Here is a 139610-nt window from a genome sequence, read left to right on the forward strand (position 1 = left end):
GTGCAGGAGGTGGAGGAGGGAGAGCCCCTGGCCGGTGAGGAGGAGGGGGGTTGCAAGACGCAGACAGCCCCCCCACACAAAGGCACAGATGCGAGCTGTGTGAATCACCCAGCCAGTGAGTCAGCCCCCAGGATTCCTGTCGGGGAATGAGTGAGGCCTGGCCGAGATCTGTCAGTCCATCTGTCGGTCTGTCTGCCTCCTGCGCCCGCTGGTGTGGGTGCATGCGTGTGTGTATGGTAGTGGGGAGGGTGCCTGGTGGTTTCCTGGGTGGGCTTTGGGCATTGGGGGTGGGAGCATGGGAGCAGCCGGTTGCAGTTTGCACCTGAGTTTGAAGAGAGGAGGTGCTGAGTCTTAGACTGAGGAACCCTCTGGAGCTCACCGGGTCTGGAGGAGGGGAGGATGATGAGTGTGGTTGTGATCCTACCTCCTGCCCCCAGGCCACCTCACGCTCTATCTGTCTTGTGCCAGGCTGCCTGGTCCGAGGCCCCAAAGCACACCCTGCCCCACCATGTCTGGGCTGCTGAAGAGGAAGTTTGACCAGCTGGATGACGACTCCTCCTCCTTCTGCTCCTCCACCTGCTCCTCCTCTGGCTGCCACTCTGGTTCCTGCTCCCCGAGCTCCTCAGACCCCCCAGCATGGTACTCAGATGAGGAGGGTCCCTGGGACCAGACACCCCCACCCGCCCGCAACTGCTGCAGCCCTCGGAGTTTCACGCGTGAGTCCTGTCTGTCTCCCCTAGGAACCACACATCCCTCCTCTCCTTTCCCGCAAGGTTTATTTATTTTTATTTGAAAGGCAGATATACAGAGAGAAGGAGATACAGAAAGTTCTTGTATCCAGTGGTTTACTCTGCAAGTAGCTGCAATGGCTAGAGCTAAGCCAGTCTGAAGCCAGGAGCTTCCTCTGGACCTCCCATGTCGGTGCAGGGTCCCAAGGCTTTGGGCCATCCTCTACTGCTTTCCCAGGCCACAAGCAGGGAGCAGGATGGGAAGTGGAACAGCCAAGATTAGAAGTGCCCATATGGGATCCCAGCGCATTCGAGGCGAGTACTTTAGGCACTAGTATGTGCTGGGCTCCCCCATTAAGGTTTTTTTTTTTTAAGATTCATTTTTTTATTTTTATTGCAAAGTCAGATATACTGAGAAGAGGAGAGATAGAGAGGAAGTGGAACTGCCGGGATTAGAACCAGCGGCCATATGGGATCAAAGTGAGGACCTTAGCCACTAGGCCACGCTGCCAGCCCCCCCCATTAAGTTTTAATATCACAGATAATCTGGGTTTTTTAGGTCCAATCAGTATATAACTACATTATATAAGGGAATTTCAACAGAATTGGAAGATAAGTATATTTTACTGCAAGAAAATTTTAAAATCCATGCATCACGTTTTTCATGAAATACATTTTCTATCACTTTTTTTGAAGACCTCCTCATTCCTTAAAAAACCACTGTGGTTTTCAGAATCCTAATAGTCCAGGGGTGGCATGTTGGTGTGTAGCCAGCTTAATCCTCTACCCTGGCTGTTCCACTTCCCATCCAGCTCCCTGCTTGTGACCTAGGAAAGCAGTGGAAGATGGTTTAAGTCCTTGGGACCCTTCACCCGTGTGGGAGACCCAGAAGAAGCTCCAGCTCCCAGCTTTGGATCAGCACATCTCTGACCTTTTGGGGAGTGATTATTTTCTCTGATGTCATATATAAAGAGCTCCTACAAATCAATAACTAAAAGTTGGACAAGAAACCAATAGATGGCTCAACACGGGCATATGTTTAATCATATAAGTACTTACAGTTGAATTAGTGAGTCACAATAAGCCAGTGTTGACATGGGTGCAGTGTTATGTTTGAGCAGCTCTGTCCTGGGCTGGCCACTGAATTCAGCCCCTGCTCTCTTGAAGTGGAATGGGGGGAGCTGGGAGACAGCATGGTATGGTTCTGGAGGTTAACTTGTCCTTTCCTTCCTGCTTTCTAGCTCTGTCCATCCTGAAGAGGGCTCCCCGGAAACGCTCAGGTCGCGTGGCTTTTGATGGCATTACCGTCTTTTACTTCCCTCGGTGCCAGGGCTTCACCAGTGTGCCAGGCCGTGGCGGCTGTACCCTGGGCATGACGTCTCGTCACAGTGCCTGCCGCCGCTTCTCCTTGGCAGAGTTCACCCAGGAGCAGGCTCGGGCACGGCATGAGAAGCTGCGGCAGCGCTTGAAGGAGGAGAAACTGGAGGTGCTGCGGTGGAAGGTAGGGGCGTCCCTCCACGTGGCCCACACCCCCAGTAGCTCCTGAAGTCCTAGCCTCGAGGGGAGGGAGTGAGTAGGAGTGGCTACTCATTGGCTCTTGGTGTGTATGGGAAACAGGCCACAAGCCCAGTGATTGGTTGCCTCGGTTATCTGCAGGGGAGGCCTGTGAGGGCTGCCAGTAAATGAGAGGGGTGGGGAGTGTTGAGCCTGAATCAGCCTGGCCTTACTAGAGAGGAGGGTGGAGAGTTGATGTGACATGGAGGCAGGCGGCGGGAGGGGAATGTCTAGCTGGGATAGGGGGCTTGCTGTGGAAGTGAATAGAACAGCTTTATGTACATGTGCCTGGGTGGTTGGCTGGCTGGCTTTCTGCTATGGCCGCCGTACCCAGCACACGGGCAGTCCAGAGGAAACCTTTTGTGTTGAGCGCCCGTTCCCCTCACATTCCCCTCTGCTGTGCACACAGCTGTCGGTGGCTGGTGTATCTGAGGCGTCGGAGGCAGGTCCACCACTGACGGTGGACAGCATCGATGATGCCTCTGTGGAGGAGGACTTGGCAGTGGCCGTGGCGAGCGGCCGGCTGGAAGAAGTGAGCTGCCTGCAGCCTTACCCGGCCCGGCAACGGCGGGCCCTGCTACGTGCTGCTGGTGTGCGCAGGATCGACCGTGAAGAGAAGAGAGAGCTGCAGGCACTGCGCCGGTCCAGAGAGGACTGTGGCTGTCACTGTGACAGGGTCTGTGACCCCGAGACGTGCAGCTGCAGCCTAGCGGGCATCAAGTGCCAGGTGCGGGCATGGGACTGAAACATGATGGGGGGGCGGCCTGGGGCTGGGCATGTCTTTGAGGCCTCACCTACTTACGTCTCTGTTGTCTCTCCACAGATGGACCACACAGGGTTCCCCTGTGGCTGCTGCAGGGAGGGTTGTGAGAACCCCAATGGCCGGGTGGAGTTTAACCAGGCACGAGTTCAAACCCACTTCATCCACACACTCACCCACCTGCAGCTGGAGCAAGGGGCTGAGAGCCTTGGTGAGGTGGAGGCACCTGCCCAAGGCAGCCCAGCCAACCCCACTGACCAAGCGCTTGTGCCCTCCTTCCCACTGGCCAAGCCCCCCATAAGCAGTGAGCTGGGAGATAACAGTTGCAGCAGCGACATGACCGATTCCTCCACAGCATCCGGCACCAGTGAGGCCCCCGGTCGGCCCACCCACCCAGGCCTGCCTGGCTCTGACTTCCAGACCAGTGTGGATGATGACAGCCTGGCCCGCATCCTGAGTTTCAGTGACTCTGACCTCGGAGGGGAGGAGGAGGAGGAGGAAGGGGGCGTGGGACACCTGGACAACCTCAGCTGCTTCCACCCGTCTGACATCTTCAGTACGGGTGACCCTGGTAGCCTGGCCAGCTGGACCCAGATCTATTCAGGCTGTAGCTTCCCATCGGGCATCCTGGATGAAAACGCCAATTTGGATGCCAGCTGCTTGCTGAATGGTGACCTGCAGGGCTTGAGTGAGGGCGGTCTGCCTGGCACAGCAGTGCCGCCCGGCGTGGATGCTGCCCAGAGCAGCTCAGTGGACCTCAGCTTGTCTTCCTGCGACTCGTTTGAGCTGCTGCAGGCCCTGCCTGATTACAGCCTGGGACCTCACTATACCTTGCAGAAGGTCTCTGACAGCCTGGACCACCTCGAGGCCCCCCACTTCCCTCTGCCCAGCCTCTCTCCGCCTGGGGACATCAGCACATGTTTCCTTGAGTCTCTCATGGGCTTGTCGGAGCCTGGTGCTGAAGCCCTGGCCCCGCTGGTAGACAGTCCTTTTGAGGATGCTTCCCCGGCATCTCTGATGGAGCCTGTGCCCGTGTGAGGACTGTGGGGGTGCCCGGCCCCAAGAGCACCCTTGCTGCTATTCTCCAATGTGGGGGACCTTCCCCACCCCAAAACAAGGCCTAGAGGTAAAAGGCTCTGGTTGGCTGGCTCAGCCCTGAGGTGTTGACTGGGCACCCCTGGTTTTCATGTCACACTCTGAATTTATTTATTTTTTTCTTCATTCTTTTGTACAGAAGAGGGGATGGGGGAAGGGGCTCCCCCACAACCCACCCAGTGCCCTTCCACCACGCATGTGTGCAGTGGGAAGAAGAGAAGATGGTGGTTCTTTGGAGCTTGGCAGGCAGACCCCTTGGTGGTCTCTGCGTGATGTTCCTGAGCCCCCAAGATCTGGCTGCGTCCAGCCGCTTCCAGTGGCTGCTTCTGCCACCCTAAGCCCTAGGCCCTCAGGGTGGCTGTATCCTCTGGACTGTGAAGACTCTAATTTATTTCCATAATTTATTAGACTGTGGTGGCAGTGGGCAGTGCCAGGGACAAGGCGGATACCAGCCCCGACAAGTCTCTTTGCCTTGGAGTCCGGAGCCTGGCCCTTGCTGCAGACCAGGTGTGAATTGGAGCCCCCGTGATCATGTGTCACCCTCCTGGCTCCTGCACGGAAGCCAAGCAGGAGATAGGCTCACCAGCTGTGACCAAAACTCCCTTCTGCCCCACCCAGCGCTCTCTGCTTCCTGCCATCTGCCCAGCTCCCTTGCTCCCCAAAGGCCATGGCCTTTATTCCCATGATGGAGGAGTGGAAAGTGGGAGGCCCAGAGAGAGCAAGGGGCTTGCCCTGGGCACAAAGCATGCCCTGGACCTATCTCAGGGCTTTCTGGGCACCCCACTCCGTCCCAGCCCACCTGCCTGTGCCCTGTGGCCAGGTGATGGGTAGTTGGCTCCTTAGACTCTCATGCCCCTTTTCAGATGAATTTTGCATCGTTATTTCTATATTGTCCCCGAGTGTCAAAACTGTAATTTATTCATTTTTCTGTGTGTCTGTGCCAAGAAACCAAGTCTCTGGGCCTGCCCTCTTGCCCAGGAGGCCTTGCCAGCCTGTGTGCTTGTGGGAATACCTTGTACCTGAACTTACAGGTACCAATAAAGAGACTATTTTTAAGTGGTGTGGTTTGCATCAAAGAGATGGGGAATGCAGGTGCACCCTGGGGAGGGTGTGTGAAGGGGTAGCTAGTATAGGCAGCAGGTTGAGGGGGCACCTGGCCCACTGGGCCTCCCTCCAGTCAGCTTGGAGCCAGGAAGCCAGCCAAGGCCAGCCTGGCAGATGGAGCAGCTTCTGCAGGTTAACCTCTTCCTCTCCACTGGTTGCCCAGGGCAGCAGTGGGACTTCGGTGGAGTAAAGGTACCCTCTTGAACTGGGGGCTGGCTCAGAGTGAAACTGTTCCAGCTGTGGCTGGTGGAGGCCTGACCTTGGTCATGGACCCAGCAGCTGGGGTCCCTGGGGACTGAAGCACCGGAAGCCACAGAGCTTCATCTACACCAGCCAGACCTGTTGGACCTGTCCCCCAGCAGCTGTGGGCCAGAGCCGCAGGCCGCACCCTGCCCTAGGAAGCCCTGGTCTTGGGAGCCTGAGGAGGAGAATGGCCATCCTCACCCTTAGGAAGGATCTGTAGGGTGCTGAGAAGGGTGGGGTACGGGGGAGGTGCTGAAGGGGCACCCCCGCACACACACACAGAGGCTATGCTTTTTTCTTTTTTTTTTTTTAAAGATTTATTCATTTTATTACAGCCAGATATATACAGAGGAGGAGAGACAGAGAGGAAGATCTTCCGTCCGATGATTCACTCCCCAAGTGAGCTGCAATGGGCCGTGCGCGCCAATCCGATGCTGGGAGCCAGGAACCTCCTCCGGGTCTCCCACGCGGGCGCAGGGTCCCAAAGCATTGGGCTGTCCTCAACTGCTTTCCCAGTCCACAAGCAGGGAGCTGGATGGGAAGTTGTGGGGAGCCATGCGGTTGGGTCAGATGGCATGGGTGGAGCCGCCGGGACTAGAACCGGCGCCCATATGGGATCCCGGGGCTTTCAAGGCGAGGACTTTAGCCGCTAGGCCACGCCGCCAGGCCCTATGTTTTTTTTCTTGTTAAAGGTAAAGTTACAGAGAGAGATCTACTGGTTCGCCCCCCAAAGAGCTGCAACGATTGGGGGTTTTACATACCAGGAGTTTCTTCCAGTTCTCCCAAGTGAGTGCAGAGGCCCAAGCACTTATTGCATACTAGCAGGGAGCTAGATTGGAAGTAGAGCAGCTGGGACTTGAACTTGCACCCATACAGGATACCAGAGCCCGATGTGATAGCTCAGTGGCTAAAATCCTCACCTTGCATGCACCTATATGGGCACTGATCTGTGTAACAGCTGCTCCACTTCCTATCTAGCTATTTGCTTATGGTCTGGGAAAGCAGTAGAGAATGGCCCAAAGCCTTGGGACCCTGCACCCACATGGGAGACCCAGAAGAAGTTCCTGGCTTCTGGCTTCAGATTTGCTCAGCTCTGGCCATTATGGCCATTTGGGAAGTGAACTAGCAGACAGGAGATCTTTCTATTCTCTATAAATCTACCTTTCCAATAAGTATGTCTAAAAAGAAAAAAAAAATCATGCCAGTGTCCTAGCAGGTAGCTTTACCCACCACAATGCCAACCCAGGAGCCCCTAGTGCAGTGACTTGGGCAGATTACCTACTCTGTTCCTGGGCTTCCTGGATGTATAGACGTGTTACAATCACTTCTTAAGCTTGTTCATCCCATATGTACAGAGCACCTTAGAGGGCCTGGACCAGGCAAGCCCTGTGTACCGTGTGCATCCTGCACTCTTATCTCTGCCTCTCTTCTTCCAGATGTTAAATCTCTTTCTGTGGGTCTGCTTCTCCTTCCCCTCCAGACATGTATGGATGTGACCCCATGGCCATTCGGGGACATGAGGGCTTGGTGAGGCAGCATGTCCCTGTCATCACCATAGCCAGGGATGCAATGTGCTTCTCAGGATTAGAAATCTGGCACACACCCCTGTTATGGGTCTCTTCTTTGCTGAAGTCTGCCCCCTCCCCCACCGCCACTCCCAGCATTGTAGAGCTCGCTTCAGCACACAAGTGCCAGAAACCTGGGTCTCCGCCAGGGCTCTGGGTGGGAGTGCTCAGTGGCTTCAGTATGTAGCTGGTGTCCACGCTGCCCATAGACTCAGCCAAGGACTGGACCAAGGTTTGCCAACTCCCTTCCAGGGCCACCAGGTTGATTGCTGGCTGTGCATGTGTGCAAAACAGAGAACACATCTTGTAGTTTTATGGCAGCTAAAACACAATTTGCGCTCCATCTACAGCAGCACCCTTTGGAGAGTCCCCGACAACATGGGGGTTGTCAAGCAGATCATTGCAAGGAGGGCAGAGACCCAGGGAAGGTGTTCCGGACACTGTTCTTGCCAGCAGGCTGAGCAGTCCGTGTGGTGTTAAACGAGGCTTGGCAGCCTCCAGGAGCAGATCACACAGCCTTGAAGGGACTCTGATGGTTTCCAGACCTGAGTCAACAGGTCATTTGGCTTGAAAACACCGCTGTATCTAAACTCTACTTATGCTAAGTATTTAACTCTCCATCACTGAAAAGCCAGGCCAACACCCATGAATTTATGAGTTTTTCTTTTTTTTCCTCCTTTACATAAAAATGGTATACAGCAGGCATAAATGCTTAGTGGCAAGGATGCACCCAAATTTGGGGTCCCAGGATCCAATTTCCAACTCTGGCTCGTTACAGTTTCCTGCTAATGCTCAAGGAATTGGGTCCCTGGTACTCATGGAGGAGATCTAGCCTAGTGGCAGGTGTCTGAGGAGTAAACCAATGGATGGGAGCATGCTGTCTCTTTCAAATAAAAATGTGCAAAATAATAATGTATGGACCTATAGTTAACCAACTGTGGAATGTTTACCCCACACGGGTGGCAGAGATTTGCACTAGGATTTGAGACACAGGTCTGGCCCAACATCCTGCTGCCACAGATGGAGACCTAGAGGAGGCGAGGTCACATGGGAAGAGTTTAGGCCTCCAGAGTTCCTTCTCCGGAGGCCAAACAGGCCCATTACTGCCATCCTGAAAAACAGGAAGAGCAGTACTGGGACACGGGGAAGGTGACCTCTGCCACCCCTGGCCAGTTACAATGACATTATTCATCTATGCGGGGGCGCCCCTTTGGGCCATAAGGAGAGGCTTTCTGGAGGGTGAATTAGCTGGCTTCGGCCTTTTGTGAAGGCTGAAGTGGGGATGGTTTCTCCTTAGGCCGTGCTTCTCTGCACCAGGCCAAGAGAGATTGGAGTTGCCTCAAATGGTGAGGACTGGCAGAAGCCAGCTGAAGCCTGAGTAGGGGGATGGGGAAGGGAAGGAGCAGACTGTACAGCCAGGGTGGGACAATGGCCCTTGCAACCTTGGCTATGGGGGCTTCATGCAGCTGGCCCTCCTGTCTGGGCCCTCTGCCCATGGCAGCCTGGGCCCCCTGCCAAGGTTGGCCTGGTGGGTAGCACGGCCCGGCCCCGGGGAGCAGTGTCCTCGCTTTAGCCCCTGAAGGATGTTGAGGACGACCAGGACAGGGAAGGACACAAAAGCCTGCTCCAGCGAGGGAAAGAAAAGCCACTGGCAGGTGTCTGTGAGCTGCCACTGGCGTTGTACTTTACCATGGCGGATGGGGCACCTCTGTCCACCCGAGCCCCTCCCAGAGTCTGTGGGGGAGGTGCCCCATGAGCCCTACAGAAGCTCCAAAATGACTTTGTGTTTTAAAACTGTGAAGCTTGGGGCCAGTCCTGTGCTACAGCAAGTTGAGCCTTCACCTGTGGTTCCAGCTTCCCACATAGGTACTGGTTCAAGTCCCAGCTGCTCCACTTCTAATCCAGCTCCCTGTTTATGACCTGGGGAAACAGTGGAGGATGGCCCAAGTGCTTGGGGCCCCTACACCCATACTGAACACCCATAAGAAGTTCCTTGGCTCTTGGCTTCGGATCAACCCTACCATGGCTAATGTGACAACTTTGGGAATGAATCAATGGATGGAAGATTTCTTTTTCTGTCTCTCCTTCTCTGTCTGTAAAATCTGCCTTTAAGTAAAAAAAAATTTTTGAAAAAAAAGTGGCACTTGGGGATGCCCCTTAAAGCAGGTGAGGTGTGATTCAAGGTAAGCCACACATGGTTTCGAAACAGGGGAACACACCCTTTCCCGAATCCCCCCTTCTCTGCCCACCTATTGCCCAGCCCTCGGTAAGGCTTCTGCTGGCCCAGGCCCTTCTCTGACCACAGCTAGGGCTTTAGGGACCCTTGGGCCTTTGCCAGAATCTCTTCTCTGATCTTGGGGTAGTTGGGGTACTCTGCCAGGACCTGATGAGAGAGAGAGAATGGGGGTGTAGATTAAGGCAGGGGGTCCCCACCCATACATCTGGGCCCTCCCATCTGATGTCCTGGAAGCGGGGGAGGGGCTTACGCTGTGGCAGACTTCAATGGCCTCCACAAATCTCTTGCCCTTCAGGTAGTTGAAAGCGAGTTTGAATCCTGTTGGGGAGTGGGAAGGAGTGTAGACGTTGGCATGCTGATGGCGCAGGAACCCCTCTTTGGTGCCCTGAGGGTCAGTGTGGGGGCCTGACACCCACCTCCCTTTCTTACCCACAGCGGGGCTTGCGTGGTGACTGTACTTCCAGGCCAGCTCGTAGTTGGTGGCCGCGTCCATGTAGGACTGTTCCTTCTCCATGATGAAGCCCATGTACTCATAGGCCTTGCAGCAGGACTGCAAAAGAGAACCCAGCAAAGTCACTGTGTGTGCATGGCGGGGGTGGGGATCAGGGCAGATGCAGGATGGGGCCTGGGGTGGGGAGGGTTGTGATGGTTGCGAGCTGCGTCAAGTCAGGCTGCCCAGGGACTCCGGGGGTGCCCTGCCTGTGCCGAGGGATGAGCCAGGTGCTCCCTTCTCTGCTGCCTTGATGCTGCCACAACCCCGTCTGCACAGTCCTCCTGTCCCTTCTACCCTTATCTGTGCTGTGCTCTGACCTAGGCAGGCCCCATGGCCCGGCCCAAACCCTGCATGCTCCCTCCTCCCTGCTGTGGTCCTCCTCTGCCTTACATTGTCACCCAATCCTGTCGTGATAGGTCTCTCTCTCATTCCCATTCCATCTGGTTCCTGCTCAGTGTTGCTGAGGTCACTCGCCCTCCCTGGGCCTGTCCCCTAGTGTCTCCCCGACCCACCGCCACCACCTGCTATAGGCCGCACCTCACCTTGTTGTACTGCAAGCAGCGCCGCAGCAGCTCCGAGGCCAGGTCGAACTTGCCGCCCTGGCAGTAGATGTCGGCCAGAAGGAGCCAGCTCTTCTCCAGGTCTTCGGCCTCGGGCAGCACCCAGGGAACCTTGGCCAGGCGCTTCAGCTGTGTGCGTGCCTTGGGGATCTGCTTCAGCAGCATGTAGGCCTGCGCCATGGCCAGCAGGGCAGGAACGCTGTCCCTCTGTGAGCCAGGTGGAAAGTTGACCTTGGTCTTTACCTGGGCCCCTGCCCGCCACACCCTCCACCCTCATCCCGTGGCCTGCCCACCCTGACCATGCCTGCCACTACTGCACCTCAGCCTGGGCCATCTCGATGAATGTGCTCAGTGCTGTCTCCATGTTTGCCTTCTCCCTAGTGGCCAGCAGGCAGAGATTCTGCAGTAGCCGCAGCTGGGTGTGGGCTGTGGCCGTGTGCGGGCCAAACTCCAGCAGCAGCTTCACAGCTGTGCGCAGGCCCTGCTGCTCCAACTCCTTCCTCAAGGCAGAGCTGCAGGGCATAGGGTGCACATCTGTCCACCCAGCCACCAGCCCAGGGAGTCAAGGGCTTTTCCTCCGCCTCTCCAAGGGTCCTGCCTCACAGCCCCCTCCCCCTGCCTCTCCCCACTGTGATGCCCTTACTTGCTCTCAGACAGGTTCTCAAAAGCCTCTCCACCCATAATCTCCTTGTCTGGGTTCAGACAGATCTGCACCATGTAGTAGGTGGCACGCTGGCCCCAAGTGCTGTCCTTGCGTGCTTTGTTTAGGAACTTCAAGGCTTCATTGGGCTGTCCTATGTGCCTGCAGTGAGGGGAAACACCATGAATCAAGGAGACCAAGGGCCCAGAGGCACGCGCCTGGAGGCTGGATCCCATGCCTGCAGGCTCCTTGCTTCCTTCTGCTAAGCTGCCGACTCAGCTGCCCTGCCCTGCCCACAGCCACCTGCCACTTGACACACCCATGCATCCTGAGCTCACCAGCAGTAGATGCCTCTGCAGTAATTGAACCCCGGCTCCAAAGGTATTCGACTGGAGACTCTGAGGGCTAGCTCAAAGAAGGCAGGAGCATCTTCAAGTTGGCCACTTCTCTGCAGCAGATCGATCAGTTTATCCAATACAGAGAAATTGTCTGAAACAAGATCAGAGGCATAAGGGTGTGAAGGTCCAGCGAGGGGGGTGGTTCCTGTGGCCCCTGGAGGTGGCTGGACCTCTTGGAAGACCCAGGAGACACTGCCAGTGTGGGCTGAGCGAGTGGGGGGCAGGGGATGGACATAGCGACATTACCATCTAACCATGGTTGACAATGTTTACAGGTCATCAGGACAGAAAGGGTTAACTACAGGATGAAGAGCTGAGCCACAGAGTCATTTGCTGGAGTTTCTACAGCTGTGAAGTTACCAGCCAGTGTTCACAGCCTGGCAAGCCTGGCCCCACCCATCTAGCCACTGTGGCCTGCCAGGTCTGTGGCCACCCTGTGGGAATGGAGCTACAGGGTGGCGGGGAACTTCTCATCCCATCCAGGAGGTAGTGACCTCAGCAGGGGACTGGGTGAAACTGTTGGTGGCTATGACTTGGGGACAGACAGGCTGTCCTGGGTCTGGTGCCAAGTACTGGGGACCAGGAACTGGCCTCTTGGTCTTGGGAAGGGCCGGCACGTTCCACTGGGTCTTTATCAGTTTCCTGCCTCTCTGGGAACAATCAGAGAGAGGAAGGGGCTTCCTCTGCCAGGTCAGGAAGGAGGGGAGAGGGCCCACCCTTCTCCCAGAGAGCCGCCCTGGCTGGGTGGAAACCCATGTGGCAACAGGCTAAGTGAATGAAGCACCTGGCACTTTTTCCAGGATTTGGCGGTACAGGTGGATGGCAGCTTCATACTTCTGCTTTCGAAACATCAGATCGGCCATCATCTGTGAGAAGACAAACCAGGCTGGCTGTGGGATGCCCGAGCGCAGTATGCATGGGCATGCACAGGTGTGCAGGGAGAGGGGCACCGTGGTGGTGGTAAAGTAAGAAGGGATGGTCAGGAAGTACTTAAGGGCAGATTCTCTTAAGGCTGTGGGAGAAATGGTGACAGGAATGGACAGAGGTGGGCACTACGTGGGCAGAGGGGCTTGAGTTTGGGCAGGGAGATGCTGGGTTGAGTGAAGAAAGGTGAGGCCCAGATGTACAGCCCAGCTGGGTCTTGGCACACAGAACTGGCCTCTCCACTTCCACCCTAGAATAGCTAACTTGGGTGGTACAAGTATGGATAGCTGGGGCCCCCTCAACCCTGCAAGGGTTCTCTCTTCCCCCTCAAAAGGTCAGGGTGACAGGCAGAAAAAAGACAGGAACTTGTCTCGCCCTGGCTGTCACCTCCTCCCTCTTCCCGGGAGTGAATCAACCTCACTGTTCTCCTCTTGGCCTGGGAGGCTGCTGCTGCCCCCTGCTGGCCAGCCCGCCTCCCCAGGCTGAAGGGCAAGGGGCAGCTCAGAGGGGCTCAGAAAGGTTTGTGAGGATACATGGCTAAAAAGCAGCTCACTCCAGGTTACAGGGACCCTGGGGAGGGGAAGCGAAAGGAAGAGAAACGGGGAGAGGGAGTTCAGGGTCCTCCTACCGCAGCCGCAGCCTCATGTGTCTGCTCTGTGTGCAGGAGGGCCGCACACTGTTGCTCACACAAATCCAGGTGCCCCTGAAGCAGGTGGATCCGCGCCAGCTCCAGCATCACCTGGGAGAAGGCGGGGGGGCGGGGGTGACAGACCACCAAGTGAATGTTGAGGGGGGCAAATCCCAGGATGGCCCCCAGTGGCTCATTGCTCCATTTCTGTTGCCCCTGTCTTCAAAGTAAGTCTCAGAATGCCCCAGGATACCACCCCCAGCCCCGCCAACCCTCTCTTTCCTCACGGTGAGAATCCCAGACATCCCAGGTGAACCACAAACTAACCCACCTCCAGCCCCAGACTGGTCTCGCTCATCGGGGAGAGAGTTGGGTTCCTTGGTCTGAGTACTCTACCCTCAGCATCAGGACAGATACCCGGTCATGCATAACATGTTGTTGGGCCCACCCTGAGCTCTCCTGGGGCCACCTGTGGCCAGGGGCCATACCTTGTTCAACTCTGACCAAGCCTAGCACAGTTCCTGGTGCAAACTGAGTGAGTGTTCACTAAGTGACTGGACAGATTTGTCCCTCAGCTCTTGCAGCCTCTATCCCCTGGTCTGGAGCCACTTGTTCCTCACAACTTCACAACACCTTAGAACCTGAACACTGGTGGCCACAGCCTCCGTCGCCTCCCTGCCTCCCCAGAGAGACCAAGAAATGCCATCGCTGTCAGCACCACCTTGCCTGCTCCAACCTCCACAGGGTGCTGTCTGCAGGGTGCCTACTGAGCCTCACTTCACGGGCTGTAGTGGGTGAGGACCTGGTTCAACTGGAGCGGGACCCTCACCCTGGGAACTGCTGCTGGCCTGTGCAGGGACAGCAAGGGCCTGGCCCCTTGGGCAGGCTAGGGGTTCGGCAAGGGGTTGTGCCCCTATGGAAGGGAACAGTGTCTAGCTCTGAGAGCGCCAGCCACCTGGTTATCCATGGGCGAGAAAGACAGGGCCTCCTTGTAAGACCGCACCGCCTTGACGTACTCCTTCTCGGCCAAGTAGTGCTCGCCAAACTGGATGCAGATGGAGGTGGCCAGTTGCTTCTGGGAGGGCAGCATTTCCGGCTGCTCCAGGGGAACCCGCTTCAGTATCCGAGCCTGGACGTCCAGTGCCTTGGGGAAACCGATAGAGCCCCAGATTGGAAATTCGGGAACTGAGGGGCCAGGTGAGAAAGCCTCAAGCCTTTCTTCCTGAAACACAGGATTAGAAAGGGGGCAACTCCAGGGCCCTTGGACGAACTTGGGTCACTCTGGACAGGCAAGGGCACCTGCTGGGTACCCAGGAGGCAGGCTGGCATGCCTTCCCGTACCTGGGGCAGAAACCAAGGCAAGGGCACTGGGACCAGACACTCTGTCACCCCATTGGCCTGGTTCTCTGTTGCATCTGTGCTGCTGTGTTTCTCTGCCTTCGGCTACCCCCACAGGCTAGGACAAGCACACAGTAGGTGCCCAATGCGTCTAGGCTACATTTTGACGGATGCATCTGCTCTGAACGTGTTGCCTTGCTGGGAATTTTGGGGGCTCCCACAAATACACATGACATAAAATGATCAGGCATGTAAGAGGCAAGAGGCTACAAAGATGCCTGGGTTAAGCTGTGGTAGGTGGGTGTGATTCAGGGCTTGGCTCACGGAGGGCCAAGCAGAGGGATGGGAACCCAGTGGTGAGCAGGGGCGATGGCAATCTCAAGTGGTTAGAAGGAGGACCACTCTCCATCGCCCTGGGAGCATGCCAGGAACAAGTGCAAGGTCAGACCCTTGGGAAGAGAAGGCAAAGCAGGTGTGCCAGGAATGTTGGCGCATCCCCCCCATGTGGAAAGGATATGGGCTGGACAAGCTAGACCTAGTTCTGATTTCAGCTCTACCACCTGCTGGCACTTGATGTTGGCCGCCCTGTTTAACTCTGGGAGCCACCTCTGTTAGGTGTGGATGTCACAGTGTTGAACTCCAAAAGCTCCTGGGAGCTTCCAAGGCACAGGGCTGGCTGGTGCTAGAATCACCATCATCACCACTGCCTTCGTTCTTGCCCTGCCCAGCCCAGCCAGGAGCACCCTGCTTACTATCATTGGATGCATGAGTCTAGAATAGGGTTTTTGGGGGATGAATGGCAGGCCAAAACAGGTCTGGGACCTTCCATATTTGCCCAAGTTTCCAATAGGAACCAGCACATGACCAGCTGGAGGCCACCTGTCCATTACCTTGTTCAAAGTCTCCAGCACATCTTCTCTCCTATGGCTCTTGTAAACTTTTGCAAGCAAAAGCAAGTATTCAACATCCTTGATCATGGACGGGATGTCTTTGGCTGCTAAATGGAAACTCAGGTTTAGTGTTCTCCAGTTCCTGGGAGGCCAGGTTGTCGGTGGAACGGGACTCAGGGGCCATGGGTGAATAGGATGCTCATGCCTGTGGAGGGCTGGAGCGGGGGTAGGGGGTAACTTAGCTTGCGGCCTTACCCCCATCACATGCCAGGGCCTGCTTCAGAACTCTTTCTGCTCGGCTGAATTTCTTCAGCTTCAGGAGCAGCTTGGCGAGATCACAGCACACCGAGTCTTGCCCACTCATCTTCTGTGCAGCCTCGTAATAGTTAATTGCCTTCGTGTTAACAAACAGGAAATGCTGGCCTCAGGTCTGGGTCCCCACCGAGTGCCTGATTGAGTGTCTGACTGTCACCTTGCCCTTGGGGGCCACCCCCACCCGTGCGCCTCTGCAAAACCTCAAAGCTAAGATTAAAAAATAAATCTTGGGCCTGGCGGTGTGGCCTAGCGGCTAAGGTCCTCGCCTTGAAAGCCCTGGGATCCCATACGGGCGCCGGTTCTAATCCCGCAGCTCCACTTCCCATCCAGCTCCCTGCTTGTGGCCTGGGAAAGCAGTCGAGGACGGCCCAAAGCTTTGGGAGCCTGCACCCGTGTGGGAGACCAGGAAGAGGTTCCTGGTTCCCGGCTTCGGATCGGCGCGTACCGGCCGTTGCGGCTCACTTGGGGAGTGAAACATCGGATGGAAGATCTTCCTCTTTGTCTCTCCTCCTCTCTATATATCCAGCTTTCCAATAACAATAAAATCTTTAAAAATAAATAAATAAATAAATAAATAAATAAATAAATAAATAAATAAATAAATAAAAAAAAAGGAAGGCTCTCCCAGTGGGTACAGAGCTTTTGGGTGGGATGCAGCATGGACCTTGGCACCCCCTTTGCCAGGGGGCTAAGAGGGGTGCACCTCAGTCTGGCCCTCCTCCACTCCACTGCCCACCACCCCTGCCATCCCCCGGCCCAGCCCAGCCTGACCCTGGTGTACTGGTGTGTTTTCACGTAAGCTTGCCCGGTTCTGCTGATGAGGGAAGCGTCCTGTGGGTTCTTCCTACAGGCCTCCTCATAGACTTCCAGGGCCTTCTCGGGCTGGTAGAAAGAGTGAAGGGTGGGTGGGTGGGAGAGAGTGTCTTTTTCCTCACTCCCTCTGGAGAAGCAAGGCTGGGAGCTGTCGTTGGGCAGGAATGTGGGCAACTCACTCACCTGCTGGATGCTCATGTATGCGTCGCCCAGGAGCAGGCTGGAGTGGGGACCAGGCAGGTATTCGCAGAGCTCACTGCAAGAGGGACAGAGAGCTCACAGAAGGTACCCAGCTAAGGGCAGGGTGGGGGGTTGTTCTCGGGGCTGGGCCAAGAAGCAGGGAGCAAACGTAGGCCAAGGACAGATCGATGGATGAGGACTAGACTAGTGCTAACCAGGACTAAAACATTCTGGGTTATACTGTACAGTGGGCTGGCTATAAATCATGAACTGTATAGTTCTTTCTTTTCAAAAACTGTAGAAGATGGGATTGAGGATAGCTTCACTGCAAAGAAATGGTCAAGGTCTGAAAAGATACAGTGACCCCGATTGGAAACGACACAGTGCACATGCGGAATGAAGCATCCCATAGCACCCCAGAACTATGTGCCATTTTTATATGTCTGTGAAATTAAAAAAGAGAAGAAAGGTTTTAAAAGGAAGAAAAACAGACCCGCCTCCTCCCAACAAAGTCCTTCAGCAATGTCTCCTGTTTCTCCCGTAATGAGCTCCTTACTTTTCTGTGCACTGTTCACATTCGGTGAGGTTGATGCACTCTCACTGATAGAAGTGTGCTTGAAAATACACAAACCAACAAAATAGGGGGACTGGCACTGGGGCACTGCATGTGAATCCTCCACCTGCAGCACCAGCATCCTGTATGGGTACCAGTTCAAGCCCTGGCTATTCCACTTCCCATCCAGCCCCTTGCTAATGTGCCTAGAAAAGCAGTAGACGATGGCCCAATGCCTGCACCCACATGGGAGACCCAGAAGCTCCTACATCCTGGCTTTGGATTAGCTCAGCTCTGACTGTTGTAGCCATTTGGTGAGTGAACCAGCAGATGAAAAACTAACAAGATAACTCAAAAGGAATCCCAGCCATGTGTACCCCTCATCTTTCTGAGTCTGTCACCTCCTTTTCTACCAAGTCTGAATGGCGGCTCCTCCTCCATCATGCAATTCTTCAGGAAACCCAGGGCATGAGGCATTGCACTAGTTCCCTGCAGTAGTGGCAAAGGCTGCGGCCTAACCCCCTTCCCCTCCTTGGCCTTCCAGAGCCCCTGTCCGGGAGGCAGCCACGCTGAATGTGCCACCTGCTGTGTGCCTATGGGCTTCTTATGGGTATAGTCTCCCCTTTCTTTCCTAACATGCTCCCTTCCCCGACCCACCCAATATCACCCAACTGGAGTGTTTCCTGAAGGAAAGGACTGGAAAGGCACCTTCTAAGACCAAGCAAATAAGGGACAGTGGCTGGAGGCATCAGGTGCCTGTTCTCCCTCCTTGGCTACCTCCCTGTAGTCTTGTCCACATTGCTGATATCTCAAGATCAAGCAGGGCCAGTGGCCAGCATGGAGATGCAATCTCCTGGTTGCTCTGGAAGCCAAGCCCACACTCTCCCGCTTGGATGGAAGCCAGGCAAAGGGTGATGGGGGGTTGGGGTCAGGGGTTGATTCCAGGAGCAGAGTTCAAAGGCCTGTCACATTCTAATCCATGGGAAATGCCATGCTGAACAGCTAGCATGTGAGGAGCAATGCTCCCCAGGGCTGTGCGTGTGGGAGGTGCTCACCGGTAGCAGCCCACGTAGAGGCTCGCGTCCTTGTGGGTGTGCAGATAGATGTCAGCCATCTTCTCCTTGGCTTCCAGGTAGCAGGGTTGCTTGGGTGTGATGTTTCTCAGCATGCTCAGCGCTGTGTCCACATGGCCCTTGCTCAGGGACAGGTCCGCGTTGGCGATGGTGATGCGCATTTCCTCTGGCGTACCGCTGAACTCGTTGATGGCATCCTGTATGACCTTGGTGGCCTCGTGCTACCAGTATGGCAAACAAATGGACCCTCCATTTGGCATCATCACCAGCCTGCAGGCAGCCTGATGGCACTTAACGCCTCTTTTAAGGGAAACCTAGAGCACTCCCCTCTCCCGGTGGGGAGGAACAGCATGTGGAGAGGCAACAGGCTCAGTGGCTAAGTCACTGCTCAGAGCACCTGTGTACCCTCTCAGAAGGCCTGGTTTGAATGCCCAGCCCTTCTGTTTTAGATCCAGCTTCTTGCAAATGCACACCATGTGAGGCAGTGGTGACAGCTCGCTATTGGCACCCTTGCCACCCACTCAGGAGGCCAGGATACAGTTCTGGGCTCCTAACTCTGGCCTGGTCCAACCCTGGATGTTGCAGGCATTTGGTGGGTGAAACAGCAGATGGAAGTTCTCCCCCTGTCTCTACCTCCCTGCCTTTCAAAGAAAATGAACACAAATAACTCCTCCTGCCCCAGATCTATTTCTTTTTCTTGGTAAGGTAGAGTTATAGATACAGGAAAGACAGAGATGTCTCCAATACCTGAGCCATCATCTGCTGCCTCCCAGCATGCATGAGGAGGAAGCTGCAACAGAGGCAGAGTAGCTGGGATTCAATCAGCACTCTGAGATGTGAGCATTCCAAACAAAGGCTTAATCTGATGTGCTGTAACAGAAAAACTCCACAGGGCTGCTACGGTGTTCCAACAGGTTCATCCTCTGCCTGTGGCACCAGTATCCTCTATGGGTGCTGGTTCGTGTACTAGCTGCCCCATTTCAACTCCCTGCTTCCCTCCCCCCATGTGGAAGACCTGGAAGAAACTCCTGGCTCCTGGTTTTGGGTTGGTTCAGTTCTGGCCGTTGCAGCCATTTGGGGAGAGAGCCAGTTGATAGAATAGCTTTCTTTCCTTCTCTCTGTAAATCAAACCTGCCTTTCCAATAAAAATATATAGATCTTAAAAAATATATTTATTTTTATTGGACAGGCATATCAGATTTAGAGACAAGAAACAAGATGATCTTCTGTCTGCTGGTTCACTCTCCAAATGGCTACAATGGCTGGAGCTGAGCAAATCTGAAGCCTGTAGCTGGTCCCATGTCTCCCACGTGGGGGCAGGGTTCCAAGGCTTTGGGCCATCCTCTGCTGCTTTCCCAGGCCACAAGCAGGGAGCTGGAGGGGAAGTCAGGGATAAGATGGTCTAAGTTGACCAGCAGGGCAGCTTGGGAAGCAGCAAATATCTCTCAAGTTCATGACCACTGTTCCTGGATGATAGAAGGTGTCTGGCTAAGTTAGGGTACAGAAACCTCCATCTGTAACAGCCCGACTGTCCTCTGGAACCTTACCACCTGTTGGCAGTCTCACTCTAGATCAGGCCCATGGCACATCCTCTGGTACCTTCCTGCTTTGGGTCAAGCTGTTCTTGGGCTAAGGTGATTGGCACTAAAGTCTACCAGGTTATGCTCTTGGATAAACCTAGGCCTGCACTTCTGCTGGCCCCGCACCGGGCCATGGTCTCTAGGATGTGTGTGTGTGTGTGTGTGTGTGTGTGTGTGTGTGTGTGTGTGTGTGTGTAGACAGTAGGGGTTCCATTCCCTGCTTGTTTACAAAGAGTACCATTTTACTTCATACGTGCAGTTATTTCATTTCACCATCACAGATGTGTGTTTCGGGCTTTTCGCCAGCTCCTTTCAGTTCCTCTTTCTTACGCCCCTGGACTGGCTCTTGTCCAGCAGCCCTGCCCTTCTCTTGGGGGGTGGAATTGGGTTCTTCTAGGAATGCCCCTGCTTTTCCCATGTTGTGGTTACATCCCCAGCCCAGAAAATTCCTAGCATAGACAGGCTCCCATGCCAAGCACCTGCTTCCCCCTTGTTCCAGTCCAGGGTCCCCTCTGAAAGTACAGGGGCCTCCCTGGCTTCTTCACCTTTGGGCCCAGCTCTGGTCATGGGCCTGGCATATGGGAGGGAGTTCCTGGGTAACTAATGACCCAATCAATGACTCTGTGAATCAACTATTGTACACAGGTGTCTCCTACTCTGGTTAAGGATGGAGGGTCCTTCTCTACTTTTCATTTTTTCTTTCTTTCTTTCTTCTTTTTTTTTTTTTCAAGATTGAAGAAAGGAAAAAGAAATAGATTTCCACTTTCCCATCGGGGCCCAGAAAGCAATTTTTATCTTTCAAAGGGAAAGGCCTCATGGGCTAGACCCTTCTCTACGGACCAGGAGTATCACAGGAGAAGGCTACTGGCCCTGCTACTAGAGGATCATGGGAATGGTCCTGGACAAGGTCCTTCCCCTGGGCAAGGCTGCTGGAGTCAGAAGCAGATGTGGTTGAGGGAACACACAGAATCTAGGCCTCATCTCTGCCTCCGTACTGCTTGTGGATCCCATGGACCAGTTATGGATGCCCAGGTTCTCCCTGCTCTGCCCATCCACATTTGCCAAGGCCTCAGAGCTGTCTCCTGCAGTTATGTAGGTTGTGTACTGCAATCCTCCAATGGGATATGGTTCATAGAGATCACTGGGTGATTGACACTGCAAGGTATGCAATGCCAAATCTGTACCATCCCTGGGTGGTAGCCCTGCTGGGCTGGCCCACCTCCTTGAGATCTTCATGGGGACAGGGCAGAGGCCTGCTACAGGACCCTCTGGGCTTTGAACTTATTTTGAGGGCAATGGAAGTCACCGAGCCTTTGAGGGCCGAGAATACATATGTTCCCTAGTGGACCAGGGCTCAAATAACAGCATGAGTAAGATGCGAGGGAAGAACCAAAGAGTTGGGTTCCCAGAGAAACCTTGGCTCCCAACATGCCCCAGACCCATGCAAAGGCCACACCATGGCCTACCAGTTCCCCATTCAGCCGGAGGGCATCCGCCAGCTCCAAGAGGATGGACACTCGCTCGCTGGGCTGCAGGGAGGGCCCTCGGCACTTCTTGCCTTCTTCCACCTTCATAGAGGGCAATCTCACAATCATTTTCAGGGTCTTGATGGCCTCTGCATGGTCTCCGGACTTGTTGAGTGCCCTGGCCTTGATGAAGTGGTACAGGGGGTGGTCTCGGACCTAGAGAGATCATAGCAGGGTTCCAGCAGGCCTCTGCTGCTAGAACAAAAACAACAGCCACAGAAGAAAGCCTCCAGGTCAGCCCTTACCCCTTTGGGTCAGAAAGAGAAACCAAAGCAAGTGAGGGGAGGGTTGGGGCTGGGGCAAGTATGGGCTATAGCCAGCTGGGCTTTGGGGTACTGAGCAGACACAGGGCACAGAAGATTCCCACCTGGAAGTTGTGGCTGACGCCCACCTCCAAGCAGTGGGAACACATGGACAAGTTGCCTTGAGCCAGGCAGATCTGGGCCATGAGGAGATGGGAGTCCACAAAGGTGGGATCCAGTTCCAGGCAGCACTTCAGGGTGCTCTGCGCATTCTCCAGCTCTCCTAGGAAGACCACAGAAACTGCTCCTTGAAGGGGCGGGGGTGCAGGGCTCCTCAGGACTCCTGAGAGCTCAGGTGTAGAGGCCAAATGGAGTTCTTATTCTTATTCAGCAACAGCCACGCTGGGCATTTCCCCCCTGTTCTCTTTGGCTTGGCTCAGTTCCCTGCCTCAAACTGAAACTTGCTACGGTTCCCGCCTTGACTCAGACAGAAGTTAGGAAACCCAAATTCAGGTGGGACAGCCTGCTGGGCCCTGGAGGGCTTGGGGAAGCTGGTTTGGTCACTGTGCTGTTCCATCTGGAAGCTCCAGGGACCACTTAAATCTCAATCCCCACCCTGGAGAGCAGGACAAAACACAGTAACAATGGCGCTGCTGGCAGAATGTCTTATTTGATGACATCTGTCCATATCTATTAGATGGGAGGCCTGTGGCTCCACTGATTCAGGGTGCACTTGGCTTGGGAGGGTACAAAGTGGGCATTCCAACTGGACCCAGTTGATCTCTGAGCCCCAGGCCCCATGGGTTGAGGAGCTGCCTTGATGCCAGGCTGGTGCTTCTGGGGGTGCACAGGGGGCAGCCAGCCTAGGTATAGAATGTGTCGTGTTGCTAGGGGAGCCCCCTCCCTCTACAGCCACATCCCTTAGCAGCTTCTGCTTGCGGTCCAATAACTTGGTGTGTGGGGAGAACCTGCTGCCGGCTCCCAGACTCTTATGCTCCTTTCCTGTGTGCTGTGGAAACCTAAAGAGGTCACTATGGCAACTTAAGCAGCTGGAGTCTGTGCTTTGGCCCCAAAACTGTTGGCGACACTCCACTCTCCCTCCCTTCCTCCCTCTCCAGCCTTGTCCCTGGGAGACCTCCAAGCGGGGGTGGGGAACCTAATACCAAGATGGGCAGAGGAAGGGCTGAGGCTGCAGACAGGGCTTGGGGGAGACCTCGCCCAGGGCATTGCTGAGGGATGGCCACAGGCATGGCTTTCTGCATCCCCTGGATGCACCCAGGACACTGGATGGGGTGAAGGGGTGCAGTGGGGCAGCCTACAGAGCAGGGAGTGTGTCTGTGAGGAGAGCCAGGTACCAGGGCCAGGGTCTCAAGAGCTGAAAGCTGAAAGGACACAGCTGTAGCACCCCAGAGGTCCTGAATCCTTCCCAATCAACCTTCTTAGACACACAGCCCCACAGCTGCTTTACTCCCTGCCCTGACACTCTGCAAAGCAGCAGGTGTTGGCTCCACACCTGTAACCTCCCTGCCACCCTCACCTGGATGGAACCCCAGGATTCCAGGTGCCGCTGTCCCAGGGCTATAGTGAGCATTGGTGAACTGAACCAGTGGACGGGGGATCTCTATCTCTTTGCCCTTCAAATGAATAAATAATTTAAAACAGATAAATGGGGCCTAGCATGGTAGCTTAGTGGCTAAAGTCCTCGCCTTGCATGCCCTAGGATTCCATATGGGTGCTGGTTTGTATCCCAGTTCTTCCACTTCCCATCCAGTTTCCTGCTTGTGGCCTGGGAAAGCAGTTGAGGATGGCCCAGAGCCATAAGACCCTGCAACCATGTGGGAGACCTGGAGGTGACTCCTGGCTCCTGGCTTTGGATTGGCTCAGCTTTAGCTGTTGTAGCCACTTGGGGAGTGAAGCAGTGGACAGAAGATCTTTCTCTCTGCTTCTCCTTCTCACTGTAAATCTGACTTTCCAATAAAAATAAATAAAATCTTTTTAAAAAATCAAAAGTAGGAATATATGAAATCCATTATCTTAAAACAGATAAATGGGAAATAGAATGCAAGTGTTATGAGGGATTTTTTCCCCCTATTTGAAGAACCATTTTATCCAAATTCAGTAACTACAAGCTGCACAGGTCAGGTTAGCAAGACACAAAGGGCAGACCCCTGCTGGTGAGGGTCAGATGGCTGGGGGAGTGGGCAGGCCTGGTGAGAGGTCCAGTGTGCCTGTGGTGTAAGTTTCCCAGGCAGGGACTCTGTAGATACATCTGTGGGCAGGGATTTGGGTGGGGAGGGGCGAGGAAGGGTGGAGAAACAGAAATTCCAGCAGGTGCCTGAACAGAAGAACAGATGTGAGAAGATACAGCCCCACCTGGCTGCCAGCATTCACTGCTTACCTGAGAGATACTTGACCTGCGCCATCACATACATGGACTCCATCAGAGCGGGCGCTGCCTTGACCACAGGAGTCAGGATGAGGGTGACTTGTTTAAGAAGTGGGGATACCATCTGGCCAGGTGCCCGGGGCTGCAGGAGCACAGGGGACTGGCTGAGAAATACCCCAGGAGATCTCGGAAAGCACTAGACAACATGGGACACATACACTGTATCCCCCGCTGACTGGTGACCCATCCCACCTAGGGAACCCTGCTTCATCCACCCTTGTCCCCTCGGTGCCTAGAACGAGACGTGGTGTGCAGTGACACACCACCTAGCAGACACTTGCTGAATGTTACCCTGCTTGGTGTGGAGGGGAGATAGAGATGTGAACATGCAGTCCTTGTCCACAAGGGATCTTAACTGGCTAAGAAAGTGGGATAAGCAGTCTAGGCTAACATACTGCCTAGGAGGACTCGGAAGAAAAGAGAGCCAAGGTCTAGTGTAAGGTAAAGGCGGGGCATGGGCCAGCAGCACCTGCTCCTTGGGTATGGCCCCTGGGCCCAGCAGTATCAGCATCAGCATCACCTGGGAGCTTATTAGAGCTGAAGGGCTTTGGGCCTCACCACCACAGTCTGCGTGTGTGCTGAACAACTTCCCAGGTGATCTGTGTGCTACATGTTCTGAGACCCGCTGTTCCCCCAACCCCCTGCCCTCCAAGGTTCCACCTGCCTGGGGACTGTGCCCTATCCCTTCAGTTACGCCACCTCAGCCTGCACATCAGATGCTTTCTGTGCCGAAAGACGTTCAGTTCACCTGCTTGGAGCAGAAGAGCAGGTACTCCTTGGCCACACAGACCAGGAAGAGGGGGTCCAGCTTTTCGAAGTACTCGCAGCTCATAGGGAGGCCTTGAATGCTGCTGAAGTGGAGTTCCACAGCCTCCTGGAGCAGCGCTGTGACTTCCAGATCCCCCTTGTTCTTCTTGGATGCCAGAAGAGCTTGCAGGAAAACCAGTACCTGTGGAAGCAAGATTCACTCCTAGTTGCAAGGCTGACCTGGGCAAAGTGGAGGTCCCAGCTGTCTTGGCTGCTTTCTGTTGGAAGCAAGCACGCAGGGGCAAGAGGGCAGGGGACATGATGCCAGAGACTCACCCCCACCCCTGACACTCCTTCCCGCCCACCACCCCCAGGAGCTCTGACCTCAGACTTCCTCAGGGACTGCTGCACCTCCTTCAGGAATTCCAGCTGGTGCTCAGCCTCCTCCAGGTGGCCTTCCAAGATCTGGCACCAGATGATCCCTGGGAAGGGACAGAACAAGGCTGAGCGGCTGGCTCTAAATCAGGGAGCAGCTAGTCATAGGCTCATGGGCCTGGGGGAGACAGGAAGGAAGTGAGGGGCACAGTGCCAGGGCACGAGAGCTCTTCCAATAGCTTCACAAATTTAGAGTGTAACACAGCACTTTGCAGGGGAAAAAAAATAAATAAAAACAAGTCACAGGGCTACACAGAAAAAACAACCCTCACTCATACTCTGGGCTTAACACTGTCTCTGGTGGGAATCATTATTGACCATTTGGGGGAATGTTCTCTTCAACACTGTTCTATTTGTTTGGTTGTTTTTAAAGATTTACTTATTTATTTATTTGGAAAGGCAGATTTAAAGAAAGAGAGACAAAGATCTTCCCATTCACTGGTTTATTCCCCAAATGGCCGCAATGGCCGGATCTGAGCTCATCTGAAGTCAGGAGCCAGGAGCTTCTTCCGGGTCTCCCGCCTGGGTGCAGGATTCCAAGGCTTTGGGCCATTCTCTACTGCCTTCTTAGGCCACAAGCAGGGAGCTGGATGGGAAGTGGAATAGCCAGACCACAGACAGGCGCCCATATTGGATCCCAGCGCTTACAAGATGAGGATTTAGCCAATGAACTATTGTTCCAAACCATCTATGTATATTTTTACTATGTCTTTAGCTAATCTGGTAGCTTCCAATTTTTTTATGCAAATAAACAGGACATTTTTCTTTGCAGCTTCCGAGTTTTTAATCAGGTTTTTAAAAATCTTCTAAGTTCATGTTGACACACTTAACACTGGGAATTTCAGTGGTGTGAGGTAGGGAGTGATCTTGACTTTTTATCATGGAAAGTCAGATGTTCAATTAAATCGCTGAACAACCTCCTGGTCTGCACCGGGGACTTCCATGTCTCATGTGTTTGTTGATCCTACCTAGGACTGGGCTCAAGCTGACTTGAGTTTCTGCAGTTTTGTGCTGTGCTTTGACCTTGAGAGGACCAATCCCGTTTCCTCTTACTCTTCTTTCACAGACCCTCCCCAGCTGCCTTCAGAACGCTTAACTGCTCACCGTCTTCCTACTTGCCACCTGGCTTGTCAGTAAACAGCCCAGCCCACTGATTGGCCCGCCTACAGGATCTTTCCCTCCATAATGCTGTTTTCCATTTTCAGTAATGTTCTTTTGTTCTCTGTGCCCCTTTCATAGTATAGTAGGCTAGCCAAACACACTGAATGAGTTTCAGAGGAGCAAAGTCTTTAATGCATCCAGCCTTAACTTAGCTGCTCTGAGGGCCACTGCCCTTTCTGGTCCCCTTGGGCCACTCTTTTTTTTTTTTTTTTTTTTTACAGATTTATTTTATTTTTATTACAAAGTCAGATATACTGAGAGGAGGAGAGATAGAGAGGAAGTGGAGCTGCCGGGATTAGAACCAGCGGCCATATGGGATCAAGGCGAGGACCTTAGCCACTAGGCCACATTGCCAAGCCCGCCCTTGGGCCACTCTTTCAGATTGCTGGCTGATCTGGCGATAGAGGACCAGAATGGAAAGCATTGTTATCAGGCAGGTTTCCCAAATCCTCAAGGTCACTCTCTGGTTGTCCCCACAGAGCAGATAGGCTGGTGACCCAAGGGCACATGAGTGGGCAAGGGCTAGGGCCGGGGTGAGAGACACAGGTTCTCTGGGTGCTGGACTTTCCTCTGACTGATCACTGGGGCTCTCCCTTAAATGAGGAAGTGGGCAGGGACTCAGACTGACCCAGGGAACATGCCAGGGGATTTTGGCTCTGTGTGGAACAGTCAGGTCTGTTTTGTTTTTTAGGTTCCTGAGGAAGGTGGGAAGTCGCCAGCAGCGGGGTGGGGGTTGGGTAGCCCAAGGCCCACGTGAGTGGGCATCTCCTTGATGTCCACCTCTGGGTTGGGCATGGCTGCACCCATCCTCCCAGGGTCTTTTCACTTCAAGCTGCCATGTTTAAGGCGCAACATGGTGACCCAAAACTTCTCTTCCGGGGAAAAGCAGGTCAGATGTTTCTTGAGCTGCTCCATCTCTGCCCAAGCCCTACTTAGAGAGTCCATGAGTTTCAGACCACTGAGCTCATCACACCTTCTAGAAATAGGAAGTTCTCCAAAGTTTCCCATCCTCATAAGGCAGTTCCCATGTTTCTGGGTCATGGTGGATTTGCTATATTTTTGAAATGTCACCACTTTCAGGGGATTTGAGACTACAGGAGGGACATGGGTCTTGAGGGGTCAGTTTGCTGGAGGCCATGAGCACCCATGCTGACAATTACACTGTGTGGAGGAGGAGCCTGAAGCTGGGGCAGGAGCAAACCAGCTCTCAGGCTTGGAGCATGTGGCTTCCTTGGCCACTAGCCCAATGCAGCTATTTCAGAATACACTTGGGACTGTGGCATGCTGGGGTACTTTGAGGAAGGGAAAAAAAAAAACCGGGTAAAATGAAAATGGGGATCTGGAAGATTATCTGACATTTATAGATGGGATTAAAAAATCACACCTGCACAGACATGGAAGTAAAACTCCCCAACTGACTGTCTGGTGCCCTTCAGCTAGGGGATCTGGGAGGGAGGTATCTGAAGGCTGTGTGTGTGTGTGTGTGTGTATGTAGATGTGTGTGCATGTGTATATGAGTGTGCATGAGTAAGTGTGCCTGTGTGTATGTATATGTCAGGCGTGTAAGTGTGCATGTGAGTTTGCATGTCTGAGTGTGTATACCAGTATATATGTGTACACAGTTGTGAGTTGGGTGTGCATGTGCCTGTGTGAGTGTATGTTGGTGGGGCAAGGGAGTGGAACAGTCTCCCAGCACTGGCTCTGAGCAGAGGTAGGGCCCAGCAAGGACAAGGGTCAGGCTGCCAATCTTCCAGGAGCATTCGTTTGGACAGCCACGGTTCCATGTAGCTCACACCTACACTTGTGGGGAGTCTTCAGATCATACGCTACACCCCTAAACTTGCAAATCCTCTATGGAGAACAACTCCAGTGTCCCCCTACCCTGACCCCACACCCATACCTGGAGCCTGCACAGACCTGTCAGGGCAGCCTTGCTGTTCCCGTCCAGGTTCATGGCCTCGGAGTACCACAGGAATGCCTCCTTCACTTGATTCCGCAGGATGAGGAGGTAGCCCAGCTCAGTGGCCACCTGAGCATAGGAGGGCTTGGCCAGGAAGATGCGCTCCAGGAAGCTCCCCACCTGGTGGAGGACAGCCTGGTGCCTCCCACACTGCAGGAATGGGGAGGAGGGAGGGAGACAAGAAGGGGAATCTAGCTGGACCAGACCTCCTCAGCAAAGTTCCACTATAAAGGAGGGCACAGAATGGGGCTGGAGGGGAGGGGGCGCTCTGGCAAAGCTGGGTAGGCTTAGGAACCCAGCTCCAGCTACAGGGACCTCCAAGGGACCTATTCCCCCTGTCTGGCTGCAGTAAACTGGTGCAAGGACTCTCATAAGGAGGTTTTTCAAAGCCCAGAGCTGGGTGAGAGGAGCTCTTAGTGCCCAGGGTTGGCCATCCCCTCCCTGTTCTACATGGGCAGAACATGGAAGGGACAAGGGGTGTCCTGGTGGCTGCCTTGCACGACACATTTCTGGTAGTCCCCGAGCCCCAGGAGCTGCCCTGGTTCTCAGCCAGCTTTGCTCTGGGCCTGCAGGGTCTGACAAAGACACAGAATAACCTTCTCTGGCTTGGGCCTTCCTTGATGGCAGAGAGACCTGAGCAGGCCAGTAGCTGCCCCAGGTTGCTTCCGGGAAAATCAATATTGGCTATAGCTGGGCGTGGCTCTACTGAGACCCCGCCTTCTTTCTCCAGATCAGGTGCTTTAAGACTCCAGGAGGGACGTCTAAGCCCACAAGATTGTAGGCAGGCACTGGTTGGAGGCAGGGAGCGGCCGCAAGGGGCTGAATCTGGAATGGAAGGCGTGGAGCAGGTGCTACGGGAGTTTCTCAGGGGAGCTGAGGTTTCATACCAGCCGGCTGACCACAAGGATTTTTTTAAGATGCAGGCTTGGATTCTGGGGCTCTCTCATCTCTAGTGCCATAATCAGGTTACTAACATGCTCGACAGCCTGCCGAGAGAACATAGAGGAAATAGTTAAAGGCAGAAAAATTGGGCAGTGGCTCCCAGTCCTGGCTGTGCATCAGCATCCATTGGGAGATTTAAATGCTCACACCAAGACATCCTCTCCCTACCACACACACACACACACACACACACAAGATAATCAGACTCAACCAGACTGCAGTCCACGGCCCCGGCCCAAGAATTATTTCAAAACCCCACAGGGGGAGCTTGCTGCGATGTCATTCACTCCTGAGCTACCCCTCAGACTCTGAGTCTGGGAAGAGAAGCCACCCTGGGAGATCTACAGAGGCAGAGTCAGGAGAATAGTCACACAGTGTCCACTCCACAGCCTGTCAGGCCCGCAGCAGATCATCCGGGCTGGTGCAAGGCCTTGGCCTCTTGGTGGTGGTTGTCACCATGTTGGCTGGTGCTTCCATCAGTACAGAACACCCTTCAACAGCCTTGCGGGTCAGGGTTGCTGCCCAAACTTTCCACATTGGAGGCGAGGGGGCAGAGGGTTAGGCAGTTAGTCTGGAGGTCACCCAGCCAGATAAGGGACTACTGAGCTTTGGATTTGTTTTGTTTTTTCCTAATGCTTATTTCCATCTACTTGGAGGACAGAAGGAGAGCAAGAAAAACGGAGTTTTTCCATTCCCTGGCTTGCTTCCCAGATGCCCATAGCAGCCGGGGCTGGGAACTCCATGTGGCTCTAACACAGCTGTGACAGGAATCCAAGTACTTGAGCCCTGAGCTGTCCTACCTTCCTCAAGGCACATTAGCAGGAAGCAGGATCCCAGGCATAGTCTGGCGGACGGGTGGGCATAGGGGTGGAGGCGAAGGAAGGGCTCTGTGTGCTAACACCACCCCCAGGATTTTGCTCACCAGGCCGGGCCCCAGCATGCCTGCCCAAGTGCTAAGGATGAATCCGTTCTTTGGTTCCTACCTAGAGGCAGGGCTGGGGCCCTTGCTGAGAGCTCCTTCTAAATACGGATTGTCTGCTCCGACTCACTCCACCCCACAAAACCCACAATCTCAGAAGAAACCAGAAGTTCCCTCTTCCCACGAGGACCCCTTAGAGACTCTTAATGTGCCCTCCTCTCCACAAACCAATATATTTTGTTTATTCAAAAGGTGATGCTTCGGCTAAAAATACAAACTGTCTTTTTTTTTTTTTAAAAAAAAAAAACAAAAAACAACACATCAGAGCACTGAGGTTTCATGGTACATTCTAGAAGTGGGTGTTGTGTTGCACTGCAGTCGGTTAAGCTGCCATGTGGGATGTGCCAGTCAAAAGAGCCCTGGCTGCTATGCTTTCCATCTCGCTTCTTGCTAATGATGCATGTTGGAAGGCAACAGACGATGGCCCAAGTGCTCGGGCCTCTGCCACCTATACAGGAGACCCAGGTGGAGTTCCGGAATCCTAGGTTTGTTTAGCTTGGCCCGGTCTTGGCTGTTGCAAACCTTTGGTGAGTAAATCTCTATTTGTCTCTCTTTCCGTGTGTTGCTCTACCTTTTGAGTAAGTAAAAATAAATAAATAAGATTAGTAATAACAAAAAGGAATTCTAGGTGTTTCTGCTTTTGAGATCTGGCTTAGATGCTTTGGCAAATGCCAAGGCTTAAGAACAAGCCTGGGACTTGGTGCTACTTAGTATTGCCCGGGCAATTCCAGGCATTGTCTTACAGAATGGCATTTCCACAGTGCCATGGCATAGATTAAGCCTCTGCCTACAGCATGGATATCCCATATGGGTGCCATTCAAGTCCCGGCTGCTCCCCTTCCCATCCAGATCCCTGCTATTTTGCCTGGGAAAGCACTGAAAAATAGTCTTTTTGGGTCCCTGAACCCATGTGGGAGACCCAGAAGCAGCTCCTAGTTCCTGGCTTTGGACTGGCCTAGCTTTGGCCACTGTAGCCATTTGGGGAGTGATCTAGCATATAAAAGATCTGTCTCTCCTTCCCCTCTATAAACCTGCCTTTTAAAATATATATATATAGTCCTGGATTCTGTGGCACTACCATGACACCTACTCTCTGCTCTCATTGATTGGATTATTGCAGCTTGACAGACACTGTTTTACACTTTCCCATTTATCTCATGGAGTCACTGTCACAACCTCAACTGTGAGGTACTATGTCCACCTGATATGTGAGGTGCCTGAGGCTTAGCCCAGAAGAGCCACCTGCCCAGGGTAGCATGAGGCAGCCCTGGCATCAATCTCAGCACCTGAGTGAGGCTTCCCAGCCACACTGCTCAAAGCACCAATCAGAGCAGCCCTCCTTAGGAGCAGGGATCCCAGTGGTGTGGGAAGGGGGATGCAAGGCTCCAGGGGTCCCTCTAAGGCCTTGAGGATGGGGAGGCTTGCAAGTCACCAGGGATTCCTCCTTCCCTCTGTCCCGGGGTTCAGTTTCTGAGTCTTAAGGAGAACTTACTGTGGTCATGTTTCCTTCTCTTGCAAGCTCATACACAGCTAGAGTTTGGTAGGCATCAATGTTGTTCTGGTCCCTTTCGAGGATTCTGAAATGGGAAGAACCACAGGCACTGGAGGGTCAAGAAGCAGGATTGGGATAGTATACTGGCAGCTTCTGATGGCTCTTTAATACCTGTTTCCTGCTCTGCTTTCAGCAAGACAATTTCCAAATTAGCCAGGCATTAGGTTGCCCAGAATAAAGACTACATTTCCCAGACTCCCAGTTCAGCCTCAGTATGGTCATGTGACCAAGTCCTGACCAATGAGAAGCAGGTGAAAGTGATACCTGTGCTGCGTAGGTGTGTTCAACAGCAAACTTTTTGTACCCAAATAAACTCTTCCCACTTTTCCATGAACTTTGGAAGTCCCCTCAAATAAGGGATGAAAGGAAACACACTCAGAGTCGAGTTTGAAGCGAGACAGAATCCTGGGAACACTGGTAACCAAGAAGGCTCCCATGTGGGAATGTGTACGGTGCCAGACTCGACCTGTTGGCACCAAACACTGGCTCCTTGTGTGTGGGTGCTCAGAGCCAGGGCAGGAGAGCCCGTGCATGCCCATGGCATGGCCTTCTGCCAGGCGCTGCTGGGTAAGCTGCTGGCCTGAGGCCCAGACTCCAAAGCCAGCTCCTTCAGGACCCTGTCCAAGTCTCCACAGTGAGAGGGGAGCTGAGGGCTCACAGTGGCACTGAACATGTGGTACGTGTGAGCTGGCCAGGGCGAGCTGTCTTTCCATCAGCTTCCAGCCCCTCTAGGTCGAGGCAGGGAGTCTGGTCTCGTGAACAAACTGCCAGTGAAGATGCCTGTGTCCCACATCAGGAGTGCTTGAGTTCAATGCCTGCCCTCCGGCTCTCAAGATCAACTTCTCAGTAATGTAGATGCTTGGGATGCAGCAGTGATGGTTCAAGTAACTGGGCCTCTGTCACCCACATGGGAGGCCTGGATGGAGATCCTGGCTCTCCCTCCGCCTTTGCCAGCTTGGTGCCAGCCATGGGGGCTATCTAGGGAGTGAACCAGCAGATGGGAGCTTGTACTCTCTCTGCCTCGCAAATAAGTTAAAAAAAAAAAAAAAGAATAAAAGGCTTGTGTTCCAGTTCTCATTAGAGGAACTAGGAGGAGATAGTCTTTGCATGCTTGTTGTGCGTATATTTTTATTTTTAGGACTGCTGTGTGTGAGGGACTTCTTCAAAAGTTCATGGAAAATGTGTGTTCTAAAAATATGCATCAATGTAAGCAATTGTTTTTGCACCAACATGAATTCATCTTTTCCTGTCTTCCCACCAACTTTCCGAAGAGCCCGCCCGCTACCACGTAATTCATGAACAAGTTGCAGAGTGATGACTCCCAGAGTTCACCAACTCTTCTGCGGGAGATAATGAGGATTTTTACGCATTTGAATCACTGTGAGAAAATGAAGTGCTGCAGGCCTGAGGAGATACGCTTCAGTTGTCTAGAAAAGGCTTAACCACAAAGCCTTCTGCAGACGCTCCTTCCCTACAACCTATCTATATTTTTGTCCACAGAGCTCCCGGGTCACCTTCACTGGATGCACGGTTCCCACCAGCCCCAGTGACCCCAGGTAGAGGTGACCCTAAAACTCTCACAGTCACTGATGCCCCATTCCCCTTGGGGTGTTTCTTGTAATTTAAAAACAATAACAACAAAACTAGAGGCCAGTGTTGTAGTGCATAAGCTCAAGCCACCACCTGAGGTGTTGGTATCCCATATGGGAGCAGGATGTGGGACTCCCAAGGGGCCTCTTAGCAGCTGGACCAAACACTTGCCCCTCTGTTTCTTGATTCATTCTAGACTACAGCTCCTGGCCTCGGGTGGCCACAGGTGAGTATCTGATTGGCTCCCAGCCATTCTCTCTCTCCTCCTCCCACTCCAAAGCAATCCTATTTTTACTCCCCCCAGCCTCTCTCGCTGGGTCACAGTCATCTTTGTAGTGGGGCTTGTAAACAAGCAGCACAGGAGGAAGTCTTACCATGTGTGGGGTTTCAAGCTTTTGGGCACCAAAACAGACTCATGCTTTAATGGTATTTTCCATGAGCTTGCTGAAATGCCCTTGCATCGGCTTAGAGAGGAAGAAGCAACCAGGGTAGGGGCCCCACCCTCACCTGTATGCTGTCTCTACCACCTGCTCCCAGTTCTGCTGGGCCAGGAACAGTTGCATCTTGAGGACGAGGGCGGGCAGGAAGTTGGCGGAGGCTACGGCGAGCTGGTTCACCACCTCCAAGGCCCCTGAGTAGTTGTACTGCGTCATAAGGTACCTGGCCTGCAAGGGTGGGTGGGGGGTGAGGGGTGAGGGGGTGTGGTCCAAGAGGGCAAGGCCATCAGTGTGCACAGAGGGCAACAAGCATCAGTGTTGCCACCCAGATGGGCTCAAGCAGGTGGCCACTGAGGAGACAGCTTCTGGGAGTAACCAACTGTCTGGTAGAATAGGGCAGGGGTCCCTGAGAAAACAGGGGTGGAAAGCCCAGATGGGCAAGGAAGCAGATGGACTCCACTCATCCCCTGACCCCTACCCCACCCTCAACCCCTGACTCCCCACCAGAATGAAACAGAAGCTCAGACCACGCAGCAAGGAGGGTGAGAACTAGAGTGGCCCCTGGGCTGCTGGGTGACCCATAGCCCAGTTGTTGATTCTCTCTGGGCCCCCATGGGATCCAGCTAGGGATCCCCTACTGCCCACCTTTCCCATCAGTCCCAGCGCATCTTTGCTGTCCTGCAGTCCTTGCTCCAGATACTTGATGGATTTCTTCACAACCTGGGGGTTGTCTGAGGAGAGGTCCACCCAGCCTCTAAGCACAGAGCCCTGTGGGAGGGACAAGAAAGACAAAGCCCTCAGTCCCTGCACAGCCCTGAGCACTCGCCTGCTCACCTACCACTCGGCCCCATAGCTCCCCCTGCAGGCCAAGTCCCTGCATCTGATTCACCAGTGCTACTCTTGACAGCTCCACCCAGGAGGCTCCCGGAGGAGGCCTTCCTTCAGGTGCCCCACCTGCCTGAGGCCCTCTCACCTAGTTCACCATGGCCATTTTTATACTTAGGGTCAGGCCAGCTCACAGGGGCCCAGACAAGGCTGCGCTGGCTGTCCATGCAAGAGCTGGGCCCTGCGTGTGAAGCCAAGGATGTCATCTGAGAGGCTGAGCAGGTACTAGGTTGAGCAGATGCTAGGGTGAGCAGGTGCTAGGTTGTACATGAGTCTTTGCTCAGCCTCTCCAGGCTGCTGCGATAGGCCAGATCTGGGAGGTGGGACTGGGGGTGGGGGTGGGGGCGGCACCTGCAAGAAACCTGTCCTGAACAATTATTCTTTAAGGAGCCTTTTCAAATATTTGTTTTGTAGTCACTGCCCTTTCTGAAAAAAAAAAAAAAAAAAAAAAAAAAAAATATATATATATATATATATATATATATACTTTTTTCCCCCACCAACTTATTTATTTTATTAGAAAGGTAGATTAACAGAGAGAAGGGACACAGGGAGAAAGAACTTCTGTCTGCCATTCACTCACCAAATGGTTGCAATGGCCTGAGCTGAGTTGATCTGAAGCCAAGAGCCAGGAGTTTCTTCTGGGTCTTCTACCAAGGTGCAGGGTCCTAAGGTTTTGGGCTACCCTTTGCTGCTTTCCCAGGCCATAAGCAGGGAGCTAGATGGGAAGTGGAGCAGCCAGGACATGAACTTGTACCCATATGGGATCCTAGTGCTTGCAAGGTAAGGATTTAGCCTTTGAGCCATTGCACTGGAACCCCCCCTTTGGAAACTTTATATCACAGAGTTTGGTCAGCATAGTGGTCCAGCAAGTTAATCCTCCACCCTGTGGCACCGGCATCCCCTATGGGTGCTGGTTCCTGTCCCAGTTGCTCCACTTCCCATCCAGTTCTCTGCTCATGGCCTGGGAAAGCAGTGCTTGGGCCCCTACAGCCACATGGGAGACCTGGAAGAGGCTCCTGGCTTCAGCTTGGCTCAGCTTTGGCCATTATGGCTCTTTGGGGAGTGAACCAGTAGATGGAAGATCTTCTGTCTCTGTGTCTCCTGCTCTCTGTAAATCTGCCTTCCTAATAAAAATAAATCTTTAAAAAAATTCACAGATTACCTATGTGTGATGTGCTATATGATAGTTGTATTTCCTACATTCTTTTCATTTGCTCCTCCAGGAATCTAATTATGTCCTCACACATTGCCATCAGCCCAGCTAAGAGGCGGAGGCTTCCAACCCTACCGCTGGGGCAGATGCACTCCGCGAGAGCCATGCTAGAAGTTCATGGAAAATGGACCAAGAAGACCATACCGGTTCAGATGTTTTAGACTCACACCTCGTGTCAGCACCACACCGTATGAACCATCTAGAAACCTCCGTCTTCTCCCAGGAGGAAGGCAATGCCCAATCTGGTCAACTCATTTGGAGTTTTCAACATACAACCAGGGAAGCCGGACTGCTGGGTAAAAACTTCTGGTTTCTAAATGTGAGCTGCTAATTCAGGATTTAAAACCAGAAACAAACACACACCATGTAAGCTACAAAAAACCCTATCTAGACACGATAATCCAGACAAATGGCAACGGGCCACCTCTACCAAGTCCTGAGACATGTGAACTGGTGCGTGGAGCACTTGAGTGACCCAGGGTCTTGTCCATTCCTCAGTGTGGCCTCCCTGGGCTCCAGAAACTTTCATGGGAGAAACGGGCCAGGCTGGGGGCTGATGAAGTCTCGAGGCCCAGGGCGGCGGGTACCTCTCCAGAGCCGTTGGAAGCCTTCAGGCTGTGGTCGAGGTACTCCCTAGCCTTGTCGGGGTGGCCAGCGAGCCACAGGAAGAGGCTGGCGTAGTACCGCGCAGAAGCACTGGCTGAGGTGCGGGTTTCCTTTAGGCTGTGCTCCAGCTCCTCGACGGCTTCTCGGTCTGTGAAGCCAAGGGCGGAAGAAGAGGGTGAATGAGGACCTGGAGCCGTGCCTGGGTCCCTGAAGGAGGGGCCTCTCTCCACACACAGGCTTGCCACGGGACAGGGGCGCCGCACACACCCTGGCTCAGGGCTGGCGCATGCACCTGCTTCCGGGTTGGGGCTGAGCAGTGCAGCACTCACCGATGGTCTCGCAGCACTTGTGGGCGTAGAGGAGGGCCATGATGGAGCACAGGGCGACGTCCGGGTAACTTCGCATGCTCTGCAGCTCGCCGATGGCCTCCTGGATGCGCTCTGCCAACACAATCCATGGGGGTGCGGAGCCCTGAGGGCAAGTGCCTGCGCGAGGGCAGACACCCAGGTCCCAGGGCATTCCCACCACATCTATCTCCGGGTAGCTGAGGCGTCCAGGGGTGGAGACTGCCCAGCCCTTACCTTCCCCGAGGAGGCCATAGGCTTTGAAGAAGTGCAACACGGGGTCATTGTTGAATCTTTCCAGGCCCGCCGCTGCGGCCTGCTGCACGTGGTGGAAGTACTTTTCCTGGCTATAGTACACGATGGTGGCCTGTGTGGAGGAAGACAACCCTCAAAGACATGCTCGGTCCCTTCCCTGGTCGTCTGCTGCCCTACCCTGAAGCTCCTTCACTCCTCCTCATCTCAGCTGAGGTAGACGGAGCAGCTCAGGCAGCCCTGGGCACAGGTCAGCCAAGAAGTGAGTTTGGAGGAGGCTGGGGATGGCTGCCAGGTCCTGACTGACGTGAGACCAGGGCCGGAAGCTGGTCTTCAGAAGGCAATTGGGAAAAAAATCAGAGAAATCACACCACATGGCTGCAGATACTGGGTGGGGCGGGCCACCTGTCAGGATGTGGGGTCACGGTCATGGTCCCAGTGTCCTCGAGGGCGCAGCCAGGTAACGCACCAGGAGGGAAGAGTCACTGCGGTTCATCTCCGGCCGGGGGGGCGGATCCGAGTTCCTGGGTCGGCTGAGGAAGGCGCGGTCCACACTCACGCGTCAGGGTCCTGGGTGTGCCTCTCGCGGCCGGAAGTTGGCAGGCGCGCGCGTCCTTGGAAACGGGGCTGCCGGCCGGTTGCTAAGAGCCGGGAGAGGGCGTAACAACACTGCCACGTGATAAAGGCGCAGGTAATCGAGCGCCGAGTTGGCCTGCCGGCTTGGGCCAGCCCCGCCGCGGTGGTGGACGCCAAGTTCCGAGCCAGGTCGCTGCCATGGGCCTGGGCGCCAGCACTGAACAACCTGCCGGCGGTACCGAAGGCTTCCACCTGCACGGAGTGAGTCGTCCCCCTCCAACCGCCGGCGATGCCGCTGACCTCGGCCGCCTCTGGTCACCGGCCGGCTGGCGGCTGCTGTGTGTCCCTGTCCGGTGTGGCCGCCTGCGTGGCGGGCGCTTGCCCCAGCTGGCGAGAGCCGCCCGAAGAGGCGGCCCCCGAGGACTTCCTGACACCCTTGGTCTGTCCGGACCACCGACCCTGCTCCCGTCCAGTACCCAGGTTGTGGACTTGTGACCAGAGAAAAGTCCTCGAGGGCCGTCTCGGTCACGCGTGGGCACTTGGCCTGTGTGTGCTATGGTCCGTCACAAAGTCCAGGGTGGGAGTCCTAGGGACCCCCTATCCCCACGCAGGTACCGCGGGAGGCAGGTGGAAGCCCACGACTGGCCAGGCCAGTGGGCCGGAGAGAACCGCTGGGGACGCAGGGGAGACAACCTTTGAGTGCCTCTCCCAGGAACTGTGACGGTGGCAGAGGGCCTGCCTAGGCCAGATGGAGGGTCAGAGCCACGCCACCGGGAGGGCCTCTGGCCCCCAGTCCCCTGGCACTAAGACGCAGATGTGTGTGCCTGGGTGCCTGACCATGGAGCTGCTGTGTTTGCAAGGAGAGAGAGGGTGTGTTGCTAGCAGTTGCTTGCCTGGTCTAGGACAGGAAGTGTAGACAGGACCAGCGTCCTTCTCACGGATTCGATCGGAGGCAGAGGGAGTGTGGAATGATGATTTGCAGAGGTTGGGGGGGGTCATCATGGGCAGTGGCTGCAGTTTTCCAGTTAGCTGGCTGTGGCATGCAGAGTTCTAGGCACCGGAAAGAAAGCTGTGGGCAGAAAAGAGGCCATCCCTGTAAAGGATCCTGGTGGGAGGCCCCCGGGAGACCTCAAAGACGCCATGGCAGGTGGGTGGTCACAGTTGCCTATGGGTACCAGGAGCCGGAAGCAAGGGAAAAGGGGTGGGTTGGTGCTGTTTTGGATGGAGCTGGCGAGTATCATTGGAACTCATGCCTGGGCAGGAAGTAAGACAGGGACTGGTCATTAGGGGATTAGCATTCCTGGCGGAAGGGGTAGCCAGTGCCCAGGTGAAGCTGGAGTGGGAAAAAGGAGGAGACCAGCCCCCGTCCCCAGAACCTTGCATGTGGTCCTGAAGGTGTAGCTTTTTGGCCCAGAGTGGGGGACCCTGTGGTGGGGTGGTTTAAGTGGAGGAGAGACCCAGAAGAACCGGCAGCCTAGGGCCTCCCCATGAGGAGATGGGAAGAAGACAGCAGTGGCTGCCTCCAGGGCCAGGTCCTTGGCACAAAGGCCATCTGGTGGCAGTTGGGAGCTTTAAGATGGGCTTCAGCCACAGCCCGCAGGCCAGGAAGTTCCACAAGGGGCAGGGAATCTCGAAGAAATGTCCTGTGTGGGCACAGAAGCTGGGATAGAGACCAAGGAGGGGGTCCAGCTGCTCTAGAGATGTCCCCAGCCCAGGGCCAGGGTGTGGAGGTTGGCATTGCCCATTCCACAGGCAACCCCTGGGGTCTGCTGTCTGCCAGCAGGCTGCAGTGGCTCTCCCCACCTGCTGGGCCGAGCCTGGCCTTGCCCACCCTGAGGTCAGGGTCTCCTAGTGGGGTCTGGCAGCAGGTGGCTTTTCCCACTCTGCTTTCAGGCACAGCCTTAATAGTCCCTCCCCATCTACATCTGAACATTTCTGGTGCCTCCCGCCTTCCAGCCTGCCCCAGCTCAGCTCACTGGGGTGCATTCCCATGGACTGGGCCATAGTATCTGATACCTGCTGGTAGCCCCAAGATTGTGCCCTGCCCCCCTCCTTCTGGGATGGAGCCATTTTGCCCAGAGGGAAGCTGGTACCCAGGAAGGTACCGGATGAAATGAAGGAGAAAGCCTCATGGTGCCTAGAGGAGGGGTCCTCCCAGGCCTGTGTCTGGGAGAGGACATGGGGTAGGGGATCTTGCTGGGGCATCACAGCACTGAGCAATGACTGTGGGCTCTGCCGTGGAACAGGTCCAGGAGAACTCCCCAGCCCAACAGGCAGGCCTGGAGCCTTACTTCGACTTCATCATCACCATTGGGCACTCGAGGCTGGTGAGACACCCCTCCATTCCCCTGCTTTATCGTGTGCCTCGTGTCCCCTTGTCCCACAGGAGGCTCCCACCGTCCTGCCTCCTGTGGGTTTGGCATGGGATGGGAACTAGCCCTGTGGCCCCTTCTCTCCTGGCTACACTCAGAACTTGGCTGGGACCCTGTTCCGGTTCTGGAACTCTGAGGGCACCAGGGTTAGAGGGACTGTTGAAGGAAACCCCCTGCCAGCCATAGGACCTGAGGGTACTGTGCAGGGTACTGTGAGGACTCTGCTGCCAGGGGGAGTGTTTATGGGGGTGGCAGGAGGTGGGGGTTACCATGGTCACCTGCCCAAGCCCCTGCTTGGCCCTGCTCGGGATGCTGGCTCAACTTGGGGTCCAGGGAGTGAGCCACCCTGCTCCTGCAGAACAAAGAGAATGACACACTGAAGGCGCTGCTCAGGGCCAACGTGGAGAAGCCTGTGAAGCTGGAGGTGTTCAACATGAAGACCATGAAGGTGCGCGAGGTAGAGGTGGTACCCAGCAACATGTGGGGCGGCCAGGGCCTGCTGGGTGCCAGCGTGCGCTTCTGCAGTTTCCGAAGAGCCAGCGAGCACGTGTGGCATGTTCTGGTGAGTGATAGACACAGGGTGGGGAATGGGGCCGGGGGCCTGGGAGCTGAAGGTGGTCCAGGGGATGTGCCAGGGAGCACAGCCAGTGGGTGTCTGGAGCACTCTGACGGTGGGGTCTGCTTTCACCCCAGCATCCCAGAGAGAGCAGGTCCCTGGCTTCCTGAGCCATGTGCCCTGAGCCCTGTTTCTCATCAGCTGTGGGGTTTGGGCACAGGAAGTGGCTGCACTGCCAGGCTGCTGTCTCTGTGACCAGTGTCTGTGCATCTGGGCATGCACACCGTATGCGTGCACAGGCTGGCTTCCTGCCCCGTCGTTAGATGGCTAAGCCATGCTTCGGTGCCTCTCGGCCACTGAGTTGGCAGGGTGTTCATGTCTGGCCCTTGGCATGGTACGAGAGGGCTGTCCTGAACTGGCAGGTGGCTGCTTTGCTTTCCAGCCACCTCCGTGGCCCACTGACCTCTGGAGGGAGGGAGGCTGGCCAGGGTTCTTCCCTGTGCAGCCTGCCTGCAGTCAGGGCTTGTGACAGTCCCCACATGCTGGCCCAGGAGATGCCAAGACGGGTGAGGGGTGAGATGCCAAGGGAGGAGCGAGCCCTGTGTCCGCTTTTACTCACTGCCTCCCTCCAGCCTCACTGGGGCTCTGGGCTTGTGCCTTCACAGCAGCAGCCAGGCCAGCGAAAACACACTGTGGTCAGTGTTTGGGGTTCTCTAACCTGCTCAGCATCCCCTTTGAGTTGTGAGGAAACTGAGCCAGAGGGAGGTTCAGCAATGTGTTCACAGTCCCACAGCTGGCAGGTGGGGGAGTCTGCAGCCCTGCCGGATCAAAGTCCAGAGCCGAGCCGCAGTGCTGAGCCATGGCACGCCACAGTGCTGCCCTCTGCTGACAATCTGAGGCCCACAGAGGGCATGCCACCCCGCCCCTCTCCTGTCCTCAGCTGTGTGAAGGCGTTGGTTTGTGACTTGTGACTCTTATACCAGGATGTGGAACCCTCCTCTCCCGCCGCTCTTGCGGGCCTGCTCCCCTACACAGACTACGTGGTGGGCTCCGACCAGATCCTCCAGGAAGTGAGTGGCCCCTGCTTAGGCCCCTTCTCCTGGGACCCCAGTCAGAGATGGGAGGTGCCCCAGGGGAGTTCTGGTGCGCCAGAAGCAGGCCTCAGGAGCTGTGTTTCTTGTAGTCTGAAGACTTCTTCACGCTCATCGAGTCCCACGAAGGAAAGCCCTTGAAGCTGATGGTTTATAATTGCGAGTCGGACTCCTGCAGGGAGGTGACCGTAACTCCCAATGCGGCGTGGGGTGGAGAGGGCAGGTACTGCCCAGGGTTAGAGGGATGCAGGACTGGGGCGGGGGGTAGGTGGGATGGCTGTGGTGGGAGGGCATGGACTTAGAGTCACTTGGTGGAGAGGGAGGGCTGGGTGATTAAGTAGGGAGGGCTGTGGGACAACCCCCTGCACTGAGTGCCTCTGGTCTTTGGCAGCCTGGGGTGTGGCATTGGCTACGGGTACCTACACCGGATCCCAACCCAGGCGCCCAGACACAGGAAACCACCCAGTGCCCCACCACCTGGCACCTTATCACCTGAACCCCACGTACTTGATGCCTCACCACCTGGACCCACCCCCCAGGACCTTCCTGTGTCTTCAGACCCAGAGCTGGGTTCCAGGCAGAGTGACTATACAGAGGTATGTGGGGAGCACCTGGCGGGGAGCAGGGAGCTTTGTGTGGGCAGAGGGGCCTGGCAGCTGGGACATGAAGACTCTGGAAGCCACCCTTGGGAGTGTCTCCAGCAGCTCTTCCTTTGGGTCTATGAGGCTGCTGTGCTTCTGGCATGCCCATGTGCTCTGGGACCCAGTGGGGGCACCCAGTGGGGAGTCCTGCTTGCCTCTAGACAAAGACTCTGCCTAGGGCAGTGACACCCTGGCCCTGATTCCATGGCTCCTGAGTGGGTTCCCTGAGAGCACCTTTGGTTTCTAGGCTGATACCTGCGGTCTGTCCAGGTGGCATGCTTTGGGGGCCAGGTGGGTCCCTGGCACTTTCTGAGAGACCAGACCACGCCAGGCCCGACCTTGTGGTCTGACACCACTTACCTGTAGAGGCAGGGGATGGGCAGATCAAGCTGAGCAGGGCTGACAGGGCCAGGAGGGGTGGTAGCTGGGCTGGACTGCAGCGTCTTTGGCCTGCAGGCACTATGCTGATGGCCCCCCTCTCTTCTCCTAGGCCCTGCTGCAGGCCCCTGACCCCTCCCCGCAGGATCAGCTTCCTGGGCTTGCAAGTCCCAGCCACAGTGCTCTTGACCTTGGAGGACTTCCTTACCCCATGGAAACTTCCCTTCAGCCTCCGCCACCACTGCAGCGAGTCATGGACCCAGGTACTGGGCAGACCCTGGAAGCTGGGGCCCCCATGACCCCTGGTGCTGAAGAGCGGCCCCCCGGCTCCAGAGCACCTTCCCCAGGGCCCACTGACCTTGCGCACCTTACATATGCTCCGACGGTGGCACCCCGTCTAGTCTAGGGTACTGCTAGCAGCAGTCTGCAAACCTTCAGGGCTGGCTCCCAGGGCAGCCAGGGGCTCCGCAGCAGGGAACCAGCCTCTGCAGGGCTCGGGGTTTTGTGCTGGCCAGTGACCACGCTCCCTTCCACAGGCTTTCTGGATGTGTCCAGCATTTCCCTGCTGGACAGCAGCAATGCCAGCACATGGCCCAGTCTGCCGCCTCCCTCAGCGTCTGCCGGCACGGCCGGTTCCACCTCAGGGCCAGAGGATGTCTGTTCTAGCACCAGTTCTCACGAGCGGGGCGGTGAGTGGCTGGCATCCTCGGAAGCCCACCTGAGGCTGCCCTGAGTCCCGTGTCTGAGTGGAAAGGTCCGTGAGCTTGGCCCCCTGACTGGAGTTAAAGCCTGTGGCAGGGGTAGGTGGGGGTGACTGGCCCCTAAGTCATGGCCTAATCCTGCAGGCCTCCTGAGCCCCCTGCTGTGTTTCAGGTGAAGCCACGTGGTCTGGGTCAGAGTTTGAAGTGTCCTTCCCAGACAGCCCTGGGGCCCAGGCCCAGGCCGACCACCTGCCCCGGCTGAGCCTTCCCGACAGCCTCACCTCTGCAGCGTCCCCAGAAGATGGGCTGTCTGCTGAACTGCTCGAAGCTCAGGCTGAGGACGAGCCGGCACACAGTGAGGGTACCGACACCCAGGTGGAGGCTGAGGAGCCGGTTGGCCAGGCCCACCCCTCCACCCCGGATGCATACCCTGGGCTGTGATGGGCTCTGTGACACCTCGAGGGCAGGCAGCCCCACTGTGTGGCCAATCCATCCCTGTGCAGCCTTCCCCGGGCCAGGTCACTGCTCCTAGTGCCAGGCAGGGAGAGCTGGCAGTGGGCTTGTGTGTCTGCTCAGACCTTCCTCCAGGCAACAGGAGATGGCTCCCAGCACTCAGCTTGCTAGTCCTGCTTTGGGGGTCTCAAGTGCTCTGGGGGTGGGAGAGGGCTTGGAGTAGCACGCCATGTTAAATGCCAGGTCAGCACTGGGCAGAAGACAATGGCTGCTTTGCTGCTTGGTGGAGTGGACAGCCCCAGTGGGTCATGAGAGGCGACCAAGGGCTTGGAGGGAGGGCATCTTTGGCTCCCACCCCACAGGCCCAGTGCCTGCTATAGTCATGCCTGCCCAGGAGGTGCAGGCTGTGGGCACAATCCAGCGTGAAAACGAGGGACAGAGGAAGGATACAGTGTCGGTGTTGGTTCAGTCACTTTGTAGGCTTGCTTATAATCTTTTCACTTAGCTCTGTCAGCCCCATCTGTACCGGAGGGAAGGAGCCCCCTTGTCTTGTGTGCCCTCACTCCTGTCCCACACTGTCTACTGGTCCACCTTCCCGTTTCCCCTCTTCCCGCCCTAGTGTGCCTGCACTCACACCTGAGTTGCTTCTCCCCTGGGGGCTGTAAGCCAGTCACCATGGCAACTCCCACCAGCTCCCCATTCTATATGGCCACCCTGTGACTGCCTTTAAAATCAGACAGGGCAGGCCCACCAGCGGTAGTTAGGCCAACAGTGAGGGGCTGTGTCCTGTGGGAGCCAGGTCACAGGACTGCAGGCAGCTGGATGGCCATGCCCAGGCCTCCAGGCCTGCTTCCCTACCCTGAGCCTGGCAGTGTGCCCTTGCCCAGAGGTCCTAGCTCTTCCCTCCCCATCTTTCTGTTCCCTATCCCCCAAACTGGGGGGAGGTTAAATGCATACTGATGCTAATTACTTCCAGGGTGAACATGGAACCAGAGGTTTCTTTTTCTAACCTGCTATGAAGGAAAGTGACAAATGAAAAGATAAATAAATGTGTACTAGACATTGAAATATTTTAACTAAAGCTTTTATTCTATACAACTGTGAAATACGGTACTTGACCCTTTTGGCATGGCAGACTCCAATGTTCTGGAAATGGTGTTACGGTTTGACTAGAAGGAAAGTCATGCTGGGGGTGAGTGCAGGCACCCCAGGCTCAGCACGTGGGGCAGAGCAACCCAGGCAAAGCCTTGCCTTTTGCTCCAGGCCCCTCGAGCACACACAACTGTCGGCTGGGAGATAGGTTTCTTTTTCTTTTCCTTTTTTTTTTTTCATTTTTTTTTGCCATTAATTCACAACTATTGCTAAAAAAAATGTGCACCAAAAGCACACTGCTGTATCCAACAAATAGAAAGGACTTAAGAAAAGGAAAAAAGCCCAGCAGCCGGTTGCCCTCTGAGGGAGGGGGAGGGAGCGTTTTTAGCTCACTGGCTGAGCAGCCATGTCTCTGCTCACGTCTTCAAAGTGCAGGCGGCAGTGACCTGTCCACATTGCAGAGGAAGCTGGCCAGTGGCAAGGAACCCCTGGCCACAGTCGTGCAGGTCAGGACAGTGCCAGGGGAAGAGATGGAGCGAGGCCGTCGGCTAACCCCTTCCCCCCACCCCCTATTGGAACCTGTGGAGATGGAGTAAAGAAAGAACCTTCCCACCCCCTCCCTGGCCCCAGGCCCCAGGGCCCATGTCCCAAGTGAGCTGGGGAGGCAGCCGGCCTGGAATCAACTGCCCTCGGAAGGCACTTGTGCTTCTGGCTGCTGACAGGAGGCTCATTGTGTGCATTTTCAGGGGTGGGGGGAGGGGTGGCCATCGATCTATTTTGAATACAAATAACTAGGGAAGAATCCAAAGAATTTCCTGCCAAAAGGTGTCATGTGTATCCCCAATAAGTTAAATTCTGTACAAGATCCAAATGATTTCTGTGAAAGCTTTAGGTCGTTAGAAAGAACAGTGAAAAGAAGACCTGGCTACAGATAAAACAAAAACCTGCATATAAAAATTTTGGAAAAACAAATATGTAGACTTTGAGGACATGCCTGTCAAACTTGCTCACGCTAGCCCCTCTACTTGGACACCATATGCTTTTGGCAGCATATGAATGAAACTGAAATTTCATTCTGGCCTTACGTTCTGATGGTGTCCTACTGCCACCCTGGAGGGAGACCCTGGGGTCCTAGCCGCAGGAGGGAGGGGAACTGTGCGGCAGGATGCTGTGCACGCTCTGGCCCAGCAGCCCAAGGGCTGTAATCCGGCACCTGCAATTGCACCAGATCTTTCTACAAGAACACATCTGAGATGCAATATTAAAAAAAAATGCCCAATAGGAATCGTTTATTACGAAATGGGCTGGCTCTCGAATTGTGCAACAGCAATTCACGTTAAAAATAACTGTCTTAACTGGTGAAAACAATTTGGTAAGTTTTTTTTTTTGTTTTTTTTTTATGACAAACTTGGAAAAAGCCTTCCTAGGTACTGAATGAATGGAATGTAGTCTCTTAGAAAAGCTATAGAGCATGTGGGTTTGAAATGGAAACACAGTGACAGATGCAGCCCAACTGGATGCGTCTCTAACAAGTGCTAACAAAGACAAGGTCCTTGGAAACAAGAGGAAGCCAAGTCTGCCCTGGCCTGTGGTCATTTCTCTGTTCGTCTCCCCCACAGGTTGCCCGGGGCTCCTCTGCTCTCTGCTTCCCTGGGGACAGCTTAAGCTACACGGAGACTGTTTCTATAGTACATCTCGATTAGTCACTTCAGTGGGAAGGGAAGCTCTGTCCACACCAAGTTGGCCGTCAGAAGTGTGGCTCCTGTGGGGGCTCGGTGGGCTTCCAAGGACTACTCGCGGGGCCAGAGAGGAAGGTGGCAAATGATACCCAGGAGTGTCAGCCCGCCCTTCACGTGGACTTCTGACGGTAGTGCAGGGTAAGGTCACCACCACTTTTCCATATGAAGTGTTTCACTGTCCGAAGGTCCATATTTGGGTCCAAAACCTGAATAGAAAAACAAAAACCAGATAAGTCATCTTTAATCTTCATGTTTTCTGAAACCCTCAGCACTTACCCGAGCAGCTCCCATGAAGGGATTTGGTGGCCTACCATGCTGGCACAGCCTCCAGGTCCACAGGCATGGGACGGGGCAGTGAGAGGGGGGCACCTATGATGATTAGGCCAGAAACCTGAGGCCACCTTGCAGCCACTCCTCCAAGGAAATGCTCGGGTGTGCGGCTTGACCTCACACAGCTGCCCCATCTCCAACCCTTCCACCCTAGGTCTTCCACACAGCAGACATTTTGCAAATCAAGACTGGGTCTTCTTGGTAGGGAGTAGCCACCAGCACAGTCAAGTCCACAGGTTTGTTTAAGTCTCCGGGTCTGTTCCCTAAAATCCAGGAATGAACAGGGGGTTTTGCGGAGGACAAAACGGTTCTCACAGGTAAGAGGAGAGCTCCCTGCTTCCCAAGGGCCTCCGGCCGAAAGTCAGCATCACACCACATCATGTCTGTTTCTGACTGGGAGCTGTGGTCCTCAATGCCACTCACCTGGTCCTGGCATAAAAGTTCAATTTTCTCCTCTGCCAGCACAGCAATATCCTCCTCTTTCTCCTGTTCTCCTGGTTTTTCATTGTTAGAGGAACTCGTGGTTTGAGACTCATTGTCCAAGTTGATGATTTTCTCGTACACGTGCTCCATGACTTTGCGGACCTGGAGCATGTCACTAGCAGACAGTCTGTCTCTGTAAGAGGCAGTGACATTCTGTGACATCAGTGAGCTCACCACACAACTGCCCTTTGATTGTTCGCATTGCATTTTTAAAGATACACCAAAAACATAAAACAATGCATTTGTAGTCATTACCTTGATCCAGTTTTAGAAGGATTTTCTATGGTGCCACCCTAAGGCAGGATATGTGTGACTAAATGAGATGACACAGAAGTCTTCAAAGTTATTCATACACACATAATGGCCTTCTAGGTTTTTCTTTCCTGACATACTTTCCCAGAGCATGGGCAAAAGGACCCGGGAAGGGATGGTGGCCCTCAGGGCCCCTGGCTCTCCATCCTCCCTGGGCCATCCTTCCCAGTACCATGCCTTGAGTGGGCTTCCATGGACGATGACATCCCAGCTGACTGCACACTGTGGGTGATGTCCCACAGATTCCTCCAACTCAATGTATTCTAGACCCACCCCATCAACTCACCGCCAAATCTCTGCACTCCACTGTGAAGAACCTCTCCCCCCGCCCGCTGCCCTCTGTACTGGGGTGCAGGCACACAGGCCTCCCACTAAAGACCGTCAGTATCTGACTCGTGCGCCCACATCCACCTCTCCAACCACATCCTGTCCTGCCCTGGATTAGTGACCTTTGGAATTTCTACCCAACCACATGTGTCCAGTGCAGTCCCAAGTCCTTCAAGAGGCCTTTCTGAAAAGTTCTAGTCAAACACATATTTATCCCCCCACTCTGCTTCCTCCCTAAGTGTCCATGAAAGCAGTTATTTACATGCAGGTTGTATCCTGTGCTGGGAATTGTGGGAGACAAAATTCATCAGTATCGGAGTGTTGGCCTTAGATCATGCTTCCTTTACTATCAAAGCAACAAGAAGGAAAACCAATTCTCACCTGTAATGAACTAGACCAAGGAATCAAACGGTCTATCATGGGAACTTACTTTTTTAAGGTTTTTGCTCCTGAAGATGCATGAGGTTGGAGGTAGAAAGGAATTTTGTTGAATTTGGGCATATTTTTCTGAAATAAAGAAAAAAAGCATAGAGCTTCTATTAATTGATAAATCAAAATGCTGTCAATAGGAAGACATGATTTTCAAGTAATAATTACTTTTAATTAAAAGTCTTTTTGGAAAAATTTATCAAAAATAGTTTTGATACAAGAGACATGTAAAGATACATTATAAGTAATTTCAGGGTCAGTGTTGTGACTAAACAAGCTAATCCTCCACCTCTAAGTGGTAGCATCCCATATGGGCACCAATTTGTGTCCTGGCTGCTCCACTTCCCATCCAGCTCCCTGCTTGTGGCCTGAGAAAGCACTGAGGATGGCTCAAGAGTTTGGGTCCCTGCACCAGTGTGTGAGACCCAGAAGAGGCTCCTGGCTTTGGATCAGCTCAGCTTCAGCTGCTGCAGCCATCTGGGAATAGAACAATGGATGGAAGATCTTTCTGCATCACCTTGTCTCTATAAATCTGCCTTTCAAGTAAAAATAAATCTTAAAAAATATTATATATAATTTCAATGGTAGTATAAAATTATAGTGTGGTTCTTTCTTACAAGGAATTCAAAGGAAAAAACCTTCCCCTCCCCTTTTTTCTTTTATTTATTTTTATTGGAAAGGCAGATCAGATTTATGAAGAGAAGGAGATACAGAGAGAAAGATCTTCCATCCACTGGTTCACTCTTCAAATGGCCGCAATGGCCAGAGCTGAGCTGTTCTGAAGCCTGAAGCCAGGAGCCAGGAGCTTCTTTCAGGTCTTCCACACAGGTGCAGGGTCCCAAGGCTTTGGGCCGTCTACTGTTTTCCTAGGCCACAAGCAGGGAGCTGGATGGGAAGTGGAACAGCTGGGACACAAACTGACACCTATAAGAGATCTCGGCACCTACAAGGTAAAGGAGTCTTCATGTTGGGTGCAACCTTTCCTTTTTTCTTAAGCCATAGAAACCAACTCTCAACTTTAAAAGACTGGAGTTGACAGCTAAAGGGCTAAGCAAAAACCTGAGTGTTGTGAGAACCCACATATTGACCTTGAGGAAGGACACACACTGCCCTGCTGAAAGGCCCAGCAGCGCCTCTCCTTGTTTCCCTCCCACATCAGGGTAAGGTCCGAGGCTTTAAGAAGGAAGGGAAACTTCAGCCAACAACCTGGAGGCCTCCCCAAAAGTAAGCTACATTGTTAGATGAAGCAGTAACTTATCTGGTCTTCTCAGGGTCTTAATCCCTTCTGAGCCTCCCTGTTGCAGCCTGTGCACCTGTCTGCTCTCAGGAATGAGCTGCAGGCCCAGGGCTGCCAGGGCATTCTTGGTGAGTTTCAAATGGAGGAGTGGTTTACGGAGAGTTGGACATAAAGAGAGGACCGTAGAGCATCTGTTGGTGTCACACTGGTTTTATGTCCTTGGAACTATTATTTGGGAAACAAAGCTAAAGCTTTTGGAGATTAAATCCCTTTTCACATGGCTTTAGGAGTACGTGAGAGTCTAGAAACAGATGGCTGAGAAAGTTAGCGCGTGATAGAAGATGGCACTTCAGATCAGTAGAAAAAGGACAGTAATCCAGTAGATTATGTTGGCAACTGGCTGTCCCTTTTGCAAAGTCAGAATCCTGCCTCACACCAAAGAGAAGCATCAACTAAAGACCCAGACGTAAAGATTATCACAAGGTTCCAGAAAGAAGGAGAACGCTTCTGCTGCTTTGTGGGGTACAAAAAGACCTACACAAGACATGTAACTCGGAGCCCTGAAGGCTCTATTTGTTTACGCAAAAATCACATGAAAAGCAACACTATGAGCAAAGTAAACGTTCAGCTGAAGGACACAAGTAGAAATAAAAGCGTTACCACCAAAGAATTCCTACTAAATTTTAAGAAAGACAAATGATCATTTAAATGGGTGAAGAATTCAAGTGGGTGAGTCATAGAAGATATGAGGACCAGTACAAAAAGATGCTGAATCTCACTATGTCTGAATCAAAAAAGGAAAACAATCCGCATTAAAGCAATGACAGATTTAAGTATCAGTAAAGATTCAAGGCATCCAGTGTTGGTGTATGTGGGAAAATGGCTACTTATTGCTGGAGAGAGTGCTAACCGGCACAGGTTGTATACAGGGCAATTTGGCAATATCTTTCAAAATTTAAAATGTGCACACCCTTGATCCTGCAGTCCCACTGCTAGGAATTTACGCTAAACAGTACGCAAAGAATCAAGTACAAGGCTGTTCACTGCAGCACTGTTTGCACAGAAAACACTGCAAACAACCAAGTATCTACCAACAGGAGCCTGAGTAAGTAAATCATGGAATCGATACCACAGAATCACCAACGTGCTCACAGACATGAAAACACACCTGGGTGCCATTTGGGAAACCCATATCCAAGAAAGAAAAGTTGCAAAATGGTAGAAAAGGATCTTGCTGTAAAATAAAAGGAACTATACACATACATATGCACACACATACTATTTGCCATGAAAGTAACAAAGGCTATGTATTCATTGTTACTGAGAAGGGCTAGGGTATGAATGGGTGAGAGAAAGTGACTGGGAAAAAACAGTTTCACTTCATTTACTTATTTTGCGGAATCAGCAGATATTATTTTTATAATGCAAGACAAAAAGACATAAATTATGGAATGATACTTCTGCAGCTTTGGAACCACACAGAGGCAGATAACGATCCCACCTGATGGACTAGTTTTATCACAGTCTTGCATTTCCCAGTGCGGAAGGAAACGGGGAGGGCAGTGCAGGACACTTACGTCCACAGTGATGTCGATGACCCATTGTGGCACTGTCTCATTGAGAAGCATGGACTCCGTCTCACCCCCAGAATCTCGGCAGAGCAGCCTGAAACACAATCCGCCAGGGAGTGAGCCAGCAGAAGACAAAACCACCATCAGACCCACTGCAGGGGCACCCCTGGGATTCCGCCTCAGAGAGCTTCACTGGGTGGCTGAGGGAGTATTGCAGAACCAGACAGACTGACTCACTCACTCAGAAGGAAGAGTGGGCTCCAGGAGCTCAGGTGGTCAGACAAGGAGGCTAGGCATCCTCAGAGCTCCTGTGTGATGCCCACACAGCACCAGGAGAGCCACCTTCCGTGGCTAGAGTGCATACCAGAGGTCTTCCCTCGCAGTGGGGACCAGAACAGGTTTGGCCACCACCCTCAGGGAATCACCATCAAGAAAGAGAATTCTGTGCTCAGGGGCAACTCTTCCCACTGGCTCTCTAAGGGCTTGCTAGCAACCTGGAGGTGACCCAGCTCCGTCATTGCCTGTGGGTCCCCACGTGTCAGGCTGGGGTTGGCCACAGCAGTTCCCCAGGGCAGGCTGAGGAGCTGTCATCTGCTCCCCACCCTGGAAGTCACACTAGCAAAGGGAGATGGGAGAGCAGGGGTAGAGGGAGAGTTTGCTGCCAGAAACCACCCCAGGAGCTGTTGGAAGGCGAGACAGCGGCCCCACAGGACGCTAGGCCTTCTCCTCTCATGGTGTGCTGGACCAGCGCTGCTCATGGAGCTTGCTGACCCACAGCAACACTCCCGAGGTCCTGAGCAGCCTGGCAGTTTGTGCTAAAGCTCTGCTACATCTTTCCAAGGCCACCCTCTGGAGTAAACAAGAGGTCTTCCCAGGCAGGGCCACAGGCCTTCCTCCCCGTACCTGAAGAGCGTGCGGCCTCCGGCTTCCCCAAAGATCACTGGTGTGTGAGGGGGCACCTGGAAGTAGCCGTTGCCCTTCTGTACTCGGTTCTCCTGCTCCCCATTCACTAGGAAGAGACGCGAACACTGTAAGTACAACATCTCATTTCCACAGAATTCACATACTACAAGCCTTCTAAAGTCCCAAGTCCCAAAAGTCGAATGGAGTTAGAAATAAATGTAAAAAAAATTAATTAAAAAAGGGAAATTGTTGATAAGTAATAAACCTGGTAAGTTGGGGTGTACTGCATAGCAAAGTCCACTGCAAGGCTTTATAGAATAGGCGAACTTATTTCAGATTTGAAACCACTATGACCAAGTCAAGAACAGTTAAAAGATCATCTAGTGCTTCTTGTTTTCATGTTTTTTTTTTTTTTTTAAGAATATCAAGCTCAGAAAAATTCCTTGAGTTGGAAAAAAGTTTAATGGCAGCGGCAACCAGTAACAGATATCAATAAGAAAGTCCTGAAAGAGGCCACAGCTTCACTTCTCGCTCTTGACATTTCATTTCCACTCTGCTGTGTCGCCTTTTAAGTGCATTTATCCCTGACTCCAGTGTCGGCCCGTTCATGATGCCTTCCCTAATCAGGCTGGGAGCAAGTTCAGTCCTGAAATCCAGTGGCTCTTCTGGACCTTTTCACACAGTGAGAAGGCTCTATGCCAGTAGCTCTCTGCCCTACCACAGCGTCAGTCCCTGAGGGTCAGTACCCACACCCATTGGTCTTTATAGCTCACCTGCAACTTGCTAAGGTCCTCGGATTGCGTGAGCTGCTCATCCCGAGGACCCATGGAGCAGGGTGCAGGTGCAGCACATTGCAGAGCGTGCATTGGCCTAAGCTCTGGACAGAGTAGTGGGCTGGCGTTGTCCAGCCTTGATGAGGGCACTTTGACTTGAAGATGATTGTGGGGTTTCCTGTGACTTCTTCCTTAGTCTCTCTACTCACAGCCTGGATGCAAAGGGGTATGCCTATACCTCTGCTTTTTCATGACTGAATCCTGATGACTTACCTGGGCTTCTGACAGCAATCCCGCCTTGCCAGAAACCCATTCCCCACAGCTACACCACTGCTGAGCAGAACGACCCACACAAGACCTTACTTTCCTTGACCCTTCGTGGAGAGGCACACACACAGCTTTCCTATGTCCCAAGTGACATTCATTCTTCAAATATACACACGCATTTGCCCTGCCACTTGGGAGATGGGATTCAATTTTCTTTTTCTTTCTTTCTTTCTTTTTTTTTTGGAAACATTTAAAGTCAAAAGTAGGTAGATTATCAGAGTAGACAATGCCAGGATTTCAGATCAACCCCAGGTATGGCTTTATGCCATTGCACCCTGGCTCTCTGGCTCAGCTAACAACCTGGCTCTGCAGGTAAGCCCATAGGCACTCTAAGGAATATTTGGGGAATAATGCTGCTGAGGTGCCTAGTTGTGAGGCGAAGGCTCCTGGCACCTCTGTAAGGTGACTCTACTTGTCCCGAGTGTCCCTGAGCGAAAGCCACGCAGTGCTCTGCCCCACTGGCGTCTCGGACGCAGTAAGATGGCAGGGATGCTCTTATTGAGTAGCAGAGGGAGGAAATGACATAGAAACATCACGCATATGTATTATGTCTTGTTTTAGCCAACAATTTAAGAGTTTTGGTTCTAAGTAATTTAAGATTAATTATATCAATAGGAAAACACTAACCATGGTTTACTTCATTTTCTTCTTCATCCATTGGATTCACATGTGTTCTAGGCCAATATTCTAGAAGTGCTTGGAGTAAAAGGCCTCCTAAGTTCACTGCAAAAGAGGTTAATTAGAATGAGAAAAAAAAGGGGGGGGTAAGAGAACATTAAATAAAAATAGAAGAAATAAAAATTGTAGATAAAACTAACACGTTCTAATGTTACAATGATATTAAGATTTTGGAGATTTTGTCAAATGTCTTAAAATTTCATCTGAGAATTATAAAGCAATGAAAATATGGGGTAAACATATTTTGACATCATTGTTTAGGCTACCGTCTTTCTCTTTCTCTTTCTCCCCCTTCTTTCAGAATTTATGTATTTTGAAGTAGAGCAACACACACACAAACACACACACAATTTTTCCATCCACTAGGGTTGTAAACAGCCAGGTCTGGGTCAGGACAAGGCCAAGGGCCAGGAACTCCATCTGGTCTCCCCATTGGGTGGTAGGAGCCCAGGTACTTGAGTCATCATCTGCTGCCTTCTCAAGCACATTAACAGGAAGCTGGACTGGAAGTGGAATAGCCAGGACTCCATTTAGTACTCTAATATGGGATACTAGCATTGCAAGCTGTGGTTTAACCCACAAAGCAGGTACAATAATTTGTTAAAACCAAGCAAAAATACAAATCACACTATTTAAAAGGCTAATACCACACAAAGCCACTAAGACTGTGTTTGTACACATCAGGTATGTCTGCATGCCACATTCTTGGGGGAATGCTGACCAAGGATGCAATGAGTGAAAGAGAAGGGACTCTTAGAATTAGCACATAATAAAAACAACACAGTCGTATGTTCCCTTTCAGAAGGGGAGGAGCGGGGAGGACCCTGAACTCACACTTTGGATCTGACCCATCAGGGCTGCTGAAGCCAGCATCTTTTGCAGAAACCCAAGCAGCAAAACAGTCGCTCTCATCCAACGTAATGGTCAACATCTGTCAAAAGAAAAGCTGTTAGCAACCATTCCGGGTGAACATGTTCTCCGCACTACTCTCCAAGCCCGTTGGCTAAAGTACTGGGTCACAGGTTCTGGAACCAAATGTGTTCTGTGTGACTCAATGCAATTGCCATTCAGCATTCTGAGCTATCAATTGCCTTCTCTAAGATTACCATGAAAGCATTTTCTTCCACATGTAAAAACACAGGACTCTGTAAGAATAATTATGAGCTACACTGGCTATAAACTGGATATATTCACACAAACACTGAGTGCTCACTTACCCCTGTCTTCAAGTCTACAGAGAACCAATTTGGCACATACACCATTTTAAATCTTTTCTTAATTTCATCCTCAAAATCCACTTTGCCGAGATCTTCAACTTTACATGCCTATCCATCAAAGAGAAAGCACAGCGATCCAGGGTAAGTGGGGAACTGACCTGATTCTGGCTTTGAAACTTCATTTTTACATTTCTGAATAAAAGAGAGTCTAAAATATATTTCAAAAGAATGTGGTACCTGCCTTTATATAACTATCTGCTAGTACTCAAATTTTAAATTCAAAAAAGTTCTATTCATGGAAATTATTCAGTTTTGCGGGTACCAATTTATATGCCATGCACTTGCATGGAAGCAGTGTCAACTGAAACTCCAAAGTATGCAAAAGATGAAACAACCCAGAATCCCAAGTAACAAGCATGCTCCTCGGTTCTTTTTAGGACACAGTTGAGTAGCTTAGCACATTCCACAAGGCTGATTGCTGCAAAGAATGCTTGCAGGGCTGGCTGTGAATCCTCAGAGACATCAATGTGGTTCTCAACCTAGGGGGAATCTCACACCCTACTGTCTCTTCTTTCCTGCCAAATAGCTGGCAGTGCCTGGAGACAATTCTGGTTGTCAGAGCTTGGTGAGGAGGGAGGCATTTGCCGCCAGCACTGAGTGGGAAGGTTAGGAATGCTGGCTAATGCCTGAAACGTTTGGACAACTGTTCCTCTCCCTCCCACCACACAGCCCAGCCCAAAGCGCCTCTGCTGTAAAGGATGGGATGTTTTGATGGACTTAAGGTAAAGCAGCATATAATAATATGGATTGTGGAAGGATAGAGAACACAGGATATAACAATTGATAGGATATCATTTGTATGAGAACAACCGATTGGATATCATTTGCAAGAGGATGCCTGATTGGATATACAAAACAAAAAGATAGTTTCAAATAAGGGTGTGGAAACAGTTGATGGGTTCTGTAGTTAGGCTATGGAACTATGTAAGCTCCTCAGCTTCTCCTCCCTTATCCTATGTGACCCTCAGTCTCTAAAAGCCTGATGCCCCTAATAAACTTTGGTTATCTCACCATACCTGTTATTTCAGGCTCCGTGCACCAGCCATCACTGAGGGACAGCGAACAGAGGATGGCCCATAAACTTGGGTTCCCATCACTCACATTGGAGATCTGGGTAGGGCCCCTGATTCTTGGCTTGGGCCCAGCCTACACTCAGCTGTTATAGGCATTTGGGAAGTGAACTGTTGAAAGGGATATCTCTTTATCTCTCCCTCTCTTTCATCCTACCTTTCAAATAAATAAATCACTAAAGAAAAAAAAAATCTCTAGTTTTTTTGTTTAAAGATTTATTTATTTTCTTTATTGCAATCAGATATATATAGAGAGGAGAGACAGAGAAGAAGATCTTCTGTCCAATGATCTACTCCCCAAGTGATTGCAGTGGCCAGAGCTCTGCTGTTCTGAAGCCAGAGCCAGGAGCTCCTCCAGGTTTCCCACGTGGGTGCAGGGTCCCAAGGCTTTGGGCTGTTTTTGACTGCCTTCCCAGGCTACAAGCAGGGAACTGGATGGGAAGTGGCGCCCATATGGGATCCCGGCATGCTCAAGGTGAGGGCTCCAGTTGCTAGGTCACTGTGCTGGGCACAAAAAACCTCTAGCTCTATCTGACACTCACATAAAAAAGCAGTCATGGATTCAGCGCAGTAGCCTAGCAGTTAAAGTGCTCGCCTTGAATGTACCAGGATCCCTTATGGGTGCCAGTTTTAATCCTGGTGGAGACCCAGAAGAGGCTCCAAGCTCCTGGCTTGGATTGGCTCAGCTATGCCTGTTGCAGCTGCTTGGGGAGTAAATCAGCAGACGGAAGATCTTCCTCTCTGTCTCTCCTCCTCGTTAGATATACTGACTTTCCAATAAAAATAAATAAATCTTACAAAAAAAGCACAGTCATTTCCCAAATAAGATATTACTACAATTAAATTTTATATATTTGGGCCCGGCGGCGTGGCCTAGCAGCTAAAAGTCCTCGCCTTGAACGCCCCGGGATCCCATATGGGCGCCGGTTCTAACCCTGGCAGCTCCACTTCCCATCCAGCTCCCTGCTTGTGGCCTGGGAAAGCAGCCGAGGATGGCCCAAAGCTTTGGGACCCTGCACCCACGTGGGAGACCCAGAAGAGGTTCCAGGTTCCCGGCTTCTGATTGGCGTAGCACCGGCCGTTGCGGCTCACTTGGGGAGTGAAACATCGGACGAAAGATCTTCCTCTCTGTCTCTCCTCCTCTCTGTATACCTGACTTTGTAATAAAAATAAACAAATCTTTAAAAAAAATACATTTTATATATTTATTATCTTGGTTACCATAATATAACAGAAAAAAAAGCATGATCTAATTAAAAATATACTCACCTTTAATACATCCCAATATGCCACGTTATTATTGGTATCTTTGGTTAATATATGTCTCTTATCATTAAGAATGTGACACTGAATAATACTAGCACCCCCTAAAGGAAAAATAAAACACAGTTAACTAACCAATCCCTTCCCATTTTAGGCATAGTGTGCTAACTGGCCTGCACAGGAATATAACCCGACCAAAGGCGGCGAGCCCGAGGGCTTGCCTAACTAATCCAAGGCACTTCAAAGTCAATCAGTGATCTGCAGTTATGACCTGAGTTTAGAAAAAACAATTTTAACAGCAGATCATAAAGTAAGGGACTCTTCAAAAGGCAGCAGTGGAAAATTGTTGAGAGCCAACAGTTTTAATTCACCAGGAAAAGTCCAAATGAAGACAGAAAATCTCTGACCGAGTCCCATCTTGGGTCAACTTGGGTCCCATTTCCTTCTCTCTGACTCCTGAATGGATACACTATGCTAATGGTGACAGCAGACACCAAAACCACAGAGGAAGATGCCACGCCTGATTCTAATTCCAAACTTGGACATTAAACACACTTTTTTTTCTTTTTTGCCACAATCAGTCAGTAGTAGCATGTAGAATTTAGGGAGCACGTTGTTCCTTCTCTGGCTGTGCCAAAAGGCAACATTAACCCCCCCCGACCCATTTTATAAAATGGCTGTTGGTATTATCATAGCTATTATGACACTTTGCGAAAAATAATATTTCAAGAAAGCTTACTGAAAAGTGACTAAACAATATTTTTTAAAATAGCTTTTTTTCTTGTGCTGAAATAAATCTATACACGACTGGATTATACATTAAAGAAATACTTCTTTATTTCAGCTATCCTGCCAGCAACAACAAAAGGTACACTACTTGTACCTTTCTGACTCACCTTTAATAACCTGGTCAGGCTGTGTGCAAAGGGGTGTTATGGGATTTGTGCAGTCATTGTCATAATCTCCAGATGCTCTGAAATTATGAATTCCCTTCAACGTCTAAGGGAACAAAAATTGTTATTTAATCATTTTTGCTCTACAAATTTTGACATCTTGTTTAGAGTGACAAAAAAAGAGTAAAGAAAAAATAAACAAGAAGACTTCAACAACTTACTATAGAAACCAAAAGCCTTTAGTCCCAACATTTTACCATCATTTAAAGAAAGCATACATCAAAGAGGGAATGTTATCCCAGCAGAGAGGGAGCGAGGAAGCTGGGCCCGGTGAGGAGTACTCAGCCAGGTAAAATGATATTGATCACAAATGGGCAAAGCTACATTTAGACAAGATAAATAACATTTTTCACAAGGACACAGAAAAAAGCACTCGATGTGCCTACAAACAGGAATGAATACAAGAAGTTTTTCCTTTGTTATTTACAAAGAATCAGGTACACAAAAAAACTTAAATCTTCTGTAAGAATCCACAATGTGCTGCCTAACTTCCTTCCTTATCCTGGGTTTCTATCTTGGGTTTTCATGCTATGAAAAAAAAAAAGAAAAAAGAAAAGAAATGACCTTGAAAACACAATTTTCCATTTTTCATTTAGGAGAATAGTCCTGAAAAGTGGCCGTTGCCTGTTTTCATGAGGCCTGCAGCTGTACTAACACTTACTATGTAAGTATCCCCAATGTGTATCTTGGCTGCTGATGCACAAATCAGGAGAGATACCTGACTGCTACCCAGAAGTCTGCTGGGTGTTTGTGACGGGGCCGGGCAGGTGTGTAACAACCTACGCGTCTGGGAGGTGGCGGCTCACTCACCCACTTATTTACTGTAGACTTGGTTGTCGCCACCCAGATCGCAGGAGGGGGATCGGCTGATCTGTCGAGCTCCATCTGAAAAGGAAGTACAGAACACAGCTCTGAGGAGCACACTTCCCTTGAGGGCCAGCGCCGCTGAGTGCCAGCCAGCATCTAGCCCTCGCTTTACAGTAGTGATGGCCAGGGATGCCCGGAAGAGCAGGAGGGTCTCTTTGCTAAATCAATTCACAGTCGTATAAAAGTTGACTTCTCCCCAGTGCCTAGAAGTTTTAACTGTGGTTTCTTTCTTTGAGGGACCAAAATGGATACAGTCGAGAGGATAGAGACTTTCTATAATCTTTTATTTTTGCTATTCCAGTTTTTATGTCTATGCATTTTTTTTAAAGATTTATTTTTATTACAAAGTCAGATATACAGAGAGGAGGAGAGACAGAGAGGAAGATCTTTCGTCCGATGTTTCACTCCCCAAGTGAGCCGCAACGGCCGGTGCTACGCCAATCAGAAGCCGGGAACCCGGAACCTCTTCCAGGTCTCCCACGCAGGTGCAGGGTCCCAATGCATTGGGCCATCCTCGGCTGCTTTCCCAGGCCACAAGCAGGGAGCTGGATGGGAAGTGGAGCTGCCGGGGTTAGAACCGGCGCCCATATGGGATCCCGGGGCGTTCAAGGCGAGGACTTTTAGCCGCTAGGCCACGCCGCCGGGCCCATGTCTCTGCATTTTTAAAAAAGATTTATTTTATTTATTTGAAAGGCAGTTACAGAGACAGAAGTTTTCTGGCCACTGGTTCACTCCCCAAAATGGCTGCGCCGGCTGGGGCTGGGCTAGACTGAAGCCAAGAGCCAGGAGCTTCTTCCAGGTCTCCCATGTGGGTATAGGGGCCGTAGAACCTTGGTCGTCCTCCACTACTCTCCCAGATGTATTAGCAGGGAGCCGGATTGAAAGCAGAACAGCCGAGATGCAAACTGGCACCTGTATGCGATGCTGGTACCATACCTGCTTTGGTTTAGTGCCAGCCCCTATGTTCTTTCTTACTAGGAAAAAAATTCACCTGTCTTCTTTGAAAACGTTTGTAATAAAAAATACACAGCAAGCATGAAAGACTCTGTTCCTGGGGATTAGACATGTGGGAGCAGTTCAGTGTACAGTTCAAGTATTGCTTCTGTATATTATTCACTTTATTTTCCTTGGATTTAAACCACTACACATACAATAATAGATCCTATCAAGAACCAGTATTCCCCTTGTACAGGAAACTGCAGGCTTGAATGGGGGTGGGGCAAGAGTGACAGGCCTGGATTCCTAGCTAGCTGTTTGGACAGGGGCTCTTTGGAACACACGGCAAGGTAGGCCTGCTGCTCAAAGCCTCTTTCCCATAGCCAAGAGATCCTGGATGCTGCTGGCCTTGGGACATGGCTTTCCCCTCCCTGCATGGCCCTCCTACAGCCCAAGCGCCGCATACCCACGAGTACTAATATGGCCTCAACTCCCTGCTTCTCTACACTTGATCTTAGCCGAAAGGCCGAAAAGCGATCCCGTTTCTCTAACAGATTGCTGGTGTGGTCCAGTAAGGTACGTCATCTACTTTCGCACCTTCTCGGGTATCTCTTAACCTCTGTTTCCTTGATCGGCCTGCCCATGCTTACAATGGGCTGGGATTTCCCACTGTAACAAGTCTCACACACCATGGGGATTTGCAGTTATTTCTTGCTTTCCTCATGTGGAGACGATTTCTTAGAAAAGTGGTTAGAGCTAACTCCACACTTCTATTTTAAGCTTAGAAATGTTCTGACTACTACTGAAGAGACACACTTCACCAACAAAAATCACCGGAAACTATATCACATGAGTTTTGCTGTTTTCTCTAAGTTTCATCTCTTCAAAACACTTTCTTCTGATTAAATCATTCAATGACTCCTAGATCATACAGTAGCATCATTTTCTTCAAGAAAGTTCTTGATTTTCATTTCTTCAGCTACACGTTAGTCATTTAGTAGCATGTTATTTAACTTCATGGTGTTGTTAATTTTTTTTTCTCCCTGATGTCGACTTTGTTTTGTGGCTTTTCATTTAAGGGGATGTGTAGTAGCTGTGTAATGGAGACGGTCATATCTAGTAACATGTCATTTAACTTTATGGCATTGTAAATTTATATATTTTTTTCTATTGTTGATTTTGTATTATGACTTTTCATTTAAGGGGATGAACAGTAGCTGTGAAATGGAGACTTACATCCAGATGTGAAGATATAATGTAGTATGCATTTCTACATCCAGACAAAGATGGACTTACAATGAAACTGTTCGCTATATCTTGACAATAGGATGCTGGACTCTCTGCCATTGTCCATGCCCGCAATGATGGACATATGACTGTGTATGAAGAGCTATACTTTAGTAATGATACAGAGGAACGAGTTGGGAGGGAGAGAATTGGGTAAGGAATAAGGGAAATGCCAGGAGCCTATGGAACTGTATCAAAAGATAATAATAATAATAATATTAATAAAATGTAAAAACAAAACAAAACAAAACAAAAAACCTCTTGGAAAAAAAAAATGTTCTGACTACTACTGCTCTGGTCCCAGTTCTAGTCCCAGCTGCTCCAGTTCCCATCGAGCTCCCAGCAAATAGTCTGAGAAGCTAGTGAGGATGGCCCAAGTCCTCACGGTCCTGCGCTTAACGTGGGATATCCAGAAGAAGTCCCTGGTTTATAGCTTTGGGCCAGTCCAGCTCTGGACTTTACGGCCATTTGGGGAGTGAACCAGCAGATGGAACATCTATTTCTCTCCCCCTCTCTCTCTGTAAATCTCATTTTCAGGCTAAATAAATAAGTCTTAAAAAAAAACCAAAACACCAAACAAAACAAAAACTCAGTTTTTGGGCTCAGCATGGTGGCCTGGCAGCTAAAAGTCCTCGCCCTGAACGCACTGGGATCCCACATGAGCGCTGATTCTACTCCTGGCAGCCCTGCTTCCCATCCAGCTCCCTGCTTGTGGCCTGGGAAGTAGTGGAGGATGGCGCAAAGCCTTGGGACCCAGCACCCATACGGGAAACCCAGAGGACGCTCTTAGCTCCTAGCTTTGTATTGGCTCAGCTCTAGTCATTGCAGCCATCTGAGGAGTGAACCAGAGGATAAAAGATCTTTCTTTCTGTAAATCTGCCTTTCCAACAAAATAAACAAACCTTTAAAAACAAAAAAGATTTATTTATGTTTATTGGAAAGGCAGATATACAGAGAGGAGGAGAGACAGAAAGATCTTCCATCTGTTGGTTCACTCCCCAAGCGGCCACAACGGCCGGAGCTGAGCCAATCCAAAACCAGGAGCCAGGAGCTCTTCCAGGTCTCCCACATGGGTGCAGGGTCCCAAGGCTTTGGGCCATCTTCGATTGCTTCCCCAGGCCACAAGCAGGGAGCTGGATGGGAAGTGGAGCCGCTGGGATTAGAACTGGCGCCCATATGGGATCCCGGGTGTTCAAGGCGAGGACTTTAACCAATACGCTATCATGCCAGGCCCAAAAATGAATAAATATTAAAAAAAAAGGAAGATATATCAACTTGTTTCAAACAAATATCAGCAGAACACAGAACTACCCAGCCCTGTACCCCAAGTGCCAGTGCTGATGCTCTGCCTCAGCCTGCCAATGCAGTGAGACCGTAGATTCCCGCCCTCACAGATGGCACCTGGCTGTCCTTGTAGCTGTGCCCATCACACAGCTGCCATACCTTGAGAACGGGGGCTTTCTCCTCACAAATCAGCACGCGGATGTCGGGGCTCCTCAGGTCTGTACAGTAAATCTTCCGGTCCCTGCCCCCAGAGTACACGTGTGTGAAGGCATCATTGACCTGCAGGGCCCACACGCCTTCATCATGCACTCGGTATGTCGCGATGCACCTCTGCTGGCCAAGGGACCAAAGGCGGATTGTCCCATCTGAACTTCCGGAGAGGCACTGCAGGACACAGGGAGGTTAGAAGCCTGCCAGGGTCCTGCTTTCCTGTGTCCGCCCTTGGCTTCTGCCCTGACCCAGCACTGTCAGCCACCGAAACAACCTGTTCTCCTGCCTCAGATGAACAGTCATTCTTCTGACAAGAACATGCCACAGACTGAACTGAACAACATAAGCTCAGGCGGGCCAAAGCTCTGCCAAAACTACCTTTTCGTCCTCCCTAACCAGATGGTTGGTAAATCCTGCGGCAGGCAACTTCCATTCGGCTGATTCATTGCTAAAGGAGTTGGAGTCCCAGTGCAGGTTCCTGCTTATGGCCTGGGAAAGCAGCAGAGGACAGCCTGAGTGCTTGGGGCCCTGCACCCACATGGGAGACCCGGAAGCAGCTCCTGGCTTTGCATTGGTCCAGCTTTGGCCATGGCAGCCACTTGCAGAGTAAACCAGTGAATGGAAGATTTCTCCCCTCCCCCCTTTCTCTTGGCAACTCTGCCTTTCAAATGAAAATAACTTTTTTCAAAAAGAATTCAACTGCTCCCCTCCCCCCCACCGCCCTGTTCTCCTCGTGAGTAGTTAGGATAGCTGCTTTGTTCATCTCTTCACTATTATAAATACACTGCATTACTTATCTTACATTTACATAGAGTGGAGAGGGGAGGGGAGGACCAGAGCATAGGGCACGGCAGACAACAGCAGCTTTAGGAGGTGTGCCAGGCCCACAGCACAGAGACCATGGCGAGCCTGGGCTCCAGTCCAGTGCTGGACAACTGCCGCAAGGACAGCCCCGCAGCTACCCTGCAAGACAGTGAGGAGCTGGCAGTACTGGGCTGCTGCCTCACATGGACACGGGGCTGCCCAGAGCTTGCCCTGCTCTCAGCAGGAGCATGCTTCTCCGTGCACGCTCACCCCCCACCCACCTCCACAGCATGGTCTCCACCCTACAGGTGAGCACGTGACAGTCAAGTCAAGTCCACTCCTTGAGACCACACAAGGCATTAACATCAAGATCCTTCCACATCTCCCAAGACCCCTACACAGGTGCCTCCGGCCACCCTTCTCCCCATTCTGAAAGATAGTTTCCTTGCTCTAGGTGGTTCTGCAAACTTCCCACTCGGCTCTGGACACAAAGGTCCCCCTGATTCACACAGGGGGCAGTCTCCAGAGTCATTACCTTTCCACTCATCCTCTTCTCTCTCTTCCTATTATATATTTATTCTTAGAATTTCTATAACGTGAGTAGATGTCACGTTTTATGGTACAGATTTAGAATCAAATCAGAAATCATTCCAGTTATCTCCAAACTGACTCCTGCCCTCTGGGAAATGACAGCTGGGGGTAGCAAGGCTGCATGGTAAAGCTATGTCATCCTGTTCTTGTTCTCACTGACAATGATGAAACTCATTTTTCCATTGCTACAGAACAAACAGAACTGTCATGTATAATTCACATACTGTGTGGCCAACTGAGCCACAACACTATTGAAATGTTTTCCTCTAAGACTCTAAGTGCTACGCTGGAAAGCTAAATTATAGACTGCACCTATATTCTCTGCTTTACACAGAAAACATTTTTAGTTCTTTTAGCCACCATATATATATATATATATATATATATTTTTTTTTTTTTTTTAAGGATTTATTCATTTTATTACAGCCAGATATACACAGAGGAGGAGAGACAGAGAGGAAGATCCTCCGTCCGATGTTTCACTCCCCAAGTGAGCCGCAATGGGCCGGTGCGCGCCGATCCAAAGCCGGGAACCCGGAACCTCCTCCGGGTCTCCCACGCGGGCGCAGTGTCCCAATGCATTGGGCCATCCTCAACTGCCTTCCCAGGCCACAAGCAGGGAGCTGGATGGGAAGTGGAGCTGCCGGGACTAGAACCGGCGCCCATATGGGATCCCGGGGCGTTCAAGGCGAGGACTTTAGCAGCTAGGCCACGCCGCCGGGCCCGCCACCATATATTTTTAACTGTACACACGTTCATTTGCATCCAAAAAATTCTTTGCCTTGGCTTTTCTGAAAAATGATGCAAACAAATGGTCTCATAATGTGGATTACTAAAGATTCAAAAAGCAGACCATTAATGTATAACTGTATTGTTGTTGTTGTTCACACCAACCCAGACAACAGTACATCAAGTAGGGAAGTCCTTGACTCGGTCATTAGGTAAATGTCCATTGAACCGCTCACCTGCGTGCCGTCTCTGTTCAACAGCAAGGCTTTCACGTTATCCGTATGCCCTTTTAGCTTCATTAGTTTTGCACATGTTCTGGGATCCCATACCCTTAAAACCTGTGAATTGTAACAGGATATTACACAAACAGGATATAGCTGCCATCAAAGGTAAGTCATGATGACCCTCATAAATCACACGACTCCCAGTAAATTCTGATGAGGAAATACCACTCCTGCAATGGCCACGGCTGCAGCCTCCCAACCTTGGGAAGCTTTGTCAAGTCCAAAATGTACAGCACCCTCTCCCACGCACAGCACCCTCTCCCACGCTCGGCCCATTACCACACACACAGCAGTTACACAGAGTTACACCTTAGTCATTAAGACCCCAAATAAACTAAATGCCTCCTCTTTTTGCACCCTCCAGGCAAAGCACTGTGAGTACACCTCACAGTTACACTGGAAGTGGTTCTGGCTTCCCCATCTGAAGTGCTCCCTTACCTTCTCTGTGGACCCTGATACAATGATTGTTCCCAGTTGATTCATGGCCAGGCTATAAATGGAATCTTTGTTCCCACTTAAAGAAGAAGCTATTAAGGACAAATAGAGCCGGATGTTAACAAAATCATCAGCTTAGCTTGGTACTAACTCAGCAGAAATCTGCAAGTTTAACTGTTCAATTTAGAAAATCTTGAGCAGTTCTCCAAGGAAAAGAAATTTAAACTCTGAAAAACAGGATCATTATCAAAATTGACCTCTTTTTCAGACTAGGGCATATTTACAAAATTAAATGGCACTGCTATTTTTAAAGCTATGTAAGCAATGCATTTTCAAAGACAGACTTCTGGCAATAAATATGAAGAAACACAAACCAAGACAGAAGCAAGGCTTTCACAGAGCGCATCAGACGAAAAGGACTGGAAACTCTGACAAGAAAGAGTAAAGTGGCCCTCTCACAAATTACTCATGGGAGAAGAAACTTGGTACAACTTGTCCACAAGACAATCAGGCCATGAATTTGGCTAACAATCACATTCCTGCCACTGCATCACCAAAGCCAAGAACACTGTTTACCAAACCGTCCATTGGAAGGATCCTAATTCTACCGGAAGTACACATGAACGAGCCTGTTGCCAAGTTAGGCGTGAAGGAGTTAATACATATACAGTGTTGAGAAAAATGCCAGTGTGGGCTAGCACTGTGGCTGAACAGGCTAATTCTTCCCCTGCTAACACTGGCATCCCACATAAGCACCAGTTTGTGTCCCTGCTGCTCCACTTCCCATCCAGCTTCCTACTTGTGGCCTCGGAAAGCAGTGGAGGATGGGCCAAAGCCTTGGGACCCCGCACCTGCATGAGACCTGGAGGAAGCTCTTGGCTCCTGCCTGCAAATCAGCTCAGCTCTGGCCGTTGCGGCCATTTGAGGAGTGAACCAGCGAATGGAAGATGTCTCTGTCACTTTTCTCTGTAAATTTGCCCTTAAAGTAAAAATAAATAAATCTTTTAAAGAGAAAGAAAAATGCCTGCTACTAGCAAATACTGAGAATTCTTAGCTATTATTGGTATTTTTCTCATAGTCATTAAAAAAAAGGGGTGGATCCTCTGAATAGTTCTAACCAAGGTGCAGCTACAAGATTCCGTATATCCACTAAGCCCAGACTCTGAACTTGTGACACTCATGCTTTTTTCTGGTTTTCTTCTCTCCTTTCAGGGTCTGAGATCTACAGCCATAGCCTAGTGACATAGCATGGCAATCCCAGCAAGGACCAGATGCTGAGACAGTAGATGGAAAAAAAAATCAAGAACAGGCAGGATGTAGCATTTTGACTTTGCATTTCTTGGCAAACAATGCAAAACAAAATTCAAGAAATCATCAATATGTTTCTCAATTGACCTTTACCGGCACATGTACAGTCATATGAGAAGTATCTTAGCTACAGCAATGTGAGCTCTAAGCATGACAAGTGGGCCTATATAGTTCAAGCTTTAACTTTTCAGGCGCTCTTAGCCAAATATGTGTTCCTAAGAGGCCCTCGGACTGGGCCTTGTGGACACTAATGGTCAGGCCAAGTGTGAGGTTCGATTTCAAGTCTGCACGCAAGGGAGTTTGACCTCTTGGTCTGAGTTCTCTCAGAAGCCCCCTCATCTTCTTGAGTTTTTTGGAATCCCTGGATTCTTTAGGATCTTGCTAAATTGGCACTGAAAACTTTTTCTATCCTTTGAGTCTTTCCCAGCTTGACCATTAACTCAAAATTTTATAAGACACCAGAATGTGTTCCAAAGTCAGAAAACCACCCTCTATGCCAGCTAATTCCCATCTCCTTCAACATCACCTGCTGAGCAGGTGCGAGACAGGAAGTAATGGTAAGATAGATTATTCTGCCTGGCAGGGACTTTAGCGTGCATACAAAAACCAGCCAGGTCACATCCAGAAGTTACCATTTTTGGACTGCAATGAGGAATTCGTTCCTCGCTGCTCCATCACACTCCTGGGGACCAGAATGGTATAGACAGAAGCACTCCCCCAGTACAAACCACCACCTCGAGGTCAATCTACCAAAGGTGCTCTATAAACCATTCTCTACCTACACCAACTTGCAGCTCTTTCAAAGAAATTATTTTCAGACTCCTTACTTGTGACAGTGTTATTTGACGCAGTTAATGCTGTTAGAGTATTCACATCCCAAAGGAATATTTGCCTGTCCAATCCAGCTGAGGCTACCAGTTCCTTGTCCTTGGCATAGGCTAAGGCCTTCACATAATCCTGAAACAGAACAGAAACACAATGATCTAAAGATCAAACAGAGGAGAGCCACACGATGGACTGAGCCCCAGGGTTACAACAAGGATGCCGAGAGTCGCACTCATGTGTTTTACCTTATGTGTCCTCAGTGTTGACATGCAGAAGCCCTTATGTGCGTTCCACACTTTGACTGTTGTGTCGGAAGAAGCAGATATTACTAGAAGAGGCAAAGAATGCACACACCCTTCAGAATATGACTTAAAACAGCTTTTTAAACCTTACCTTAAAACAGTATGACACTATATCAAATTAATATTAACATGCATCTGTAAGATCTTTCCAGAACCTACTGCATAGTGACTCACATTCCAAAAATATTTTATTTATAAATTTTCATTTTATTTGAAAAGCAGAGAGAGAGAGACAAACAACAGAGAGAGCTATTTTCTATGTATGAGTTCATTCCCCAAATGCCCAGGGAGACTAGGTTGGGTCAGCCTGACCCAGCAGCCTCAAATTCCTCCTGGGTCTCCCACGTGGGCGGCAGAGGCCCAAGTAGCTGAGCCATCATGTGCTGCCTTCCCAGGAGAGACGTTAGCAGGAAGCTGCAAAAGACCAGGGCAGGGGCTTGAACCAAGCAACTCTAATGTCGGGTGTTGACTCTCAAGTAGCATCTAAACCCCAGCACTAAATGCCCACCCACAGGTTATTTAAACAGGCAGGGAAAACAAGTTTAACATGCTAGTTGAAGGCTCAAGAAATTTGATTAAGAAAAGTTTCTCTAATTAAGCCTGCAAATCAAGAAAGAGATCTTGATAAAACTAAGGACAAAGTATCAATAAGGCTAAAAAATAAGTAATAAGTATTAGTAAGGCCAAAAAGAATGTATTACAGTAACTGTCCACTCTGAATGCAGGCAAAACTAAATGGTGGTGTTGAGTGGTGGAGCAGTTACTTTGGGGCAGGGTCAGGTTGAAAAGGTAGCGTAAGGAGGTTTCCATAGTACATTTAATTCAGGCATTGCTTCCCTTCACAAAAATTTGTTAATTATAAAGAGATGTGTAATTTTCTACATGCATGTTACATACCAACTTAAAAAGGCTTATTTATATGGGATATATGGTGGCTCAACAGGCTAACCCTGTGCCTTGCATGCTGGTATCCCATATGCATTCAAGTTCTAATCCCAGCTACTCCATTTTCAATCCAGATCCCTGCTTATAGACTGGGAAGACAGGAGATGTTGGATCAAGTTCTTGCACGCCTGCACCCATGTGGGAGATCTGGAAGAATCTCCTGGCTTCAGGCTTCAGATTGGTTAGCTCTGGCCACTGCGGCTATTTGGAGAGCAAACCAGTGAAAAGAAGACCTTTTTGTCTCTCCTCCTCTCTGTAAATCTGCCTTTCCAATTAAAGAAAGAAATAAAGAAATGTTTTTAAAGAAAAGGTTACATATAAGGACAATGAAGAACGCCTATAAAAAATGAAAAATATGCACGTACTTCAAATAGTTTGCAGAAAAACAGAATTAACAGGTAAATCTATTTTGGTGTAAAACAATCTAGAAATCTCAGGGCTGGCACTGTGGGATGGTAGGCTTATCCTCCTCCTGTGGCACTGGTATCCCATATGGGCACCAGTAAGAGTTCCGGCTGTTCCACTTCTCATTCAGTTCCCTGCTTATGGCCTGAGAAAGCAGAGAGGATGGCCCAAGTCCTTGGGACTCTGAACCTGTGTGACTCCATAGAAATTCCTGGCTAGGGCCCGGTGGCGTGGCCTAGTGGCTAAAGTCCTCGCCTTGAAAGCCCCGGGATCCCATATGGGCGCCGGTTCTAGTCCCGGCAGCTCCACTTCCCATCCAGCTCCCTGCTTGTGGCCTGGGAAAGCAGTCGAGGACGGCCCAAAGCTTTGGGACCCTGCACCCGCGTGGGAGACCCGGAAGAGGTTCCTGGTTCCCGGCTTTGGATCGGCGCGCATCGGCCCGTTGCGGCTCACTTGGGGAGTGAAACATCGGATGGAAGATCTTCCTCTCTGTCTCTCCTCCTCTCTGTATATCTGGCTTTCCAACAATAATAAAATCTTTAAAAAAAAAAAAAAAAAAAGAAATTCCTGGCTCCTGGCTTCAGGTCAGTTCACTTCAGCCACTGTGGCCATTTGGAGGGTAACCAAGTGGATGGAAGATTTTCCTGTCTCTCCTTTTTATAACTTTAACGTTCAAATGAAAATAAAATAAATCTTAAAAAAAGAAAAAAGATTTTTAAAAATCTTGAAACTCAGACATGGTATTTTTTTTTTTTTTTAGTTACACAGGAATTTATATAGTTGTGTCATGTTTTGTATTTTCAAAATACACATTTTCTGAGAACTTTCTAAAGACCATGTAAACCAAACTGAGTCAAAAGCTTCTAGAGGTCAAATAATCCAAATACTTACATGTTTTCCCATTGCAACAGAGAACTATGTCATTCACCCAATCTGTATGATGTTCCATAGATGCTATATATGGGTCTTGCTGAAATTAAAAACCATAAAACACATATTAAAGAACAAAATACATTAGAAAGTTTATATATATATGTATATATATATGTATATTGCTCTAAGATCTTAAAACTGACAACAGAATGGGCCTGGAGTGGCTGCTCAACAGGCTAATCCTCACCTTGAAAGCACCAGCATTCTGTATGAACACTGGTTTATGTCCCAGCTGCTCTACTTCCCATCCAGCTCCCTACTTGTGGCCTGGGAAAGCCATCAAGGATGGCCCAAAGCCTTGGGACCCTACACGTGCATGGGAGACCTGGAAGAAGTTTCTGGTCCCTGGTTTCGGATAGGCTCAGCTCCTGCCATTGCAGCCATTTGAGGGGTGAACCAGTGGATGGGTGATACTTCTCTCTGTTAATCTGCCTTTCCAATAAAAATAAATACATCCTAAAAAAAAATGATAACTGAATCAGAGTTAACTGAATCAGAGTAGAATATCACCAATAATGGTGATGGCCACAGACAATGGCCACAAGTAGTTGTATATTAGGACAGTTTTATGATGAACGCAATGCTAACTCTGTGGGCTCAGCCCTCACCCTTTATGTCTTGTAACAGTGAGACAGCAGCTCTGGGCTAGCCCCAGATGGAGCACAATCGCTCCAGGCATGAGTTTACCAGACAGCCCGGGGCCTGAAGGAACTGCAAGCAAGGAAGGCTCCAGGCAAACACCCGAGCCAGTGAAGGGCCTGTGAGGGGGCCTGTGAGTGGGCGGAACCTGCCTGACAGCAAAGGGATGCGGGAGCTCCAGCTTTTACTTTTCTGCTGCTATTTTTACCTTCTCTCTCAAGATGCACACAGTCCTTCAGAGAAGAAGCGGAACCCCGGCGCTGAGAGGGCTTCTTGCATCACCATTTCAATTCAGTAACTCAGGTGCCTTTACTCCTCTCAGCGGGCTCTCTAACCAGAAGTCTGTTTAAGAGTGTTTTGTTACACCCTACTCCTCCAATGTGCCACATTTAAGACACTTCACAAAGTGAATGGCTCTCTACAGGTCAGAGAAATAATACTATTTTCACTTTCTGAGATTAATTTATTTTTATTGAAAAGGCAGATATACAATGAAGGAAAGACAGAAAGATCTTCAGTTGCTGATTCACTGCCCAAGTGAGCCGCAACAGCCGGAGCTACACCAATCCAAAGGCAGGAGCCAGGAGCCTCTTCTGGGTCTCCCACGCGGGTGCAGGGTCCCAAGGCTTTGGGCCGTCCTCGGCTGCTTTCCCAGGCCACAGCAGGGAGCTGGATGGGAAGTGGGGCCACTGGGATTAGAACTGGCGCCCATATGGGATCCCGGCATGTGTAAGGCAAGGACTTTAGCTGCTAGGCTCCTTACCAGGCCCCAGAATCTTCTTATCCATGCATTCATGATACAGGCATTCAAAGAGAATACTGAGGGCGCTTTCCCCGTGGCTGGGGAGTAATGTTTACATTTATTTACATCTTGTTCTCTGTTTAGGCACATTCTCTTCAGTTTTACATTATCTAGTAAGTTGCCATAGGCTTAATGAGAATTCTAATCACTTTCAAAGAAAGAAAACCAAACATTCACACAAGATTAATTACAAATGTAAATACATATTCAATGTCTTGCTGCTTTTTAAGCAGGGTTGCCAGGAAGCTTTTGGGAAAGATTTAAATCAGAAAAAGAAAACATAGGAAACAACCCCCCATTGGCTAAACTTCTCTGTCCCTTTATGGCGGATTGTTCTTGAGACAAATCGAGCTTACAGGGTCTCCGCCTTAGCTAAAACACTTCTGCAACTCCCCTAGGGAATGATTCTTTTTCAGAGGCTTGCAGAATTCTTGATGGCAGTGTCTTTGTAAAGTATACCACGTGACGTGCTGCTTAAGAACACTGAACGTGAAAATCAACGTGAAACTGAGGAAGAGCCTGCTTCTGGACAGCGGAAGTCACCTGACCCGAGTGTCCCCAGTACAGAAGTGGCACGGAGACTCCAGCCGGGCCTCACCTTGTGCTGACTGACACTCCATATCCGTATGATGGAGTCCCGGCCGGCCGTGAACAGTCTGTTCAGCGCTGGGTCCAGCTGCAGAGCATTGACGCCATTGCGATTGTACTTCTCGACCTCATCGCGAATAACGTAAGACACCTGCCAAATACATACAGAGATGCTTTTCATGAAGTTACACACCGCGCAGCCATGCAATGGAGTCTTGTTAGGAGCCCATCTATACTCACGAGCTCAGCTCTCTAATATCAAGCTTGGGGGAGATATTTAACGCTTCTCTGGTGTATCAGTTTCAGTGCTTAGGTTCTACTCCTGCCCCATTTTGGATCCCAGCTTCCTGCCAAAGCACACGTTGGGGAGCATTGCTTGGGTCCATCCCACTCGCACGAACCAATCTAGTTCCAGGTCCCCTGGCTTTGGTCTGCCTCAGCCCTGGTTGCCGCAGGCATCTGGGGAATGAATCAGCAGAGAGATCTCTGTCTCTCTGCTTTCAAATACAATTTAAAAATCAAGCTAGAAAAATAAAGTTTAAAACCGATTCTTCAAGCCCATAAAAGCTTAATTTTGAGCTTACTCTGAAAACACTAAAGGGCTGGGGAAGAAAGAAGAGCGACATTAATCTAGTTCAAACTGAGAGTTTGCTGTCTAAGACACCAACCACCACCCCCTGGCTGGCTGGCCCTTCTAGCCCTGACTTTAATCCTTGCTCCAAAGCAGTCCTAAAATAGATCTGTCTACACCTGTTCACCACCAGACTCCTGACTTGCTGAGGACTCCTGAAGATAGCCTCACCTGCCTTGGTGGCCTTCCCTGCCATTCACCTGGGCCCCCCAGTTCTTGCACACGGTACCTCTGGGCTCCCACATGTTCTTCCTCCCACTGCTTCCTCCTACTGGTCTACCTAACTCCTGGGACAGCATCCTGGCTTGCCAAGTAAAATGACAGTTTGAGTTCCTGTAACATGGTAGGCTTTTCCACCTAAGCACTTGCCCTACTTGACTCCTGCTGGTGGTTTCTGTCCTTTCCTTGTGGTGAAAAACACAAGAGAATCAACCAAAAAAGAATTATAACCATGGAAAATACCTTGACCTTCTGACATGTTTCACCAAGCAGACACACACACATCACGCATCCCTCTGACTTCTGCTCCAGTCAGAGAAAGTTATCTGCTTTTCAGGGTTCCCGTGACTAACATGGCCCCAGTGGGGTAAACAGCCCTGCTATAGACTCCCCTACTTTAGGTCTCTTACCTTATTATGCCCATGGAATCTTTTTTATTACACTAACATAACATGTCATAAATTTCAGGAAGTAGGGAATGACTATTTTCGGGGAAAGCCTATTCTGTCTGTACCATTCTACCATGGTGACTAATCAACTTTTTTTGTATATGAACACAATTACGGACATACTATGGAATAATTCACTTGAAAATAGCTAAGAGAAGGAACTCCAAAGTCTTTCTTGCTCACCTTCGAAGGGATCCTGGGCTAATCCAGGCCCTCACAGGCAGCCCGGTAACTCATGTCCACATGAGTGTCTAAGCGGCGTTTGGTGAGAATGTGTCCAGAGCCACTTTGCCGAGAGCGTCTCTAAAGTGCCTTTCTGGGAGCTGTCTCTACCTCACCTGATGGCAACTCCATTCATCAAGTGGCTCAAACCCCAGAGCCTCCCTCACTTCTTTTTCCTCTCATCTCACAACCTGATGCACACCTTGTCATCCAGAACACAATCTCTTCTCACCTTGGAGCTTGGAACCACTATTCACACTATTCACTGGATTGTTAACATGGCTTTCTGCCCCATCTCTCCACTGGCCCCTGGTGCCCTGAACACAGCAACCAGTCTGAGCCTACACAAACACCTAGGCATCACCCCTAATTCCCTGACCCACGACCCCGAGGGGATGCTCAAAACCCTAGGCAGTACCCAACCTGAAGCATGCCATGTCTTTTCCTGTTAATACATACCTAGGATGATACCTAATTTACAACACAGACACAGTAAGGGATGAGCAGTTACCAACAATGAAAGAGAAAATTTGTAACAATACTCTGAAACAAAAGCTGCAATGAACATAGTCTCTCCTTCCAAATGTTTTATTGCAGTAGCGAAGCATTTCAAGGTTTTTCTTCAGTTTATTTAAATGCCAGTGCTGCCATTCTTTTGATCTGGGCTTATTATTTAAGTTATTCAGGGCTCCAGGAAGACAAATTCTGTGGCTCCAGGACGGTCAATCTGACAGTCAAGAGGCGGTCTAAACAGCCTCTACTCCTAGAGAAAGGGGCCAAATACTAAAAATTCCTGCATCTGTTTTTCTTGTCTAACCTTGTGGACCAGGACTTTCTGCTCACACCTGTATTTCAGTAGTGACTGTAAAAGCAGTGTTACAAAGAAAAATAGGATACCTTCTAACCTGCCATCTTATAAACCAAGGGCTAGAAAACAAACAAAACCTCCTTGTGAGCCAAATCCAGCCCAAAGCTTATTCATGTAAACCAGTGTTACTGGAGAACCTGGTGCGATAGCCTAGTGGCTAAATCCTGGCCTTGCATCTACTGGGATCCCATATCGGCACCGGTTCTAATCCTGGTGGCCCTGCTTCCCATCCAGTTCCCTGCTTGTGGTCTGGGAAGGCAGTTGAGGATGGCCCAAAGCCTTGGGACCCTGCACCCACAGGAGTTCTGGGCTCCTGGTTTTGGACTGGCTCAGCTCCAGCTGTTGCAGCCACTTGGAGAGTAAACCAGCGAACAGAAGATCTTCCTCTCTGTCTGTCCTCCTCTCTATAAATCTGATCTGCCTTTCTAATAACTACTACTACTAATAATAAATCAAACCAGTCTTACTGGAGCAGAGCCATACCTGTTCACTTAGGTCTTGTCTATTGTCGGTTTCAAGCAATGATGGTGGAGTCAAATGGTTATGATACAGAACTAAGGGGTGCTGATCCACAGAGTACCCTGCAAAGTCTCGAATATTTACCGTAAGGGGTGCTGATCCACAGAATACCCTGCAAAGTCTAGAATATTTACAATCTGGCGTTCTACAGACAAAGTTCGTTGATTCCTGTTTTAACACATCACACGCTGGCACCCAATTTTTTTTTATTACCCACACACATACAAAGTAATTCACCAGGGACATGCAAAGGACCTCTCCTTGAAAAAACAGGATTTGGCATCAGGGTACCTATTTCACGTGATTCAAAAGTTCCTGCCAATTCATAACTGATGAACTATCAAAACCACTTGAGCAAGAGCCTCAGAGCAGGCCCCACATCAGGCACCTAGGATGGGTGGGAGACTGGGTGGGGCTTCTCACTTTATCTCCCGCTTTACCCCAGATATATGACAAAAACAATGTGGAAATAATACTCTTTCCCACTTTCCTGTAGCCCTTGAACCTTTTTGTCCTAATTAACTATGTAAAGAATGTCAAAAACAAAGAAAAAATATGAAAAAAAAAAAGATCCTGCAGCCAGACCAGGGGCCAGCACTTGGTCCACCAGTTAAGATGCCCCTGCCTCACGCTCCGGCTCCAGCTCCTGACTCCAATTTCCTGCCAGCGTGGACCCTGGAAGACAGTGGGGATGGCTCCTGTAACTATTCCTCCCACTTCCAGGAGAGACCAGAACTCAGGCACAGCTCCTGCAGGAAGCAGGGAATAAACCAATTCTTGGCCTCTCTGTGTATGTGTGCACATCTGGCTCTCAAATGAAAATGTATTTATTTATTTAAATTGATTAAATAAATGACCCAGAATTGTCACTTAAAATTAGCAGTCCTGAGGCGCCAGCAGTGTGGCACAGTACGCTAAACCACAGCCTGCAGTGCCAGTTTAAATACCAGCTGCTCCACTTCCAATCCAGCTCCCCGCAAGTAGACCTGGGAAAGCAGCAGAGGATGGTCCAAGTGCATGGGTCCCTGTACCCATATGGGAAACCTGGATGAAATGCCTAACTTCAGTCTGGTCTAGCCCTAGCTGTTGCAACCCATTGGGGGAGCAAATAGGCGGATGGAAGAATCTCTTTCTGCCCCTCCCTCTTCTCAAATAGATGTTTTAAAGACAAAGCTATAGGCCGGGGGGGAGGGGGCGGCGGGAGGATGGCACAATTGGCTAATCATCTGCAGGAAGGCGCTGACATCCCATAGAGGCACCAGCTCCTGTCCTGGCTGCTCCATTTCCCTTCCAGCTCCCTGCTTGTGGCCTGGGAAAGTAGTCAAAGCAGCCCAAACTCTGCACCCATGTGGCAGACCCAGAAGCATCTCTTGGCTCCTGGCTTCGGATCAGCTCAGCTCCAGACCTTGTGGCCATTTGGAGAGTGAACCAGTGCATGGAAAATCTTTCTCTGTCTCTCCTTCTCTCTGTAGATTTGCTCTTCCAATAAAAAAATAAAATAAATCTTTCAATAAAAACAGAAGAAAAACCGTTTTAGATTCTTTTTACTCTTGCCCAATTCTACAAACTCCTTGTGAGGGCTTAGGATGTCATGCTGATGAGCCAGGTCAATGAAACAAACATGCAGGGGCAAGCATCTGGCAGTGACTAAGCTGCCACGTGGCATGCCCGGCTTGGCTCCTGATGCTGGGTTCTAATCCTGGCTTCCCTCCCAATTACAGTTCCTATGATGGTGCACTCTGGGAGGCAGCAAGTGATGCCAGCTCAAGTACCCTTCGCCCTATTAAACATTGACGGATTTCAATCTGCATAACTACATCTATTGCAATCCTTTCTAGAGAAGGCCCGGTATTAAGTTATTTCTGTATCTTTTCAGTCCTCCCCCAAACCCTGCTGGGACAGATGTATGTCTAATAAATCGAAGCTCCATCACTGTTTAGTGAGTAAACGCACCACACCCCCGGACCACATCCAATATACCTGTCACAGGGCATTTAACTCTTTGCATCGCTGAAAAAATAACGGATACTCATCACTCTTAAAAGGACTCGACCCGAGGAACGCGTCAGAAGCCACACATGGTAGATCAGGATAATAAAAGACAGACCACAAAACACTCCAGGATGCATTCTGAAGAGGAAGTACTGAAAGTGAAACTGATCACCAACATCAAGACACCACGACCCGCAACCCTCCTAATGACCGGCTGCGGGGCGCTCCCAAGGGCCGCAGCCCCCGCAGACACACACACACACACACACACACACACCCCACTCCGCCCCCTTGCCACGCCGCCGCCCACCCACCCACCCGAAAGCGCCCGGGAAGAGGCCTCGGCGCAGACACAGCGAGGCCACAGCGCTTCCCAGACAAGCCGCGGATGCAGGAGGCAGGTGGGCAGGCAAGGAGCCCCATTGGGACCCCGCAAACCCATTCCTGCCGGGGGCGCCGGGGGCGCCGGGGACGTGGCACCAGCGATCGAGCACCCTATCAGCCAGGGTCTCCTGACCTTGCCCTCCCCAGGACCGAGCCCGGCCACCTAGTCGGCCATCCCCACTCCTTCCTCAAGCCGTTAGCGCCGCGGCCCCACCCCTCGCCGAGAGCCACGCTCCACTCCCCCTGTCCCCAAGGCGCTGCCCAAGCCGGCCGCAGCTCCAGGCACCTGCTCGCTGCAGATGGACCCGGAGCTTTCCGCCGCGTGCGGAAGGCCGAGAAGCAGGCATCCCCTACCTGCACTTTTCTCCGCCCGGCCGTGTTCTGCCGGTGATGGGCCGCCATCTTGCATGTTGACACTCCGACGTCACTTCCGGAAGTGACAGAGGACCGGAGGATGTCCCTCCTCTTCCCCTTTCGGCCCCGGGCAGGTGTAAGGGGGCGGATGGAGGTGTGAGTTCCTTCTGCTCTTGTTTTAAGTGGGCCGTGGCCCGGTGGCGAGGTAGATGCTCCTGAAACCAACCGGTTGTGCAGGTAGGATTCCGATAGAGGTGGAGTCACTATTCAAAGCGGAGGGAAGCGATCCCAGGCCAGTTCTGCGGGGATAACCTTCCGGAGCCCGCTCGTGCGCGGTGTTCCGGGGCGCCTCTTACAGAGGACCAGGCGGGCAAGAAGGGAAGGAAGGCACTTGCTAGGTTGGAGTGCTGGGAGGAGTCACCTGCCTTTCCTAGGCGAGTAGGGAACCTGCTAAACATGCAGGGAATTTTCAGTCGACTTCCAGCGACTTCTTTGCAAAGGAGGTGCTCCCACTCCCACCCTCCAAAACGTAGAGCTGTTACTGGAAGACGAAGTGAGTTAAACTTGCCTCTTCACCCCCAGAAACTACTTTCTCAGTTTTGCTTCGTAGACACGCAATGACTCCATCTCTCACTTTGTAACATCAGTTAACCGAAAGGGGGTGAAGTTGGACATGTATACTCGCAAGAGTCACTTTTTTTTTTCTTTTTGGTGTGTTATTGAAATTACACGTTAACCACTGGGAAATAACTGTAGACTATTCTCGAAAGAAAATGGAAGGGAACTGAAATGTTTTGTTAGAGAAAGCAACAAAACAGAAGAAAATGCAGGAAATAAGGGGACCAAAAAACCATGTAAAGCATTAGCATTAGAAACCAAATAATAAAAGGAAGTAAGTTGTAGAAGGACACTGTGACTCTAAAAGGTCAGTGAGCATAGGATTACAACTGATAGGATACCATTTGTATGAGAACAACTGAGTGGATAGCATGTGAATGAGATACACAAAATGGGATATACAAAAGAGTTCCAAACAAGGGCATAGAAACAATTGCTGGGTTCAAGCTCAATACCTTCCCCCTTATCCTTGTGACCCTTGGTCTGTAAAAATCTGATGCCAGAACTGCGCTAATCCAAAGCCAGGAGCCAGGAACCTCTTTTGAGTTTCCCTCTTGGATGCAGGGTCCCAAGCCTTTGGGCCATCCTCAACTGCTTTCCCAGGCCACAAGCAGGGAGCTGGATGGGAAGTGGGACTGCTGAGATTAGAACCAGCTCCCATTTGCGATCCCTGTGTGTGTAAGGCAAGTACTTTAGCTGCTAGGCTGTTGTGCCGGGCCCCAACTCTATGAATTAAAAAAAATTTTTTTTGACACAAGTAAGTTTATCTTTTAAGTATATTTTTCCTCAAACTTTTTGAAGTTCGGAGGTGTGACCAGGGCTGGTTTCACCCTAGCATTGTATGGCTAGTAGTCATGAACACTGGAGAGGTTGGAAAAAATAGATATTGGAGAGCAAGGAGTTGGGCAGTTCTCAAAACTCCCTGGGGCAGTAAGGATAAGAAACCATACAAGTTGAAGTTGGGGCTAAAGAGTACAAGGTCCTCTTGCATACAGGCCTCTGGTCCACAGCGCTGTGGCCATCTCTAATTGGTCTGCGACAGGATGGCAGTGTGATCTGGGAGTGCTGTGATGGTTGGTGGGCTGTGGCTTGTCTGGGGTCCCCCTGGAAAAGACACATTCAGTCAGACAGACTTGTGCCAGGTGAATGAGGGAGGATGAGCCGGCAGACCGCGTCTGGTTGTTTGAAAAAACAGAGGCAAGTAGAGCCCCCAGTTCCTTGGTAAGATCTCAGGGAGAGAACAGCGCCTGTCCTCCCAGGGCCTGTCCACCTGCACCCTGGTGAGAGAATGCTGGAAACACTCCCAAGAATTCCAAGTTCCCAAGGACAGGGAATGGTTCAGTACTTTACAGTCCAATCAGCAAGCAAGCTAGGATGTAGTCACTGCCAAGTGAAGTGCATCAAAAATATCTAAGGAAACAGAGAACTGTGCCTGGCAACGTATAATCAATGTCACATGAATCTATGTAGAAAAACGCCTTAGAACAAACTCAAGGAAAATGTGCCATCATATGAGAACCAGAATGTTATGTCTTCATTTCTCCTGGGGATAGAATGATAAATTTATTTTTGGTGTTATGTTTTTCTATACTCAACTGAGTTTTCTAAAAAGCATTTGCAATTTCTAGAATCAGAAGAGATTTTTGAAAAGTTACAAAACAGACCCAAAGTATTATTACCTGATAAGCCAAAAGAGACACAGGCAGGTGGAAATCTCTTCCACTGGGTCACTCCACAAATGCCCAGGACAGGTGGGGCTGTGCCAAGCCTAAGCCAGGAACCAGGAACTCTGTCTGGGTCTCCCCACATGGAAGGAAAGGACTCACACTTTGAGTGACTCCCAGTTATCTCTGAGGGTGCCCATTAACAAACCACTGCAGAACTCAGGATGTGGGCTGTGGGCCTCCCAGGTGGCACATGTAACACTACCCCAAATCCTCACTCTACAAACCAAAGTTAAATCCTGAGCAGGACCTGGCCACACAGAGCGAGCCAGCGGCCTGGTCAGGGCAGTGGTGCGGGGGCAGGGACAGTCCAACAGCAGCAGCAGCAGCAGCAGCAATGGCTGATGTCCTGAGAGGAACCTGTGCACCTGCAGTCACACCCCCAGCCGAGGCTCACTGGCTCTTGGTTTTGTCTTGGTTTTCAAGTTCATCCTCCTGGTTCAGTCCTCTGGGATGACGTTGGCTTTCTCTCTGGCTGAAATCCAGACTTCTCACCTCCTCTGCGAGGCAGGGCAAGGAGGGATCGTCAGTGAATCAGAAACATCAAATACCTGTTAGGTGTGTTCCCCAGGGTAGAGCTTCCGCAGGGGGTGAGTCAGGGAGGTTCCCGCCCTCCTGGAGTTGCAGCCTTACGCAAGACCCAGCAGAGAGTAACCAAGAGTAACTGTACGCTGTGCTGGGAGAGGCTTTTAGTCCTCCATCGGCAACGGCTGCCTCCAAATTAAGAGCATTACAAACTTGACCTTGTGGTTCAACTGAAGCATCATGTTTTACTTCTAAGGGAGGCACTGCCATTCTCCTCCCCACACTCACCCCTCAGTTTCTAGATGAGGAATTTGACAGCCGCCTCCCCCACTGCCAGCACGGCCTCAGCTGCTTCTGAGTCCACTGCATGGAAAACAGTCCTGGACCAGTTCCTGTGACACAGGGGTGACCTTGCCCTACCTCAGGAGTGTTTCTATGGGTGCTCCCTTTGGGTACTGTGTTGAGTCATCCTCAGGCTTGTAGGAGTTACCCTCAAATTTGCTTGCTCTGTCTAGGAAAGAAAAGACCATTCAAAGCCCCCAGGAAGATGACCATGTCCAGTAATCCCGTCGCTGAGCCAGCCACGAAGTTCAAAGCCAAGTTTGGGCTGCTCTTGAGGTATCCTTGTCCCTTATCAGGGTGTTTGGCTCAGATCCCAGCCTCCACTCTGGGTTTTAGCTTCAGCTAATGCAGCCCCGGGAAGACAATGATGCTGTAGGCTCTCAAGTACTTAGGTTCCTGACACCACATGAAAGACCTTGCAGATGTTCTTGGCTTCTGGTTTCCGTTTGCCCAAGTCCTGGACACTTGGGGCATTTGGAGAGGCAGACCAGTGGATGAAATGTCTATCCCTCTGCCTGATTAATAATTAAACATACAGTGCAGCCAGGAAAGCTCTACACTGACTGATCTCCAGTTACCCAGCAAGACGCCCCCCCCGCCCCCCCCCCCCCCCCCCGCAGCCTCCCGCCACCGGAAATGGCTGGCTAAGCCTAGGGGTGCTTCCGAGACCCCACCTGCTGGCCTGTCTGTGTTAACAAGATCCTGTGACCCTCTGTAGTGCTAATTCCCTATGGGAATTAACGCTGGGGGGTGAGGTGGGGAATCATAAAGCCCCCCCACACACACACACATATACACACTGACCTATTTTGTTACACCGATAACGTCGACTGTAGATGTGGCCTCGCCCTTATATCCTGGCCAGTAAACACAGAACAAGAGGGGTGCCGTCCCAGACCAGGCCTGTGTGATTCACGCATGGATACACGTGGCGCCGAGCAGCAGGAGGGCAGCAGCTTCCAGGTGCCTACTTGAGCACAGCCCATCACTTCCGGAAGGCTCCTTGAATGGTGTCCAGCCCCAAAAAATGCCTCCCAAAAAATGCATCAGCTTCCCAAAAAATGCATCAGCTTCTGCAACAGACAGGCGTTTTCCCCGGGGGATGCCAGGCACCCGCCCCCCCCCCCCCAGCTGAAGTATAGCTCTAAGGCAGACAGGCACATCCCAGTCTCCATCCCTGAACTTGCCCAGTGTTTTTTTACAGAGCCCATAAACTAAGAGGAGTTTTAACCCTCTAAAGAGCAGGAGAAAACATCCAGAAGTATGTTTTCTTTGCGTGGGAGGAAATCATGAGAATTCAGTTCCAGTGTTCGTAAATGAAGGTGAAGTAGAACACGCTGAAGCTGCCTGCCATTCATTCACATGCTGTCCACGGCTGCATGTTTCTCGTTGAGGATGACAGCGTGGAGTGGTTGTGACAGAAACCCCCAAAGTCTGAGAAGCCTGAAAGCTTAACAACCTGGTTCCTTCCAGAAAGTTCTCCGGTCCTTCTCCAATGCCTTCCTGCCTGCTTAGACTTCTGGGACTATGCACAAGCTGGTCCCTGCCTGGGACTCTGTACCCCCAGCCTATACACAGCCTGTTCCCTACTTCCTCAGGCTTGTGCCCACTTGTCGCTTCCTCTCATGGGCTGCCTTTGCCCACAGACCCACGAATCTCCAGGGACACTCTGGGTCCCATCCCGTGGTCTTGTTTGTCTTCCTGATTTCCCTGACCCCTCTCACCAGGCCTGGTACCTACTAGGTGCCCAGGGAATGTTTGTGGATTGAATAACTGATGATAACAGGCCACAGGAGCAGGGCTTAAAGCTGGTAGTGAATCTCAAATCCCAGCCTCAATCTTTTTTTTTTTTTTAAAGATTTATGTATTTTTATTAGAAAGGCGGATATACAGAGAGGAGGAGAGACAGAGAGGAAGATCTTCCGTCCAATGGTTCACTCCCCAAGTGGCCGCAGTGGCTGGAACTGAGCCAATCTGAAGCCAGGATCCAGAAGCTTCTTCTGGGTCTCCCACACGGGTGCAGGGTCCCAAGGCTTTGGGCCATCCTCGGCTGCTTTCCCAGGCCACAAGCAGGGAGCTGGATGGGAAGTGGAGCTGGGATTAGAACCGGCACCCATATGGGATCCCGGGGCAGTCAAGGCAAGGACTTTAGGTGCTACACTATCACGCCAGACCCCCAACATAACATCTTTTTAAGATTTGTTTATTTGAAAGGCAGAGTTAGAGGAAGAAAAAGAGAGAGGTCTTCCATCTGCTGGCTCACTCCCCATATGACCTCAACAGTTGGAGCTGGGCCCATTCAAAGCCAGGGACCAGAAGCTTCTTGCAGGTCTCCCACATCAAGTGCAGTGGCCCAAGCACTTGAGCCATCCTCTGCTGCTTTCCCAGGTGCATTAGCAGAAAGTTGGATCAGAAGTGGAGCAGTCAGGACTCGAACTGGTGCCCTTATGGTATGCCAGCAGTGCAGGTGGCAGTTTTGCCTGTTGCACTACAGCATGGGCCCCCAGTCAGGAAATCTGGCTTTTGGTAGGGATGAGGAGTTGGGGAGGAAGGAATTGCTGCCATGAGTTCTGCAGGATGGATGAGTAGGCTGTGGGCAGGCACCTCCTAGGAAATGAAGTGCAGAGGGTCAAGGACTGAACCCCAACCCCACTGGCCCAGGATTCACAAGGACTGCCTGGACAAAGAGTGAGCAGCTGCCAAGCTCCTGTGAAGACAATGGTCACATGACCTGGGGCTGACCAATCAGCACAGGTCACAGATTAGCTAAGACCCTGGGCAAATAGCCAATCAGGTTCCGGGGAATAGATCATAGGGGTAGAACTTTGGGGACAGTGAAGCTCCGTGTCTGTTGGGCTGTTGAGGCAGTTGGTGCCTGTGGTGCCATCTTGGGGTGAGCCTGGTTGAGGACACCAACAGAACCAGGAGGTTGTGAGAGGTGGGTCCACCTGTCCTCAGACTTGCTGGTGACAAGGATCCCTCTCCCAACTCTGTGTGCATGCCAGAGCCACTGTTGAGTTGAGTTTCTGGTGACCGTTCATCCAGAGGAGCGTTCCTAGCAGGCTGGCTGAATGGTGCTGCCACCTGCTGTGCCGAAGATGCTGTGGATTCCAGCCATCCCTGCCAAGAGCCCAACCGCCCATGGTAACCACGTGGCCCCTCGGGTTAACCGTGTTGGCAGCTCATGGCCCTACCTCAGGGCTGAGCCTCAGGGAAGGGAGAAGGCGAGAACAGGGTGAGAGCATGCAGCTGGAGTGCGAACCCAGGCTGGAACGCCGTGTGCTGACAAGACTTAAAAACACACCTGCTTTGAAGGGAGGCCAGGAGAGGGAGGTGCAAAGCTCGCCCAGGATGTCTTCCCTTTTGTAGGTCACCCAGCCCAGCATCCCAGGTCTTGGGCTTTGCTTAGCAGTGACGGAGTCATACTCACATTACCTCATGAGCTGTCCTCTACTAGCCAGGCATCTCTCCACCCACCCCGCTCGCAGCACACCTGGGGACAGCTCTTCCCCGTGGGATTTCTGAGACCATGCTCCCTACAGGCACACCAACAGCCTTTCTAGAATGTGCAGGAGAACCCAGTCTGGAACAAGATCTGTACATCCTGACCTTCCTCACTTCCCTTGGAATTCAGTTCCTGGGCCTGCTTCCCCACATCCCACAGGAAGAATTGAGCTGAGAGGAAGTGAGCCAGCACAGAGAGGGTAAGACCCCAAAACCTCCTTACTCCACCACTAACACAGCGCTTGGGCCATCTCCCTCACAGTTGCGATGTGGCTGCGTTTGCTCCAGTCATCACATCTGCACTATCAAAGGAGTCTCCATTCTCTTCCATAAATGGGAATATTGAACTACCCCGTCTTTGTGTAGGGGCAGGATTCCCAGAGGGGAAATGCAGAAGCTGGCTTGAGGCGACACCCACCCAGGACTGCCCTTATTATTACTAGGCAAAGCAATTTCCACTTATGTGGAACTCTGACATGTGTTATCTGTCACCACTACTGAATTCTATGACATGGTGTGAGAGTGGCCATTCCTGGAGGTGCGGGATGCCACTTGGTAACCAGACCACACGCTGGATAGGGGCTCTGTTCCTTGTTGGAACCACCCGCAGAAGTTTCCGCATCAGCGAGCTCCCCAAGCTAGGAAAGTTCTGCTCTCACTTCTTGCCTAGTGTGGACCTGTTTGGGGAAGAAAGACCCAGGGCTAAGGGCCTCCCATGGCTTCTCGAGGGCAGCATTGGATTGGCACAGGACTCCTGGGCTTTGCTTCACCCTCCCACAAGTCTGGAAGAGGGAAAGGCACTTCGGCAGATGGCCCATGTGAACGAGGCCCACTGCGCACCATGCAGGGCAGCCTGGGCACAGAGCCTCGCAGGAGCAACCAGGCCACTGGTGGGAAGGCGGAAGTGCACATGCAGTTTGTGAGTACAGGACACATCACATCCCAGCCAAGGCTCAGCAGTTCAGTTCTGTAGTCTTGTCACCTCTGATAGGTTTACTCTGTCTCCCCACCTCAACAGGCTGCAGGCCAGAAGGACGGACAGCTCCGCCTGATTCACTCCCTGCTGTGCCCTGGTATCTGGATCCTGGCTGGCAGTGGCAGGGCCTCGGTGAGTGAGTGCTGGGTGAGTGAAGGCCACAGACTACCAACAGAACGCCTGAGGTGCAGGTGGGAGCTGTGGACCCAGCCCCAGCTGTGTGTGCTGGGGTCCGACCCAGCAGGGAGGGAGAAACAGCAAGCCAGTCCTGCTGCTCCTTGGAACTGACACCTGGAGAGCGCGCACAGTGACTAAGACACAGCGCCACCACCGAGGAGCTCAGGCTCTAGGGACAGGAGGGCGGGACTGGGAGACAGGACAAGCACGGCAGGTGCTCCATGGGCTGCCATGAACACTTTTACCCTGGGTAAGGTCAGAGCCACAGCAGGTGCTGCTGGATAGAGCTGGGCCAGGAACAGGAGCAGGGGATGAAGCGGGAAACGAGGAAGGAGATTTGAGGTTAGCAGGAGACAGTCACAGTAGGTGGCACAGGCAGGGCAGCCTTCCGGGAGGAGGTGGTGTTTGGGCTGAACCCTTGGCTTGGCCATGGCCATGTTTCTTCCTCCTGGAAAGAAAGCTGTAACATCTGTCCTCCATGCTGTCCAGGAGGGCACGCCTTGTCCTGGACAGGCCCAGCATGGGCTTGGGTCACCTGGCCCTGTCTTCCTGCTTCCTTGTCACCATCCTTTCCCCATCAGCAAGGGACCCAATATAGTCCAGGCAGTCAAGTGCCCACACCCCAATCCTCTCCTTGATCAGGATCTCATGGTCAGGACCCATCTCTCCTGCCCTGCACTCTGCAGGAGATGGCCAAATGCCCCAGGCCCTTGCGTCATCCAGTTGGGCTCCTGCTAAGCCATTTAACTCTGCCCCACCTGTTTCTGCCTGGGATAGCACAGCGAAGCCTGCTGGCCACCCTCCCTCTGCCTGCTGCCCAGCCTCGAGGGGGCTTGTGACACGTGCGAGCCCCTCCTCCTGGTCGGCGGGCTTCTGTGGCCTCTCCATGAAGATGTGAAGTTTGACACCATCTCTGAAGGACACTCCTGCCCGTGAGAAGTGAGGTCTGGAGGCGGGGAGAGGCACTGCACCTTTGACCCGTGCCCCCCCACCAAGGTGACTCTCAGAACATGTATTAGCATGACTGGTCCCTGCAGGCAAATTGCAGGCTCCCTAGGGTGGGAGCATAGCAGCGCATGTGTGGACTGCCAGAGTTCGCCAGTCCTCGCTGTTGGTCTTTGATTGGCTGGAGGCTCTTGTCTCTGATGCAAGAAGGAATTCAAGGATGAGACATTGTGGAGGGCAGCAAAGATTCAATTGCATGCCAGGAGGATGGGGCCTGGCAAGCTCAGGAGAGAGCAAGCTGCACGCCACAACCAGGGCCAGGAATGCATCCAGCTGTGTGCCCGGCAGTCGCCAGGACTACCTTTTCTCCATACAGCACCAGGAATGCGTGTCTGGGGTCTGTGACAAGTTGGCTCTCCGGGCTTCGTCTGGTTCTAAGGATCCAGCCAGGGTGGTAATCACAAACTGAGACAGTGGGTGATGCTGCCTGGGCTTCCACAAAGTGGCTAAGACCTCCTCGGGCATATCCTACTAGCCAGAGAGCCCTACTCTCACGACGCCTTGCCAGCAGCAAGGCGCCCACCATCCGGGCTTTTCCAGAAGTTTGCCTTGTAGAACAGGGTTTGTGGGTGTAGACTAGTTCGAGGCTCCATTCACGAGAGCAAGCTAGGTTTTCAAACTCTGCAAGCCTATGGAAGAGTAGCTGGAGTGAGGACTTGGCGTTACTGTGAGAGCCGCCCCTGGTGACTGTCCAGGAGGGCTTGGGGTCTAGTAAGGCCTCCTGCTATTAGCCAGCGTGAGTGTCCTGTAAGCCATGGCAAAACCCTGAAGTTTGATGGTAGGGTTGAACTTAAAGAAGCTGGCCTGAAGTGGGGCAGCAGCAACCACCCTGTAGTGTCATGGCCATGCTGAGTCTCACTGTTTGGAAAAGTAGGCCACTAGTTACACAAGTGGACCCAAGGTGGGGTCAGGGCCACCCAGAGCCTTCTGTTTCTTTCAGCTAAATACAAGATGAATATCTGGTCTGAAAGACGCCCCCAAGCGCCTGGGGCCGCTATCCTCCATAGACCCCCGCCTGCTGGGAGGCCCCGGATGTTGTTCTGGGGGTCCAGGTGGGTCAGTTTCAGGTCCCTGTGAGACCTAACGCAGGGATTCCTTGGGTTTTCAACCTGAGTCCCGAAGCCAGAGCCCGCTAGAGCCTACTGCCACACACAGCAATACGCTCACTCAGCTGCTGCTTTATGAGTTGTGGCCAATACACAGGGGCTCCCTTGCATCCAAACATGATGTATGTCTTCAAGGATGGGGCAAACCCCTGGCAGATAACTTTTTGTCGGGAAATCTGGGATTTGGCTGGGCCCGAGCCCAAATGTCTTGATATCATCAGGAGCGGTTGAGACCGACTGGTGCTCTCAGCCAGGTCCTCCAGGAGGGGCTTCGGGTGAGAATATCACCCACCTGTCATCGCCCACTTGGGTCCCAGCCTCAGGCCTCATGAGTGTCATAAAGGTAGATTATAGTCGGGGATGACTGGCGAGAAGTACCCACCAAGAATGGTACATTTTTGCCAGTGCAAGAAGTCAAGCTTTCAGGGGTTAGGCAGGTTTTTCAAATGGAGACATTCCTTGCGCCAGTGTCCAGCCCCCATACCCAAGCATTCTCCCTTGGGCTTTTCGCCCCTGGTTGGGCAGCCCCAACCACCTGCCCCTGGGTCAGCCCTGAGGTTGCCGGGTGCTATGTACGGTGACTGCCGTGCTGTCTGCTCAACTGGAACCCTTTTTCGCTCCAGTTCTAGCTCTGTGCTTCACCACCCTGTGTCCTGGGTCCAGCACCCGCGCTGTGGGAGTCTGGGTTCCCGTGGCCAGTCTCTGATTCCCTAGTAAGGCCTGCCCTTGGTCTGTGTTAGTGCACCTTGTTAAAGCCCCTAGCAGCCACCCCTGGCATAAGACGGGACTCTCTCCCCTCCGCTGGCTTTGTCCCACTCAGGAAACTCAGCAGCACGATGAATGACCTTTAAATCCCCTTGGGCCCACACCCACACCCACACCACCTCCCTGACTCCCGACACCATCTGGTCCATGGGACTTCATTCGGGCAGGGCAAGGTGAGTCGTGTGTGAGCACGACCTGATGTTCCCACCGGTCCTGCTGAGAAAATGGCCCCCAGGTCATGTGAGGTGGTACCCAGAGCCAGTGTTTCTGTCCGGTTCAGAGCCTTGTCCCTTGGGCAACTACTGTGACTCCTTTATTGCTATGGGGCAGGGGGGTGGGGAGTCCCTTGATGATTCCCTGAAGTCACTTTTTAATCTCATTTTGTGGATGGTTTCTAAGTGCTCATTTGGATCTGCTCAAGCTGGAGTACGTGCGGCCCCAAGTCACTGCCTGCCCAGCGGTGGCCAAAGCCCCTACAAACCGCCTCAGCAGATTCATTTCACTGTCAGATTTGGGAGAAAAGGGTCCCTTACTCAGAGCTGTGTCCCTTCCCCAAGAAAGCTAGAAGGTTGAGAAAAGTGGGGCAAGGGTTAGTGGCTCTGGGAGAGGTGACCCCTCCAGCAGCTTCCGCAGGTGCTGGCAGAGAGGCCCTCTGCACATCTGCCTCCTCATGCCCCCACCGCCAGGTGGCCTCTCCCCCAACCCCTTCTCTTAGCTCGCTCAGGGTTTTGCAGGGGGTGTCGTGTTGAACTGAACACCTGGCAGGGGAGACCAGGATATTTCCCCCACCCTACCCCCTCCCTTATCTGCTGCAGAAGGGCCTCTGGCCCAGCTTCTAGAATGGGCAGCAGTGGGGACTTCCTACCCAGCTCCCACCTGCAGCTATACCCAGACGTCACACTGTACTCCATAAATGCAAACAATTAGGATTTTTTATTCATGGGAAAAGTTTGCAAATGCAAAAAGCAGCCTAGGTCTTGACTAGTCTTCCTCTTTGAGATTTTCCCCAAGTTGTCCACTGACTCCACGGGAGTCGCCTGCCTCCAGACTCCAGAGGCTGCTTTCGGGGAGAGACAGGCAGCAGAGCCCCTTGGGAGAAAGTTTGCTATCCTGTTAGGGACCTCTTTCAGGCCATGGCTGCTGCTGTATCCTAAGGATCTCATATCACCCCAGCCTCTTGCCGTCCCCCCTTAGGGACTCCTGCTGGCCCTGAATCTTATAGTATCCCCTTGATGCGTCCTCTATCCATGGCTGCAACTATAACCTATGCATTCCATATCACTCTCGGCTCTTGCCGTCCCCTCTTAGGGACCCCTGGTGGCCCTGGATCTTATAGAAGGACTCCCTTCTGCTCATGGGTACTGCTCTATCCCAAGGAGCCCATGTCACTTCTGCTCTTGCTGTCCCCTCTTAGGAACCCCCTTGGGGATTCCATCTGTCCATGGCTGCTACTATAGTCCAACAATTCTATATCACTCTGGCCTCTTGCCGTCCCCTCTTAGGGACCCCTGGTGGTCCTGGATCTTATAATATCCCCTTGATGCGCCCTCTGTCCTTGGCTGCTACCATAACCTATGGATTCCATATCACTCTTGCCTCTTGTGTTCTCTCTTAGAGACCGCTGCTAGCCCTGGGTCTTGTGTATCCCTTTGCCCCCTAAGGACGCGTATCCCCCTTGGCTCTTGTGGTCCCCGCCCTGGCTCCCGCTGGAGGGAGTGGCTGAAGTCACAGCCATGTGACTGCCTGGCCCGGGGAGAATCACGCTCAGCTATGCTGTGGGAGCCATTCCTTTCCTCTGCTCCTGGTGCAGAGGCCGGAGGGGGCAGCTTCGGGGTCTTGCCAGGGGTCGACCTGGGGGTGGGGATTCTCTGCAGGCTGAGTAGGCGACGGCCAGGCATGGCAGTCTTCTGCCCACATTCTGCCCTGACTCCCGGGCCTGCCAGGGCAGCAGAGCCTGGGAGGGACACCCAGAAAGGTGGGAAGGGTAGGGTTCAACTCAGGTGCACAGAGAAGCCCAGTGGTGCTTTGGGGACCCCAAAGACTGGACTTGCCTGAGGCTGTTGGTGGGACCCTTCTGTTGGGCTAGCTCACCACCCAGCATGAGGGGTGTGGCCATGGCATTGTCGTATTTATGCTTTGACAAGGACTCTCATATTTGCCCTGGGCTGAGAGCCTAGGCTGACCATGACTGCCATGATTTGAGGGTCCCTCTGACAAGCCAGGCTGCACAGTGTCTGCCAGGGGTTTCTTCCTGGCCCATACTGAGCCATCAGTGGCCCTGCAGTGTGGTCTGGTTTGGGCGTGAACGTCAGGAAAGCTTTCCAAAGTGTCTCCTTTCAGCTCTCAGCTTCTCAGACAGGTAACCTAATGTTCTTGTGTGAGCGTTCCCTTCTGCTGCTGCACCCACTATTTCCACCAAACAGCAAGATGTCTGTGACCACGGCGTGCTGATCACCTCCATGATCCGCATGCCAGCTCGGGTCACCGAGCATCTCCAGAGCACCTGACTGGGGGCTTCCACAAGATGCTCCCATCGGTGACACCCACATCCCAGGCCAAGGTCAGTGTGTTCAGCATTGAGTGTCCTTCTGGATGCTGCCCAATTTCAGGCCCCTGTGCACGTTGCCCTTCAGACAGCAGCCATGCACGGCCAGCACCCTCCTCCTGAGCCAGTTCAGGGCCTCATCTGGCCAGGCCGCCTGCCTTGCCACCCCCAGGGGAGTAGCTTTCCTTGGTTGATGAACCCCACTACCATGCTCAGTGTTCAGAGCTTGGGTCTGTTGAGGTGATTCCTGGTCTTCATTAAATCCACTTGAGTAAACCTTTGCTGAGTGCTGGGGAGTCCCTGTAGTGTTTGCTATTGACCTCCGTGCTCAGCTGGCGTCCTGGTTAACAATGGCAGCTTGGCTTCGCTTGGCCTGAGCTGTCCACATCAGTGGTCTTTCAGAGCCTGGAATGGCCAGTAAAATCTTCCCCATCAGAGAAGTCTGCAGGTGCTTCCATGTGATGGTCGCCTACCTACCCTCTCTACACACACTCGCCAGCCATGCTGATTACACACCAACTATACTAACCTAGCAACACTGATTTCAATGCCAACTGTGGGAAATGCATTAACATAAAATACTAGCTATATGAACGACACGACAGTAATAGATAAGATGATGAATGCTTCTAAATTTAAAAATGAGAAAAAATGCAGAGAAAAGGCAGATTTGGAAAAGGTAAAAATGAAGGCATTGAAAAAAAAAACAAATGGAAAACTAAAAGTAAAAAATGCAAAAAGAAAGTGGAAAAGACCTAACAAACTAGAAAACCATTTGGCAACTGAGGCAATAAAATTAGAGGACAAGAAAAGTCCACTGGATATAGCAGAGAATTTTTCTGTAAGCAGATGACCTCACAGGATGAGGGCAGGCATCCAGTGAACGTGTGGGGCAAAAGGGGTGAGTTGCCTTCATGCTCGCCTGGCTTGACTGCAGACTGCCAGTGATGCCCTGCGTGTTTGTAGTTGACACAGGATCATGGTGTCAAACACAGAATGACTATGGAGAAAGCTAAACCTTGTAATGCTGTTTGATGGATTAAAATAAACAAGTAATTGCAGGACAAGTCTCTGCTTTATATTTGCTTAGAAATGCTGAAATGCCTTTACCCATATAAGCAATACTTTATGGAAACTTACACACTAACTAAAGAAAAACTAACAGGCAATATTTTTTTTCTTTTTTTAAAATTAATTACATTGCATTATGTGACACAGTTTTTTTCTTTTTATTTATTATTTTTAATTCATTAATTACATTGTATTATGTGACACAGCTTCATAGGTACTTGGATTCTCCCTACCCCTCCCCAAACCCTCCCACCATGGTGGATTCCTCCACCTTGTTGCATAACCACAGTTCAAGTTCAGTTGAGATTCCCCCATTGCAAGCATATACCAAACACAGAGTCCAGCATCTTATTGTCCAGACAACAGGCAATATTTCTTAAAGATCTTCAAACTAGGGTCTGGCACAATGGCCTAGTGGCTAAATCCTCACCTTGCAACTGCTGGGATCCCATATAGGCACTTATTCTTGTTCTGGCTACCCCACTTCCCATCCAGCTCCCTGCCTGTGGCCTGGGAAAGCCTTCGGACCCTGCACCCACGTGGCAGACCTGGAAGAGGCTTCTGGCTTCAGATCTGCATAGCTCCGGCCATTGCAGCCTCTTGGGGAGTGAACCAGCAGATGGAAGATCTTTCTGGCTCTGCTTCTGTCTGTAAATCTGCCTTTCCAAAAAAAAAAATATATATATAGCTTTTTTTTTCTTTTTGTTTTAAATCAAACTAAATACAGGTAGGCCTCAGGTAAATTGCAAGTCTTTCCTTCAATCCAGGAAAAGAACTTTTATCTCACAGTACTACAGAAAGAGCCCAAAAAAGTCATGGAAACAATCCAGGAAGTAAAAGAGGAAGAAGTCACTGAAGATAAGCATGTCCCCTTACAATAGTGTGGCCCGTGAGCGAACCAGATGGACCTCACAGAATCACGGGGGATCAGTGGATGTGACAGTCACCTCAAATTCCAACTGTCTTTAAGATCTGCTGAAATTTTTAGCTAATTGCTTAAAGAATGGTTGAAGCCTATGAGAGTATTATGCTTAAAACATGGTATAGGGACCCATGGAAAGCTACCCGTGTGTTTAACGCTAAAGCTGGTTGTAGTAGAGGTGTGGCTCAACCTGATTTTCCACTGTCACACCAATACTTGGTGGGAACCCTACGGTGGAGAGATGTTTGAGGCCAAGCCTACTGTTTGGGCTACCACGGAGAGAGGAGTCGTGGGAATGTCTGTGTGGGAAATAATCCTTGGCTGCCTTGCTTTTCTCAGGGTTCTAATTACAGTGCTGCCTTGTGTGTTTCCGGTAGGAACTGCCCCCCAGTCCTGCACGTGGCAGTAGTGAGAGCACAGCTCATCGGGCTGCTCTGGTTTCTGTTGAGTACGAGGGACCAGTGGAGCTGCTCTCCTCCACGTTGCTGAGAGGGAACACAAGGGAAAATTCTCACCCCTCAGGCAACCCTGACCACTCTGAGTAGGTGGGCTCCAGGTGGGCTCTCCCACCTGGCTGCTAAGCTGAACATGGGTGTGCTGACTCACACTGCAGCGGGTGACCAATATTTCTGTTCTCTGGCGTAGTTACTGTTCATAAACAGTAATGTTAACAGGCCATGTTAATACCATTATGGCACGTGCCAAGCATTAGGAATTATTAGCCTGTGTTGCTGGTTTCAAACACACGGACAGACACGTTTCAGCGACTTTGGTTGCTGTTGCCTTTGCTATGTTTCACATCACGCTATTCTTGGGATGGACTTTGATGGGAAATTCCAGATCCCAATATGTGAAATTTTTTCAGATACTTTTATTTCAATGCAGTGCTGTCTTCCTTCACTCTTGTGTTGAAATTTCCTTAGGTGCCAACCCAACCCATCCCTAGGTGAGTGCTATGCTGGGTTTTGTTACCACCGTGGTACTTCATGTTGCACTTCGTGTTAACTACACTTTGTCCCTCTCGCCAGCTTTAGGTAGCTAGTAAAGCTTCTCTCTGTTTCTTCGACTCCCTGTTCCGTTTGGAAACAACAGTGGGTGGTCCCACCTGTCGTCAATGTCGGCTTTCTGATCTACCTTTAACCAAGGGCACACTGGCTGCCGGGCTCGCATCTCCAAAATGACTTGCCCACGGCACTGAGCTGCCAACGAGGTCTCCCAAACATACTGTTCCTAGTTCACCCTATTTATGTATGGCTGACTTGGCCTGGCACACTCGAATAGCCTCAGCCCCACCCCCAACCAAAGTCGCCTGGATTTTATACTTTTTCCCTATTTTCTCACTTGCCCTTGTTTATGAATATTTTCATTTAAACTCAGGTTTGCTATTGATTGCGTAATCCCCCCTTGTTGTTGCTACTCACCTACTGTCACATTTCCTGTCCCCACTGAAATGAAATTCATCGCCTCCTCATTTTCATGTGGAGAATTGGAATTATTGTGTAATAATAACAGCCCTTTCAGGTCCAAATCCAAAGGGAATTTTTCTTGGTTTGTCCTCACTGTTAATGTTGTGTGTAATTCTGTTTCTGACAAACTTACTGCTACACAATCACTTTGGTCTTTTTTTTTAAGATTTATTTATTTTTATTACAAAGTCAGATATACAGAGAGGAGGAGAGACAGAGAGGAAGATCTTCCGTCCGATAATTCACTGCCCAAGTGAGCACAATGGCCGGTGCTGTGCCGATCTGAAGCCAGGAACCTGGAACTTCCTCCAGGTCTCCCACATGGGTGCAGGGTCCCAAGGCTTTGGGCCATCCTCGACTACCTACCCAGCAGCAGGGAGCTGGATGGGAAGTGGAGCTGCCAGGATTAGAACTGGTGCCCACATGGGATCCCGGCACGTTCAAGGTGAGGACTTTCGCTGCTAGGCCACCGCACTGGGCCCTGTATTTGGTCTTTTGTTGCTTTGTGTTTCAGGATGTGCTGATGGAAGCCTTCTTCCTCAGTCAGACTCTGAAATCCATTGATGTTTGCTTTTTTCTGTTGACTAAGGAGAAGGGGGGAATGAAGGGACAGCTAAGGTCCAGGGGTGGGTAGACTGTTGTATGTGTGTTGCTCTGGGAGGTCCAGGGGTGGGTGGACTGTTGTGTGTGTGCTGCTCTGGGAGGTCCAGGGGTGGGTGGACTGTTGTGTGTGTGCTGCTCTGGGAGGTCCAGGGGTGGGTGGACTGTTGTGTGTGAAACTGGGCAGGTGTTGAGTTCTGATCAACGTGGCTGTAACTGAGCAGAGAGGCCGGCTGACGGCTGGGAGGCCCGCTGCCGCGCACTGGCCGACTCACAGCTGCAAGGAAAACTGTTGCCCGGGGTCGGGAACCCTGTGGGTTCACCATGGCCGACAGTCACAGCAACAGCCTGCAACAACATACAGATGTGATCACTTGAGTCTCAGGCGTCCCCATCTCGGCTGACGTGTAGAAACTAAGAGAACCTTAGATCCAAGATGGCAGCTTAGTGACTTCCAGGTGAGTAGGGAATGCAGCATGGCTATCCGGGGCGTGTCCTAGCCAGTACAGGATGAGACGGCATGGGATTTCACCACGGTACCCAGAAAGAATGTACAAGTTGTAAGTTGGCAATTGCCTCCTTTTGGAACTTTCCATGTAATATTTACAGGCTGCCATTGATCATAGTAACTGAAACCACAGAATGTAAAACTGAGAATTAAGCAGGTCCACTGCAGTTCCCAGCGCCCTGTGTTTCAGGGGTCAGTGTGAGCCCCCTAGCTAGGAGGACACTGGACTCCCTGTCCGGCACTTGCACGTGGGCATCAGCACACACCAACCTGGATCCCGCAGCCCCTATAGGAGAAGGCGATCTGGGAACAGACCTGGGGTATGTCCACGCCCCAGAGGTCCCGGGGATGAGGCGTCCAGGGGCTGCTGCCAGCGAGCCTCCCCAAGCCATCCCCAGGGGCAGCCTGGAGCCCCGGGCAGCAGGAGGCGGATGGGGCAGAGCAGTCTGGAGAGCAGCAGCAGCAGTTCTTGCTTTCTGCTTTTGATGTCCACCTGCGTCTGAGCTGGGCACCACAGAAGAGGGAGTTAGAAGGATCCACCACTGTGTGTGCAAGTGCGTGTGTGTCTCAGCTGCTCACACTGGGGTCGAGGTCCCCTGTGCATCATCACCAAGATTGACAGCTGGATGTGGTTCTCATTCCTTCACTGTAGTTCCTGGGGGAAGTGAGCTGTGGGAAGGCTTACGACGCTGCCCTTCCCCCGTGAGATCACTTCCGTGCCCTGACGAGGTGGCGTCTGGGATAGGCCTCCCCGACTCCCTCACCTCAAGTAGGCTCCGGTGTGGAAGCCAACATAAGCCTACAACAGCTGCAGCTTGTTGAGCACACTGGCGAACACAGCAGCAGCTTAGATCGCGAACCAACTGGTTCCACTTACACCTGTACTATTCGGCAGTGTGGACTCTGGCCTGCAGTGTGGACAACAAGGCCCGTTGCCCGGCTGCCACTGGTCACTCCTGTGTGTAAAGGTCAGTGTCTCTCCCAGCAGGGCTTCTGCGTGGGTAGCTTTGGAACAGATGAACATTCCGCCTGGGCCCACTTGGACTTGGGGCTCCCATCGCACGCCAGTGTGCAAGAACAGGTAGGAGTGACCACCCCACCATTTTACAACTCCTGCCTTTCCGTCTCACTTCTGCTGTTGAAAAGATCAGGTTGTGTTTATATACTAACATCTTGCCTTTTCGGATGTTATTTTAAAAAATATTTATTTTTATTGGAAAGACAGATACATAGAGAGAAGGAGATACAGAGAGAAAGATCTTCCATCCAAACTGTTTCACTCTCCAAGTGGTCACAATGGCTGGAGCTGAACTGATCCAAAGCCAGCAGCCAGAAGCTTCTTCCGGGTTTCCGACACATGGGTCCAGGGTCCTGAGGCTTTGGGCCGTCCTCCACTGCTTTCCCAGGCCAGAAGTAGGGAGCTGGATGGGAAGTGGAGCAGCTGGGATTAGAACCAGTACCCATATGGGATCCCGGCATGTTCAAGGCAAGGATTTTAGCCACTAGGCTACAGAGCCAGGCCCTTGAATGTTATTTTTTTAAAAAGGTTAAAATTTAAGGCTGAAAAAATGTTTTCTGGCCCCATTATTGTACACTGTGAGTAAACTCAAGGTGCCCCTTCCCAAGATTTTGGGAGCTTTCTTTTTTAAAAAGATGTATTTTATTTTGATTGAACAGGCAGATCAGATTTACGGAGAGAAGGAAAGAGATCTTTCATCTGCTGGTTTAATCTGCAAGTGGCCACAATGGTGGGAGCTGAGCAGAACCAAAGCTGCTTCTGGGTCTCCAGGCATTGGAAAATCACTATGGGGTGCCTGGTGTAGGCAGCCGCTGGGGAGGCAGCTGTGCGTAAGACGGTGCCAGGTGCTGAGAGTTCACACACAAGAATCTGGTCAGCAGGACAACATTGGAAGCACATGGGAAAAAAGGAAAACCCTACAACTTTCCTACAAAGTACTGCAGGCAGAAATACAGTTACTCTCCTCCGATGAGCTGTAGCTCGTTCCTCTGAACAAAAAGGAATTCAAGCTAGTTCCAGGCTCGGGGAGTGCCTAAGAGGAGAGGTGTTCTTACGCGGGGCATAGTTGTAGCTGATGCAGCCCGTTTGACCCAGGCGGGACTCCTGCTGTCCTGCGGTCAGTCGGCATGGACCACAAGGGGGCGCCCTCGGACCAAGAGCCACGTGCACACGCACACACTGCCCAGCTTGGCTGCCAGTGAGCGTGCACCCCAAGCCCCTCTCTCGGAGGCAGCAGAGGGAGGAGCAGTTCCTGTCTGAGAGAATTTGCCTGTTACTTGCATCCCACCGTGGGAGTCCAGGGTGGGTTTTCCTGTGGACTTGAAGCACAAGAGACAACCCAAGGTATTTTGTTTCTCTTTCTTGGGCAGCTCTACTGGCCCCTTAGCACCCCTGCTAAGCTGACCTGCCCCCACACCCGTATCCTGTGTATAGTTGGCCTGCTAGACCTAGAACTGAAGATGGGTAGCAGAGGTAGGGGGACTTCATTGTAAGACTCACTAACCCTCCTAGAAGTGCATATTTTGTGCTGAGTTCATCATTTGCAGGTGGACAGCTGAAGGCTCGGACAGGAAGTGGGGTGCCCCAAGGTGGTGAGGATGGGGAGTAGAATGGACAAGATGAGCAGGTCCCACCAGGAGGAACGGGCACAGACTAGACTCCGACACCCACGGTAACGCCCTTCGGGAAGGTGGAGGCGATTATACGATCCATCTGAGGGCTAGTTGCAGTTCTCCACTCCGACCGTGTGCCTGGGACCCTCCATCAGGTGGCCTCCGCACAACCCACTGTGAACATGAACTTCTTTGTGTCCAGGAGTCAGCTGCACTGAGGTGGCCCCACCCACAGGAGCGACCTTCGGAAGTGCTAGATGGGGGGACACTTGAAAGCCTGGGGAAGGGGAACTGTGTGTCAAAGTGTCCGAGACAGTACGGTGCTTCTTTCCAGAGGCTAACACGGGAAAAATGGAGGCCTCAGACTACCACCGCTTTTCACTGTCAAACTAGTTCCTCAAAATTAAAAAAAAAAAAAAAAAAAAGGCCGCAGCATCGTTCACTCTACCTGGTGCTTTGCTGTGATTTGTTTCATCTTCGCAAACGTCCTATGAGATATCATTCTCATGTGTACAAGTAAGGAAAGGGAACAGAGAACTGTCAGAGTCGTGCTGTGGGGACTAATGAAGGAAGGACAGGAGGTCGTGCAGAACTGAATTCTGCAGTGTGGCAGCGGGGCGGCCATCACCTCACAGGATGACACACCGAGAGAAAGTGAGGGTTTATATACTTTGACAAAAGTTTAGTGCAAGTGGTGGAAAAGCAGGTGCAGCCAGGCTCCCACAAGGTCAGAATAACGCGTGACAGTTCCAAGCACAGCGCTGATAAGCAGCCCTACCGTCGGGCAGAAGGGATCAGGCGACATTCCAAGGGACGACAAAACGACAGGCAAGGGTGGTCAGGCCCTCCACGACTCCAGGCCTATGCAAAGCTGGTGCGCATGCACAGGAGGCCCTCTGCTTTGTCTCTGTAGGAATGTCTGCCAAGCACACACTCCACCATGCGGCCCTGAAATTCTTTTTTGTCTGCACGTTAGCTGGTGGCTCAATGGGTTAAGTGCTGGTGTTTGCCTGCCTGCCTACCACACTGTTCTCACTCTCCTTGCACCTCTGTTTGCAACCTGGCGTCAGGCGGGTTGAGTCCCCCCACTGCTCCCCCCTGGCACACTCCAAGTCCCTGGAGCTACCGGCACCTGGAGTCAGCAGGTATCTGCCTGTGTGTCTTTCTCGGTCATGTGACCGTTCACAGAAATCTAAAAAGTCTTACCATCTTCTTAAACAAAAGATTTATTTTTATTGGAAAGGTAGATTTGCAGAGAGGAGAGAGATCTTCCATCTGCTGGTTTACCTCCCCAGTGGCCACAACGGCCAGAACTGAGCTGATCCGAAGCCATTAGATTCTTCTGGGTCTCCCACTCAGGTGCAGGGTCCCAAGGCCTTGAGCCATCCTCGACTGCTTCCCCAAGCCACAAGCAGGGAGCTGGGTGGAAAATGGAGAGGCCGGGAAACGAACCTGTGCCCATATGGATGGGATGTTGACGCTTACGGGTGAAGGATTAGCCAGTTTAGTCACTGTGCCAGCCCCAAAAGTCTTACAGTGTTAAATGTGGCTTTTGAAAACACGTGCCACTGAACTCTCTTAATTTAAGAAGACTTCTGTATGCTGGCGTAGGCCGGTGTCGTCATCAGGCAGCGCGGCGCAGGGCGCAGGGCGCAGGGCGCGGTGCTGAGGCGCCCAGGCGGAAGGCCGCGTCCTTGGTGCCCCGGGCAGCTCAGCTGGGCTTGCTCCCTGGAGCTCTTACCCGGGTACAAAGATGGGGCAGGTGAGGTGAGCCCCGGCGACCGTTGCTGTCCGGCCGCCCCAGGGTCGTGGGGGGAACGGCGTCGGACTTTGTCGGAGCCCCCAGACCTGTGTCCTCTGGAGCCTTCCGGCGGAAATGGAGGGTCTCCTTGGTGAGGGTGTTGGTCAGGCCACGCACACCGGGGACGTGCGGGGTCCCCCTTCCCCCAAGCCCAGCTCAGGCCAGGGAGCCCCTCTGGAACCTGCCGGAGCGTCCCTGAATCCCGGCACTCCTCCCTGTCTTGCGGGGTCCCCAGCGTCGGCTGGCCAGCCCCAGGCCCGTGGACAGTGCGGGGCCCTGGGTCAGAAGAGGTAGTCATTGTGGCCGTCCAGAAAGTTCTTGCACAGGTTCTGGTTGATGCTTTAGCGACCGTAAAGGCAAGGAAGCTGGGACAGGGACTCGGAGGGAGTGGGCCCGGGAGGAAGTGTGGGGAACTAGGAGAGGGACCCTTCACCCTTGCTCGTTGCTCCTTGAGGCCTCACACCTGCCCGCAGGGTGGTGAGGGTGTAATTCAAGGGCAGGTGTGGTGGTGGGCTGGCTCTCGACCCCGCCTCACTCGGGTGTATCTTTCCCGCTTAAACACTCAGCCTGAAAATGTTTCATTCATTTTCCCCGACTCTCTGAGTATTAGCCCCTCTCTCCTTGTGGCATTTGTCAGTGCTGTGCCAGGTAAGCTTGCTTTCACTCTGGGGAGATGCTCTGTGCCGACAGCCCTGAGTTGATCACATTCAGGAGGGGAAGGTTACAAGGCGCACCTGTGGCTGGGCTAGGGCCAAGCACCTTGAGGACAAAGGCTCCAACTGCAGCCTGGAGGGGGTTGCTAACCCAGCACAGATGTGAGGAAGGGGCTGCCGGAGGCCCTCCCTCCCTCCTCGCAGGCTGCCCCCCTTCCCCGGATTCCTGATCCCACACCCCGGAGGAGGTGGGTATCTACCTCAGCCCGGCTTTAGGTCCTGCTGTGCTGACAGTCCTCCCTGTCCTCTCCCGGAGGGTTCTTGGCCTCAAGCTTCTCCCCTTCCCCTATCTCACCTGGTTTATCCCCGCCCCCTTTTTATTGCAAAGTCAGATATACAGAGAGGAGAGAGAGAGAGAGAGAGGAAGATCTTCCATCCATTGATTCACTCCCCAAGTGACCTCAACGGCCAGAGCTGAGTCAATCTCAAGTCAGAAGTCAGGAGCTTCTTCTGGGTCTCTCCCTTGGGTGCAGGGTCCCAAGGTCTTGGACCGTCCTCCACTGCTTTCCCAGGCCACAAGCAGGGAGCTGGATGGGAAGTGGAGCTGCCGGGGCACGAACTGGCACCCATATGGGATCCCGGCTGATGCCAAGTGAGGACTTTAGCCACTAGGCTACCACACCGGACTTGGTTTAGTTTCTTCTTAGCACACAGTGTTAAATGACTTGTCTTGCTTGTTCCTGCTGACTAGATTTCTGTTTGTCTCTGCCTGAGATGTCGGCTCCTTGAGGGAAGGGAAGGGGTGGTCTTGACCTGCGAGGACCTGCCTGCCCGCTAGGAGGCGCTCAGGAAGCCCTGTGGCGTGAGTGCATAAGTGAATGTGGGGCCTCCCTGGAGAATGCCTCATGCTGCGGTGGGAGGCCTCTGCTGCCAGCTACGTCATGTACCTTTCTGTTTTCTTTCTTCCAGAAATCAACTCCGTGTCAGCTGAGTCCTGGTCTGTCTGGGGGTCCCACGCCACCTGATCTGTGTCATCTACCTGGAGGAAAGTCAGTCACAGAGGCAAGAGCTTCGTGCTGCTGTGTCTGCGTGCGGGCCTGATGCAGGTGAGGAAACGGCAAACTCTGGTCCTCGTCCTAGATGAAATGCTGCATGGGGTTGGCAGGGCAGGGAGTGTGGACATGCAGGGCATATCCTCCATCTTCTGAATGTTCAGCCAGCTTGTTCAAGTTCAAAGGCATGTTCCAGACAGCAGAGCCTGCTGCACACTGCATGCTGTGTATTGTACACTACACCCTCCGCACCATGTGCACACACACACACACACACCCCCCTATGGTGCGGTTATCACTGGGCAGTGAGAGAGGTGGGTCCAGTGGCCCCCACCACACAGCTGGTGGTTGGCCAGGGAGCAGGTCTCTGCTGGGGGATGTTGCACAAGGGCCCCTGGGACTTGGGTTGGGGCTGGGTGGCAGTGAGGCCTGGTGGGAGAAGCTCGCGCAGGTGTCCACATGCTGTCAGCTGAGACTCCTGTGGCCAGTGTCCCTGATGGGCCTGGGGCTTCTGCAGGGAAAACACCACAGGTACCCCTGGGCAGATCCTGGAGCTGCTACTGCACCAAGGACAGGCGGCTTCTGAGCTCCCAAGTTGGTAGCACTTGGAGACACAGCACTTCTGGACCCTAAAGGACAGGCCTGGGGACCTCTGGGGAGCTGTCCTGAGCATTGGGGACTGAGCCTGTCCGGAGCTGGGAACTTCTTTCGGGTCTCCACATTGTGTAGGGGTGCAAGGACTCATGCCAGCCTCCACTCCCTTGTAGGCAGGAAGCTTGATCAGAGTGGAGTAGCCAGGACTTGAATCGGTGCTCAAGTGGGTTGCCAGTGCTGCAGGCAGAGCGTCAGTCCTTAGCGCCACCACACCAGCCCAGGATTGCTTTGATTTGTTTTTGGCAAGTTAGCTACCCATGTATAAAAAGGATACAGATTTTTCTAGGTTGGTTTTATGTGCTGAATTAATTTAACAGTTTTAACAATGTGTTTTGTTTTGCTTTTTATATTTGACCATAATGACTTTATTTCCGAAGACATAAACATGATAATAAATAATGTCATTGCCTTTGTGAATATTTTTCTAATATTTCTTTGTGTTTTTTTAGTCAGTAGTTCTTTCTTTTTACCCAGAAGCAATATTGAATGGCAACTGAATTAAGCTTGGAGGGTGCTGTATACTTTCTTAATCTTGCTCTCCACTTAAGCTTTCTTCCTGTAAACTCTAGTCCACTGGAGGCTGGCACCATGGCATACATAGCATACTAATCCTCCACTGTTGGCACCAACATCCTGTACAGGTACCAGTTTTGTGTTCTGGATGCTCAACTTTTTTTTTTTAAGATTTATTTATTTTTATTGGAAAGGCAGATAAACAGGAGGAGAGACAGACAGGAAAATCTTCTGTCCAATGATTCACTGCCCAAGTGAACGCAACAGCCAGTGCTGCGCCGATCCAAAGCCAGGAGCCAGGAACTTCCTCCAGGTCTTCCATGCCAGTGCTGGATTCCAAGGCTTTGGGCCGTCCTCGACTGCTCTCCCAGTCCACAAGCAGAGAGCTGGATGGGAAGTGGAGCTGCCAGGATTAGAACCGGCGCCCATATGGGATCTTGGAGTATGCAAGGTGAGGACTTTAGGCACTAGGCCACCGCCCCAGGCCCGCTGCTCCACTTCTGATCCATCTTCTTGCTTATGGCCTGGGAAAGCAGTGGAGGATGGCTGAAGTCTTGGACCCCTGCACCCATATGCACACTGGGAGAAGCACCTGGCTTTGGATCAGCTAGTTCTGGCTGTTGTGGCCATTTTCGGAATAAAATAGTGGATGGAAAACCCCTTTCTCTTTTTCCTTCTCTTTATAAAATCTGCCTTTCGGGGCAAAAAAAGAAAGTTGTAGTGCATTAATACCTTGTTGAACTAACAGGAATAAGGATATCACAGTGGCGTCTACTAATGCTGAATTCTCATCTAATCTGTACGTGTTGGATCCCAAAGCTGAGAAATACATCATTTCTTTGCAGTTAACTCCTTTAGTCTTTTGAGTATCAGCTACTCTTCTGTCCTAACCATTATCTCATGTTATAGTTTGCTTCAATTATTAGTATACATAGCTTTTCATTTACAGTAGCAGGTTTTTTGGAGGAATCTTTTTAACTTATTTATATAAAACGAATAGGTTTTGTGTTTTTCGTGATACATATTTACATTTATATTTATATAATATATTTATATTTGCATGTATATTTATATGCATAGGGATTCCTCCCTTTGCCCCCCCTTCTTTCCTATTCCTCCACTCTCCTTATTTTTTTTCCCAAGTTACTACAATGGCTTATTCTTTTGCATTACAATGACAACTTTAAGATTCCAGTGTATGAAGATATCATATACGAGATGGCAGATAGAGGAAGGAGACAAAGTGGGTGTGCTGCTGTTGGCCGGAGTGTAGACCCAGGCTGGGAGCAGCGCTTAATTCCCAGCATTTTAGTCTCCCAGAGATGACGTTTTGTTCCTTGGTCTAAACCCTCTCAGCTCAGAGCCTACGCACGGCATTTGTCTTGGGAGCTGGCTTGTTTGACTAAGCATGTTGGTTTCTAGCTGGATCCTTTTTGCTGAAGATTTCATTCTTTGTAACAGAACATTTCTTTTTTAATGGCTGAGTAGTATTTTTTTTTTTCGAAAAAAAGATTTATTTTTATTGGAAAGGTAGATACACAGAGAGAAGAGACAGAGAGGAAGGTCTTCCGTCCAATGGTTCACTCCCCTAGCGGCCACAATGGCCAGAGCTGAGCTAATCTGAAGCCAGGAGCCAGGAGCCTCTTCCAGGTCTCCCATGCAGGTGCAGGGTCCCAAGGCTTTGGGCCGTCCTCAACTGCTTTCCCCGGCCACAGGCAGGAAACTGGATGGGAAGAGGAGCGGCGGAATTAGAACCGGCGCTCATATAGGATCCTAGTGAGTTCAAGGTGAGGACATTAGCCGCTATGCTATCATGCCAGGCCCTGAGTAGTATTCCTTTTTAAAATGTATTTCTTTTTAATGGCTGAGTAGTGTATATGTACCACTTTATCCAGTTGTCAGTTAATGAGCATCTGAGTTGCCTCTGTGTTTTAGTTATTCTGAATTATGCTGCTGTAAACATGGAGTTAATCTTTATGGTTAACTCTCGTATGCAGATTTCATCTCATTGTATATATCCCCGGGAGTGGAATGGGTCTTATGGTGGATCTGTTTTTGCGTATCTGAGAGTTCTCCATTCTGTCCTTCGTGCTAGTTCCCTGCCACCCGCAGCGGGCTGGGGTGCCTTTCTCCCCACATCTTGCCAACATTTATTGTTTTCTGACTTCTGTATGTTAGCCGTTCTTGCTGGGTGTGAAGTGGAATGTCATTGTGGTTTTCATTTCCCTGATTGCTAGAGAACTTCAGCATTTTTTCATATGCCTGTTAGCCGTTTGGACTGTATTGTTGGGAATTGTCTGTCCATGTTCTTTGTCCATTTTTTAACTGGATTTTGCTCTTGTTGGGTGTTTGGAGTTCTTTGTAAGTTGCGTAGTTCTTGAGTATTTTCTCCCGTTCCGGTGGCTGCCTCTGTATTGACAGTTGGTTTCTTCCGTCACGCAGAAGCTTCTTAGCTTGGTGGAATTTTGTTTGCTTATTTTTGCAACTGCTGACTTTTCCAAGAAATATTTGCCTGTGCTTACGTCTTGCAGCGTTCCCAGTGTTTTCCTCTAGTAATTTGGTATCAGTAGATTTTTTTTCTTTTTAAAGATTTGTTAATTTTTTGTTGGAAAGATTTACAGAGAGAAGGAGAGACAAATCTTTCATTCCCTGGTTCACTCCCCAAGTGGTCGCAATGGGCTGGAGCTGAGCCAACCCACAGCCAGGAGCCAGGTGCTTCATCCGGGTTCCCCATGCGGGTGCAGGGTCCTAAGGCCTTGAGCCATCCTCTACTGCTTTCCCAGGCCACAAGCAGGGAGCTGACAGGGAAACAGAGCAGCTGGGACATAAACCTGTGCCCATAAGGAATCCCAGTGCGTGCAAGATAAGGACCTTAGCCGCTAGGCTACTGCACCAGACCCAGTAAGTAGATTTAAATCCTTGAGCCATTTCAAGTTAATTTTTGTCTAAGGTGTAAGGTGTCGAAGGTTTCTTTCTTTCTTTCTTTTTTTTTTTTCTTTTTTTTCTTCTTTTGTTTATTTATTTATTTATTTTTAGTTCATGAATTACATTGTATTATGTGACACAGTTTCATAGGTACTGGGATTCTCCCCACCCCTCCCCAAACCCTCCCCCATGGTGGATTCCTCCACCTTGTTGCATAACCACAGTTCAAGTTCAGTTGAGATTGCCTCTTTGCAAGCATATACCAAACATAGAGTCCAGCATTTTAGTGTCCAGTCAAGTTCCACGGCTTCTTAGGAAGACCCTCTCTGGTTTGAAGACAGAGCCAGCAGAGTGTCATCCCAATCAATCAAAAGCTCCAACATACCATCAGCAAAAATTTACATCATTATGGAATTAATTGACATAGTAATGAGTAACCAATATGTTAAAAATAAATGCGAGTTCTTAACCACCTTCTGTGACCACCTCATTGACATTTCAATTTTAGTTTATACACAACATATTACATACATAACATAACATGTTATACATAACATCATATCATCTTAAATTAAGACAAACATGTGGTATCTAACCTTTTGGGATTGGTTCATTTCCCTTAGCATTATGGTTTCCAGTTTGGCCCATTTGGCCACAAAGAACTGCATTTTGTTTTTTTTAATAGCTGAGTAGTATTCCATGGAGTAGATGAACCATAGCTTTCTTATCCAATCCTCTACTGATGGGCATTTTGGTTGCTTCCATGTTTTTGCAATTACTGATTGTGCTGCTATGAGCATAGGAGTGCATGTTGGTTTCTCATAAAACAGGTGTTTTGGATATATTCCTAGGAGTGCTATTGCTGGATCATACAGTATGTTGATTTTGAGTTGTTTGAATGTTCTCCATACTTATTTCCATAGAGGCTGTACCAACCTGCAGCCCCACCAGCAGTGGAGTAGGGTTCCCTTTCCCCCGCAACCTCGCCAACAAGTGTTGTTGGTGCTTTTTTTCATGTGGGCCAATCTTACTGGCGTCAGGTAGTACCTCATTGATGTTTTAATTTGGATTTCCCTTATTGCCAGGGAACTTGAGCATTTTTTCATATGTTTATTTGCCATTTGGGTTTGTTCCTTTGTGAAATATCTGCCCATTTCCCGTGCCCATTTCTTGAGTGGCTTGTTTGGGCATTTTGGTTGTTTTGTAGTTCTTTGTATATTCTGGAGATTAGCCCTCTATCGTAAGATTTCTTTCTTTTTATTTCTTCAGTTTTTTTAAATTTAAAAAATTTTTATTGGAAAGTCAGATTTACAGAGAGAAGGAGATAGATTTTCTATCTGCTGGTTCTCTCCCCAAGTGGCTGCAATGGCTGGAGTTGAGCTGATCAGGAGCCAGGCGCTTCTTCCCGGTCTCACATGTGGGTGCAGGGTCCCAAGGTCTTGGACCGTCCTCCACTGCTTTCCCAGACCCCAAGCAGGGAGCTGGATGGGAAGTGGGGCTGCCGGGATTACAACTGGCACCTGTATGGGATCCTGGAGCGTTCAAGGCGAGGACTTTAGCCACTAGGCTATCATACTGGGCCCAGGGTCTTGTTTTTTACCTCACATGTAGACCCAATTTTCCCAGCACCGTCTGTGGAAGATGCTGTCTTTTCTCCCTGGATTGATGTCGGTTCGCTTGTTGGAAAGTTGTTGGGTGTAGACGTGTGGATTCATTTCTGGGCTTTTTGTTGTGCTCTGTTGATCTTTGTGGCTGTTTTTCCGCCAGTAGCAGGCTGCTTTGCTTCCAGCTGCCCTGTAGTACATCTTGAAGCCTGGTGTGGTGATGCCTCCAGCTTTGTTTCTGTTGTTTAATGTTGCCTTACCTCTTTGAGCTCTCGTGTTTCCTCATGAATTTTAGCATTGCTTTTTTTTAGATCTGAGAATGTTGTAGATATGTGGATTGGAATCACTGAATCTGTAAATTACGTTCTGTAAAATCAATGTTTTGATAATGGATTGCAGATGTTGAACCATTGCTTCATACCTGGGATGAATCTCACCTGACATGGGTAAATGGTCTTTGTGATTTATTGTTGGATTTGATCAGCTAGTATGAGGGTTTTGTGCTTCTGTATTCATCAGGGATATTGGTCTGTAGTTCTCCTTCTTTATGATACCATTTTCTAGTCTTAAAGTTCAAGTGATGCTTGCCTCATAGAAGACATTTGGGAGGATTTCCTCCATTTCTGTTATGAATAGCTTGTGAAGAATTGACGTTGTCCTTGAGGGGTGAAGCCATCCAGTCCTGGGCCTTTCTTTGGGAGAGTCTATTACTATTTTTTTTTTTTTTTAAAGATTTATTCATTTTATTACAGCCAGATATACACAGAGGAGGAGAGACAGAGAGGAAGATCCTCGGTCCGATGCTTCACTCCACAAGTGAGCCGCAACAGCCGGTGCGCGCTGATCAGAAGCTGGGAACCTGGAACCTCTTCCGGGTCTCCCACGTGGGTGCAGTGTCCCAATGCCTCAACTGCTTTCCCAGGCCACAAGCAGGGAGCTGGATGGGAAGTGGAGCCGCCGGGATTAGAACCGGCGCCCATATGGGATCCTGGGGCTTTCCAGGCGAGGACTTTAGCCGCTAGGCCATGCCGCCAGGCCCGAGAGTCTATTACTATTCAGTCTCTATCCTCGTTCATGGTCTGTTTAGGTTTTTTGTGTCTTTTTGACTAAGTTTTGGTAGATTGTATGTGTCTAGAAATCTGTGCATTTTTTGTTCTTCCATTGTTTGGCATATACCTGTTTGTAGTAATATCTGATTCTTTGTATATTTGTGATGTTCATCATATTTCCATTTTCATCTCTGTTTTTATTAATTTGAGTTGTCACCCCTTTTGTTTATTTACTTTGGTTAATTGGGCCAATGGTGTGTTGACTTTCTCTCAAGCTAGTTCTTCAAATTCATTGATCTTCTGTATCTTTATTTCCATTTTATTTATTCTCTAGTTATTTCTTTCTGCTAATTCTGTTTTGGTTTGCCGGTGTTTTTCTAGATCCTTGAGGTGCATTGCTGGATTGTGTACTTGGTGCCTTGGTGAATTCTTGATACTGGTCCTAAATGCTGTGAGCTTTCCCCTTGGCACTGCTTACCTTATATCCCATCAAGTTTTAACATTTTGTAGTGTTGTCTTCATTCATTTCCAGGAATTTTTTTTAAAATTTTGCTTTTTGGTTTCTTCTTTGACCCATTGTTCATTCAGTAGTAAGTTGCTCTGTCTCTCTGTGTTTAAATATATATTCTTAAAGAGTTGTTTATGTTTTATTGGAAAGGCAGATTTACAGAGAGGAGAAACAAAAAGATGGATCTTCTATCTACTGGTCACTCTGCATCTGGCCACAGCGGCCGGAGCTGAGCTAATCCAAAGCCAGGAGCTTCTTCTGGGTCTCCCATGTGGGTGCAGGATCCCAAGGAGTTGGGCCATCTTGCTTTCCCAGGTCACAAGCAGAGTGGTTGGGAAGTGAAACAGCCAGGACTTGAACCAGAACCCATATGAGATCCCAGTGCACGCAAGGCAAGGATATAGCTATTAGGTTACCACGCTGGGCCTGTGTTTAAATATTTTTTGCAGTTTCTTGAATTGTTTGTTTTCAGTTTGTTCTCTCTCGTTCTGAAAAAATAGATGGTATGGTTTCAGTTCGTTTGAATTTCCTGAGGTTTATCATGTGGTCTGTCCTGGAGAAGGTTCCATGACCTGAAGTGAATGTGTGTTTTGCATCTGTGAGATGAAATACTGTACAGATCTTTAATCCATGGTTTTATTTCCCAAATGGCTGCACTAGCCAGGACTGGACCTGTCCAAAGCTGGGAGCCTCTTCCAAGAGTTGGATTGGAAGTGGAACAGCCAGGACATGAATCGGTGCCTGTATCAGGTGCTGGCCCGTGGGTGGAGGATTAGCGTGCCAGCCCTCAGTCTATATTTTGAACTGGAAAGCTTAGGCCATTTGTGTTCAGGGTTGTTGTTGGTTATTGGAAGCAGTGACTCGTTCTCTCTCTCTCTTTTTTTTTTTTGTAAAGTGTTATTTAAAAGTTGAGGAAATGACAGACGCATTCAAAGAAAAGAGTGGGCGAGAGGTGTTTCTGCTTTGTTCTGTGTCCAGGACAGAGGGGGCGTCCCTCCCCATTGCCTGGCTTCTTGTAAGCCTGGAAGGGGAGTGGTTGCATGAGTCCACTCCCAAGTCCCAGGTGGGGGGACTACATCCTGGGGACGGGCTCAGTTGACAAGTAGGCAGACCGTATTACATAGGACAGGGGAAGTGTGTGACTCGAAGCTTGCTACCTGCCTGGCCCCTTTCATTCCTGCTCAGAGATTTCCGACCCCTGTTCTTAGGGAGGGCTCTGAGGCTGATCTTCCCTCCTGTGGCTGCCTCCTGCTGAGGAGGGTGTCTGCCTTGTACCTCCCGGGTTTGTGGACTTCTCCCTGTCTCATCTAATGGAGCCATCTTACGGGCCACAGGAAGTATAGCTGGTGCCAGTGGCTGTGTCCCCTGCATTGTCACCGCCACTCTAGGAAGTCACTGGTCTTTTCTGTCTTGAAGTGGCACCAAGGGCCTCGACTGGCTCATGGGTCAGGTCGACCCATCCTGTGTGGGCACCTGGGCACGACTCCCTCCTTGCACAGGAGTCAGCATAGGAGGGGGTCGACATGGCCTGTGGGTTCTGATGCTGGGACACACCCCCAGTCAGTGGTCCCTGAGATCAGAGACCCTGTTCCATCTGGGACCAGCCAGACATAAAGCCCAGATTTCTTCATGAAGCCAAAGGCCATTGGTGGAGGCCCCCAGCTAGGACCCTGGGCTCAGCCCCTGGCCCAGTGTGGTTGCATGCTGCAGATGGAGCTGCCTAGAGCCTGTCAGGTCCCTGGTCTGCTTTTCCCAGATGAGCACAGTGGCTATGGCCTGCCCAAGCCCTGTCATGTGCCTGGCTTGTCAAAGGCCATTGGTGCTCTCTCCGCAAACCCCTAGTACTCCGGCTTGAAGCCCCTGGCCAGGCTCAGACAGGCACTGTGGCATGCTGAGAGTGTGGCCTACCTAGGGCCCCTGCCTGCCTGCTCCCAGACTGGCACTTTAGTGTGCCATAGGCACCAGCTGCCTAGGACCCCAGCCTCAGGTCCCTGGCTGGCTACTCCCAGACCTGTGTGGTAACATGTGAGAACCCCAGCCTCTCCCTGACGGGCTAATATTTATTCCAAAACCTGTCAGTGTCCATGACTGCTTTAGACAGAGTGCCTGCAGACTGGAGGACTTGCTGTAGAAGTTGGTCTGAAGGGGCCTGGTGCCATGACCTAGTGGCTGAAGCCCTCACCTTGCAAACCCCAGGATCCCATATGGGTGCCGGTTCTAATCCAGCTCCCTGCTTGTGGCCTGGGAAAGCAGTCGAAGACGGTCCAAAGCCTTGGGACCCTGCACCCACGTGGGAGACCTGGAGGAAGTTCCTGGCTCCTGGCTTCGGATGGCGCAGCACTGGCTGTTGCGCTCACTTGGGGAGTGAATCATCAAATGGAAGATTTTCCTGTCTGTCTCCCCTCTTCTCTGTATATCTGACTTTCCAATAAAAATAAATAAATGTTTTTTAAAAAGTTGGCCTGAAGTGTTGGCAAAAACTGCTTAAAAATGTAGTTGCTTTATTATGTTCTGTTTTTATAATTTCAGTCATGTGACATACTGAGATGCACTAGCAGCTTCGAGAGAGGAGCAAGAGGCTGGAAAAGCATGTCTGCCTTCAAGTGCTGCAGCCTCAGTGCAGAGGACGCAAAGGCTGTGCTTGTCCTTTGAAGAGGTGTTCAGAGTCCACCTACTTGGAGTATGCAGGTTTGTCTTTTGTGGGTGTCTGGTCTGTGCCAAGGCTCCTCCCTGCTGGGGCAGGACACCACCCTGGCCCAACCGGTCCAGGCATCTGCCTTCTTCCAGGAACCCCATAATATATGGTGAGGCTCTGCCCCAGGTCCCGTCTCAATGAGCAGGCAACCCCGGCTTGTGTGATTCTAATCCCGGCCCTCCCCTCATTGCTGGGCCAGGCTACCATCCCCAGCTGCGTGGTTCTAGCCTGCATGGTTCCAGCCCGGGCCCCCACCTCTACTTCCCAGGTGATCACCCCGGCCTGAGGCCCCGCCAGGCACTCTGGCCTTCAGGCAGCTCAGGCTTCATGCCACCGCCCAGGCCAGGGAGGGGAAAGAGGTGTTTATTTCCCCCTCCTTTCTTCTCAAGTTTTGGCTGAGTGAGAACCTTGAAACAATTCATCTCCAAGTTCAGATTGTTTCTTCTGCCTGCCTGTCCTTGAAGCTTTCCGTTGTATTTCTTACTTGGCGTAGTGAGTTCCTCGTCCCTGGGATTTCAGTTTGATTTCTCTCCCGGGCTTGTGTTTCACAGGAGAGGCTTTCAGTCATGTTGTACATCAGTTTCCTTAATTCCTGCATTCGCTTCTCGATGTTTTTGAGGAACCTTGTGTTTTCGTTTTAACTTTCGGGCACTTCCTCAGCCTCTTCCTTCTTGCATTCTAAGTCTGTTTCTGCCTCCCAGCTGCTTCTCTCTCTCTCTCTCTCTCTCTCTCTCTCTCTCTCTCTCTCTCTCTCTCTCTCTCTCTTCTGGTCGGTGCTCCAGTGTGGGGTGACAGTGTGGGGTGACACCCAGGTTGGGCAGGGGATCACCTCTCTGTCTTCACGGGGAGGCGGGGATCACTCAACTCCAGGTGATTGACGGCGGAGGCTGTGCCACCGTAGCCATAGTCCCCACCCCGCCAGCACCAGTGCCATGCAGGAGAACTGGGTGGTTCTCTCAGTGCCCCGCGACCCAGCTGCCCACTTCACCCAGTCATGCAGTCACAGATTTCCCACAGTTCTGTGTGCAAGATTCCACAGTCGCAGGGGGCCGGGGTTCAGTTCTGCTGCCCAGGTTTGCCCTGGCCGTGAAGGGAGGCTTTTCCTGGGCCAGCTCCCTGTGAGTTCCCCTCTGGTGTGTGGGCAGGCTTCTCAGTTGCTGCCAGGTGCCCGGTTCCCTGCCTGGCCATTGATGGAGGCTCTAAGTCGGTGGAGAACGTGGCCCTGTTTTCTCGATGGGACTTGCAAAGTGCTGAGTTAGCAGGGAACTCGGACACATGTCTTGACAGAACCGGCAAGCTGCTGGGTCATTGGGGCACTTAGACCTATTTTTTTATTTTTTAATTTTTTAAAAAGATTTATTTATTTGTATTACAAAGTCAGATATGCAGAGTCCAATGGTTCACTCCCCAAGTGACCGCAATAGCCAGTGCTGCACCTATCCAAAGCCAGGAGCCAGGAACCTCTTCTGGGTCTCCCACACGGGTGCAGGGTCCCAAGGCTTTGGTCCATCCTTGACTGCCTTCTCAAGGCACAAGCAGGGAGCTGGATGGGAAATGGAGCTGCCGGGATTAGAACCGGCACCCACATGGGATCCCGGCGTGTTCCAAGTGAGGACTTTAGCTGCTAGGCCACAGCTCCGAACCCAGACCTATTTTTTTAAAGATCTATTTTATTTTTATTTGAAAGGCAGAATTACACAGAGAATAAAAGACAGAGAGATGGGGAGCGGGGAGAGAGAGAGAGACAAAGAAAGAAAGATTTTGCATCCACTGGTTCACTCTTGAAATGGTCCCAGTGGCCAGAGCTGAGCCTATCCAAAGCTAGGAGCCAGGAGCTTCTTCCAGGTCTCCCATTGGGTGCAGGCCATCCTCCACTGCCTTTCCAGGCCAGGATCAGGGAGCAGGGTCAGGAGCAGAGCAGCTGGGACCTGACCTGGTGCCCCTAGGGGATGCTCCATGCAGACTGTTGGGTTCATGCTTCATTTAGCATCATGTTTTCAAGGTCCAGCCACGTTGTAGCATCAGTCAGGACTGCATTGTCCCCAGCATCTCCCCCTTTCTGAAAGGCAGACTTACAGAGAAGGTGAGAGATCTTTCAACAACTTGTTCACTCCCCAAAGAGCCACAATGGAGTTCAGCCAATCTGAAGCCAGGAGCCTGGAGCCTGGAGCCTCCTCTTAGTCTTCCACGTGGGTGCAGGAACCCAAGATCTTGATCCATGCTATGCTGCTTTCCCAGGCCATAAGCAGGGAACTAGATTGGAAGTGGAACAGCCAGGACACGAAGTATCGCCCATATGGGATGCTGGTGCTGCAGGCAGAGGGTTAGCCTGATGTGCCACCTTGCTCTCCCAGGACATCATTCCTTTTTATGACTGAATAATACTCTACTGTATGGGTGGAGCACATTGGATTTATCCAGTGATAAATACATGATGGGTATGTGGATTGTTCGCACTGTTAGCTAAGATTGGTGATGATGCTATGAAACTGAAATTTCAGTTTTGTTGAAAACTTATTTTGGGGGGCCAGCAATTGAAGCAAAGCAGATTAAACCACCACTTGCCGCATATAGCAGAGTACCAGCTTGAATCCCAGCTGCTCTGCCTTCAGTCCTGCTCCCTGCTTAGGTCCATCCCAGGCCCTGCCGCCCCCGTGGGAGACCCTGTAGGAGCTCAGGGCTGCCGGCTTTGGTTTGGCCCCGCCTGGCCTGTTGGGGCCATCTGGGAGTGAATCAGCAGATGGAAGGTTTCCTCCACCCCTTCTCTACTTCTTTTTATTTGAAAAGAAGATAAACAGAATTTTCATCTTTTAGAAACTCCCAGTGCTTGCCACAGCCAGTGCTGACCCTTAGCTGTACAACTCATTTGTTTGTTTGTTTGAGATTTATTTATTTTACCTTAAAGGCTTACAGAGGGAGAGAAGAGAAAGAGGGCCCAGCGCTGTGGCCTAGTGGCTAAAGTCCTCGCTTTGAACGGATCCCATGTGGGCGCCAGTTCTAATCCCGGCAACTCCACTTCCCATCCAGCTCCCTGCTTGTGCCCTGAGAAGGCAGTCAAGGACGGACCAAAGCCTTGGGACCCTGCACCCGTGTGGGAGACCCAGAAGAGGTTCCTGGTTCCTGGCTTTGGATAGGCGCAGCACCGGCTGTTGCAGTCACTTAGGGAGTGAACCAGTGGACAGAAGATCTTCCTCTCTGTCTCTCGTCCTCTCTGTATATCTGACTTTGTAATAAAATAAATAAATCTTAAAAAAAAAAAAAAAAAGAAGAGAAAGAGAGCCTTCCCACCCGTGGGGTCACTCCCCAAATGGCCACAACAGCGAGGACTGGGCTGGTCAGCAGGAGCGTGTTCCAGGTCTCGCGCAGGGGCCCCTTGGGCCATCCTCCACTGCCTTCCCAGGCACACCGACAGAGAGCTGAATCAGAAATGGAGCAGCAGGACTCGAACTGGTGACCATATGGGATGTTGGTGCCACAGGTGGACGATCGTCTGTTCCGCCATCATGCCAGCTCCCAGGAACTGTTTAGCTCTCCTGCCTGGGTGACGGGCCAGGTCCTTGTCTCACCTGCTGGCTCTTGGAGTGCACCTTACAGGAAGCTAGAATTAGGAGCCAAGGCGCTCTGCCCGGGGCGGGGAGTGGTTGTGGGCATGAAGTGAAGACTTAACTGCTGTGTCACCGGCCGGCTCCCGGATGTCAGGTTCTGAATGGGAAATACATTCTGTTGTAGAATTGCGGGGCCATCTGAGATTGTGTGTAACTTTTTGTAAAGCTGCCGTTTTGGTTTCCACAGCAGCTACGCCATTTTTGTTCCTGCCAGCCACGTGCCAGAGAGAGAGAGAGAGAGTGTGTGTGTGCGTGTGTGTGTGTGGGAGCTCTCTCATCCTCACCAACACTGGTTAGTGCCCATTGTCCTGCAGGATGGCAAGTAGCTCACTGTGTTTGGTTTGCGTCTCCTTCATAACAAAGCTTCACCTTTCCTTGTGTTACTGTCCATTTGTGTCTTTTCATTGAAGAAACACCGATTTAGGTCCTTTGCCCATTTTTATCTTGGGCTGTTTTTTGTGGGTTGGGGGGTCTCCGTGCACCTTGCCCCTGAAGCAGGGGTCATGCAGTCCCCCACTCTGGGGGTATTGTGGGTACCAAGTAAGGCTCAGATGAAGTCTTACCCCCAAACTCCTGGTACTTAGGGCTGCTCAGTGAATGTGGAAGGAAAGGCAGAAGGACCCCCTGGGCAGCAGGCCGTGTGCAGAGTCAGGTTTCTGCTCATGTGACCCAGGCACGACACACAAAGTAGAGACAGAGAAGAGATGAACTCACCCGGAGCCCACCCCGACAGGAGCCCCTGCCATTCCTGGGGGGCGCGTGTCTTTCTATGCCCTCTGACAGGGTCCCCATCACTTACATGATGCTGAGTGTTTTCACTTATTAACAAATCACAACAACTTTAGTATGTTAACATCTTTAAAAAGATTGATTTTTATTTGAAAGGCCAGAGTGACACAGAAGGAGGGATACAGATCTTCCATGCACTGGTTGACTCCTCACATGGCTGTCAGAGCCAGAGCTGGGCAGGTCTGAAGCCAGGAGCCAGAGCTTCTCCAAGGTCTCCCACGTGAGTGCAGGGGCCCAGGCACTTGGCCCCTTCTCCATTACCTTCCCAGGCCATTAGCAGGGAGCTCGGTTGGAGGTGGAGCCACTGGGACTCAAACCAGCACCCACATGGGATGCTGACACCACAGGCAGAAGCCTAGGCTGCTGGGATAGCACGGCGGCCCCTGATATGTTAACATCTGCCACTGCACACAGTTCCTCCGTGTCACAGTGTATTTCACGTCATCAGGCCTCTAGTGTTTGGCATTTGTCGTTGTCTTCGCCCCTTCCGGTTCCCAGCCACCTTGTGCGGTACATGTGTTTCCCAGTTGTCTGGTTGGGGGCATTGGGTCAGCGGTCTTAGCCTGCATGACCAGGTTGGCTGCTGGAAAGGGGGGCCAGGGCTGCTTCCTCCAGCGGCAGTGCGAGCTTCTTCCCCAGTCCCTCAGCAGCAGAGACATCTGCTGTTGAGAGGTGGAAAATGGCTGAACATGAAAGGCAAAGTCGATAGCTCGTGTTCTTGGTTGCTAATAGGATTGCTTGTGGTATCTCTGTAACACTAAGATGTGTGACCCACTCGGGTGGTTGCAGAGACCACAAAACGGATAAAAGGCCAAGTGAAAACTGAGTGGGCTGGTGGGTGCTGGTGGGTGCTGGTCCCTCTCCCTGCTGCTCGTTACCTGCCCTGGGTCTCAGGACTGGGGAGCGGTGGGAGCAGAGGTACTGCGGAGCTCCCGGGTCATCCTGCGGGGTCACGTCAGTGGGAGGCACTGATGCAGTGCAGAGGACGTGGGCTTGCGTGTCCTGCAGAAGCTGCTGTGGGGCTCAGGGCGGTCACTGTGGCTTCTGTCAGTGGGTCATGACCCGGAAGCATCACTGGGGCGTCGGCAGCTCGCAGCCCCAGCAGGTCCGTCAGTCTCCTGCCTGCCTGCCTGAAAGACTGGAATCGGTGTGGGGTGGTGGGACGTGGGTGTGCAGTGGCCTAAGCTGGGGGAGGGCAGGCGACACCAGGGGGTTGGTGGGAGCTGCCGCAGTGCCTGCGTCTCCCCTGAGGTGAAGGACGGTGCTTCCTTCCTCCTTAGACTGCTCCCAGCCCAAAGAAAGTGGGTGCCTCCCTTGGCCCAGTGTGGAGTCAGCGTTCCCGGGCCCTGCCCTGTGTTTCCAGGAACTAGGCAAGTGATGTTGGCTCTGTGGCCTCTGCCTCCTTCAGGACCGCTGACCATTTCCTGGTCTCCTGCAGGTGGCCACGAACATCCTCAGCAGTGGACGACTCACCGTGGGTAGCACTGGCCGGGATGCTCAGGTAGTTGCTGGGTGAGTAAGTGGGGGCCAGGGACCTGCCACAGGGTGGTCCTGCCTCTGCTGTCCCCCCAGGCAGCTGCTGTGAGCTGGGCCACCTGGGCATGTCCCGGCACGGTGCCTGGGCTTTGGTTTAGAGTGAAGAAGGTGCTGTCCTGTCCCCTGAGGTTTGTCCTCATGAAGGAGAGAGGAGAGGGCGGGCATCCTGCCGGAGGAGGCAGGAAGAGGCCGCTCTTCTGTCCCTCGGGAGGTCCTGCCCTCACCCCCTTTAAAACTTAGGTAGTTGAATGGCAGAGAGGATGAGACGGAGCTTCCTTTGGCTGACTCACTCCTCAGATGCCCACAGTAGCCAGGCTGGGCCAGGCTGAAGCCAGGAACTCCACCAAGGTGGCATCCATGTGGGTGGCAGGGACACGGGTGGTTCGTGTATCATCTGCTGACTTCTTAGTGTAATGGCAAGAAACTGGATCGGGAATGAGGAACAGCTGGGACTCGAACCAGCACTCTGATACAGGATGCCGGGGTTCCAGGTGGTGGCTGAACCACTGCACCACAACATGTGCCCCAGGATCCCAGCTTGAGGGTGACTGGGCAGTGAGTTGGGGGGGCCAGACTGGACGCCAACACCCTTGGCCTCTGTATCTTCCCTTGGTTATTTTTGCCCCTGAACTGTAAATAGCCGGTGACCACCCTGGCTTTGTGGAGGTGACAGCAGAGACGGGGACCCTGGGGAAGGGGCCCTTGTGAGAACTCTCCTCTCATGGGTCAGGGCCAGGGGCACGTGCAGGCCCTGTTCAACCGAGGAGATGGGCACATGGAAATGACCCACTGGAGGCCGTGACCCTGACGCCCAACCAAACCTGTCAGGTCCCAAGCTCAGGCTTCTCCCGCATTGCTGTGCCCCATCCGGAAAGCCCCTCAGTGCAGGAGTTTTGGGGGGCACCTCTTGCCAGTCCCCCAGAGGAGGCAGAATTCCTGAGGAGCTGTGTAGCCCAGAGACATGTAGACACGGGATCTGTCTTGGGGGTCCAGTAGGGGATTGCATCACACCTGTGGTAGCATTTGGAGACCAGGGGCAGTGGGTGGCAGTGGGGCCCCCATGTCACTCTGTGAGGCCCACATACCCAGCCCGATGCACAGCTATAAACCTTGAAGCCTCGGGTTTCAAGCCAGGCCGTCATGCTGCTGTGGCTGGCTGTTGGCCCAGGCCTGTCCCCACCTCTCTGGGCACCTCCAGCCTTCCATCTGAGTTCCTATTTGCAGCCACTCTGAGTTGGGCAGTTCAGGGAGGTGGTGCAGAAGGCTATGGCTAGGTGGACCCGCAGGCCGGTGGGCGGGGTTGAGAAAGGCTGCCTAGCTTGCCCCGCCTTCAGGAAGGGACTGGCCTGGGCTGTGCTGACTTCTCAGGGGACTCCTGCAGGTGTTCGGCTCTGAGGCTGCCTGGCAGTGTGCATGAGCAATGTGCTGCGGCTCCGTGGGGTCTATCTGCACGATCCCAGGCTGGGTGACTCAGCTTTGAGGTGAGTGGTTTGCGCCGGCCCACCTGCACTTGGCTGTGGGTCCCCTCTGCTGACACCCCCCCACACCAACCATGCTGGTCCTGGGGATGCTGTTGAGAACACAGCAGTAGCCCCCCACCCCCGGCCCAGGGCTGGTTGCATGTCCTCATGCCGGACCCTCCAACAGTCCTGCGCCAGCCCCCCTGTGCAGGAGAGCTCTGTGCACTTCTCATACCGTAACTGCTGCCCTCCGAGCCCTGAACTCAGATGTAGAGTTGGTTCTGTCAGCAGTGCCAGGCACGGGAGAGGGGCTGCAGAAATGGCCTCAGGATGCTGGGTGCTCATCAGCGGGGATGCTGTGAGCCGGGGGAGACCGAGGTGAGAGTGTGCCTTGAGCGGGCTGGAGTCTGAGGAAGTGCCTGTCCCTGGGGACAGGAAGGACTCTGCTCTGGGCAAGAAGACCGCAGCTGAGGGGCAGGGAGACGGCAGCCTGGCAGACCCAGACAGGATGGAGTGCCCAGCACCAGGCGGGCAAAGAGGGAAAGGGAGTCTGGGAACAGCAGTCCTGCTCCCGGCTGCGGCGGGGAGGGGAGTAGGAGCCCGCAGGTGGGGATGCAGAGCCGGGCTGGGAGGCTGGGGCAGCAGCTGGAATTTGGAGGCCATGCACATTTTTAAAAATGTATTTATATGAAAGGCAGAGCAATAGAGATCTTAAAGATTTGGGGGAGGTTATTGTTAAGATTTATTTTTATCTTAGAAGCATATATTTACAGAGAAAAAGGAGTGACATCTTCCATCCCACACTTCACTCCCCAAATGGCCCCAGGGGCCGGAGCCGAGCTGATCAAAGCCAGGAGCTTCTTCCGGGCCTCCCACGTGAGCGCAGGGTCACAAGGCCTTGGGCCATTCTCCACTGCTTTCCAAGGCAGGTAACTAGATTGCAAGTGGAGCGTCCAGGACTCAAACCAGCACCCTTACGGGATGGCAGTCCTGCAGGCGGAAGATCAGCATGCCGCGTCACCACACCGGCCCTGGTAACAGATCTTTCTCAGAAGCTGGGAAGGAAGCAGGCGCTGGCTCCGAGTCGGCGTGAGGCCGGTGCTTGTTCTCGGCCTCTGCGCGCATGCCCAGGACAGAGCAGTCACAAGTCACCCAGGGCAGGGGCCGAGAGCATTGTGCAGCCTTCTTCCCGGGAAGCCGTTCAGGAGGCTGGCTGTGGCTGTGCACCCGTGGAGGGGGCACACGTGGCCCCCGAGGTGGCTGGCCCTCCCTTGCCAGGCCCGGGGCTGGGGGAAGGACTTGGCCTGTAGTCAGGAGCTCCAAGGGTCCAGCCGGGGAGGGTGCTGATGGCCTCAAGCCACAGGACTGTAGACCGTCTGCGGTGAGTTTAGGGCAGGGTGGGACCCAACATGGACAGTCCTGGCTAGAGCTCTGGGTCTCCCAGGGCCACACTGAGGACTTGGCCTGTAGTCAAGGAGTCTTGGGGTGACTCCTGCTGACAGTGTGTTCCCTCCCTGGGTTCCAGATGGGGTCCCAGAGTGGCTTCGGCTCCTCCAGGGAGACCTGGGGAGATCAGCCGGGGGGGGGAGGGGGACCCTGGGCTGTGCCCTGTCCCCATGGGAGGGACCAGGCTCAATCACAGGTCCTCTCCGAGGACGGTGCCAGCAAACCTGAGGAGGACGTGCGTCTGCTGGGCTGGCCTTCTCAGAGTTGCAGCCCCACTGTGCCAACAAGAGCAGGCCTGGGACACAAACCCCGATCCTGTGGGGCCAGAGGCCACTTGGTTGGATGGGAATCCCTGCTGGGTGAGTCTCCCAAGTTGGTCTCTCAGGCACCTTCAGGTGAAAGGAGAGGTACCCCCCTGGGGACCTGGGGTCAGGGGTCTTGCTGCTGAAGGGGACATGGTGCACACCTCTCTGGGCCTTAATCTTGTAGATTGGGGGGGCCAAGACCAAACAGAAGGCAACTGCAGGGAAAGGCAGTATTGGCCCCACCTTACGATGGAACCCAGGGCGCCTTGGGCCCAGGCACGGGAGTGAATGACCACTCTGTCCCCAGGCTATCGTGGAGGAGCCGCTGATGGGGGAAGAGGAGCCAGCATCCTGTCTGACTGCCCAGCAGGAAGGCCTGGAGGCTGCGCAGACCCTGGAACCACAAGGTGTCTCCCTCAGCCTCGGTGGTTTCCTGCACCTTGCACTTTGCTGTGCAGTGATGTTGAGCGGGGAATCGCTGCATGGTGCAGCCCAGTCGGGAGGCCTGGGGCCCAGGGACCCCACAACTCGGGCTGTGGTGGCACCCAAGATGCAGAGCTGCAGGTGCGGCCTGGAGGCTGGGCTGGGCCTCTTTGCCCTGGCCCTCAGTGGCTCCTGCCTGAGAAGAGGAGTGACAGGCCCCAGGCACAGTCCTGAGTCTGCTGGAGGGGGGCACTGGCAGACCCTCAAAGCGCCATCCCACAGTGGGAAACAGGCGGAGTCTCCTGCCCATGGAGATGGAGCTGGTTTGCAATTAGAGCTGGCGTTCCAACCCTTGGGACCCTGCCCAGCGGAGGGGCTAGGTTCCTCCCTGCAGCGCTGAGGGCAGACTCCAGGCCCTGCAAGCTGTGCTCACTGACCTCGGTTCCGGCAGGCCCTGGAGGCCACCAGCGTGTATAGGGAAGCGCACCTCCAGCACCACTGGAGCCCCCCTCAGCTGGATGAGTCTAAGCAGGGCGCCTTTAGGGAGGGAAGGAGACCCAACTCCAGGGGCTCTGCTGGCTGCCACAGCCTGCTCCCAGAGGGGAGGCCTGGGCTGCCCTGCCGTGGTGCCCACCAGGCGGGAGCATACCTCTGCAGAGGGAGCATACAGCCCTCACTCGTGGCCCCTGCTGCTGTCCGCCCCACACTCCTGGCCGTATCCTTGCAGCTGTCCGGGGAAGGTTTGGGCAGGAAGCGGCACACCTCACCGGGTCCTGGAGACCGCATTACCTGCCTTGCAGCTCTCTGCCGAGGCCTGGGCCCCCATGAACGTGGGGCCCTGTGCATGCTCTTCATGCTGCCCGTGACGCACTTCCTCTCCCACAGCTACTGGCCACACCTCGGAGGATTCGGCTGTGACGCTCAGGGTCCTGCTGGCCTGCAGGTGCTGGAGGCTGTGGATCAGCGTCCCAGCCTGTTGCTGAAAGATGGAGAGACTGCAAGCAACATGGCCTCGGTCCACGAGGGGCCTGGCTCACGACGCCCTGGGCCCTTGGGTGCGTGGAAGGCGAGGGAAAGGTTTCTCCACTCTGTAGGTCCAGGTTTTGGCAGAGGCCAGGATGGGGCCTTTTCATGGCTGGATGGAAGCCTCTGCCCCTTCACTCCGGTTTGGAGGAGAGGTCGCCCCGAGGCTGCCTCACAGTCTGGGATGACTTGAACACGCCCTGGTCGCCCCTTTTAGGGCCTCCTCCCCCTCCCTCACAGATGTCCCCGAAAAGCAAGATGAGCCGTCAGGGTGCTGCAGCCGGGCCTTGAGGTGAGCCCTGCTCCCCAGGTTTTCCTGTTCGAGCCCCACTCGGGGGCAACACAGGCTGACCTGTTTCCAGGCTGCACCCGAGGGCTCAGCAATCTGGCCTGCAGTAGCAGCATGCAGCCCCCTGGGGATTAGAGGCCAGAGTGGTGGGAACTGGAGCTGCCAGCGCCTGCTCCAGGCACGGAGGGCCTGTCCTGTGAGTTCAGAGGCGGCTGGGCACATGTCAGCCAATCACAGCAAAGTGCACTGTGACGTGGGCCAGGACCCATCCAGGAACATGAGTGTCACAGTCTACAGAGCCTGGTGGCTTCACTGCAAACCAGCTTGACTGTCCTGCACCTGTGCCTGGAGGGGCAGGTGCCCTGTGCAGGGTCCCAGGGCCATGGGCTCCTCACCCAGCTGCTGACCGGGTTGGCTGTGTTGTTTCGTGGCAGGGAGGAGGTGTCTAGGAGCTGCAGTCGAGCAGTGCTCCTTGGGGCAGCGGCCACTAGGTGCTGCCTGGACTGGCTGTCCCAGTGTGCCCGCTGCACTGTCTCAACAGAGTGCATGAGCAGCGTGATACCCACCCAGCCCGCCCCTCCTGGGCCCACCTCCCACAGGACTCACCTGGCTGGCATCTGAAGTGGTCCTGTGGCCCACACATACACCCAAGAAAGCACTGTCCTGGAGTGCTCCTGGGGAAGTGGGTATGCAAAAGCAGGTGACTGCTCCCCGCCCTCAGCGCCAGCACAGCAGACCAGAGGCCAACCCCGAGGCCTGCAGGCAGGAAACGACCCAGAAAAGGAGCAGACGCCCTTCCGGTTGTCGGCATCTGTAACAGTACTGTGAATAAAACCTCAAACAAACATGCAATAGAAAGTGGGATATTCTGGGTCCACCTGAGCAGCTTCTGCGCAGCAAAGCAGATGGCAGACACGGGCAGCTGTTTGTCCGGGAACTGGGGTCCAGGGTGCACAGGACAACCCACCCACATGGTCTCAGTGGACAGCTCTCAAGTCCAGACATGACCACATGTGCTCAACCTCACACGCCATTGGGGAAACACATCAGTGTGCAAAGATCACAGGGGGACAGTGTGACAGACCTGCATGGGGAGAGGGGGGACAGACTGGACTGGACTGGGGTCAGAGGAGACGGGGAGGGAGCAGTCAGAGTGTGAGGGAGGTGATGGACAGGCAAGGTCACAGTGGGGAGGAGATACAGGGAGATTGACAAGGGAAGGGAGACAGAAGAGACGGGAAACGGAGCAACACGGGGCCACCATGACACACAGGGCTTGGGGAGAGAACGTGGGAGCTGGGGACAAGGGGACAAGGGAGGGAGGGCCCGGCTGGAGAGATGGGAAAGCAGGTACAGGAAGAGACGGGGAGAGACGACAGGCCCGAGGGGGAGATGAACACCCAGGGGAGCTCCAGCAGACCTGGGGAGGGAGCAGCGGGCTGGAGTGAGGAGCCCCGTGTGCTAGAGCAGAGCTGGAGGAGCAGAGCGCAACAGTGTCCTGGCAGAGGACACTGGGGACCTTAAAAATAAGATGATGCCTCCAAAATGTCTAAGACAATGATTTTTAACTTGCAATGCTATATATGTCAAACCATGCAAAATAGGTACAGAAATGTATTTTCAGATATATGAGGTCTCAGAATATCTGACACTAGTCTTTTCCCAGAAATTACCAGATGACCGACTCCAGTAAAACCACCAAGCACACAGGGAGAAGGAGCCAGGAGACGAAGATCCAAGCAGGAGAAAGGAGAGGACGCTCGCATCCACGCAGGGCTGACTGGGGACTGGCAGGACGCAGTCCTCTGGCGGGGCCTTCCCCTGCAACGGGGCAGCCAGGGGCTGCAGGGAGAAGCTCCTGGCTTCAGATCAGCTCAGCTCCACCCATTGTGGATGTTTGGAGATTGAACCAGTGGACAGATGATCTTTCTATCTCTCCTATGTCTGCCTTGCCAATAAAAGTGAATAAATCTTAATGAAGAGTTCACAGTATTTCCTCAGGATGGACTGAGAGCTGCCCGAGAGCTGGGAGGGTGCTGAGCGGGGGCTCTGGCTTCAGGAGGCTCTGCCCCACCTCTGGGTAGCTTGGTTCCATCCTCCAGGTAAGACCCGCACCTCTGCACAAAAGCCAGCAGGGGGCGCACATTCCCTCCAGTGTGCAAAAGCCACAAGAAAAGCTGGATATTTTTGCTAAAAGCAAAAATAGAAGTTCCGCCTCCTGTAGTACACCCTTTAAAAATAAGAACATGCAGTTTTATGCGGAGTAGACTCTGAGCTTCCCACCATCAAAACAGGCCTTGAGGAGTTCACTCACGGGGGGAAGGGGTTGTCTCCAGAAAAGATGTGGACGTCCCCAGTCGGGGGAGGCAGCCAAGAGGACCCTTTCCGTGTAAACTGCAGACTTCCTGAGGGTGGCCCGAGGTGGCCCCAGGAGCCAGGGATGGTGCCGGCCGCCCGACCCCTGTAGGGTGAGCTGGTCTCTTCAGGAGGCTTTGCCCTGCAGGCTGTTTAACCTGGAAGACCACAGCCCGCGCCTCCGCGGAAACGCCAGCAGGGGGCGCACATTCAACCCCACACAGTGCAACCAAAACTGTATGGTAGCATTTTCACCAACAGAAAAGGCGTTCCTCCTTAGCCCCCTGTTAAAATCATGTAATTCTGCCCAAAATGTACTAGATATTTCCACCACCAAAACATGGCAGGGGCTGCTGCTGTGGTGCAGCAGGTACCACACGGCAAGGTTTGTATCCCAGCTGTTTTTCTGCTCTCTGCTAAAAGCCGGGAAAGCAGAAGATGGCCCAAGTGTTTGGGTCCCTGCCGCCCACGTGGCAGAAAAGGCTCCTGGCTTCTGGCTTTGGCCTGGCCCAGCACTGGCCATTGCGGCCATCTGGGTAGTGAACCAGCACGTGGTGGCGCTCTCTGTCTCTCTTTAAATGAATAAACAAACCACGTGGCCTGGATAATCCTTTCACCGAAGGCGGGCGGTGCAGGTCACAGACTGTACCATTTCAGGTGGCCGATGGACCGCACCCTGCTGGACCCTCGAGCTTTCTCCTCACGAGCTAACGGTGACCCCAGAGACACCCCAGCCCCACCACAGCCACAGGCTCATGGACACGATCAGTTTGTCACCAGGACCAGCAAATGTCACAATGTCCCTGGAAAATGACACGTAGATACATTTATTTTGGAGACTCACCTGGAGCTGCATGCGGTTATTCCCCATCAACCTTCTGAGATCACACCTGTCAGGTGCCGCCGGACAGGCAATAAGCCCTCAGTGACAGCAGGTCCTTCCCTCGCCCCCTTTCCCACACGCTGTGCAAACACCTCAGGAAGTGTTCCTGAAGGGCGCTGTCCATCTGAGCAAACACCACCCAGGGATTCGCTTACAGGAATCACCCACAACAGCCACGGAACGAAACAGGTAACCGCTAATGATGAAATGGCAAAAAAAATATCTGAGTTAAGAGGAGACCCCAAAATCAAGGGCGGAGAACTTGACATTGGCAAACTACCGCTTCTCTCCAAATTCATGCACCAATGCAAAGCAAAAACAATTAAAAAAAAAAAAACATTGTTTAAGGACATACCTCTTGGTTCTGTTCGTGCCACTCCCCAAACCCCAGCGGGGCCTTCCCTGGTTCCCCGTCCCCACAGCTCCCACACCCCTTCTCTAGGCCCCTCTCAGCCTGGCACAGGCCCCAGGGACAGCTCACTGCTCCCCTGCAGGAGGCACTGCAGACCCAGGAGGCTGATGGTCGAGGAGGGAGGGAGGGACTCTGGACCCCCAGAATCCTGGAGCTGTGACTCCATGCACATCACTTCAGCACTTGGTCACCTGAGCAAAACACGGAGGAGGAACAGACCCTGGCCAGTGCTCACCGGGGGCATTAAATGGGAGCAGCAGGTGCAGAGAGCACCTGCCGGGTCCACAGGAGGGAGCACTATACTCCCCTCTCCTGGGGCTACAGCCTCTGCAATGACAGAACAAGGGAGGGAGGGACGGATGCGCAGACTGGCTCCCTCTGCTGGAGCAGGCAGGAACAGCTTCCCACTCCTACACAGGCCCCAAGGAGGAACAAGACAGTTCATCATCCACAAAACTTTCAAGTGTGTCACAGCTCACAAGGCCCTGAAATCCCTCCCGGGGTTCCCAGGTTCCCAACCCCAGGGCGTGCTCGAGGAAATGACAATCCCACCAGCCCGTGAAGGATCCTGCACTCAGCACACACGAAGACTATGGGAAATGCTGAAGAAAATACGCAGGAAGGCATCTAAATCATCACCGAATACATAACAGAATACTCATCCAAGACAACCTCCCCTAGGAACCAAATCACAGAGCCACGGCAGAGAAATGTCCCCAACACGGCAACCAAGATGCTGCATCGATTGCTCCTGGGGACGGAATGATGGGCTATTCCTGGCTTGTTTTATCCACTTCCGTATCCACTGCATCTTCTGGATACCACTCCACTGCAAGAGCCAGAAACGGTCATTCTAACTTGAAAGAGGCACAAAATGCAATTAAAAATGCATCCCCACCACAAAGTGAACCTAACAGGACAGCGTGGCACGGACAGGGCAGCACAATGGGCACTGCACACAGCCCTGAGCTGCAGCTCTCTCTGCCACGGCCATGCCCCCGGCAGCCCACACAGCCCGTCTCCACTCACCATGCTTGGAGGACTTCTCTGAGCCAGTTCAGGCCTGCTGAGGTCTTGGCCACACCTTCAGGTGGGCGGCACCAGCATTGCCCACCCATTGTCTAATTAATTAAGAGACCACCAATGGGGAACATCTTACCTGTAGGTTCCCCGCCCAACAAGGAGGGGTCAGGGAAGGCTTAAAATCCCAAGACTCTTCCTCAAACCTTTGGTGTCTCCCTCCCCTTTCCAGAGGCACCCCACCTCCTGGCTTTCTCTCCAGAGGTGCTTCCCCTCCCTCCCTTCCCTGCTCCCCTGGTCCCTTCACAAATAAACTTTTCTGTCTGCAACAGATTCCCGGCTTTTTATTTCTATACTAAGCTGAGGAAAGAACCCACCGGGCATTTCTGGTAACATTCTCCACCTTGTCCTGCTTCTCCATGGCTCTTCCTGGTCCCGCTCAGTTTAGACGGCGTTGGCTTCTCCAAGCCCAGCTCAGGCTCCTCTGACTTAAACCAAACCCTGCACTTCCTCTAGAAGACAAAAGGCCAAAGAAAGGCTGGTTAACTCAGTGGGTCAGAAACCCTTACTGAACACCTACTATGTGACAGTCACTGCGTGGGCTGGAGCCACAGCTGTGGGTGGGACAGGGAGGTCCCCACCCTCCTGGAGTGGTTGACCCAGAAGCTGCCGCCCAGAGCAGAGGTCCAGGGAACCCCACAGGGCCGGAGAAAGGCTCTCGGCTCTGCCCTGGTGACAGCTTCCTCCACCAAGACTTCGGATCCATGTTGTGCCACCAGGATCAGCACCAATTGCCTGAGTCTGCACCAATGCCCAGGTTAAGGCACCATAGGGCACTGTGTGTCCCATGCAGATGAGGGGTGTGGCACTCAGGGGAGCCTGGGTCACAGAGCTGGTCCTCAGCTAAGCCAGGGCCACACCCAGAGTCCTGGGCCCCAGCAGGGAGTGACCTCCCCAGCCTTCACCTCCAGCAGGAAGGGTTCTTGAGTCCCAGGCCAGCAGCCAAGTCTGTATGCGACCATTGCCACAGAGGCCGAATGGGTGGGGGTCACAGAAGGCACAAGAACACGGGGTTGGGGGGGACAGAGGTGAAACCTGACACGGTGCATGAAGGATGGACAGGGCGCAGGCTGAGACACCTGCAAGTCAGCCAGCTGTCCAAGGCAGGCCCCATGGGAGGAAGACTTGGTGTCTCTAGGACAGGGAAGCCACCAGGGTGGGAAGGTGGGAGCTGCAGCAGCCGGGAGCCTAGGGGAGCACACTGGGAAAGGCCTTTGGGGTCCAACCTGGAAGTCTGTGCCTGCTCCCCTAAGGCACTGGACAGCCATGGCAAGCTGCAGAGCAGTGGAGGGTCGGGGCAAAGGGCTGAGAGGTCAGGCAGCTGTGGCTGCAGAGCTCAGACAGGGAGGAACCTGGGGTGGAGAGGGCCAGAATCGGAGTGGGAGGAGGACTCGGGGGAAAGAGTGAGCTCCGGAGAATGGCAGACAGGCAGGGGCACCAGCCAAGTGTCTGGAGGGGGGTGGTGCCCAGTCCTGAGACCAGACAAAGGATTAACCCTGACACCGTCTTTTTCCACCACTGAAAACCAAGCAGATGGCATGCGGAAGAGAAATCGTCCCTCTGGTTGGGATGCTCTGGTCAGTGCCAGCGGGTGGGAAGCCACCAGCCTGGACAAGTGGCCTGCATCCTGACACAGGGCCACACGGGACAGACAGCACCTCTGCACTCACAACAAACAAGTGTTTGTGCCTTTAAGGGACAGAGCAGGACCCAAGAGAACACGGACACCAGACCCACAGGCAGGTTATCACAAGATTTCAACGTTCCCTTCCTTTTGCTGGTTGGTAACCTGTCTGAATGAGCCACCATGCGCTGATGCTTAATGGGGAAAACACTTATTTCCATGAGAGGCGGTAATGCCAGGCTGCAGACAGGGTCCGGGAGGAGCATGCCACAGGCATGCTCACAGCCAGAGGCCCAGGGGCTCCCCTGCAGGGCCGGGACCTCTCCTGCTCCCTGTTCTGGCCACCCAATTCCCTTCATCCTCCCTGCTCTGGCTCCTAAGGTCCCATCCCCAGAGCACGCCCTGTCCCCTGTACCTGATGCCCTGGCACCCTGCTCTGAGGTGAGCCCACCGCAGGCAAGGCTGGTGTCATCAGAATTCTTGTCCAGTGCCCCCCAGGATCTGCACTCAGACCAGAGGCGGGGAGCCCCGCTCACAGGATTCTGGGTCTTCCCATGGGGCCAGGTGAGAAAGTTCCCCACAGCCCGATCTCTCATGCAGGAGCTTACAACAGCCGCGCTGACACAGTGATTGGCAGCTGGGCCAACGATCACCCACCCCGCAGCCCCAGGGACATCCGGCAGTGCCTGAAGGAAACCTGCAGCCACGCTGGGAAGCTCCCACTGGTCCCAATGCACAGAGGCCCCGGAACACCAGCCAACACCCTGCAGGTCACAGCAGAGGGAAGATCTGACCCTGCAGTGCCAACTGTGCCCAGGGCAGGAGCCAAGATATCCAAGACTGCAAACCACAGGCCCGGGCTGGGCACTGGGGAACAACCACTGCTCGGCTCAGCACTACTTCCTCTGCTTCCCACCCAGCTTCCTGCAAACGCACTTGCGTTCCTGCTAGCCTGGAGTGCCAGGCTCCTGCCTGCAGCCCGGCCCAGCCCCAGCTGTTGTACTCAGAGTGAACCAACACAGGGAAGGTTAACTTCCTCTCTTCCTCAAATAAACTTTCTCAGGAAAGGCAGGCTAGGAGATCAGCGAAGTCCGAGACTTCCAGGCACACCACAGCAGGTTCTGATCGGGATGGTCTGATCGGCTGTCACTGAGGGGACTTACACTTGCTTGGAAGCCAACAACCACCATGACAGAGCCACAGGTCCCAATTCTAATGCGCATTTTCTTATCTGTTTCACTCAGCTGACCAGCCAGCCATGTCATCAATTGACTAGCAGCACTGTTTCAGTGTTACAGGATTCCCCATAGACCATGCACACCCTCATGGAAACCACTGGGCTGCAAGGCCAAGGGCTCAGGGGCATGAGATTGAGGCTGGGCCTTTCATCCGGATGTAGCACAGTCAGACAGCAGATCCTGAGGTCAGGGTAGGTCAAGCTTTCCTTGAAGAGGTGGGGTTGTGGACACTCATATTATTGAAAAGCACTGAATGGTGCCAGTGCTGTGGTGTAGTGGGTAAAGCTGCCACCTGCAGCTCAGACATTCCATATAGGCACCAGTTCGAGTCCTGAATGCCCACTTCCCATCCAGGTCCCTGCTTATGGCCTGGGAAAGCAGTGCAGGATGGCCCAAGTGCTTGGGCCCCTGTACTTCCATGGGAGACCTGGGTGTAGCTCCTGGCTCCCGGCTGCAGCCAGCCTCAGTTCCAGCCCTTGTGGCCATTCCCGGAGAGTGATCCAGTGGATGGAATGGAAAGTCTGTTTCTCCCTCTCTAAATCTGCCTCTCAAATAAATATAAAAAATCTTAAAAACCACAGAATGGCTCCATGAGAATCAAGGCTGAGCACAGACAGACCATGCTCAGAAGGCATCGGGAGCTGCTCACCGAGACGACATCAACCCTGGGCAGCCACTTTCCCGTGCACTCAGACTGGCGGTTCCCACAGCAGGCTCGGGGAGACGGCCTTGCCATGAGGAAGACACCTCTGCTGACAGCGGGTCGTGCCCCTGTGGCGTCTCCTGCAGAGTAGCATCTGCTTATAAAGACGCTTCTCGGAGAAGCCCTGGCAGCTTCACAAAGGAGTTTTGCCACCACAGTATCTCTGCTGTGACCAATTGCCCACGTGCGTTGGTCTTTGTGAGCAATTAAGACACCACTTGGAACACTTGCATCCCACACTGGGGTCTCTGGGTTCCAGTCCCAGCTCCTCTGCTTCTGATGCCAGCTTCCTGCTGATGCACACCCCGGGAGGCAACAGGTGATGGTTCAAGGACTTGGGTCGCTAACACGGAGGTGGGAGACCTGGACTGAGTTCCTGGCTTTGGTCTACTACATCCCCAGATGTTACCAACATCTGGGGAATGTACCAGTAGCTAGAACATCTTGCTTGGTCTCTCCTAGCCTTTCAAATACATGACAGTTTTCTTAAAATCTTATCATATGTTAAGCGAGGTCTTTTAGGAAATGTGTCCATTTCTAAGAAAAAGATAATCACATATGCCTGCGAGATCTGCAATGATATTTTAAGGTGCTTTGCCCCAATCACAGCATGGAAGCAAAGTGATAGGTACAGCCAGATATATAAACACATGCTGTTGGGTTTATTCAACATGCTGACATACAAGTGTGTGGGAATCCAGCTGTCCTGTCTCCTCTTTCCTTTCAGGAGTTATTAGGACTAAAAACCAAACAAGGAAGGCATGCACAAGTGAGCAGAGCCACATCCCAGAGGGGCAGGAGAAGGCGGCAAAGGTGGAAGGCAAAGAAAACAAATGAGGGGGACACACCAGTCAGATTTTTCCCAACAAGGAAGAATTTCTCAGTTAAGAGAGAGGGATCAGACAGGGGACACGAAGAGACATTTGCAGACAAGCTGGAGTCACAGCAGGCCAGGCAGCAGACACTGCACTAGTAACCTCCCCCAGATGAGGGGCCAGAGTAGAAACAGGAAAGAGAAAAGGGGCTGATGTGACACCTGAGATTAAATAGGAATTACCGATGACTCCCATGGGAGAGGTGAAGGAGGGGTGGGTGACGAGGAGTCTTAGGAGCTTGATTTAAAAAACCAGGGGTTCTGGAATACTCCAAAGGAGCAAGAGGCTGGGTGGAAGGGGGTTAGAGTGTCTCTAGGTCTGCATGGGGTGAGATTATATCTCTTTCCCCTGTGCCCCACCCCAGGTGCCCAGACCAAGGAGGAGCCAGCACCATTTTCAAGTCAGGGAGGGTGCAGCAGCTGCAAGGAAGACATTACGACTCTCCACAAGGATGTGAAGATGAAGAGGTCAATAAAATGCCTGAAAATGAATAAGAGGGCCCAGGGGCGTGGCCCAGCGGCTAAGGTCCTCGCCTTGAAGGCCCTGGGATCCCATATGGGCACCGATTCTAATCCCGGCAACTCCACTTCCCATCCAGCTCCCTGCTTGTGGCCTGGGAAAGCAGTTGAGGACGGCCCAATGCATTGGGACCCTGCACCCGTGTGGGAGACCCGGAAGAGGTTCCTGGTTCCCGGTTTCGGATAGGCGCAGCACTGGCCGTTGAGCTCACTTGGGGAGTGAATCATTGGACGGAAGATCTTCCTCTCTGTCTCTCCTACTCTCTGTATATCTGACTTTGTAATAAAACAAATAAATAAATCTTTAAAAAAAAGAAAATGAATACGAAACAGTGATCATAGGGTTATGAAATACACAGGAACAAATGATCGAGATAAATCCATACATGACATGGATGACAGATTCTGCAAAGAGATTGAGGCTCTGTGAAGAAATCAAACAGAAACATCAGAAAGGAAAAACCCAACACGCCAAACAGAAAATACAGCGACAAGCCTCAACAACATGCTTGGGGAAGCAGAAACAAGAATATCTGAGACAGAGGACAAAATCTTGGAATTACCTCAGTTGGACAAAGAACAAGAAGAAAAAAAAATCAGAATACCTCAAAACAGTGTTCAAGAAATTATCAAGCCATCACACACACATACCTGAGGAGTTCCTCAAGGTGTGGAAACAAAGAACCCATCAGAAGTGAAGCAAGAGCAGAAGACTTCACTGGTGTGGAGGGAGAAGGGGCGTCCAGGTACAGGAAGCACAGAGAACCCCAACAGGCACGATCAGAAACGACCTTCACAGCACATTAGAGGCAAACGTCCAACAGCCAAACAGAAAGAAAAGAGTCTACAGTGTGCACAGGAGAAATGCCAGGCTACTGTCACAGGCTCCCCCATTAGAATAACAGCTGATTTCTCATCAGAAACACTGCAAGCTAGGAGAGAATGGAAAGACATAGTCCAGGTCCTAAAACAAACTGCAACCCCAGAAAACTGTATCCAGTAAAGCTCTTATTTATACATGAAGGCAAAATAAAGACCTAAAACATACAAACTGAAAGACGTCACCACCACCCCTCCAGCCTTATGAATGATGCTTAAGGATGTGCTACTCAGACAGAGATGAATAATCACACAATAAAAGAATGCGATGGTAGAAACTCTTCTGGTAAAAGTACAAAGGAAAGTCAAACAATATTTACGGGAAAGTGACAGGACCAAGTTGTTACCTTTCAATAATAATATTGTAAGCAAACGGCCTAAAGTCTCCAATCAAAAGATACAGACTGGCTGAGTGGATCCATCTATTTGCTGCCTACAATAACACACCTCACCAACAAAAATAGACTGAAAATGAAAAGGATGGACAAATACATTCCATGAGGAAAAAAAGAACAGGTGTAGTTATTCTAATATCAGACAAAGTAGACTTTAACACAAAAACTATTAAAGAGATGAAGACATTACACAATGATCAAGGGGTCAATTTAACAACAAAGAAATGATTATAGTAAAGGCATATGCACCCAGTGTCAGGGCACCTGGGTATTTAAAGCAAATGTTAATAGATCTAAAGGAACACACAGACTCCATATAGTAATAATAGGGGCTCAAATCCCCACTTTCATCGTTGGACTGATCAAATAGGCAGAAAATTAACAAGGACCAAACAGATCTAATCATCATCAACAGAACATTCCATCCCAAAAACACAGAACACACAGTCTTTTCATCAGTTCACGGAATCTGCTCTAGGACAGCCCCCACGCTAAGGCATTAGAGCAAGCCTCAGGAAATTCAAAACCATTGAAATCATACCAGGCATCTTTTCTGAGCACCAAGGAATGAAGCTGGAAACCAACACTCAAGGAACCCTCACAATTACTCATGGGGAATGAACAACATGTTACTGAGGGAACAGTGGATCATAGAAGACATCAAAAGGGAAGTCAGAAAATCCCTGGGAACGAATGAAGACACTAAAACACACCGGAATGTACAGGAGATGGCAAAAGCCAAGCAAGAGGGCAGTTTATAGCCACTATCAAGAAATCCAAAAGGCATCAAATCATGTATCAATGCATCTGAAGGACCCAGAAAAACAACAAACCAAACCACAAGTTAGCAGAAATAATTACAATCAGATAATAAACAAAAATTGAACCCCAAAAACATAAGATCAGTGAATTGAAGAGCTGTTTTTCGAAAAAAATAAACAAATGCCCCACTAGCCCAACTAATTAAAAAAAAAAAGCAGAGAAAACCCAAATCGGTAAATTCAGAGATGAAAAGGAAAATATAACAACCAATAACTCAGGTATACAAAGAATCACCAGAAATTAATACAAACAGGTATATGCCAACAAACTTGAAAATCTAGAAAAAATGGATAGATTTTTGGACACGTACGAGCTGCCTAAATTGAGTCCTGATGACACAGAAAACTTAAATAGACCAATAACAGAGACTGAGTCAGCAATGAAGACCCTTCTAACAAAGGCAGGCCCAGGACCAGAGAGCTTCACTGCTGGATTCTACCAAGCTTTCCAGGAACTCACTCCAATTCTCCTCAAACTATCCAAACCAACTGAAAGGGAGGAAGTCCCCCCAAGCTGCTTCTGTGAGGCCAGTATCGCCTTCGTTCCCAAAGCAGAAAACGATACAACAAAGAAAACTATGGACCAATATCCCTGATGAACACAGATGCAAAAATCCTCCAAAATACTAGCTAATCAAATCCAACAACACCTCAGCAAGATCATTCACCCGAACCAAGTGAGCTTCACCCCTGGGATGCAGGGACGCTTCAATATGTGCACATCGGTAAATGTGACACATTAACAAGCTGAAAAATAAAATCTTCTGATTATCCCGGTAGATACAGAGAAAGCATATGATAAAACTCAACCTTCTTCCATGCAGAAAACCTCAAGCAAAATGGGGAGCAGGAACATTCCTCCAACAATCAAGGCGACACCTAAAAATCCCAACGTCAACATTATATTCGGGGTGGGGGCAGGTGCAGGCTTTTCCACTGAGATCCAGAAGTCTCACACTGCTATCCATCATGGTCCAGAAAGTTTGAGCCAAATCTTTGGGCACTGCTATCCATCATGGTCCAGGAAGTTCGAGCCAATTGTGGCTATGTTCATGAACTGGTATGGTTAATATCATCAGATGTCCATATTACCAAGAACTACGTATAGATTCAATGTGATCCCAATCAAAAACACCTTCAGCATTCTTCTCAGACATAGAAAAAAAAGGTGCTAAAATATGTACAGAACGGGCAGAGGATCTTCCTCTCTGTCTCTCCTCCTCTGTATATCTGAATTTCCAATATAAATTTTTATAGCATCTCCGTGTTACAGGAGACAGGAAAGCCAACAGAACACGGGGGTGGGGCTCACTCTCAGCCTGTACTCGACATGCACTGGCCATTACGCACTCCACCAGTACACATTTAGTTTCAGCTACACACAGATCGTACATTAGGACAAATAATGGCTGACAATTTCCACAATTAAAAAAAAAATTTTGGCAGATCAGGAAGCACAACGAACATTGACAAAACAACCGACCCAGCCGCATCAGACACCTGCTCTGAGGGAACCAGCCCTTGCTCTGTGAGTCCTGGTGACTGCTGAATGAGGAGGCTGGAACGCAGAGGGCCTCCGCTGGTCAGCCTACAGGCAGGACACAATCGCCCAGCACCAGAGACAGCTGTTGGCAGCTCAGAGCCCCCCACCCGAAGGTCCTCAAACCAGCCTGCCTCCACAAGAGGGCACTTTACAAAGTTTATGGGGAACAATGTTATTAGATAAGTTTATTTTGGTGCAAAAGGATGAAAATCCACCTACAGTCTATATAGTTTTCTTGCTCAAAACATACACTTCCACTAACATTTTGAAGACTGTGGGTCTCATAGATCTCAAATTTCTGTTCCAAAATACACTTACCCCTTAAGTTTCATTGCTGAGGTGCTCCTGCACTTGGATCATAGTTGTCCACCTTCAGCTGCCCCCGTGCCTTGCCACCGTGACGTGTATCATCCCTTACATGCAAAAATGCAAAGGCACCTTGCTTTCACCATTCTCTGCAGCCTCCACCCTCCCCCGAGGATCCCCACGTAGACGCACATAAACTCAGCTCATAGGCGTGTTTTGCCCCTGGCCACCAGTGGTGGCATTTATAAGGCTCACACATCAGCGACAAGGTCCACCTAAGAGGGGTTGGAGGTCGCAGTGGGGATCTCCTCCTCCCCAGGGCAGTGTCAGCCCGCAATCTAATGAAAAGGTCCCACGGCAGCCCAGGACAAAGAAAGTCACATCAACGGAGTAGCAGTGGGACAATGAGGCTGCTTTGGTCAGCCAGCAGTGCCAGCAGTGGCAGCAGGACCCCCCAGTGCAGCGTGTTCCAGGCTCTGAGAGCCACAGCTGTCCAGCAGAATGAGGGACGTCTGCAGATACAACCTTCAAATGCTTCACACCCACAGCTCACCCCAGCCCACCTTCCTTCAAGGAGCTTCTACAGCACGTGCTTCGGGGAAAAGGAAGAGAGGACACAGAGCAAGCAATGAACAACACGCAAATAAACCAGCAAGTACACAGATGTGTCTACACAGGCACTGTGTAGATTTAAGAAGAAAAGATAAAGACCTTCGTACCCAGCACAGTAACAGCACGAAGGACACAGGGAGTGATGGGAAGGCAAACAGCACTAGGTCCCCAAGCTGCTCAGGAACAGGGTAAAGACTGTCACTGAATCTGGATACTGTTAGACTATATTGGGGAAACGTCAAGTTTTTAAAAAATAAGCAACATTTGCAACTAATAAAACAAATCTCCAGAAAAGTCGATCTTAGACAAGACAGGAGACAAAAAAAAAAAAAGCATTTAAAACTAGAACACAAGTATGCATGCCAGTTACCTTTAGAGTCACAAGTAATCACCTGCAAAAATGAGCAATGGAATTTCTGTGTAAAAGACAAATCTTGGCTTAAAAATACTGCCCTATGCTGTCAAGGAACATAAGGCACTAAAGTTGACAGAAATATCGGCAAGAGATGTACCAGGAAGACAGTGGCTGGGCATGGGTGCCGGGCACAACAATTAGGATTCCCACAGCCGACATCAGCTGCCTGAGTTCAAGTCCTGCTCTGCTCTGACTGCGGCTTCTGCCAGCGCCTGTCCTGGCTCCCGTGGGCAGGTCTCTACTCCCCACATGCTGGTCTCACACTGAGTTCCACACTTCCAGGAATTTGGGGGAGGAACCCACAGGTAAGGACTCAAGTACAAATTGGTGAAACGATTTTAAAAAGACAACAGCTCCAGGGCAACACTGTGCAGTACAGTAAGCTGCCACTTGCAATGCCAACATGCCACGTCAGAGTGCTGGGTGAATTCCTGGTTCCTCTGCTTCTGTTCCAGCTCCCTGCTGATGTCCATGGGAGCTCAGAAGGGCACGGCCCATGGACTTGGGCCCCTTCCAACCATGTGGGAGACCTGGATGCAGTCCTTGGCTCCTGACTTTGGCCTGGACTAGAACCTGCCACTACCGCCTATCAGTGGATAGAAGATCTCCTTTTCTATATTTGATGTTCTGCAAAGAGACAATTTTTAAAAAGAAAAAGGTAACTCCAAGCTGGACAAATTTTTATATATTGCAGTCAAAATAACATTTTGGGCAAAGAGTATGGTTAGGGCTAAGAAAATCACCACCAAGTGATGAAAGTTTCAAGAAAGGTACAATTTTAAATTTAACTGAAACTAAGAAGAAACCAACACTTTACCACCCAAGCCTTGGGCTTTGGCACAGCCCCTCAGGAACAGGAAAGTAAGGCTGATGAGGAAGAACTGAAGATGCAGAAAAAGTCCCGTAATGAACCAAGGTCTTGATTCAGCTGTTAGAGAATTTTCACTGTTCTGAAGTCCACCAATAAAATCTCCTAAGATTGCTCAAGTTTGACAAGTTGAAAATTACAAAATAATCGCTATCAACACGTTCTTAATCACAGTGGAATCAAGCCCATAATATTCCAGAAGATGACTAAAAATCCTAATGTGGGGAAATTCGGCAACAATTAGGCAATGAATAGCTGTCCTTTTCCCACACTGTTTTCTCTGTCTAGCTCCTCAGCGGACGGGGAACCTGGACTCTGCAGGGCTCAGACAGAGCAGAAGTTGGGCCAGCACTGCAGCACAGTGAGCTATGCCGCTGCGTGATGCTCGCATCGCATTATCAGAGAACTGACTTGAGGGCCCGACTGCCCCCTTTCCAGCCACCTCCCTGCTAACACACCCAGGAAAGCAACAGAAGATGGCCCAAGTATGTGTGCTACTGTCAACAATGTGGGAGACCAGATGCATCGAGAGAAGAGACTAAATTTGGAGGGAAAAACTCAGTTGTAGAATCTCACGAATGGTGTCAAGGGCAGGAGGGAACGGAGGGCCATGGACGTCAGGATTTGAACCGGTGTGTGGATTGAGTCACAGATTAACCACACACGGTGGAAAGATCATGGCAGGGAGAGAGGACACAGAATGGAGGGCAGGGGCAGAGGCTGGCAGGCTGGGTGCTGAGCTAAGTCCTTCCACCTTAGGTAACAGAGGCTGTGCAGTCATTTGGGCTGGTAGGGGGTTATGGAGAGTGGGGGCGGAGGGAGACGAGCCAGGCGGCGGGGCTTCAGTACTATCCTCTCCCTCTGCGGGTGGAGCGGATCCTCCGTCCTGCCCAGTTCTTACACCCCAGAACCGATCCCCTACCCTCCTGGAGCC

The 139610-nt window shown here is 51.7% G+C and overlaps 4 protein-coding genes and 1 long non-coding RNA gene across 11 annotated transcripts in view; 3 read left to right on the forward strand and 2 right to left on the reverse strand.

The window, feature by feature from the left end:
• The window catches only part of CSRNP1 (cysteine and serine rich nuclear protein 1), a 10659-nt gene extending 5466 nt beyond the window's left edge, over positions 1 to 5193 (forward strand). For both annotated transcript variants that reach the window (XM_058678613.1, XM_004581374.3), the window contains exons 2-5: positions 469 to 716; positions 1970 to 2229; positions 2692 to 3009; positions 3106 to 5193. In XM_058678613.1, the coding sequence (XP_058534596.1) occupies positions 509 to 716; positions 1970 to 2229; positions 2692 to 3009; positions 3106 to 4080 (1761 nt within the window). In that variant the 5' untranslated portion in view covers positions 469 to 508 and the 3' untranslated portion in view covers positions 4081 to 5193. The remainder of the gene's footprint in view (positions 1 to 468; positions 717 to 1969; positions 2230 to 2691; positions 3010 to 3105) is intronic.
• Positions 5194 to 7955: 2762 nt separating this feature from the next.
• TTC21A (tetratricopeptide repeat domain 21A) lies at positions 7956 to 37585 on the reverse strand. Of its 5 annotated transcripts, XR_009247337.1 has the most exons (30): positions 37460 to 37585; positions 36976 to 37105; positions 36724 to 36834; positions 36376 to 36542; positions 34333 to 34455; positions 33758 to 33915; positions 31601 to 31685; positions 29075 to 29173; positions 28145 to 28337; positions 25016 to 25113; positions 24633 to 24833; positions 23837 to 23966; positions 21564 to 21745; positions 21137 to 21352; positions 18073 to 18311; positions 16468 to 16540; positions 16243 to 16353; positions 15412 to 15550; positions 15157 to 15263; positions 13884 to 14072; positions 12929 to 13039; positions 12161 to 12242; positions 11317 to 11467; positions 10982 to 11140; positions 10658 to 10850; positions 10321 to 10545; positions 9715 to 9835; positions 9536 to 9603; positions 9299 to 9432; positions 7956 to 8969 (listed from the first exon to the last, which is right to left on the reverse strand). XR_009247337.1 is itself a non-coding variant. In XM_036497490.2 (29 exons), the coding sequence occupies exons 1-29, from the start codon at positions 37484 to 37486 to the stop codon at positions 9355 to 9357; spliced, it is 3939 nt and encodes a 1312-aa protein (XP_036353383.2). In that variant the 5' UTR covers positions 37487 to 37585; the 3' UTR covers positions 7956 to 9354. The 5 variants fall into 5 exon arrangements, 4 of the variants coding, with proteins under 4 accessions (XP_036353383.2, XP_004581429.2, XP_058534563.1 ...); XM_036497490.2 differs by having other exon boundaries at positions 7956 to 9432; positions 15157 to 15260; positions 21564 to 21721; XM_004581372.2 differs by having other exon boundaries at positions 7956 to 9432; positions 21564 to 21721.
• Positions 37586 to 37610: 25 nt separating this feature from the next.
• GORASP1 (golgi reassembly stacking protein 1) lies at positions 37611 to 43920 on the forward strand. Of its 2 annotated transcripts, none has more exons than XM_004581705.2 (9): positions 37611 to 37827; positions 39813 to 39893; positions 40297 to 40500; positions 41478 to 41564; positions 41678 to 41808; positions 41977 to 42181; positions 42717 to 42867; positions 43141 to 43293; positions 43478 to 43920. In XM_004581705.2, the coding sequence occupies exons 1-9, from the start codon at positions 37765 to 37767 to the stop codon at positions 43744 to 43746; spliced, it is 1344 nt and encodes a 447-aa protein (XP_004581762.2). In that variant the 5' UTR covers positions 37611 to 37764; the 3' UTR covers positions 43747 to 43920. The 2 variants fall into 2 exon arrangements, with proteins under 2 accessions (XP_004581762.2, XP_058534564.1); XM_058678581.1 differs by lacking the exon at positions 37611 to 37827 and adding an exon at positions 37861 to 38436.
• Positions 43921 to 44826: 906 nt separating this feature from the next.
• On the reverse strand, positions 44827 to 78445 carry WDR48 (WD repeat domain 48). Its single transcript, XM_058678532.1, has 19 exons — positions 78335 to 78445; positions 72707 to 72847; positions 70626 to 70704; positions 68328 to 68410; positions 68085 to 68214; positions 65953 to 66041; positions 65467 to 65568; positions 63056 to 63280; positions 59333 to 59407; positions 58466 to 58568; positions 57576 to 57673; positions 55177 to 55284; positions 54794 to 54890; positions 53909 to 54004; positions 52182 to 52287; positions 51285 to 51372; positions 48472 to 48548; positions 47343 to 47535; positions 44827 to 46795 (listed from the first exon to the last, which is right to left on the reverse strand). The coding sequence occupies exons 1-19, from the start codon at positions 78380 to 78382 to the stop codon at positions 46700 to 46702; spliced, it is 2034 nt and encodes a 677-aa protein (XP_058534515.1). The 5' UTR covers positions 78383 to 78445; the 3' UTR covers positions 44827 to 46699.
• Positions 78446 to 100501: 22056 nt separating this feature from the next.
• Positions 100502 to 118169, forward strand: LOC131482894 (uncharacterized). Its single transcript, XR_009247388.1, has 3 exons — positions 100502 to 100586; positions 102243 to 102379; positions 118106 to 118169. It is a non-coding gene; the product is annotated as an uncharacterized LOC131482894 (long non-coding RNA).
• The last annotated feature ends 21441 nt before the right edge of the window (positions 118170 to 139610 follow it).

Source organism: Ochotona princeps, chromosome 21, assembly GCF_030435755.1.
Source record: "Ochotona princeps isolate mOchPri1 chromosome 21, mOchPri1.hap1, whole genome shotgun sequence".
In the NCBI taxonomy this organism is placed as follows: Eukaryota; Metazoa; Chordata; class Mammalia; order Lagomorpha; family Ochotonidae; genus Ochotona; species Ochotona princeps.

Bases quoted from the DNA above. Each gene is read 5' to 3' on its own strand.
- TTC21A (XM_058678579.1), bottom strand. From the start codon at position 37,486: ATGAACCGCAGTGACTCTTCCCTCCTG. The intron at 34,456-36,375 runs GTACCCGCCGCC...TCCCTCCCACAG, and splicing joins CTTCCAACGGCTCTGGAGAG to GGCTCTGTGCTTAGAGGCTG. The intron at 33,916-34,332 runs GTGGGCAGTAGG...CCACCCTTGCAG, and splicing joins CGCTGGGACTGATGGGAAAG to GCCAGGTACCTTATGACGCA.
- GORASP1 (XM_004581705.2), top strand. From the start codon at position 37,765: ATGGGCCTGGGCGCCAGCACTGAACAACCTGCCGGCGGTACCGAAGGC. The intron at 41,565-41,677 runs GTGAGTGGCCCC...TGTTTCTTGTAG, and splicing joins CCGACCAGATCCTCCAGGAA to TCTGAAGACTTCTTCACGCT. The intron at 41,809-41,976 runs GTACTGCCCAGG...GGTCTTTGGCAG, and splicing joins GCGTGGGGTGGAGAGGGCAG to CCTGGGGTGTGGCATTGGCT.
- WDR48 (XM_058678532.1), bottom strand. From the start codon at position 78,382: ATGGCGGCCCATCACCGGCAGAACACGGCCGGGCGGAGAAAAGTGCAG. The intron at 68,215-68,327 runs GTAAAACACATG...GTTCTGTTTCAG, and splicing joins CAACACTGAGGACACATAAG to GATTATGTGAAGGCCTTAGC. The intron at 57,674-58,465 runs GTGAGTCAGAAA...TTTTTCCTTTAG, and splicing joins GCCTGACCAGGTTATTAAAG to GGGGTGCTAGTATTATTCAG.